The 144,179-nt window shown below is 42.1% G+C and overlaps 1 protein-coding gene and 1 long non-coding RNA gene across 3 annotated transcripts; one reads left to right on the forward strand and one right to left on the reverse strand.

Moving 5' to 3' along the window:
* Positions 1–24,592: 24,592 nt before the first annotated feature.
* SMARCA1 (SNF2 related chromatin remodeling ATPase 1) lies at positions 24,593–110,572 on the reverse strand. 2 transcript variants are annotated; one of them, XM_075835788.1, is made up of 24 exons: positions 110,222–110,570; positions 104,148–104,234; positions 96,516–96,682; positions 94,839–94,939; positions 86,897–86,997; positions 83,943–84,122; positions 80,425–80,580; positions 75,721–75,852; positions 72,924–72,992; positions 72,736–72,845; positions 69,853–70,079; positions 65,630–65,751; positions 60,647–60,799; positions 58,442–58,574; positions 57,215–57,363; positions 56,941–57,060; positions 54,885–54,995; positions 53,163–53,276; positions 47,126–47,248; positions 41,288–41,420; positions 40,609–40,727; positions 38,411–38,623; positions 27,662–27,769; positions 24,593–25,069 (listed from the first exon to the last, which is right to left on the reverse strand). In XM_075835788.1, the coding sequence occupies exons 1-24, from the start codon at positions 110,288–110,290 to the stop codon at positions 25,001–25,003; spliced, it is 3,066 nt and encodes a 1,021-aa protein (XP_075691903.1). In that variant the 5' UTR covers positions 110,291–110,570; the 3' UTR covers positions 24,593–25,000. The 2 variants fall into 2 exon arrangements, with proteins under 2 accessions (XP_075691903.1, XP_075691904.1); XM_075835789.1 differs by lacking the exon at positions 24,593–25,069 and adding an exon at positions 35,079–35,195 and having other exon boundaries at positions 27,687–27,769; positions 110,222–110,572.
* Positions 45,223–50,009, forward strand: LOC142659547 (uncharacterized). The gene is made up of 3 exons (XR_012850341.1): positions 45,223–45,278; positions 46,734–46,952; positions 49,799–50,009. It is a non-coding gene; the product is annotated as an uncharacterized LOC142659547 (long non-coding RNA).
* Positions 110,573–144,179: the final 33,607 nt, after the last annotated feature.

The following is a 144,179-nucleotide window of genomic DNA, read 5'->3' on the forward strand; positions in this document are numbered from 1 at the left end:
ACACGATGCAGGACCTGGGGCAGGAAGTGACATCACAGCGTGATCTCTGGAGAACACGCTGTGTGTCCGTGCACTGCCAGAAGCTGGGCGTTGACGAAGAGAAGTGGATGATGCTGATTCGTCAGCATCATACACTTCCATTCACAATGCCCAGCTAGTAAAACAAGTAAAAACGCCCAGATGTTACACACAATACACGCCCAGTTGGACATAACTTTAAACACGCCCAGTTGTACTTAAGAAAGGCTCATTTGCATAAATATAAAAATGCTCATAACTTGGCCAAAAATGCTTGTTTTAAAAAAAAACAAAACGTTACTGTAATCTACATTGCAGCGCCTATCTGCTGCAATACGAGATAGGGGTTTGAAAATCTGGTGACAGAGCCTCTTTAAGCCACGACACAGACTGCTGGAGTACAGTTCAGGAGGTGATTCACTGTTTCCACCCATCACAGCAATCAGGCGAGTTGATGGTGGAATTTGAGGAAATTCCTATCTTCCTGCCCAATTAACATGACAATAAGACCCCAAATCATTGCTGATGGGATACATAGAAAGCAGCGAGTGAAGTGCAGGATTTACATGACACATTGGCATCTACTCCACCTATTGCTGCAGCTGGCCCCTGGGTAAAGGTCGCAGCAAGTGCCCACCGCTTTAAATCCATAAGGACATTTTTTTTTTGTATGAAACGTGTACAGTCTGATGATCTGTTAGATTTATATAGTTGTAATTATTAAGATTTACTCTAGTTCAACTTCTACTTTCTTATTACACAGGGTTTATTCTACTCAAAACATGGAAACTCCGTTTTGAGATCAGTTAAAAACAAAATTGCTGCTCGTCACTTCATTCAATATTTACCATTAAAAGTAACGTTATAATCCACGTAACAGTGCTAAGGACAGGTGGAGGCCACCGTCCACTGTAAAATGCCAGGGTAAAATCGCTGCTTGCCCATAACCTGCCAGATCTTCACAGATCTTCACAGGACCAAAAAAATCATGAATGCCACCCATTGGTGGCAGAGCATTTTGCTAGGGGCAATTTAAATAAAACAATTACACTGGAAAACAGATACAACACCCCATTGCCACCCTTAGTTGTAAGGGTATATTAGGGTTCCAGGAATCTTTATCTTAAACATTATTATGTATGTTGCTGTTTGCAAGGTTCTTACATTGAGACCATATCCCCATGGGGAGGCCACATACACAAATACTGTACGGAGGCACACAAAATCCCTGCAGCTCTTTACCACTGAGGTACCCTATGTGCTACCGCATGGTTCTCCAGTATGGCGCCATATTACAGAGCTATTCTCTCCTAAAAGTAATGCTTCCAGTGGGGAGTTGCTACGTATTACAACATCATTTTTTTTAAAAGGCACAATATTTTTTCTGTGGGTTTCAGAAATCGGAGGCAAACAGAGGTACAGTTGTAGGTTTATTGAGCTGTAATGCACTGGGCTGCATAAGGTCTGAAAGTCTGATTCTGAGGGGCTAAAGAGTAAAACATTTATTGTAACCGGCGTTAAGATTACTTACAGTATTAAGACTATAGAAAGTTGTTTTTGTCCTATAGTGATTGCCCTGATGTTATGTTATCAATATGATTAAAATAAAACTCATTTATTCATGACTTTTAAGCATAAGCATAACACAATTACAATAGTCAACAGCTCAGCAATAAAAAAAGACAGAACGTCTCGCCGCTACTGCACCTGACATAAACTGTCATCCGTGTCAATTAAATTTCTATGAATATTGAGAGAATGACAATATTAAAATCTAGAGACAGATAGGTTTGGAGCATATCTTAGGAGTGCTGACTCAAGTCATTGCATTTACAATGAAAGTACTCTCTAAAGGAAAGTTCTTACAGATTTGTAAAATAAGAATTATATTAACTTCTTCAATTAACATTTTGTTGTCTCATCTCCCTGTTTATTGAGCCTTGCAATAAAAATCTAACACATTTACAATGTCTGGCTCTGTCTTCTGTCATTCCTGTTCCTTGTAGAAGCTTGCCAGTATAATTGTAGCTTTATGCCATAGTAAGGATATTTAGGGTTATTGTGGCTAATGGCAGGTTACTACGGCATTAAAATCACATTAGTTCTAATTTAAAAGGAAATGAGAAGCTTCTTAAATCAAGTATAAATCCATTGGAGATTCCCATGTTGGGGGAACTTTTAGCAAAGTCAGAAAGTGTAAGCTACTTTATTACTCACACGATGGTGTTTATGTATTCATTTGCCTTCAGTAGAAAGGAATGTGGCAGAAAATATGCACCATAATTATAGAAGCATTGTGCCATTCCTTGCCATAAATACTATATATTGTAAGCCCCAGCTATACTTTCTGCAGCATCCTCAGGACATCCTGTCATTGTTTCGGGTTGCCCTAGCTGTGCTTCTCCACCCTGAAACAATGGAGTCATTAGGCTGAAGGGTGCGACACTATATTTGCCAATGGTGCTTTAGTAGTATGTAATGTATGTTACATATTGCCATGTGACAGAAGCTGTCATGTATACCTAAACATATGCCTAGTTCCAGACAGCCATATTGCAGCCACATTTGGGTGCCCATATTGTGACCGCAATACCCAAAACTCCTGCAGTTCTACTGAAACAAACTGAAATCACTATTGGTAATATGCACATTAAAATGTGGCTGCATTACTACCATCTAAAACTGGCCTGTGGATAGTTAATTTAACAGTATTATAACTATTAGACATTGTTCTGACCAGCGGCTTGTGGTCCCACTGTGCTACTACACCTGCGTGACTCTATAAGCGATATCTAAGTAGCCTCCCTAGTATTCACTCTTTAACTCCCATACGGGATCTGTACTTTGCTGCAAGGAGACTACCAGATCGCTACCTCTTGAGGTGGTCCCGGTGTGAGTAGCTGCTGGCCCAGTGGACCAGATTACAACGGTGTATTACACCGAGAGTACAGGCATTGGCAGATGATACCTTGGCAGACGGGTGAGGATCAGAAGTCACAGTTTGTAATCGGTAGTAAGCCTCAGGCTCGTCTCAGGTAGTTGGATACATACTGGTAGTAGATAACGGAATGCAGACTGATGGCAGCAACAGGAGATGGACTGGTAGCAGATAGCTGGATAAAGGCTAATAGCGGATAGCTGGATATAGGCTGGTAGTGGATAGCTGGATATAGGCTGGTAGTGGATAGCTATATACAACTGATAACAGGTAGTGAGGTGCAAACTGGTATCAGAATGCAAACAGGAACCTTTGCAGGATACAACTAGGTTGCACCAAACTTGCTTAGGCACCAGGTGATCTGAGGAGGTGCCGTTAATAGTCCTGGAGCAACAGGGATTGGATCGGGTTTTTTTTTAATCCTTTAAGAGGCGGGAATGTCGCCACCAGCAGGAGGAGAGGCAGGACGGAGACGCCAGCAGCCACCCAGAGCAACCAGGCTGCCAGCTAGGCAGGTAGTAGACCTGTGCTGTCAGCACTACAAATACAGTTATGACATTTCTTAAGTTACGGCAAATGTTACTTTTGCTTGTGCCCGATATATCAATATTGCAATTAATGCTAGATAAGCAACTTCCACTGTATGTTAGTTCCACAGTAGTCATACAAAATGTAGAGTTTAAGAGAACCTATTGGCCATCAAAATTTTTAGTTGGCTACGACTTTTGTGTGATAAGACACTGTTGCAGGACAGTGGTATTCCATGAAAGTCAATGGAAAATTACATTGTTGCCAGTAGTCGATAGTAGTTTACATTTCTGTATAAACAGCAAGTCATGTGACCCAAAAATCATATGAATCTTGCATCATGCCATTTAAATCCGACAATACTTTTTGTGCCATGCAACACCAGCTGCAGTCTACGGGAGAAAAAAATATATGCACGTATGGTATCCAGATTGTACATTGTAGTGTGTAGAAAACACTGATAAAATACTGTAAGCTAAATAATTATGATAAATGTATAAATGTCAAGGTAACTATGTGAGGATAGAAAGGAAAACATGTTTATAAACCACACCACTAAATGACAGGTGAAACAGTTTTAATATGCCCATTTGTCATATAATACTTTACTTCAAGGTAATCTTAACGTAGAAATGTGTTATTAAATAAGCAGAAAATAAAAATAGACTTGTTACTTTCTAATACTATTTATTACTTCCTATTTAAACTTTGTATTGTACGGACCTGACAGAAAAGAATTAAGTTGCTCCATTGCACTCTGTTTTTACAGAGCTTTTCTCCTCTAGAAGCATTGCATAAAGCACTGTGTAAAACGTGTGCCTCTTTATTTCCATCTGTATTAACATTAGGCTGGGTTCACACAACCTATTTTCAGACGTAATGAAGGCGTTTTACGCCTCGAATTACGCCTGAAAAGACGGTTCCAATATGTCGCAAACATCTGCCCATTACTTTCAATGGGTTTGCCGATGTACTGTGCCGACGACCTGTCATTTTACGCATCGCTGTCAAAAGACGACGCGTAAAAAAGACGGCTCGTCAAAGAAGTGCAGGACACTTCTTGGGATGGAATTGGAGCCGTTTTTCATTGACTCCATTGAAAAACAGCTCCAATTACGTCCGTAATAGACGCCGCAAAAAACACGAGTACGAGCAATTACGACTGAAATTCAGGAAATTTAATCGTGTGCACATACCCTTAAAGTGACTCCAAATGTGTAAAGTGTGAAAAAAGGGAAATATTAAGCAAATAAACACCACATGGGTGCTGTGTTATTTGTATGGGGGTCATGAAACAGTGATTACTTAAAGAGGCTCTGTCACCAGATTCTCAAATCCCTATCTCCTATTGCATGTGATCGGCGCTGCAATGTAGATAAGGCCTCATTTACACGAGCGTGTGCGTTTTGCGCGTGCAAAAAACGCAGCGTGTTGCGCGCGTTGGCATTGCGTTTTGACTGCGTATACGCAGCGTTGTTGCGTTTTAAACGCGCGCACGACTAGCGTTTGCCACGCACGTCAAAAACGCAGAGGGGATTCATGGCAAGCCAGCCTACAAATAGGCCGGCTGGCCCAACCCCTGCTTGCTAGGAGAAGCAGGTTTAGCACCTTAATCTCCGCCTCTGCCGAGCTCGTCGATGTGTGGAATGTGCCTTTGGCATTATGTCGAACAGGTGGCGTGTATTTCTGACGACAATGCAATTGTCCATGCAGAATGTGACACGTGTTATAGAATTGTGTGTCGGGCTGCATAACTTCTGCCGCATTAATGATGCTACCTTTGATGCAGAATATATCCTTACACATGCAGGCAGCAGCCACACTGTAAAGGATCTGCCAGGCACTACGTCTGTGGATACTCCCAGGGTTAATCAGTCGACACCTGAGGCCAGACCTCTTAGACTGACACCGGCTCCCACCAATCAGGGTGGCAGGCTCAGGAGTGGGAGAGCCTATCGCGGCCTGGTCAGTCGGAGTTAGCTCCGCCCCCTGTCCATTTATACCTGCCGTTTTCTCTTCCTCATTGCTTGTTATTCTTCTTGGATTCCTGGCCCCACTGCTGCCTTGCTCCAGCCTGCTTCTGCCGTGCTTCTGCCTTGCTTCAGTTCCCGCTTATCCTGCTTCGCTCTGCCCCTGGCTTGCTTCCTGCTCCGTGCTCTGCGTTTGTATACTCCACTACATCCTGATCCTGACTGGCTCGTTCACCACTCCGTTTCCTCACGGTGTTCCGTGGGCTACTGCCCCTTCCCTTGCTTGTTCCCTGTTTGTATCCCCTTGCACTTAGTCAGCGTAGGGACCGCCGCCAAGTTGTACCCCGTCGCCTAGGGCGGGTCGTTGCAAGTAGGCAGGGACAGGGCGGTGGGTAGATTAGGGCTCACTTGTTCCCTTCACCTCCTTCCTGCCATAACATACACTGTCCCGGTTATTACTCTCGGCCGATCTCTCTCATCCGGCCTTCGCGTGAGGTATACTACGGCGGCATATTTTGAGCGTCGATCAGGAGCCGCACCGTGGGTGCGTGATGACCTTTGACGGGTTCTCGGTTGTTTGGCGGCTTCACTACACACGTCACATGTGGCCTGGGTTTTTTCTATTTTTAGGGGTTTGTGTTGGGTTAGGGACTTGCAAAACAAGAGGAGCCTTGACGCGGGTTGCGAGCTTACATCTGTCGGGGTTTGAGCAGGACTTGTGAAAGTTGGCAACCTTCTTTCTGGAGATAGAATGATGTGTGGCCTAAAGTTAGGAAAGTCCAATTGCAAGTGTACTTAGTTTGCTTCGGGGCCCATGACAGCACCTAAACGTTCGCACCTCTTGCAAACCATGTCAAACCCCGAGAGATTAACTAAAACCTCATATCACGTGTGTATGCATTGGGCCCAAAGGCCAGAAGTGTGAGAGGGTATAGCCAAAGGAAATGTGGCACAAACATTGTGTTGAGGGGTATCAATGAAAAACAACACGAAATCTAACCAATCAACATCCATTCTTTTAATAGTGTGTTTTGCAAAGACACAAACATTTTAAAATATAAGTCCTCCAACACACTCAAAGGTGTTGGTACTGGTGGCCCGGGGACGAATACGCCGGCATTTCAGCACCACTATGCTGGACCTGGAGCTGTGGAGGTTGTTCCTCGCCAGCATAGTGGTGCTGATGTTGCCCGTGGTATGTTGGGGCAGGGAAGTGGGGAGCCATAGGGCGCATATAGGGATGCGGACGTGGCATCTGGGGTGCTGGATAGAATGGGCCCGGCATCTGGGGCGTGGTGGCCGGCATGGCTGAACTGCGCCACTGCTCAATGGCCGTGAAGCACTGGTTGGGATTGTGGGGCGGTCTGGAGGCGTCGATCAACGTTACGATCGACGCTTGCAGACGGCCCATACGGTCCATGGGGACCAGCCGGAGTAGGGGAACGATGCTGCGCCCAAAGGCATCGTTCCCGTCCTCATCTGCGGCTCGCCTCAGATATTCCAGGACCCGGGCATCGACTTGCCCAGCTGCAGAGGTCTGTTGAGCACGGGGCCGGCGAGTGTGGGCACGCACGGGGCGCTCCTCAGCCGGAGAGGCGACGGCCCGTGCAGACTGGCCAGGGGCGGGCTCCAGGGGTGTCGGCTCTGGGCTAGGGGGCAGGACATGGGCAGCAGGAGGATCCGGCTGAGACTCGCCAACGTCCGTCTCCTCTGTGGTATCCTCCAAATTGTCGGTGGTTCTAAAAAGAGAAAATTACGTTAGAACAGAATATAGAACAATGCCCACAACAACACGATGGCAAACAGGACATGGGCGAACACACATTAGACACATGCAAAAGCAGAATCTCTTACGTGCGCATCGCCATGATGTCCTTCAGGAACATCAGCTGTTTCGTGTACATATATGGTCGCTTACGAGATCCGCCATCTCCGCTGCGTCCCTTTTCACCCATTTCACGGCGGAATTGGTCACGGCAGCTCCGCCACCGTGTGTTGATGTCTTGGACTGTTGGAATAAAAACAAATATCACGCCATCAGAACTATGCCCTCTCACTTAAATGAGGGGCCCTGCACTGCCAATGACGTGGTACACGGTGATTCGCCTGCTCCACAAAAGTTCTTCGGGCAAATGCGCGGAAGACACATACAGGGCCCAAGTTCTTCAATAGGGATGACATTGCATTGACAGAAAAAGCCTGGTACTCACCCAACCGACTGCGGTCCCGGGTTCGGACACTCTCCCACTCCTGGCCAAATAGCTCCCTCGCGACCACCTCCCAGGCGTCCTCCTTGACCGTGCGGTCGTGGTACGCCTCCGCACGAGTGTCCCAAATGGCATGATGGCCCTGGACCAGGACAATGAGGCGCTCCACGTCCATCCCACGCGGCATGGCAGCAGATGTTCAGTGGAAGCTAATTTCTGTCTCCAGTCACTAGCCTTGCCCACTCGCAGTGAAAACGCAAGCACTTCCTGGTTTTTGTTTGCTTGGTCCAGCTTTATAAACTCTTTTTCATGGACATAACAAGTGATGCGTGATTTTCGCGCATGCAACGCAGGAGCGTCCGTGTGTCATGCGTTGTTTTCACGCACCCATTGACTTCAATGGGTGCGTGATGCGCGAAAAATGCACGATTATAGAACATGTCGTGAGTTTTACGCCACGCACTCGTGCAGCGCAAAATTCACGCATCGACTGCACTGCCCCATAGAGTAATATAGGTGCGTACGACAGGCGTGAAATGCACGCGCGTCGCACGCGCGTATATTACGCTCGTGTAAATGAGGCCTAACAGTAACGTTTTTGTTGTTTTTTTTAAACGTTCATTTTTGGCCAAGTTATGAGCTATTTTATATATGCAAATGAGCTTTGAAATGGACAACTGGGCGTTTTTTTTTCGTTATGTCCAACTGGGCATGTATTGTGTTTTTAACTGGGCGTGTTTACGTGTATGACGCTGACCAATCAGTGACCAGTCAGCATCATACACTCCTCTCCATTAAATTACACAGCAGCACAGCGTTCTTACTAGAACGATGTGCAGCCACATACACAGAGATTAACGTTAATCAAGTGTCCTGATAATGAATACACATGAAATCCAGCCTGGACGTCATGTGTATTCAGAATCCTGACACTTCTGAATCTTTTCTTTGACATTTCCAGCAAGGGAAACGAAATCTCGTTTACCTCGTAATCTCGCGAGATTACGTGTGGCTTGCGGGAATCTCACAGAAAAGATTCAGAAGTGTCAGGATTCTGAATACACATGACGTCCAGGCTGGATTTCATGTGTATTCATTATCAGGACACTTGATTAACATTAATCTCTGTGTATGTGGCTGTACATCGCTGCTGTGTAAATGAATGGAGAGGAGTGTATGACGCTGACTGGTCACTGATTGGTCAGCGTCATACACGTAAACACGCCCAGTTAAAAACACAATACACGCCCAGTTGGACATAACGAAAAAAAAACGCCCAGTTGTCCATTTCAAAGCTCATTTGCATATATATAAAATAGCTCATAACTTGGCCAACAATGAAAAAAAAAAACCGTTACTGTTATCTACATTGCAGCGCCGATCACATGCAATAGGAGATAGGGATTTGAGAATCTGGTGACAGAGCCTCTTTAAACAAGAGAATCTAGAAGATGCCCATAAAACACTAAACCCACAGAAGAAAACAGCAACCACTTTATAGCTTCCTGAATCAGAGTTCGAGGGTGCTGTACGCCACTACTGATGTGTTGAATTTGGTAGCCAGGCGGTGCATCATGTGGAAAGCCATGTCAGTCAGCAGCTCTCCTCCAATAAGCATTGCTGAGGTTGGTCAGGAGGCCTGTATGCAAGTCGAGGATATAAGGAAATGTCTCAACTGCACAATATAGGAGCAGATTTACTAAGACTAACATTAGTCTAAGTCTGAAGCCCCCAGGTGTAAGATGCAACAAATTTATTAATTAATTCATTAATTAAAGTAATTTGAAACTTTTTGCTGTCTTCTGCTAAAGGCACTTTAAAAGTGGGTGGGGCTTAGTAGAAGAGGCTTGGCTACCTGTGCCGCTTCCACTAAGCCCCACCTGTTTTTAAGTGCCTTGAGCAGAAAACCACAAAAAGTTGCAAATTACTGTGCAAATATAGTGTGTGCCACAATTTATGACTTTTTAACGGAAAACTGGCATTAAGCCCTTTATAAATTCCCCTAATAGTTTTTATAGTAGTCAGTCCCTTTTTGGTGAAGATCTGTACACATCTTCTAAGATGGCAAGTTCCAAGATACCCCAGATCGCAGTGATGGTAGTGTCACATTTTCTGTCATGTCAGGACAGTTTATTGATATTGTAATATACAACTATTGTATCTCCATCCCTGAATATAATGTTACACATTTATGTTTGCGTTCAATTCAGATATGAACATTAATTTCTGAATTCAGCAAATACTTGTTGTTTTACCATTATCGTTAGTACTTTTTGTATAAATACAGCACATTTACAGAACAGTTTTCTCTTGTCATTTCTGGCCACAAGGACAGTTGCTATTTTTCTGCATTGCATGACTTTAGTGCATTTGACTAATGTGGACAAGTTGTTTATTTTTTGAGTTTGATAAATGTGACAGCTATATGACCTACCTTGTTTTATTGGCAGAAAAAGGGGAAAATGACAAGAAGAGACTCAGAAAAACACGCATCTTGTTATCATGCTTGAGTGGAAAATGTTCTCTCTTTTCCACTTACTCAAGTTAATTGCTCTTATAATTATACTCTTATGCAAATCTAGAAAAATTGGAGCCGCTATCGTACATTCTGGTTGTTAAAAGACACAGTGTACCTATCCAAGTTTGTCTCAATATCATAAAGTAAAGAGTCTATTAAAAATCTGAAGCCTAGTTTATTTACTTAGGCTTTTATTAAAGTTTTCTTATCACTACAGTCAGAGTGGATATCATGCCGCACTTATATACCTGCACATTTTACTAATATACTTCATAAGCTGATAGTGCTTCTTTTTGAAGATAAAGCAGCATATATTGTTAGCAAATAGAAACAAAGTGTGGGCTTAGTCACCTAGGAAATATTCAGAATGGAAGCCTCTGCTGCAGAGCTCCTATTCAGTCTTATAGGAGCCATACACTGGAAAAAGAATAAAGATAATGAAGGATATTAGGAAACGTTCGAGTATATAAGCCTGGCAGGATAACCAGTTATGACGATTGTAGCAATAGTAATAATAACTTTAATTATATCATTCCTATGTAAAGGTTTTTATTGCATATCAAAAATGTGTTCCAGTACTTCTTCTCTGAGATCGTATGTTACTACCCCACATGTGAGGCAGAGTCTCCAACAGCAAAATCAAAATCTGTTCTAATTAAAAAATATATATTTTTTAGACAAATAGATTGCAAGCTCTGATTCGTATTTTGATCCTTTTTGTCCGTTTTCTTTTTCATATTAATATATATTAAGGTGCCTTTAGGCCGGCTTACTTAAAATATTTTTGTTCTGTTTCTGTCACATTATATTGTGAGCCAAGAGTCTTCAGGTCCTAGAGGTAGTCATTTATGTTTTTTCTGTGTCTGTCTCTACATTTGTATGCACTTTATGGTACCACTCTGCTATGTATACATTCTAATTTACTTTGTTGTACAGTTCTGATTTATTTATAGTTTTTTGTGTTCCCTGTTACAAAAAAACCCATACGCAGAACTTATTTTGAATGCAGAATCCCTGCACTGTGCAGAGAAAGGGCTTGGAAGCATGCAGAGGAGACGCAATCGGCGTCTTCTCTGCATGTTTGGCTATAAAGATCACTATTATCAGTGATCTGTATATGGTGGCAGAAGGGAACACATAAATAATGTGTTCCTTGCTAACCTGTGCCTCTATTGTAAAAAAAAATGTAAAAAAATGAATTCATTATTAGGCCTCATTTACACGAGCGTATGCGTTTTGCGCGCGCAAAAAACGCTGCGTTTTGCGCGCGTATGCATGGCGTATGCACTGCGTATACGCAGCCTTGTTGCGTTTTAAACGCGCAAAAGGCATTTGACAGCTCCGTGTGTCATGATGCGCGGCTGCGTGATTTTCACGCAGCCGCCATCATAGAGATGAGGTAGTCGAGGCCCGTCACTGTCCAAGGTGCTGAAAGAGCTAACTGATCGGCAGTAACTCTTTCAGCACCCTCGACAGTGAATGCCGATCACAATATACACCAACCTGTGAAAATTAAAAGACTTTCATACTTACCAAGAACTTCCTGCTTCCCCCAGTCCGGGCTCCCGGCCGTTGCCTTGGTGACGCGTCCCTCTCTTGCCATCCGGCCCCACCTCCCAGGATGACGCCGCAGTCCATGAGACCGCTGCAGCCTGTGATTGGCTGCAGCCTGTGCTTGGCCTGTGATTGGCTGCAGCCTGTGCTTGGCCTGTGATTGGCTGCAGCCTGTGCTTGGCCTGTGATTGGCTGCAGCTGTCATTTGGACTGAACTGTCATCCCGGGAGGTCGGACCGGAGTTATCGGTAAGTCAGAACGTCTTTTTTTTTTTACAGGTTCATGGATTTTCGGAGCGGAAGTCACTGTCCATGGTGCTGAACCAGTTTAACGCTTTCAGCACCGTGGACAGTGACTGTCTCCTGACGTCGCGTACCCGAACATTTTTTACCGGTTTCGGTCAAAACGAGTTTGGCCGAACCCGGTGAAGTTCGGTGCGCTCATCTCGAATTTGACACTCCGTTTGGATGTTTGTAACCAGAAAAGCACGTGGTGCTTTTCTGTTTACATTCAGGAGTTTGACAGCTCTTGCGTGATTTTCGCGCATGCAACGCAGGACCGTCAGTGTGGCATGCGTTGTTTTCACGCACCCATTGAAGTCAATGGGTGCGTGTTGCGTGAAAAACGCAAGAATATAGAACATGTCGTGAGTTTTACGCAACGCACTCACGCAGCGCAAAATTCACGCATCGTCTAAACAGCCCCATAGACTATTATAGGTGCGTACGACACGCGTGAAAAGCACGCGCGTCGCACGCGCGTATAATACGCTCGTGTAAATGAGGCCTTAGGGTATGTGCACACAACCTCTTTTCAGACGTAATGGAGGCATTTTACGCCTTGAATTACGCCTGAAAAGACGGCTCTAATACGTCGGCAAACATCTGCCCATTGCTTGCAATGGATCTTACGATGTACTGTGCAGACGAGCTTTCATTTTACGCGTCGCTGTCAAAATACGGCGCGTAAAGTGACGGCTCATCAAAAGAAGTGCAGGACACTTCTTGGGACGTTTTAAGAGCCGTTTTCTCATAGACTCTATTGAAAACAGCTCCAAAAACGGCCGTAAAAAATGCAGCGAAAACGCGTGTTGCTCAAAAAACGTCTGAAAATCAGGGGCTGTTTTCCCTTGAAAACAGCTCCGTATTTTGAGACGTTTTTGACTCTGCATGTGAACATACCCTTAAAGCCCGTAAAATGTAAAAAAATAAATACAAATAAATGAAATGAGAAAAAAAAATGAATTAAAACGTAGAAAAATAAAAGAGTCCCTCCCCACAAAAAAGCACACACCTCTCCAAACTTACACGCATCAATTTTAGAGATGAACATGTTAAACGCTATGTTCACCTTCGCAACCAATTTTTTTTTATTTATCTAACATGAAAAATAAAGCAACTTTACAAACAGTCCTAGTTAAAAATATCTATCAGTGTGTATCTACAACTTCTATGTAGGCCTATGTGTCCCCTTGGTAACAGACTACAAACAAATCCTGTGTAGTCTGATCATATATTGACATCTGTTTGTCCCCTACTTCTTGCTAACCAACTAGCTTAGCAAGAATACGTGGAAGGATGGAAGGGTGTATGACTGCAGGTTTAGATTACACAGAGATTCATGGTTGACTGTTATCATGGAGATCCCTAGGTCTGTATAAGAGTTGTAGACACAAAACAGTAGGATATTTATCATTTAAAACTCTTTGTAAAATTGTTTCCTTTTTCATTTTAGGTGCATTGGAGCAAAAGAAAGTTTGAAGCCTTTGAACCTCTTCACACAGGGTTGAATTTTGAAGAAAACAAAAGTTCAGAAAATAACAACGAAAAACGCAAAGCAAAAATAACACAGTGGTTGCAGGTTTTTATGCAGTTTTGACAAAATGCTAGAAGATATGCCACACCTGGGGCATGCTGCGATTTAGAAAAAACTCCACCCAGGATCAAAAGGGTATGTTCACACTGAGTTTTTCGCAGGCAGAAAAATCTGCCTCAAAATTCCTTCAGGAATCAATAAGAGGCATGTGAGGTGTGAGATATGCCGTATTGTGAGAATAGGAATTCATATAAGGTGTAATAATCTTGCAGAAGGAGCGTGTTTAACCCAGAAATGTGTTGATTCCACACCTAAATAAAGTACACTTATCAAAACCTACCTGAGAATTGCCAATACCATTAAGGACTGATTCAGACGTGCGTGGCGTTTTGCCTGCGCAAAAGCCACTTACCTGCTCCGTGAGGCAGCATCATATAATGCGCGGCTGCGTGCTTTTCACGCAGCCGCCATCATTATGACACGCCATTCGGATTTTTGTAAACAGAAAAGCACGTGGTGCTTTTCTGTTTACATTCATCCTTTTGACAGCTGTTGCGCGAAACAGGCAGTTCGCACGGAAGTGCTTCCGTGCGACCTGCGTGGTTTTCACGCACCCATTGACTTCAATGGGTGCGTGATGCGCAAAATACGCTGAGATATTGACCATGTCGTGCTTTTTGTGCAGCGGACAAACGCTGCGCAAAAAGCACGGACTGTCTGTACTGCCCCATAGACTTGTATTGGTCTGTGCGTGGCGCGTGAAAACCACGAGGCCCGCACGGACGCAATACACGTTCGTGTGTATCCAGCCTAAGAAATAGATTTCCCCCGGAAGACTCCATTTTTTACATGCCAAACAGCTATTAGTGCGGAATTTACGTACATTACTGTTTGTTATTTTTAGTGATTTGTAGCCTGCTGAGTTTATTTTATTTAGGTCCGAAAACACCTTCAACATCTAAAATTAGATAAAGTATAAAGTAAAATGTCAAGGTGTCTATAAGTTTACAAAGAAGACTTTTACCCAGAAAATCATTGCACACGTTGCTGACTTTGCTATGCAATGATAATATTTTAAAATTGGCATTTCAGTTTGAATGACATCTAATTAAACATTCATAAGACTTAACTTCTTCAAGGATCCAAAATTGCATGAAAGTCATTACTTAAGCAAAAGAATCGAATGTTATGGTTATTTAAAAGTGTGGACTGATCATTTATTAAAACATGCATATATTTCATGAAATTTTCAAAAGCCTCACAAAGTCGGATTGTGACCTGTATAGTCTGCTGTTTCTACACAGTTTAGAATAAAGTTAAAAGTTATTTAAGTGTCTACGTGTTTATAGATGTGTATGTGCATTGAAAAAAAAATGGCCTAATTATATTTATAGTGGACAAAAAATTATACACGTAACTACAAATGATGAAACTAAAGCATTTATAAATAGCATTCATATTATGGATTTTATGATACAAAGCCCTTATTTCACATGAGGCAAGCTGAAATAAGTAGTCCTAGTTAAACAGGTTTTCCCATAATCAATATCTATCACCTATCCACAGGCTAGGTGATAAATATCTGATCAGTGGGGGTCCAACCGCTCCATTCATTTGTATCAGGCTGCTGAAGATAGCGCTCTGCAGCCCCATAGAAATGAATGGAGCGGTGGTCGAACATGCGCACTACCGCTTTATTCCTATGGGACTCCCAGGAACGGCAAATTAAGCCCATTCTCGTGATCGGTGGGAAAGCCAGCGGTCGGACCCCCACCGATCAAATATTTATCATCTACCCCGTGGGCAAGGACTTGGGACTGGAAGCCTTTGTTCACACAGTGTAGATTTGCTGCAAATTGTACATGTATTTTATGAGCCAAAACCAGAATTGGATCCAGGAGAGCAGACCTATCAGGCCTTCCTTTATGTATTTCTTATGTCTAGGTTCCATTTCTGGTTTTGATTTAAAAAGAGACATGCAAAATCTGCACTTTCTAAACAAGGTCTTGCATACAGGATTTTTGTAGTGCAACATCAATTTCCAATGTTGCACAACTTCAATAGTAACTCTTAAGAAATTTGGCTTACATGCAACACAATGCATTCCTACAGTAGACATAGGCAATGGCGGGCACCGCAAATTATTAGGTATCACACACTGAGAACAATGTATACAAAATATCCCAAGAGGGGGACATGACCGTGTGTATAAAAGGCACTATCACACAGTAAGGGTATGTTCACACGGCTTATTTTCGGCAATATCACCATTTGCGAACCATCCCTGTATTTGAATTTTATATACAGGGAAGTGGAAAAACAGATCCAGCGCTGAGACTAATGTGTCTGTTAAAATAGGAAACTTCTTCCAAGTTTTATTCCAAAAATAATTTTAAATTGACACGAGTGTTTCCAAAGTACAATAGGTAGTTGGTGGTATAGGCGGTGCCTACGCGTTTCAGACGCAGACTTATTGTAAGCCATGACTAAGGACGCAATCTGCGTCTGAAACGCGTAGGCACTGCCTATACCACCAACTATGTCACCTGAGTTAGTCACGTGATCTCATGACACTGACGTGATTTCAGGTGACTCAGGTCAGGTGACTGGGCAGGTTCACTCCTGGCACCGACCTCACTCAGACCGCTTACCAACTTGGCCACGGCCTGCATATTTTCAGATTCCAAAGGAGTCAAGCAAAATCTGAAAATATGCCCACGGCCTACTCTATCCTTTGAACGGCGCATGTACATTTTGGAGTATGTGTAGTGCAACGTTCCAGGAGAATTTGACTAAATCCTGGATGGTGCTTTTTTCTGCCGGACACTACGGGCAACAGTAAAAAATACCTGTTAAATTTATGGACGGTTAGCAACCCTGCCCATGCGTATCGCCGCTTCTGCAGCTTCCTCATGGGTCAACACAATAATTTCCTACCAATTACTTCTTCTATAGGTAGTTCACATATTTATTGAAACCTTTAGGCTGGATTCACACGAGCATGTTACGTCCGTAAAGGACGGAACGTATTTCGGCCGCAAGTCCCGGACCGAACACAGTGCAGGGAGCCGGGCTCCTAGCATCATAGTTATGTACAATGCTAGGAGTCCCTGCCTGTACATAACTATGATGCTAGGAGCCCGGCTCCCTGCAGTGTGTTCGGTCCGGGACTTGCGGCCGAAATACGTTCCGTCCTTTACGGACGTAACATGCTCGTGTGAACCCAGCCTAAATCAAGGGAATAACTTACATTTCAATGTCTACGCTCTAGCATGGAACCCCTCTTTGGCTTGTGTAAGAGACGTCTGTGCATGCACGAAAACTCCACATCGCACAGGCACAGGCGCAGTCGTCATAACCCTCCATTCTCTCTCTTCTCCCCTCCCAAGGCGAAGCCATTGCGAGCTAGGGAGATGGTCACACGGCCCATCTCAAACTGGTGTGTGTGTCAGGTCGATCGTTTGCCAGAAAACCCGGGCAAATAAGAGAGCTATCGCCAATGACCAATACAAAATTTAGAAATCAAAGCGTGGTCCACTCATGTCACCATGATAGGCCATGCAACAAAAACCCTACCAGCCTTATGAGGCTTATGGGAAGTGTGAGATTGCTGTTGACAATCCAGTGGTGCATTTGGCACATTTTGTATTTCTAAGCTCAATTTTTTATAAAATATTAAAAAATATTTTATTGTATTCAGTAAATTATTGTGGTACAACCACAAAAGAAAATAATACAAAGTAACAATCCACGCAAAATTCCTTGTAGATTCCCAGTCTATAATATAATATTGTTCAGAAAAATTATGTCTCTGAAGGGTGATTTATCAATAGTGGTAAAGATGCATGAATTTACAAGTCGATGAAAAATACACAAATTGCACCAAATTTATCAAAATGGCGAACACGGCATAATTTGGTTGAACTTGCCAGGCATGTTAAATATATTTCTCTTCTATTTGCTACCTCATGGCTGACATACATGTACACCAATAATTTGCCAAGAAGTAGTGCACTGTGCACATCTTTAACCCCTGCCGCCATTTTTCGGTTTTTCATTTTTGTTTTTTGCTCCCACTTTTCAAAAGCTATAACTTTTTATTTTTCCATCAACTTAGCTGTTGAGTGCTTTTTTTTGCCGAGTGAGTTGGAACTTTAAATGTACCATATAATGTACTTGGAAACTGTACAAAAAATCTTTGTGGAGTGGAATTGGAAAAAGAACTGCAATTCCTGCATTATTTTTTGGGTTTCTTTTTTGTAGCATTCATGTGGTAAAAACGATGTATTCTGTTGGACAATACGATTACGGTGATACCAAATCTATATAATGTTTTCAAAGATGTACTACTTTACAAAGAAAAAAACAACTTGTTAAGTAAAACATTTTTTTGAAGTACCCATATTCTGGGAGCCATAACTTTTTAAACATTTCTGTCGATGGAGCTATGTGAAGGCTTGTTTTGGCGTGGCGAGCTATACTTTTTATTGGTAACATTTTAAAAAACATTACACTGTAATAGTTTGAACTTTTTGTTCTTTTTTTACTTTTTACATTACTTTAGGGGGAAAATGCAAAAAGAAACCTCTTTCTAACAACTTAGATGCCGCTGTTGCTATTGACCGCAGCATCTAAGCGGTTAAACATCCGGGATCAGATTAACTCAGATCCCTGACGTTATTGTAAAGTATCGGCGTACAGCAATAACCCGCTGAGTATGAGGCAGCCTCAACCGTTTCTGAGGATATTCACTGCATTAAGAGACCCTGCGTTCCTGAGATCTAGGCTGTCTTCTTTTGTGTTTAGGTCCTTCAGTTATAACAATCTTCTACAAGTGGTTTTAATTATATTTCACTAAGTGTGTAGTAAAATGGTTAAGGTTATGTTATCCGGTTGCTTTCATAGACAATAACAGGCTTCTGAAACATACAACACTTTGACCTGACAGCAGCACTACTGCATTTAGTACTGTATAGGGCTCTGTGGTGATTTAAGTTTGGTACAGTAAAACCATAGGGGTACCAGTTCTTTTGAAAGGCGATAAAATTTGGCTGTTACACTCATTTGGGATTACCCTTACTTCCATGAAAGAATGTTGCTAGTTTACAAGATCTAACATCCATGAAGTATGAATCATATTTTTATTTACTCAAAATTAAAAACATCTTTATCCCTTCTATTGTGAATGTAAGTACTCAACCAAAGTGCTGTACTCAACACACTGAAAAAATGAAAATGACACAGGTGCGATTCAAAAGTCAAACTAACCCAATGTACTTGAGAAAATGTGGAGTTAACTAGGGTATGAATAATGGCCTTACCGTGGACAAAAGACAATTTTTTTTAAAATCATCACTGTCGCCTCCCTGCAATACAGCGTCAATAGTATTACATACATTTGCATCATCTACAGTTTTATTTTTGCTTCTTTAAGCTTGTATTCCACAAGTGGGATACTTCACCCTGCCTAGAAACCACCTCCTACCTGGATAACCACTTCAGTATACACCGATAAGCTATAACATTAACACCACCTGCCTAAGATTTTGCAAGTCCCCCTTGTGCTGCCAAAACAGTTCTTATCCACCGTGGCATGGACTTCACAAGGTCTCTGTAGGTGTCCTGTGGTATCTGGCACCAAAACATTAGCAGCAGATTCCTTAAGTTGTGTAAGTTGCAAGGTGGGACCTCTATGAACCGTTTTGGTTTTTATTTTTTCATCACATCCCATAAATGCTCGATGGTATTGAGATCTTGGGAATTTGGAGGCCAAGTCAACACATTAAACTCGGTCATGTTCCTCAAATCATTCCTGACTAAGTTTTGCAGTATAGCAGGGCGATTATTCCACAGAAAGAGGCTACTGTCATTAGGGAATACTGTCGCTATAAAGGGGTTTACTTGGCCTGCTGGTGACAAAGTAACATCCACATGAATGCCAGGACCCAAGGTCTCTCAGCAGAACATTGCCCGGAGCATCACATTTCCGCCACTGGCCTGCCTTCTTCCCATAATGCATCCTGGTGCCATCTCTTCCCCAGGTAAGCGACTCACACATGCAACTGGCCATCCACATGATAGAAAAGAAAATGCGATCCATAAGACCCGGCCACCTTTTATCATTGCTCCATGGTCCAGTTCTGACGCTAACATGCCAACCGTGTGCACTTTCAGTGGTGGACAGGGGTCAGCATGGGCACTCAAATGCAGTAAGCTGCTATGCACTGTTTGTTCTGACACCTTTCGATCATAGACAGCATTGACGTTTTATTCCCATCTCAGACATTTATGTCACCAGTTGTCCTTCCATGGACCACTTTGGTAGGTACTAACAACTGCATACCGTAAACACCCCCACAAGACCTGCCGTTTTTAAGATGCTCTGACCCATTCGTCTAGTGATCACAATTTGGCCATTGTCACAGTGGCTCAGATCCTTACACTTGTCCATTTTTTCTGCATCCAACACATATTCAGGAACTGACTGTTCACTTGCTGCCGATTATATGCACCCCTTTGCCATTGTAATTAGATACCCAATAATATGTATTCCCTTCACCTGTCAGTGGTTTTAATGTTATGGCTGATAGGTGTATGTAGCTGCAATTACACAAGCGGTAATGGGAAGTTTTACCTATGGTACAAATGACTCCATGGCTACATGGGCTTGGTTTAGGTTCTCCCACTCAAGCAAGTTAAACCATTCCACTAAGCAGAGTTCTGGGGTCTGTACGCTGCTTCCACCATCCAGCACTATTAACAGAGGCATGTATAAGATACCCATAAAGGGTTAACCAAATGGATGCTACATTCACCTACTATATAAATGTATTTTCCTTGGAGCATGACCATACCACATAATAAATAATAGCACCTCAGAATAGTGATATTCGTCATTATGTATTTTTCTTTAGAATATTTTTGCAGAATTTTTGTTGTATAGTTTAATAAGACATAGACCATCAACAAATGGTCAGATCAGATCCTAATATAAACTTGTTCTGAGAATTTCTCATATATACATTGGTATCTTAGCCAACTTCCCTTTGCAAATGCTCTGTTAGGGCTCATTAAATATGTGCAGCTTTGTTGCCTTCAGAAGCAGTCTGAGTAAGTGTGGGCTCACACGTGGCGCAAATATACGCTGCAGAGACTATAATGTACGCCCAGAAGAAAAATATTCTGCAACGCGGACAGGTTTCTCTAGTTCTTGTCCTGTACTGCTCTCTACTTCTACTACATGTCCTATATATACACTGTGTGCAGAATTATTAGGCAAGTTTTATTTTTGAGGATTAATTTTATTATTGAACAACTACAGTGCTGTCGGTCAATCCAAAATGTTAATAAACTTCAAAACTGCAAAAGTGAAGTTTTGGCATTCATAGCAGAATGTCTGTGTGTATAATTATTGGGAAACTATTAGTCTGCAGAATTATTATGTAACTAAATGAATAAGGAAAAGGTTCCCATCTCTCGTTTGTTTTCATCTGTTACAGTGAGAATAATAAACTAACAACTCTAAATTTACAAATAAACATTTCTGACATATCCCCCCAAAAAAAATAATCCATGACCAATATAGCCAAGTCATAAGCCTTCCATCCATGGAGTCAGTTTCTTAATCTGTTGACGATCAACTTTTTGTGCAGCAGCAACCACAGCCTCCCAGACACTGTTCAGAGAGGTGTACCGTTTCCTTCACCGTAAATCTGCTGTTTAAGAAGGGCCCACAAGTTCTCAATAAGGGTTTAGGTCAGGTGAGGAAGGGGCCATGTCATTATTCTTTCATCTTTAAGGCCTTTACTGGCTAGCCATGCAGTGGAGTACTTTGATGCATTGGATGGATCGTTGTCCTGCATAAAAATCCTGGTTTTCTTGAAAGATGCAGACTTATTCCTGTACCACTGCGTGATGAAAGTGTCTTCTAAAAACTGGCATTCGTTTTGGGACTTGATTTTTGTCCATCTTCAACACGAAAAGGTCCAACTAGCTCATCTTTAACCCCTTAACGACCGGCGTATAGTGTTTTTACGTCGGCCGTTCAGGGTAGTTCTTCTGAAATGCTGCCTTTTCACGTCGGCACTTCAGAAGAACTTTCCCCGCATCGTGCGGGGATCTCCTGAAGCCCGTGCTGTTGCCAACAGCCTCGGACTTCAGGGCAACGATCGGAGACCCACTAGCAGTGTTCTCCGATAATATTTAACCCCTCAGATGCGTCACTCAATAGCGAGCACTGCATCTGAGTGATTTTAGAGGGAGAGAGCTCTCTCATCCCACTGGCATCCCCGCGTGCATCGCGGGGTGCCGATGGGTTCTACGGCAGCCTGGGGGCCTAACAATGGCCCCCAGGTCTGCCTTTAGTGATTGCCTGTTCGGCTATGCCAGAGGCAAGACCTAACAGGTGCCGTCAGTTTTAGGGTATGTGCACACGATAACTGCAATTACGTCTGAAATTGCGGAGCGGTTTTCAGGAAAAAACAGCTCCTGAATTTCAGACTTAATTGCATGTACTCGCGTTTTGCGGGGCATCTTTTACGGCTGTAATTTGGAGCTGTTCTTCATTGGAGTCAATGAAAAACGGCTCCAATTACGCCCCAAGAAGTGTCCTGCACTTCTTTTGACGAGGCTGTAATTTTACGCGCCGTCTTTTGACAGCGACACGTAAAATGACAGGTCGTCGGCACAGTACATCGTAAAGCCCATTGAAAGTAATGGGCAGATGTTTGCCGACGTATTGGAGCCGGTTTTTCATACGTAATTCGAGGCATAAAAAGCCTCCATTATGTCTGAAAATAGGTTGTGTGAACCCAGCCTAAGGGTATGTTCACACGCTTAACAAAAAATGTCTGAAAATACGGAGCTGATTTCAGAGAAAACAGCCTCTGATTTTCAGGCGTTTTTGAAGCTGAAAATGATATTTGGAGCTTCTTTTGAGGCTTCTTTTCAGGCGTTTTTTGAGCCGTTTTCTTTACACTCCTCTGTACAACGCCCAATTAGTCGAAAGTAAACACACGCCCACTTGGGCATTAAGAAACTCATTAGCATAAAGCTAAAAATCGCTAATAAAGTGGTTTAAAATAGATCGTTTTTCTAAATAAAAAGCATCACTGTCACCTACATTATAGCGCCGATCTCCTTATGTAGTAGATAGGGCACTTATAATGTGGTGACAGAGCCTCTTTAAGATTTAAAATACCTTCAGTACTAAGGGGTTAATAATACCGGCCCATAGCAGTACCCCACCTCCACCTAGCTGGCATCTTGAGTCGAAGTGGAGCTCTGTGCCCGTTACTGATCCAGCCATAAAAATGATTATATTGTCAAAATACTCACTTGCCTAATAGCTGTGCACACAGTGTATAGGGAAAGGTCAGTTGTACTATGAGGGTATGTTCACACACAGTGTTTTCAGGCGTAATTCGGGTGTTTTACGCCTCGAATTACGCCTGAAATACGGCTCCATTACGCCTGTTGGTCCACTGTGTTATATCAAGTCCAGAGTCAGCGCAGCGTCTACCAGGAAATTTCAGAGCACTTCATGCTTCCCTCTGCTGACAAGCTTTATGGAGATGCTGATTTCATTTTGCAGCAGGACTTGGCACCTGCCCACACTGCCAAAAGTACCAATACCTGGTTTAATAACCCCAGTATCACTGCGCTTGATTGGCCAGCAAACTCAGTATTGAGTGCATATACTGTACATACTTTTCAGTAGGCCTACAATTCGGTATTAAAAATCATTTTTGAAATTGGGCTTATATAATATTCAAATTTTCTGAGACAATAAACTTTGCGTTTTCATTAACTGTTCGCCATAATCATCAACATTAAAAGAAAAAAATGCTGGAAATAGATCTCTCTGTCTGTAAAGAATCTGTATAATATATGAGTTTCACTTTTTGAATTGAATTACTGAAATAAATTAACTTCTTGATGATATTCTAATTCATTGAGAAGGACTAGTATATCGTGATACTGACAGAGGCAGAGCTTCAAAGGAGTACAAAGATGGCAAACCTGGGGGCCTTTATTAGGCCCCCAGGCTGCCATAACAACCATTGTAACCGGTCGATCGCGCCGCAGGGGGGGGTGCGATGCCGTGTTTGAGGGGGCGCCCCTCTGATTTTAACAATTAAAATGCAGAGGTCACAATTAACCGCGGCATTTAAGGTGTTAAACAGGCGGAATCAAAGTGAACATTGATTCCGCCTGCTGGAGTGAGGTGTCAGCTGTATAACACAGCCGTCAACCGCCGATTATGGAGCGCGCTTAGCCCGTGAGCGCGCTCCATACTTCCCCTTGGCGACAGCAACGTAATAGTATGTGGCATGTCGCCAAGGAGTTAAACGGTAACTGAACATTAAAAAAAGCTTTTGACATGTCATAGTTTTGTTTGGTCGGGGTCCGAGCATGGAGACCCTCACTGATTGATAAAACTAAGCAGCAGGAGCGCTCGGGTGAGTGCTGTGTCTCTTTGTTTCTGTTCGGCTTTCCTTGAAAAGACGACTGAGCGGTGTAGACTTTCTATTGAGCCCGTACACTGCTTGCTCGGCTTTCCGAGTAAAGCTGATGAGAAACAAAGCCGCAAATTGCTTAGCCGAGCGCTTCGGTTGCTTTGTTTTAGCGATCGGTGGGAATCTCAGTGCTCGGACTCCCACCGATCAAAACTTCGGACATATCAATATGACATGTCAAAAGTTTTTTTTAGTGTTTAGTTACCCGTTAATTTTTTATAATTGCTTTCATGCTGCTTGCAACCAATTTGTGTTTGCATTCTATACATAGAACAATTGTAGTCTGATATGACTAGGAGTAAATTAAAAATTCCTAAGCTGCACAGTATTGTATGAACGACCAGACACTTACATAGTATACCGGCATTACTACCTCGTCCATATACTGAAGTCTATTCGTACTATGGTGTGTGAGCAAATAGATTTTATGAATATATTTGTCCTTTCCTTTTATCTGAAAATTCTTTGCATTATAAATGACTTTAGGGACTTTTTTTTTTTGCAATACAATCTTTAATTTTACTGTCATGGAATTTGGCAAAGGTCTGAACTGTTCAATATAAGTAATGGTCTTCAGATCCAACAATATAAAATATTAAACAAATTTGATTTCGATTTTATTTAAAAGCCACTACATACAGTATAAAACATACAAAAGCTAAAACCCTCTGCAATTAAAACAAGAACCGCTGTTATATGAAATATATGATTTTCACAAAATACGTAAGATGTAAATACGAAGAAGCATAAAATATAATACTAGATATTTTAAAAGGTAGACATTGAAAAATATACACATTCTTACACATGTGACTAAGCAGGTATGGAAATCCACAATTATTGGATGTTAACTTCACATGAGGCATAGTTATATCATAGGATTATAGAAATGGCAGTCTTGTATCAGGGACCTACACACAGCTTTCCATGACACCTTAAGACTTGGCTTTTTTTGTATCCTTTCTTGCATGGTCTGAAGCTGCATCCGCCTTTCTTTTACCGGACTGAAAACAAAGACAAAAATAATCATTATGACTTAGTGCCCTGCAGAGATATCCAGTAGTATATACAAAACAAAATTCTGAAATAAAAGTCATTATGTCAGAAAACATAATTCTCTATTCGTGGTTTGAAAGCATAGGTTCAACTTTGTACATTAGAAAGTGGCATTATGAGCAATTCCCTAACATACAATAACCTATTACCAGAATTGCTCCCTTTGCATGTGAAAACGAATTGGGAAACAGGAAAGAGCAGCCACAGGCCAGGGTCCATGCAAACATTACCACACATGGGGTCCCTATGGTTTTTCTATGTGCCTAATACGGCCAAGTGCATGGACCCAGACTGAAAGTCCCTGCAGATGTCATTCATGAAGCCTGAATTCTGTGGATAGAGAATGAATGCAGAGGATGCCACCATGGCCCAGCAATATTCCCTCTGCCTCCTCCAGTTACAGAATATGCTGATGGTGCCAGGTACGCAGTACCAGTATTACCCCAATTAGCGAATAGCTCATAATCCAATTCCTTAAAAGGGGTTTGCCCATGAGAGACATTTATGACATATCCACAGGATGTGTCATAAATGTCAATAGATGCGGGTCCCACTTCTGGGACCCGCACCTATCTTTAGAATGGGGCCCCCTAAACTTTTTGTGCTCACGCTGCCTCTCGGGCCCTTACTGATTACATGGTCGGGACTTACGGAAACAGCATAACTCGCTGAGCTACGCTGTTTTTGTAACTCCCATAGAACTGAATAGTAGTTACGGAAACAGCGTAGCTCGCATGCTATGCTGCTTCCGTAACTGCCATTCACTATGATACTTAGCGTTTCTCCCACTCTTCACACACTGATAGCAACACCGCAGAAGAAATGCTAGCACAGGCTTCCAGTATCCGTAGTTTCAGTTGCTGCACATCTCGTATCTTCACAGCATAGACAATTGCCTTCAGATGACCCCATAGATAAAAGTCTAAGAGGGTCAGATCGGGAGGCATTTATTCTGCGGTGTTGCTATCAGTGTGTGAAGAGTGGGAGAAGAGGGTTGCATTGACAATCCAACACAATGGGCAGCACTTTGAACACATTTTAGAAGTGGTCAGAAACTTGTAAATAACTCATGAAAGAATAAAGTAACGTTAAAACCAAGCACACCATTGTTTTTCTTGTGAAATTCTCAATAAGTTGGATGTGTCACATGACCCTCTTCCCATTGAAAAAACTAAAGTTGGATACAAAATGGCCGACTTCAAAATGGCCGCCATGGTCAACACCCAGCTTGAAAAGTTTCCCCCATCCCATATACTAATGTGCCACAAACAGGAAGTTAATATCACCAACCGTTCCCATTTTATTTAGGTGTATCCATATAAATGGCCCACCCTGTAGATTAAAACGAGCGAAACAGATAAGTGACCCTAATGCGGTCATGAATACATGACTGCTAGGTTAAGTGTGGCATACAAAAACCCACTATCTCCACGTTTTTAGGAGATGAATCCAGCCTAAAAAATAGCTAAACTCACCAGTCGGCCCATAACAAGGGAACTTTTTGTAGTAAAAATGTTAATCCGGGGACTCAAAAATCTGCATCAAAAACGTCATCAAAACTGAATGTATGAATCTAACCTAACAGAAAACGAATAAGCATTTTTTGCTTTCTCAATCATAATTAAATTAAATTTTTTAAAAACTATTTTATTTTCAGATGACTTAGGTTAATAAACACAGTCTATTTTTCCTTAGGCGGGATTCACACGACCGGGTCGCATCCGAGCCCGAGTGCCGGCCGGTAAAATCGGCCATTCTGCCCGGCCGGTTTGCATAAAGTTATGCATCCGTGCCGGGCAGATCCGGACAGTGACATCATCGGCAACTCCTGAAGGGGAATCCCCATGTGTTCGGGGATTCCGCTTCAGGAGTTTCCCCTGATGTCACTGCCCAGATATGGACAGAGACATCAAGCGCTCTGTCCAGGAGCGGAATCCCCGAACACACGGGGATTCCGCTCCTTCAAGGAGCTAAAGTGCGGCTAGCACATAGCAGAGCGGGGAGATAACTCCCCGCTCTGCTATAGTGGCGTCGCTACAGTAGTAGCAGCCGCAGCAGCAGCTGCTGCAGCTGCTAGCGGCGCCATCAAAGGTGTCGCCGGGCGCTTTTAAAACAAGCAGCAGAAGGGAGCCAGCGCAGCGCTCCCCTCCACCTGCTGTACACCCCGGCCCTGCCACACCGTGTACAGCGATGCCATTCGTCAGAATGGCATCAACTGCTCCTCCTCACATGCACTCTGCGCTGTGAGGAGGAGGAGATAGAGCGCAAGAGCCGGAAAACCCGGCCGTCACTCGGGACACATCCCGGTGATGGCCGGGTATTACCCGGCCCCATAGACTTCTATGGGAGCCGGGTGGCCGGGCGAAAATAGAGCATGTCCTATTTTTTGACGGCCGGTTTTCCCGGCCGTCAAAAAATCGGTCGTGTGAATAGCCCCATTAGGGGTCTATTATTCCTAATGCAGCCGGGTGCCGGCCGATTTATGAACGGCCGGCACCCGGCCGGGAAACCCTGCCGTGTGAATGAGGCCTTAGATTTACCGATTGCTTGGTTGTCTTTTTCTTTTTCTCCGCTCTTTCCTTTTCTTCAATTTCCAGGTTTTCTTTTTCTATCAGTGATATAAGGGTATTGCAGCGTCTTTGCAGCTCCTACAAATGTAATCATGGAAATCGCAGAGATTAATATATGATACAGCCAATCTACAGAGCATAAATGACCTAATGTGGAAACCCAGGCTTTTCTCTAGACGTTAATAACTAAAGAGCATTATGTGAGATCTGGGGTTTGCAGCTTTACATCTGATCGGAATTAAACTTGTTAGGAGGATTGTGTGACAATTTAGCAGGATTGCCAACACCCAGATATTAGGCTAATAATTACACTCAATCTTCATTGACTACAGCTTTCCACGTCCGGTAGTTAATGCTCCTAGAATTTATTCATACATTTCCAGAAGGAGTAACAGAGGAACAGCACAATGCAGAGTTCTAAGAGAAGATGCTCCAGAGGTTTTTGAGGAATGCAAGAACTAACTAAAAGAGACATGTCAGAGGAGCGGTACTCTTTAATCACATCTGAAACTTTGTTTTCTTAATAAATTGTATATACCTTGTTTATCAAGTACTTCTGGAAAACTATAATATATAATGTAATAAGACACCTAGGAACGCACAATTCTGTTATGTTCCTCTGCCCCCAGATGAAGACTTTGATTCTTCATTATAAGTTTCATATGATTGTATCATGGTATAAAGTTCTCTGCGAACCACAAGTTAAACTAACCAATAGTTTTTCATACTCAACACAATAAAATTGTAATGGTGCAATATATATACAGTATATATATATATATATATATATATATATATATATATATATATGTAAGGATTTGGACAATCTGGGACCCCGAGTCATCAGCTGTAATCTGTGGGGGAACCGGGCGGCAAGTGTTTAATTTCCCTGCAGTGCCACCAGTGGAACCAATGGGCTGTCCATGTAATGCAAGGACATGCTGGGTCCTCCAGAGACAAAGATGCCCTTTGTTAATAGACGAGGGTCCTGAGCAGGGGAATCTTTATCTGTTAACTATTTGAAAATGGGTTTTCTAAACCAGACAACCCACTTAATCTTTACATGTGTATAGAAATATACTGTTTTATAGCAATAGCATGTTCTTCCTCTGCCTTAGGGGAGATTCACACGAACGTTGCGTTTTTGCGCGCGCAAACAACGCAGCGTTTTGCGAGCGCAAAAACCATTTGACAGCTGCGTGTGTCATGCGTGTCTGATGCGCGGCTGCGTGATTTTCGCGCAGCCGGCATCATAGAGATGAGGCTTGTCAACGCCCGTCACTGTCCAAGGTGCTGAAAGAGCTAAATCTTTCAGCACCCTCGACAGTGAATGCCGAACACAACAGCGAAAAACCTGTAAAAAAAAAAAGATAAAGTTCCTACTTACCGAGAACTTCCCGGCCGTTGCCTTGGTGACGCGTCCTTGGTGACGCGTCCTTGGTGACGCGCCTCTCTTGACATCGGGCCCCACCTCCCTGGATGACGCGGCAGTCCAAGTGACCGCTGCAGCCTGTGATTGGCTGCAGCCTGTGCTTGGCCTGTGATTGGCTGGAGCTGTCACTTGAACTGAAGTGTCATCCCGGGAGGTCGGACTGCAGGAAGGAGACAGGAGTAATCGGTAAGTTAGAACTTCGTTTTTTTACAGGTTCATGTATTTTGGGATCGCAAGTCACTGTCCATGGTGCTGAAACAGTTTAACTCTTTCAGCACCATGCACAGTGAATCTCTCCCGACGTCGCGGACCGGAAATTTTTTTGCCGGGTTCGGCCAAAACGAGTTTGGCCGAACCCGGTGAAGTTTGCCTCGGTTGTCGGGGTTCGCTCCTCGCAAAGACACTCCGTTTGGATGCTTGGAAACAGAAAAGCACGTGGTGCTTTTCTGTTTTCATTCATCCTTTTCACTGCTGTTGCGCGAATCACGCTCGTCCCACGGAAGTGCTTCCGTGTGGTGCGCGTGATTTTCACGCACCCATTGACTTCAATGGGTGCGTGATGCGCGAAATACGCAGAGTTATTGAACCTGTCGCGCTTTTTGCGCAGCAGACAAACGCTGCGCAAAAAGCACGGACTGTCTGTACTGCCCCATAGACTTGTATTGGTCCATGCGTGCCGCGTGAAAACCACGCAGCCCGCACGGACCGAATACACGCTCGTGTGAATCCCCCCTTAGGCTGTGCTCACACGGCATATGTTTTAGGCAGAAAAATATGAGGCTGATTTCAAGAGAAAACAACCTCTGAAGCCATTTTTTTAGTGTTTGCAAATGTATTTTGAAGTGTTTTAGAAGTGTATTTTGAGTTGTATTTTCCGGCGTATTTTTTTAAGAGTTTTTCTGTAGTGTCAATTGAAAATCAGCTCCAAAAATGCCTCACAAAGTGACATGCCACTTATTTTTCAGGCATATTTTTGCGACGCATTTTTAAAATTCAGCAGCATAAAAACACTCCTGATATGAACTACACAATGTATTTCTTATTGAAATCAATGGGAAACTGCAGGCATATTTCAAGTGTATTATGGAGCGTAATACCAACGTTTTACGCTCCAAAATACGCCTGAAAAAAGGCTGTGTGAACATATCCTTACACTATATATCAAAGAAGACTATGCGCTTTCATTTCACTGTATTTTTTTTTCTCTTTCTTTAACAGCTATGTAACTAAGTATACGTTTAAAATCAATATATCCATATGAGATCATCATTCCTTACATTTTATATACAGCTGCAGTCTAATAACAGAAAGTCTAAGAAGACCCGCAGTTTTTATATAAATATGCATGAGTGGCCGCATAGCGACATGGCATTAACCTATACTGGTTCCTGTGTAGTGTGCTGGAGCGAGGACAGGACTGCCATGCAGGGTTCCATGAACCTGTATTTTAACTTTTAAAATATGAATAGGAAGGTAACAGACTACACACTAAGGATCCGAACAGCGAGGTTAGTTATGTGCATATATCACTGCAAAGGGCAGAAGACCAATCAAGATTTAGGATACACTCAGAAATAGGGCAAACCCCAGTGAGCGTTTAATAACTGATCGTAGGACTAAGCAGAATGCTTCTGGAAGTGTAATACATGGCGGCGCACCTTGTCAGGCGCCATTCCTTTTCATGATTGTGAGGTTTTATGCAACTGTAATTCCCAGCAGTACGACGCTAGACATCGACAGTTACACCAGAACAGATGAATCAGTTACCTGGTCGCTAATTAACCTTCTGATCTGCATATAACAATACTCTATTGATCTAAACACTAATTCTTTGGAATAGAAATAAAGCCACTGTATTACGAAAGGAACGTACACTATATGAGAAAAGATTAATGATTTTGGCCAGGAAATGTTAGAAAACCGTCCTCTAGAGATCTGGGCTACGGGATGCAGATGATTAATAATGAGTATGCCAAAGCACCGCAGAATCAGTTCATGCCCCTTACCTCTGGCACAGCGGAGCATGGAAACACACCAAATGCATACTTCTTGGAATATTTCTGATATGTACAAATTGTGATATGAACCACACATTAATGAAATGCAAAGTCAGGTAACATTACATTATTACTAGGAACCTCTTCTGTTATCTTTATGTTAGGCAATGAAAATAACAGAGCTGAGTTTATCATTTGGCACAGCTTACTACGTGTATTATCTCTAGCTATAAGCAGCGCTATAGGTAATCCTATTGCTTTTTCTTAAGGGTATGGTCACACAGATCGTATACACTGTGAAAAAGTATGCAGGGTATTCGACCTAGAACCCGAAGGGAATTTCGGCCGAAAGACCGCACCAAATTGTCTTGCAGATTCGTCCAGAATTGCCGCTGCAGAAAGCAGAGCCAAGGAAAAAAAATAATTACCTGACCAGCGTGGTGATAGAGAGGCGCCCGTGTGGTCTCTGTGCAGTCCGACCTCCTGTGATGATGCTTCAGCCCATGTGACCGCTACAGTTTGTGATTGGCTGCAGCAGTCACATGGAATGAGATGTCATCCCAGGAGGCCGGCAGCACAGAGAACATCTGGGGGCACATGGAGCCATCGCTAAAACAATGTCAGGGGGTAAGTATAGACTTTTTTTTATTAAATTAATACCGGAAAATGTTTTTTTGGTTTTTTTTTTCAGATGAGAGATTTTTGCAACGGCTTCACAGCGATTCCGCCACAGAAATCGCAACATTTGCTAATTGTTGCGGCTGTTTACCTCCCCAATGAACTCAAAGGAAAAAATCTGCAACAAAATTGACAAACTGTGGATTAAAAACGGAACCGCAGGAATTTATGAATGTTTTCTCAGTCGATTTTTTTCCCGCAGTCTGTGCATGAGATTCGTTCAAATCTCATCCCCTTTACTGCTACTGTAAATCAATTAAATCTGTTGTGGAAAAGCTGTAGCTAATCCACTCCCTATGCACAAACAGTCCACTAGTGATACAGATCTTAAAGAACAGAATGAAAAATCAACTCTGCTATGTCACTATATTCCACCCATGGAGGTAAACCTAGTTGGAAATGTGTGAGACTGCAATGCTTTTCACGCTAAACCTGCAACAAACAATGGCAGAATTATTTTCTAATTTTGTCATTAAATAAAAAAAGTATTTACTTGGTAACGGAATCTGTATTTTCCAGTTCTCTGAATGGAGGCAGCAATAAGGGTCTCATTCTAGGCCCTGTGTCTTCATCCCTGTATATGTATGTATGAACCCATAGAAGTACAATGTCTCCTCTAGTCTACACAAATATACTATATAACACGTGTTTAAGTTTAGGAGCATATAAATATTTTTAAAAGTTATATAATAAAATAAAAGTAAAATAATCCCAATCTCAGTAGTCTCCACATGTAGCCATGGCAACCAGACTCAGACCTGTTTTAGTAGCTGCTGGAAAATGATGGACAATAGAGATTTTTTATTCCAAAATTATCTTTTCAAACAGTGTCGCTGCATAGGGTATATGAACTTCACTCGCTTTAAAGAAAAATCGGTGTTGTTGCCCTGGGCAACCAGGATAGTCCGACCTTTTCAAAGTGTTTTATTTCTAAAAGAATGTTTTTAAAAGAAAATTCTTCTATTCTAACAATCTCCCACAATATTTGTATATAGTGAAGCTCTTTCAGATTTTTTTTTTTTGTAATTTAAATAAAAGAAACAGGAAATTCGGAGCAATGCAGTTATAACTATATTTTCATTTACCTATCAAACCCGACTACGGCATTATTATTATTATTATTTCTGTCTATATGATAACTATAAATGCTTAAGGCAGGATTCACACGACAGGGTTTCCCGGCCGGGTGCCGGCCGTTCATAAATCGGCCGGCACCCGGCTGCATTAGGAATAATAGACCCCTAATGGGGCTATTCACACAACCGATTTTTTGACAGCCGGGAAAACCGGCCGTCAAAAAATGGGACATGCCCTATTTTCGGCCGGGTGCCCGGCTCCCATAGAAGTCTATGGGGCCAGGTAATACACAGCCATCACCGGAATGTGTCCCGAGTGATGGCCGGGTCTACTGTCGCTCGCGCACTCTCTCTCCTCCTCCTCACAGTGCAGAGTGCATGTGAGGAGGAGGAGGAGGGTCTTTTATTGCTCGCTGTAGGAGTCGGAATCCCCAATCCCCGGCCGGGGATTGGGGATTCCGCTACAGGAGAAGTGCGTGACTACACTGTCCATGTATGGACACAGCGAAGTCACTCACTTCTGCAGCGGAATCCCCGACTCTATGGCCGGGGATTCCGCTACAGGAGAAGTGAGTGACTACACTGTCCATATATGGACACAGTGACGTCACTCACTTCTGAAGCGGAATTCCCGACCTGTGGCAGGGAATTCCTCTCCAGGAGAAGTCAGTGAATACACTGTCCATATATGGACATTGAAGTCAGTGACTTCTCCTGGAAGGGGGGGGGGGTGGGTGCAACCTATAGGGGGCTGTGTGGCATCACCTACAGGGGACTTGGTGGCATCACCTACAGGGGGCTGGGTGGCATCACCTACAGAGGGCTGGGTGGCATCACCTGCAGGGGGCAGGGTGGCATCACCTGCAGGGGGGCATCACCTGCAAGGGGCAGGGTGGCATCGCCTGCAGGGGGCAGGGTGGCATCGCCTACAGGGGACAGGGTGGCATCGCCTGCAGGTGGCTGTGTGGCATCTCCTACAGGGGGCTGGGTGGCATCACCTACAGGGGGCTGGGTGGCATCACCTACAGGGGACTTGGTGGCATCACCTACAGGGGACTTGGTGGCATCACCTACAGGGGACTTGGTGGCATCACCTACAGGGGGCTGGGTGGCATTACCTACAGGGGGCTGGGTGGCATTACCTACAGGGAGCTGGGTGGCATTACCTACCAGGGGGCTGGGTGGCATTACCTACAGGGGGCTGGGTGGCATCACCTACAGGGGGGCATCGCCTGCAAGGGGCAGGGTGGCATCGCCTGCAGGGGGCAGGGTGGCATCGCCTACAGGGGACAGGGTGGCATCGCCTGCAGGTGTCTGTGTGGCATCTCCTACAGGGGGCTGGGTGGCATCACCTACAGGGGGCTGGGTGGCATCACCTACAGGGGACTTGGTGGCATCACCTACAGGGGACTTGGTGGCATTACCTACAGGGGGCTGGGTGGCATTACCTACAGGGAGCTGGGTGGCATTACCTACCAGGGGGCTGGGTGGCATTACCTACAGGGCGGCTGGGTGGCATCACCTACAGGGGGCTGGGTAGCATTACCTACAGGGGGCTGGGTAGCATTACCTACCAGGGGGCTGGGTGGCATTACCTACCAGGGGACTGTGGCCTTATCTACAAAGGGCTGTGTGTGGCAACAAATTTAAATGAAATTCATCCGATTTTAAAACGGACAGGGAAAAAAACGGATGCAAATCGGGTCCAAATCGGCCGGTAAAAACTGCAACTCGGCCCGGAACGGATGCAAACCGGCCGGGAAAATCGGCCACAAACGGACGATTTTCCCGGCCGACACTCGGACCCTGTCGTGTGAATGAGGACTAATAGAATAAAAACCAGAAGTCCAAGTTACTAGATGTAAGGTATAAATGGACATTGTGAATTTTTTACAACCCACTTTTTCACTAAGCAAAGTTATAAGAGGAGAGGAAAAAAAATAAACTTTTTGGAAAAAATTAAAAAAGTGGTGAACCTTAGTGGCGCTGCTGGTGTAAGGTTTAGAAAGCAAAGGAGATATATGGATTTTTCAAAAAAAAAAAAAAATTTTCCTCTCCTCTATTAGCCTCCCCAGCGGGAACTTTTTCCCACAACTTTCCGGTTCTTGTGTACCTGGCTGCAGCGGTTCTATGGATTTTCTCCAACTACAACAAACGTCTTTATAACCCTAGACTTATTCACAAACTCTCCTGAAGATCCGTACCACTATTTGGCGGCGTGTGTGTTTTTCGCCATTTTTTCCATTCTGCTGTTATAACACATATCCATAATAATGACAAGGAATGAATATTCTTCCTGATGTTATAGGTGTACTACAAACCTGAATACATAAAAAAGACATACAAATAATAAAAAAGATTCTATTTACAACTGTAATTTTAAATATATATTAATATATACCTACACATACATACAGCTTTTTATTTTATTGCCTAGCTTGGGGGAAAAAAACAGTCTTTGTTGTGCATCTATTCGAAGTCTATCGAAAAAAGAAAAAAAACGGAAAAGATGCGGCCCATGTTTTAGTGCACAGCATCCTCTAGTGGCAGTCCGGATACATGTAGAATGCCGCAGAATATATAATGTTATAACGTTATAATTTACAGCACAATACTTGTGTACAATATCAGGTTTGGTAAAATGCCTTATTCTCGGTGCAGTTTAAACATTGATATCTATGAGACGTTAGCAGTTAACCGAGAAGCCCCCTCCAAATTAAGTTCACATTGCTCTAAACATCCCATATCTTTAAGAAAAAAAAACAAACCCACAAATACATTTATACATTTTTTATTTTTTTACTTGAGTCCTAATATGTTGTCTTTCACTTAAAAGCATGAAGGTGCCACACAAAATGTACACAAGGTCAAGGTCCACAACGAGCCTTCTCTCTGAAAGTAGAAAGAGTTACCGACCATTCCAGCCCTCCAAGCTAGAAGGCTCTGCTATGGTGTGATCACGTCTCGCTGATGTTTAGGGCGACCCTAGTGTTTGTCTAAGCTGCACCCCAGGCATCAACCAGAGCTCAAAATCTAGCTGAGGCTCCCCCAGAAGGGAGTGTCTGGAATTCAGGGAGGCTTGAGGAACTTAGGGGCACCCATTCCTCCCGATATGATCAGGAGAAACTGCTCATAAGGACACAGAATCCAAAGATCCTGTGATGCACAACATGAAAAGGAGAACATACTGAAAGAGAAAGTGCACCCGACTGGACAGATGGGTTTACCAAGTGATTTTCAGGCACCCCTTTCAAACTACCCGACCTCCCGGCATTCATGGCAATAAGATAGGCTGTAAATGTCCCATCGTGCCAGGTCACTCCTTCCCATCTGCGGATGTCCAATTCATCTCGGATTCTATATGCCATAAATGATTAGAACGGAACACTCCTTCTAACATATGTAATTCATTTTGATTAAACTGCAGTACTTTATTTGTATTGAACAGTAAAGAAGAATATTGCAGTGTGAACAGCGCTGCAGAACATCTGGCTCTCTGCTGCAACCTCTAAACTCATTTTGCATTTCTACAGTGTATTGTGATCCATTCACTACCCGCGGTCTATACCATAAGCAGATGCGCTGTCAGACTGAGGGGCGGACATGCATGTAATATTACTAGCAGACAAGATGAATTCAGTCAAGAGATGCTTTTTCCATCTTCAGCTCTCTAAAGTACTGGGATATTTTGTCATGAAATCAGAGTTGTATTTTCCTACAGTAATTTCATTGTTCCTTTTTGATTTTCAGATAGCCCCGGTAAGGCAGACACTCAGCATCTAAGTAATGCATTAGTCCAAAACATAGAAAATTACTTCTTTCCACATTTCTAAAACATAATTCATCCCAATTAGATGAATCTGCTAAATGGGATCCATTACAATTGTCTATCTTGTGTCCGAAGGTTGTTTTTTTCCCAGATATAATTGCATATAGTGCTGGAAAAACATCTCGACCGCTCTACACTTAAAAAATAAAAGTTGTAGAACTTGAAATCAGTCTTTTACGTAGGGTGCAAATACTTATTTTCAACACTGTAAATGTCTTTAAACTGAAAAAAAAACCTGGTTTGTGTGTACTAAATACAGATACTAAGCATGAATAGGAAAAGCGTTCATAGGTATCTAAAAATACAGAGGATGCTTCAGAAGATGAAGAAGACGTTTTGGAAAGAGGGGTATTCCGGTTACAACAAGTTACCCCCTATCAGTAGGGTAAGGGGTAACTTGCTAATCGGTGGGTGTCCGACAGCTCGGACCCCCACCGTTTACGAGAACGGGGACCCTGAAGCTGCCCGAACCCCTCGTTTGAACCGAGCGGCAGATCACTCATGCGCACTGCCGCTCCATTCATTCTCTATTGGAGCGCCAGAGCATGCCGAGTGAAGTGTTCAGCTTTTTCCGGTGCTGCCATAGAGAATGAATGGAGCGGCAGTGCGAATGAGCGACCTGTCGCTCGGTTCAAACTTGGGATTCGGGCAACTTCGGGCTCCCCGTTCCCGTAAACGGTGGAGGTCCGAGCTGTCGGACACCCACCAATCAGCATGTTACCCATTACCCTACGGATAGGGGTAACTTGTTGTTACCAAAATACCCCTTTATGCCACTTATGTTCATTAGATCACTGCCGGTGGCCCAATTTCAACTGCAACTTCTGCACTCTGCACTGAATGATACACGCTACTTTGGTTCATATAAACACGATCATGTAGAAGCCATATGGAAATCATGCGAAAGAAAAAGCGTGGTGTAATAGATATTTATAAATATCTATATGTGCCTAAGTGATGTCACCAGATGTCTTCACCTTAGATTAGCCAAATCGAAGATAAAGGGAGCTGGTGACATATCTAAGGCACTGGATAACATTCAAGAATCTACGAGTTCTAATTGATTAAACATAATAATTGAAGATCTTGGCTCAGCTTTTTTTTAAGGTGATTGTCTAGTAAAAAAAAAAAAAGGATCTATATGCAATATAAACATGAAGTATTCATTTATATAGTTACATAGCTTTATTATATAATTGTGTAATTACCATGTTCTCTTATACGGCATATTGGCCCATATGCCAACACTGCACACCTTACAGCTACCCTGTTGCTTAGGCCCCATGCACACGACTGTAGATTTTGTCTGCAATTGTGGACCGCAATTACGGACCCATTCATTTCTATTGAGCACGGACACCTTCCCGTATATTTTCAGGAAGGTGTCCGGGCCATAGAAAGCCTCTGCAAAAAGATAGGACATGTCGTATCTTTTGCTTATATACTTTATATGGGAGCATGGTCCGAAAATGCGGGTGGCTGTTCGCAGACCGTGATTATGGGCATGGCCGTGTGGATGAGGCCTTAGAGTGGATTGATCCACAGTATGTACAGTGGGTTACTATTCTACAGTAAATGTTGTGTCCTTGTTGTGACCTAAGACCTAGGTGGTTGATCTAAGAATTGACAATGTTCCCACTCTCAAGGCATATAAGGCACGTAGTACACTCACTGCATATATTACCATCATAAGGAGATTATACATACCATGGCAGTTCGTGACTTGATGAACCAATCAAACCTAAATTGGGGGGCATTTCTAACACATTGGCGAAGCTCTTCATAAACATTTTCCTTATCAAAGCCCATTTTATGCAGCATGCATATCAGGAACCGATCTTCTTCCTCTGTGTAGTTCTTGCCTTTATTGGTACCATATTGTATCCGCAGCTGATGAAATGGAGCCTTGTACCTTGCAATCTGAATAGAGCAGAACAACAAGTTCACAATCTTTGAGAACTCATTCAGTCGCTTTTACTCAGTCACATTGCGGACATCCTGCATTCTACTTTCTGAGCAAATGTTATCAGATATTGTTCGTAATGTACAGTCAGATATTTAACGTTGTGTTAACCGGATGTTGCTTTAATGTAATACATTCTAGGCCAAGGGTACTCAACTAGTTTTCGTAAAGGGTCCGCTTACCTGGGCATGCGCCCAGGTGAAAGTTCAAGCTGAACACCAACAGTAAAGATGTTGTTTTATTAATGTTTCACAAACTTTGTAGATCTATATAGATTAAGATTTATTATTTTTCAGTGGGAAAACCAGACCCCTATGTTCATTGATACCAGGCTACAAAACTAAGACCCCAGACCAAATCCCTAAAATGGGTTCATGCCCCAAACCAGACTGCTAAAATTAATCAGACCCCACACCAGACCGCTAAAATTAATATAGACCCCAGACCAGCTTTATAAATCATTTGGACCCTAGACCAGCCCTCTAAACGGATTTAGACCTTGTGTGCCGAGCCCCGTTCCGCTCCTGACAGCAGACCTGACGTCATAGATGAATTAAAGACCCTGCCCTCCTCCAATGCACCTATGACAGCAGATCTGCGGGGTCAGGACAGGACACATAAGGAAGTACAGGAGCTTAGATCCTCTTAATTTGGACAATTTTTCTTATAACATTGACCTATGTAGCAAAACATACAAAAAAAATGGGACATAGAATGTAATTAAAACCACAGAAAAGGCCATACTCACAGATTAGGTGGTGGGTAAAATACCCGTTGCAAACAGGACGCAACCAGGTCAGAGAATGCTGTTGATGGGAAGTGCCCAGGTGTGTTTAAATAATGATAGCCACTCCCACTAACCTTGAGGGGAGTGGTGTGTTGGGCATGGAAGTAAATGTGTAATAATAATAAATAAATAATAAAGTACTGTGTATAGTGCACATGTGAGGTATAGGGGACATGACTAAGTGTAGTGTGTAGAAATCAGGGCTGTGAGTGAAACAAAAACGTGAGTGTAGAGTGTAAAACATGGAGGCATAGTGTTTGGATAGTGAGGCACAGCATATATCGCCGAATAGTAGCCTATTTATAGCGCCCATACTGTAAGAGAGCGGGCTGCCCTGCATGCAGTGCCAAACATCCGCACACCAGGCTATCCCAGCATCATAAGACCCGGTTGCGTCCTGTTTGGAACGGGTATTTTACCCACCACCTAATCTGTGAGTATGGCCTTTTCTGTGGTTTTAATTACTATCTATGTAGCAAAACAGTCTACAACAAGTAAAGAAAAATTAAAACAATTGTGTAAAAAAACAAGTCTACAAAATATACATTTAACTACTTATGTGAGCACCTCCAGGAGGAGCACAACAACTTCCTTGTCAGTTCCTCTCAGACATATGGCATGGGTATGCCATATGTCTGAGAGGAACTGACAAGGAAGTTGTTGTGCTCCTCCTGGAGGTGCTCACATAAGTGGTTAACTCTCTTCTTGCACAGTCTATATGGCAGGAAGTTGTAATGTGACAAGACCCTGAACATTATAAGGATTAAATGGCTTGCCTAAATAAGACAACCCCTTTCCACAGATCTTATTAGGGACTATGTACGTCATATAGGGAAGTCCACCGCTCGAACCACCACTCTATTGGCAGAGCAGAGAACTATTAACAAAGAGTGACACCCGTTTTGGCAGACCCTGTCCAGCCATGTATTACATGATGGCCAGGGTGTAATACAACATTTTCCCTGCCTTTGAACGTCCTGCTACAACTTTCCCTGGTGATACCAGAGGTTTCGGAAGCTGGACCCGCGGTGATGTGATGATCTCCTGTATGGTTTCTTTTGAAAAAGGGTTTGTCTCGATGAGAAAACAGCTTTAAATAGCTGAATTTTAATATTCACTGATAGACCACATACATAGAAAATGCTTTAAGATTACCTTTGCATCCAATGCTTTTTTGATGCTGATCCTCCTCTGAATGCGTGCTTCTCCTCTTTCAATTTGAGCCATGATTTTTTCAACATCCTGTAATTCATTGCAACGTTCCCAGAAAATAGCTGAAACCAAACATGTAATATGTGAATATGGGTGTGCTTATACATATAAAGGAAGATAAATATCTCAGTTGTTGTCTTACTCTTGTTGTCTTTTACTGGTTTGTGGCTACAATGATTAAATATTACAGTCTGGATAAGATGCTAAATGTAATTCATTATAAAAAGGGCTATTACGGTGGACCCCAACATCTATTGTGTATGGGGGCCTCTGACTCTCCCACTGGAGAAGAGAAAGATCGAGCAGTCGGATCTCAACATGCCCGATCCTTTCGTTCTCAGGGGAGAACTCCCCTCTACCTATACAGAATACATGCAGTGCCGGTCGTGTGTATGGTGGGATCGGGAGCAATAGCTGTCGGCAGAACGATCATTCGGCCAATAGCTTTGGCCAACCTAAGGGTTGTATTGACTCCTGATGATCTGAGATTGCAATAAAGATAAACTGTTCCATCTACTAGACCATGGGTAGTCATGTCTCAGTAATAAATGTTGTATCTAGGACACTTTTCTATTACAGTATAAGCTTATACATGAACAATGTAGCATAGAGACTAACAAACCTGAGTATTCAATGACCTCTTCTGGAGTCTTCCCTTCCACTTCACGAGCAATATTATCAATATCATCACGGCCATATTTCTCATTGGCTTTAATAAACTGGTTGAAGTCCCGTTTATTCCAATTCGTAAAACCCTATCGATCACAAGACACAAATATAACAATCCAATCTTTTATGAAAATGTTTGTTAAATGTTCTAGCAAGTACAAATGACATGATCCAGTGTCTGATTTGAAGCGAATTCCCACCATTGAATACCATTTTGTTTTTTTCAATCTAAATAGGTGCGGATTTATTTCTTAATATATCTTTATAGTGGCTGGAGTTTTGTTTTTATGATACAGAGCTCCAAATCTCCTGCATATACACAGACTTAAAACAAGAAAATATATATATATTGGCTGCCTGCAGCCATCACTAGAGAAACTAAGAACTTCCTGCATACAATTTATAAACTACAAGTATGTAGTCCCTCTAGTGGCATCTGCAGACAGCCAGCATGAATTTCTATGCAGTGGATTTGGAGCTCTGTATCAGTGAAACGGAGCTCCGACTGCTATGAAGATATATTAAGAAATCAATGAGCACATTAGGTTAAAAGTGGGGATTCACTTTAAAGAGACTCTGTCACCTCCAAAACCCCCCTACAATAATCATTATATAGCTTAAAAGATGGCGATTCTACATCTATAATTTATAACTTTCTACTCACTTGCATTCCCACGCTGAAAGCCCACAAATAAGCCTTGCGCTGCATGCTGATGGATAGAGAAGACTCCTAAACTCTGCGATAAAATGAAGAGGACTCCTAGAACTCATCTTCAGCATGCAGCGTACCGCCCGTTTGCAGGCTAAGGGCGGATTTACACGAGCGTGTGCGTTTTTGCGCATGCAAAAAACGCAGCGTTTTGCCTGCGCAAAAGGCACTTAACAGCTCTGTGAGTCATCACATAGGATGTGCGGCTGCGTGATTTTCACGCAACCGTCATCGTTATGACACTCCGTTTGGATGTTTGTAAACAGAAAAGCACGTGGTGCTTTTCTGTTTGCAAACATACTTTTGACTGCTGTTGCGCGAATCACGTGCGTCCCACGGAAGTGCTTCCATGTGGTGCGCGTGATTTTCACGCACCCATTGACTTCAATGGGTGTGTGATGTCCGAAAAACGCCGAAATATAGGACCTGTCGTGAGTTTTACGCAGCGGACTCACGCTGCGCAAAAATCACTGACAGTCTGCACTGCCCCATAGACTAATATAGGTCCGTGCGAGGCGCGTGAAAATCACGCGCGTTGCACGGACGTATATAACGTTTGTGTAAATCCGCCCTTATTGCGAGGAAATGCAATTGAGTCCCCAAAAATGTTAATCTGCTGCCATACCTGCATTACCCAACCCCCAATTGTGTGGTTTAGGTTCCCGCCCCGTTGAAGCTTAATTATTCATTAATTAGCATATCAGCCTCCGACACGAACAGGCTGATTGCAGAGAAACGGAAGCAGCTACAACCATGAAATGAGCGGCACTGTAAATGGGGAAAAGGGAGCGAATACAGCAGATTAACATTTCTGGAGACATGACAGGTCCTCTTTAACATGTTAAATACAGTAGTTCTAAAGCAGCATTATATTTGTGGTATGATCTAGAAATCACTATGATGCAAGATTTAAAAAAAAAATATTACCAAAAACTTTGCTATCATAGTTCTCTAGTGGTGCATGAAAGTTTAGCGTAGTATAAAAGGCATTCTACCTAGTAACCATGACTAATGCCCTTTATAAAAAGAAGTAAATACATAAATAGATGACGCCTCCTCCCATTACAAATAAACTCTGCCCTATTCGTTTTTATCACGGCTTCCCTCTTTTGCGCCCTTCCTCTGCTGATTTCTATTCTGTTGCATAGTTGATAAGGTTGAAAAAAGACATTGACAGGTGACGTGAATAAGAGTGGCTTACCGGTGACGCTACCTGGGGAACAGTTTGGAGAAGAGGTGTCACCCATTATTGCGCACACACCCTTAGGCCTGTATGTTATTTTTGTCGTTTTACAAATAATGATGCCAGAGAATATGTTTTCTTTAAATTAATATTCCAAAATCTAGGAAGGTGAAAATTTATAAAAAAAACAAAAAACTGAAGTAAGCAGAAACAGGGCACAGAAAACATTGGTTTATTTCCTCCTGGCACCTCAGTATTTGGCTGGGGCCGGAATGAGGGCATGGGGCGTAGTTCAGTTTCCTTTACAAATGAAGCAGTGGGAGAAGGTTTCTGCTAAAGGAAGAAGACACCACCAAGCCAAGTATGAAGTTAAATAACCCCTCTCATTCTTCACGTAGTTTCACATGCACCAGTCCTGGAGGTGCGAGAAGAAATTGATTATTTTTGGAACACATGAAGTTAATTTTTTGTTTTAGCATTTTTACTCTCTAGATTGCTATATAGGACAAACTGGATCAAGGAAGATATGATAGTAAATTTTGCATTTTTATGCTGTAAAATACACATTCCCATTTATATGAATTGTAACACAAGTTATTACTCTATAAATGGAGAATGCAGAAAGAAATTATTATTATTATTATTGTGTTCCATAATGTACATGTGTCCTTCTTAAGTGTTCTGTGAAATGAGGGTGAATCGCTTCATCTGAAAATTGAAGTGAAATTATAAAGGCAGTGCATCTTTAATAAGATGTTATTTTGAATCGTGATTGTCTTCAATCAGTAAATGCAAATTCTGGTTTCCTATTTAAAAATAAATAAATAAATGAACTTAAATGACTGGTCCTAAAGTCAAGCATATGGCGTGTCGTTTTTTCTTTTATGGCATTTTGCTTTTTCTCTACATTATTCAGTAATGTTATTTTAGCCTTGTATATTGTGCGGGTACCTTAGTATGAATTATTACTCTGTATACAAAAAAGCTTCAACGACACAAATTCGACTTCTATAAAAAAACATAATAATATTTATACTGTGCACATTATCATCTCTTTTTTAGTGCCTACATTGTGGGATGTTGGAGAAAGAATATATAAAGGAAGAGATTGTAATGGCTTCTTCAAAAAATGTTAGTTATTGAAAATGAATGTCTCATGTATTTAAAGCAGTTGTACAGTTTTTTCCGTTTGTTTATTTTTTATTTGTAGAATAGGAATTCATACAGTTTTCTAATATACATGTATTAAAAATTCTGCTCACATACATTTATTATAGTGCATGAGGCCCCTGTCACAGTAGAATGTATAACCCGCAGATTAGTGTCGTGTAATGTATCCAGTCTAAGGCCTCATGCACACGACCGTAAAAACTCCCGTTATTACGGGTCTTAATTACGACCCGAAATAATGGGCCCATAGACTTCTATTGGCCACGGGTACCTTTCTTACGGGAAGGTGCCCGTGCCGTTGAAAAAGATAGAACATGTTCTATTTTTTTATTTTACGGGCCGTGCTACTATACTTTATAATGGGAGCACGGCCTGGAAAAACGGCCGGCTGCCCGTGGCCGGCCGTGCCCGTAATTACGAGTCGTAATTACGGGCACGGTCATGTGCATGGGGCCTAACTGAATATGACTAGACATGGTGTCAGTCATGTGACCCCCACCCCACACACATCATGTGATCCCCCCATACACATATCATGTGACCCCCTAACACACACATCATGTGATTCCCCCCCACACACACCATGTGACCCACCTAGAATTCAGTTAGCAACAGGGTTACATGACTTGCATGTGTTGGGGACACATCCATGTGCTAAGTGAAAAGGTTTAATGGTGGAAAAATGATGAGCAACTACTTCACTGTGCCTGCAATTACTGTCTCAAAATTTATAAAATGGCTTATAATTTATAACATGTGACGCTGTCATGTTGTTAATAAAGTTAAATTTAAAAAAACATAACACACATAGCAGACCGTGAGGAGAATGTAAGAGCTGCTGCTCACAGACACTGACAGACATGATGATGAACATCTCATCATGTAGGTAGAAATACTTTATAACTTCTGCTTCTCAACAATCTATTATTCACCTGTTATATACCTGGACAGTGTTACCTGCATGCCAGTGGTCACATGATGTGGGTCACATGACTGCCGCCATCTTTAGGCCTTTCAGTTATCCTATGGATGCATTTCTACGGACTAGTCTTTGGGCTATAGCATTTATTTTTATATTTTTTTTAAGACAAAGGTAACTGCACTGATATAGGAAAGGTATAGAATACATACAATGAAAATACATCTTTCCCATTTCTGTTACACTTAGGAGCCTCACACACCAGCGTGTTTGGTCTGTGATATAAGTTCCGTACGTCGGTCGCATTTCCTGGACCGAACACAGTGCAGGGAGCCGGACTCCTAGCATCATAGTTATGCACGACGCTAGGAGTCCCTGCCTCTCCGCGGAACTACTATCCTATACTGAAAACATGATTACAGTATGGGACAGTTGTCCCACAGCGAGGCAGGGACTCCTAGCATCGTACATAACTATGATGCTAGGAGTCCGGCTCCCTGCACTGTGTTCGGTCCGGGAAATGCGGCCGATGTACGGACTGTATATCATGGACGATTCACGCTCGTGTGTGGGAGGACTTAGGCCCCATGCACACGACTGTAGTTTTCATCCGTAATTACGGATCAAATTTCGGATCCCTTCATTTCTATTGGTCATGGACACTTTTCAGTATATTTACGGATGTGTGTCCGTGCCGAAGAAATGATCTGCAAATTATACAACACGTCCTAATTTTGTCCGCAATTGCAGCATGGACTCTCCATAGAAGTCTATGGGCGCATCCGCAATTGTGGACGGCTACGGAGGTGGATCCGTAGCTGTCCGTAATTGCGGAAGCGTTGCTATGCGACACCAGGGAATTACCCAAGATTCCTCCCTGTTTTTTTTTTTTCAGATCCGTATGAACTACAGATGCACCACGGACCGTATTTGAGGACAGTGTACCGTAGATAAGTTGCGGATGACTACAGATCCGTATTTGCGGACAGTAAAAACCATTACGGTCTTGTACATGACGCCTCATCAAGTAGTTGTTTATTCTGTACGATTTTTCATTATCAGAAAAAATGGTTACTGAAATAATGAGATTAATAGACACACTGAGAAAGATATACTATCGCCGTGCAGAAGTGTGTCATTTGCTCAGGAAAGTATCTCCCAAGAATAATGGTCATGGACTTCGTATTCCGCAGCATGTTCGGTATTCACGTGGCTTACGCACTGGAAAGTCACATATTAGCCCCATTCAATGCAGCGAATCTGCAGGTAAATCCGCAGCAGATATCCGATTTTCAGCTGCCGATTTCTGTCACAGATTATCCTGAAATTCCACAGCGGATTAACCTATTGCAAATCTTAACTGTGTAATAAAATGATATTGTATTGTTCTTTATTTTATTTCTCTTTACTCTGCCTAGGTACACTAACATTGAACACTGAACGTTCTTCAGGGTAGTGGCTTCAAAGAACTTTTTTCTGCTTAATACCTTTAAGGATTTTCCTTGGGAACCCAGCCAATCAAACAGTGATTGGCTGCAGCGATCACAATGTCTCGATGTGTCATCACGTCATCGCTGCAGCAGGAAGTAGAGACTGGAGGGGGACCGCGTATTGGTGAAACGGGAGCATCAGATTAGGTGAGTATGTCTTTGTTTTGTAAGCTTTTTAATAAATAATTTTTATGACCCGGACAATAGCCTTTAAAATCGACTCAACCTGAAAACTATTTCTTACTACTACACCTGCATTATTGTTATTTTAGCAAGAGTCGTCAATGAGTAAGTATGAGATGGAAATACGTTGTGTCTACCTGGGTAAGAAGTGTCTCCTTCTCTTCGGACTCTGCAGCACCAAGTAGCTCGGACTCATCAATCTTCCTCTGTTCTTCTTTTTGTACCTGAGATGCATTTGGGAGGTCTGCACTCCTAGGGACCTGAAATCCGAAGTCGAGATGAGGATAAGCAGTGGAGGAACAATGTTATTATACATTCACCCTCATATCAATCTTGCTTTACGACACACGCTACAGAAATTGAGCCGGGTAGAGCCGATAAAAGGATTGATGGACTTCACTACGCAACATTTGTCACACAAAATAACACTGCAGCTGTTCTAATAACTGCGCATTAGAAATAAGAAAATTGTGGAACTTGTTACAGCAATACTTACCCATCATTGAAATGTACAGTACTAACCATAAATGACAAAATGTCACATGGTGCAGAAAGCATCAGCAGTTTATTAATAGTTTGCAAATTTACCAAGTAAATAAAGATGGTCATTTGTGCAAATGCAAGAAATGTATAAATGCAGATACATGAATGGTAGATATATTTTTATATATTAGATCTATTTTAACGCAAGAATAAAAACTGGTTTATTGAACACTTAAAATCCTAAAATAGCTGTGTTATTGAACTTATCCTTTAAAGAAAAAAAAAAAACCCTTAGGCCGGGTTCACACAGAGTTTTTTGCAGGTGGAAAATCTGCCTCAAAATTCCGTTTGGAATTTTCGACCGGTTTTTGGAGAGTTTTGCGGCGCGGTTTCCGCGTAAAAAAAACTCAGTGTGAACCCAGCCTTATTGTTTGCACCAGGTAATAGTTACATATTAATCTGCAATCCTCTGGTCTGATTTATAGTAAATATCTTTTTGTATATCTTCCAATTTCTGACCGCAGCAGCCATGTTTTATTACCGGTATTTAATGATGAAAGGAATGAATGAATAAGAGATGCTGCAGATTGACTCGCCACAGGAGGAAGCATGGAGTATTAGGCCGGGTTCCCACCAGCGTAAACACTACTGGATTTCCGCAACGGAATTCTGTGTGGAAATTCCGCAGCATTTACAGTAGCAGCAAACTAGATGAGATTTAGAAAATCTCATGCCCACGCTGCGGGAAAAAAAATGCAGCATAAACGTTAATAAATTGACCTGCGGTGCGGAATTTAAATCCACAGAATGTCAATTTATGCTGCGTTTTCATTGATTTTCTGTTGCTGGTTTTCCCCATTGAATTCAATATCGGATGCGAAAGCCGCAACAGAAAGCCAAGTGTTGCGACTTTTGCGGCGGAATTGCAGGGATTCCGTCGCATAAAATCACAACTCAGGAAAAAAAAAAAATCTTACTTACCCTGTACGCTCTTCTTTTTCCTGCAGTCCGGCCTCCTGGGATGACGTTTCATCCCAAGTGACCGCTGCAGCCAATCACAGGCTGCAGCGGTCACATGTCCTGCAATGTCATCTTGGGAGGCCGGACTACGCGCAGAAAAGAGGGAGGGGGCAAGGATGGTTGTTTTGTTTATTTAACCCAGCGCTGCATTCTGTTCGAAAAACCGCACCACAATGTGGTGCGGTTTTTTGGAGGGTAGGTCTGCGTGTGTTGGAAGGTCTGCGTGGGCTGCACAGTTTTTACACTGCATATCCGACCCGTGGCAACCCGGCCTTATGCTGCTTTCCCTACATATGTGACTACAACATTACACTGAAGCCTAAGCACAGAGGTAGTGGTAAACTTGCTGTCATGTTCTTGGTTTTTTTTCTCGTTTAATAGGCAAAACTATTCAGGTACATGGGGTAGGTTTAGTCATAATGTAGATTCGAATAATAGAAAATATAGATGGAAATTGTCATAGGTGATAAAAAATATGATGTAATTCTATAATTACTATAGTTCTACTTACATGAATAATTATAAACTTTCACCACATTTAGGCTATGTTCACACTGAGTATTTTGGGGGAGGAATATCTGACTCAAAATTCAGTTTGGAACTTTGAGGCAGATATTCCTCTCCCTGCACGCTGATTTTCGCTGCGATTATCGCGCCGTTTTTCGCCCGCGGCCATTGAGCGCCGCGGGCATAAAACAGCGAGAAATACGCTTTCTCCTGCCTCCCATTGAAGTCAATGGGAGGTCAGAGGCGGAAGCGCCCGAAGATAGGGCATGTCGCTTCTTTTTCCCGCGAGGCAGTTTTACTGCTCGCGGGAAAAAGACGCCGACGCCTCCCATTGAAATCAATGGGAGGCGTTCTCGGGCCGTTTTTGCCGAGTTTTGCGACGCGGTTTCCGTGTCAAAAAACTCGGCAAAATACCCCGTGTGAACATAGCCTTAAGAATCACTCATCTAGATGTGGGAAAATTTAAAATCAAGGTATTCAGTTGAAACAAATCAAAAATTACGTCGTTTTATAAATATTATAATCGACATGTCTCATTGACATGTTCTACTATCCTTTAAGGGTATGTCCACCGTTGAACACGAACTGTTTATTTATAGATATAAGCAACATATGGAGTTGAGTATGTTTGTAAATACATTACTTTATTGATCTTGTACTGATCCAGAGTTATAATCGATATAATTCTCAATTCTGTAGGTTACTACTGGAAACAGTCAACAAGATTGTCGACAGACAAGGCCTAACAGTTTAGCTAAGCTCTTTTAATGCAGTCTGAATGTTTGTTCTTCCTTCATCAGATTACTTTGCAGTCCCTGATGTAGACTACACTTCCAAGAATGCAAACCACCAGCTCTGTACAGTCATTGAGCCAATGCGATTTCAGCTCTGAAGTTATGAAGTTAAGAGAATTGTGACCCTCACTGTGATACAATACAGGCTGTAACTAGGATCATTTCAAGAAAAGGATTGAAAAAGTTACTTAACTTCCAATGTAGATTAATCCTTAAAAGTAAGCATATTCATAAATGTACCACTTTTTGCGATGTAAGTTATGTAAATGCATTATTATTAATATCTAACTTCCATTAAGCCTGAGATATAAGACATACGAGAATAATAAGATATAATTTAATATTAGATATATCCACTTATTCTTGAACTTGTGTTTTATCGTGGCAGAAGCATGAACACCTGCTCTTATTAACATACCACACAGGTAAAAAATACATTATACATAAAAGAGACTATATTTAAAGCAAAAACATAATGAAAAACATAAAGGCTCTGAGCTTAATAACCCTGAGATTTCAACAATACACAGAGAAGGACTTAAAGGGACTATCTGCTTTGGACAATCCCTACTTGTTAGAAGGGTCTGTTGACAATAAGTAGATTACAAAGTATCCCCTTGCGATCAGCTGTAATCTGTTGGGAAACCTAGCAGTAAGTGTTCAAATTCCCTGCAGCACCACCACAGGGGAAAATAAGCATTACACATTACCCATTCAAACCAATGGGTTGTGTCTATAACCCTGTGCAGGACAGGTCCTCCAGAGCAAGAGGTGCACTTTAAACCGCTATCCATTCAGGCTGAAAGATGAGGATTCTGAGCAGAGGACTCCCTGCTGTCAACTTACCATTCTCTAATAGGGTATATTTAGATATTTTTTCTAGACAATTTACTGATGGATCCCTAGGGATGTGGTGGGGACAGAACAACGCCTGCTTGTTAAGGTAGGAAATCTTAAAAGAAGAATGTATTAGTGAAATGCTATTTAATTCCCTGAAATATTAGTAAAAGAAAGTGGGGAGAAAAGCAGCAACAGAAGATAAAGCAACAATAACAATACAAATATTACATTTGAGCCTGAAACACTTTAGCCAGTTCTCTCACATTGGAGTATCATTTATAAAGGTGGTATTTTCATGAACATTTATCTCATCTCTACAATAATTGGATGTAAAATTAACCTTTCACAGGCTGAAACGGTTTAAGCCTTATAGACGGGTTAACTTGACAAGTATCATAACCCATAAAATAGGTATATCAATATTAAGCTGGAATCCTCACCAGAGCTTCTATCTCAGAGAATATTGCCTTTTTGTGAGTGTTCCATAAAAAAAGATCAGATTTAGTAATACAGAATAATATCTTTTATGGTACTTTATGTAAGATTTGCTGCCTTTATTAAATGTGTTCCCTCTAAAGGGAGCTGGCAGATAAAAATGTTATAACAGACATATATATAAATGTCTGCTACAATATTGGGACTGACGATACAGTTAAATCTGGGATGTGAAGATATGAAACAATTGTAAAGCCCACATCCTAAAAAAAACACTGCTGTACATGTGTAGAATCTGTATAAATAAAGATAAACACCTTCGAGGAATACATTTTATATAAATCATGGAAGTCAAGTACAGATTTATGCAACTGTAACGGCGCACACAGCAATATACGTCTGTTGTATATAGTTTTTCTTCTGCCGTTTATTTTAAAGCATATACACTGAATGTAGCAGGTAAGTGCTATGTGAACAGGGCCTAACGTTGTATTTTACGTTGTACATTTGGGGGTAGTGACTGCCTCCATCTTGTCATGCACTCCTCCCACTCTTCTCAGGCAAATTTTATGAGTCATATAAATCTAACGAACTGCTCCATTTAATATTTAGGCAGGTAATGCTGACACATTTTTGCCCCAGTTTTTCAGCCACAAATCCCAGATCTAGCTACATGCTCTATTTACAGGTAAGGTCGGTTTCACATTAGTCTAAATCCTGTATGATGCTGTTAGTTTGAATGATTAGACCCGCGTTGGGCCGGGAATACGGGTACAAAAATATGCCCGTATTACACACATGTGATACGCGAACTTAGGCTCAGTTCTTCAGACTTTTGTATTAACATGCAAATTACAAGCATACTGTACCATGAATTTGACATGTATTTCAGCTGTCACAATAGAGTGGCTAAAATTCGTGGCAAAATCCTTAACAAATATGCATGCGTATTTCATATATATATATACACACACACACACACACACACACACACACACATACATACATATATATACACACACACACACACACACACACACACACCTACATATATATATATATATATACACACACACACACATATATATATATATATACACACACACATACATATATATATATATATATATACATACACATACATATATATATATATATATATATATATACACACACACACATATATATAGATATATATATACACACACATACACATTTATATATACACACACATACACATACACATATATAAATACATACACATATATATATATATATCCACATACATACACACAATATATATATATATATATATATATATATATATATATAATTGGGGTTTTGTATAAATCCATCCTGAAAAGTCGCAATAAGTACACCAGTGTTAATGAAGTCCTAGAGTTACATTTTAGGCTACCACTTCATCCTATGAGCAATGGGGTAAAATAGTAGTCTGGATGCATGTTGATAATGGATATAAGTGAAAGCTAATTCCAATCACTGTGGTCTCAAGGCCCTACTATACGGGCTAATGATCGGGCAAATGAGCGGTCACAGAATATTCGTTCCCGATCATTGCCCTGTCTAAGCAGAGCAACGATCAGTCGATGAAGGAGCAAATGCACGTTCATCGGCTGACTGTATCGTGAAGCCTAAAATATTATCGTTAAATACTATCGTTATCGGCAGCAGATATCCCTATGTAAACAGGGAGACGAGCTGCCGACATGATGGAGATGTATGGGGACGAGCATCAGAATAACGAGTGCTCGTCCCCATACGTTACGGATAATAACTGCTTGTGAAAGGAGCAAACGAGCGCAGATCATCAACGAGCTGTCTCGTTGATCGACGCTCGTTTATACCGCCCAATGCGGGCCGTTTAATAGGACCCTTAATTAATTTAATAAGCCATTTTTACCATATCATTACAAAATAATATAAGTGGGGAAAAAAAAGATATCATACAATATCTAAACCCCTAAGGTTAGCTGTATAAATACATGTCTCTAGCCTACTCAAGGTCATAACCGTGGATGGTTTAATCATTTATAAAACCTTTTATGTTAGGTGCGATACATAATCTTGGAATTACCTTATAGCCAATGGTCTTTCTGTAATAAAGTATCTCTTTCTCCAGCAGCTCAAACAGTCTTGGAGGAAAAAACTGGAAATCTTGAATGTTGGGTTGTTTTGGTGGCCGTGGTGCCTGAATGAAAAAAAAAAAGAATTTATCACTGATGTTTTCAGAATGAATCTATTGCAAAGAATTTTTATATTCTTCATTTGCAAGCGTCTGAGAAATAAAGACGGGATTTGAAAAGTAGCACAGAATTTTATAAGTAAATTCCTAGACATAACAAAGTGGAAATAATGTAAGGGGCGTACATTAAAGCTGAATCTACACTTGTATACTGTATTGTATATGTAACAATTACCTAATCCACAGGATAGGTGATAAATGTATGATCATTGGGAGCCCCACAACTACATGACCCCCATTCTTCCTTTCTAATGATGGGTGGGAGTCCCAGTGGTGGGGCCTCCCAGCTATCAAACATTAATGGGAAAACCCATTTAAAGGCATTGTGCATTTATTTATTTAAAGAAAGCATCTAAACTAAAAAAAAAATGACAAAATTTAAAAGTGAAGCAGCTGGTGAATAATTTTGATTAAAGGTTTTTCACAGGATAAGTCATCAGTATATGATCGGTGGGGATCTGACACTCGGACCAGGCACCGATCAGCTGCCTCCGGGTACCAGATGTCTGTGCTGGAAGCAGATAGCTCCGGTCACAGTACAGTGGCCAAGCTGCAGTACTGCAGCTCTGCTTCTATTCAAGTGAATAAGAGCAGAGCTATGCCGTGTATGGAGCCATCTGCTTCTGGCACTGAACACTGCATGGCATCTGGTGCCTGGTGGCAGCCGGAACAGCTAGTCAATCAACTCCCATTAATTTCAGCTGCCATAAAGCACGCACACCTTGCTGTACGGTCTCTTCAGACAATACAGGAAGTATGTGGGTATCTCAAATATGGTCGCCACCAGTAGAAATTTTTAAAAATGAAAAATACATAGCTACATCATTTTAAGTAAAGAACAAAAAAATATTTTGTTTTCTACAGACTTGCGTTAGGGGCTTCCGTCATTTCTGCTGGACAAAATAGCGCAGCATGCAGCTCTAAAAGTTGGAAATCATGACGAAGACTCGACGAAACGCATTAAAGCCGATGGGTTCCATCGGGCGCCATTGGTTTCCGTCATGCGACTCATCCGGCACTCCCGTTTTTCACGTTATTCTGTTACTCTGACTAAACAGAATAATAGAATTCACAGCGCAGATTTAAACAGAGCCTTACATCTAATTAATTATACTAAAATAAATGAATTCCTGTAAACAAAAAAAATATATATAAAAAAGGTATTTGTATCAGATTTGTTGTTAAAGGAACACTCTAGGCAAAATGAACACTGCGTTATGTCTAGTGCAGGGATACTGTGTATCGGTGTTGTCTGGAGTATTTCTTTGGGCTCACAATAGCAGTTTTTTGCATTATATCTTTTTGTCAAAAGTACTGATCGTGACAGATGTTTACATCAGTCTTAATCGGATCCGTCATAATTATAAGTGAATAATTATAGAAGCTTTAATGATCACAAAGCCATGTTCATAGACTGACCAATGAGGTAGATATAAGGGGGAAAATGGGTGTAGGGGGTTGCAAGTTTTAAAATTCAAATTGAGAAAACATAAAAAGTAGAATATTGCCGACACTGTAATCTCACATTTATTTATAAGACAGAGTCTACTTTACCTTTGGAGCCCTTGGTTCGCTAACACGCAAGGCATCTCTGAAATACGCATCCACAGCATAATTGGCTTTGCGCTCTCGTTTTGGGGGCTCTATCCACTCCAACATGCTTAACTAATTGTACAAACCAAGAAAAAAAGCACTTTAGAATAGTATCTATTTTACAGGAAATTACAAATCAACGCGACGGATTTAAGTGGCCAATTAAGATTGTATACTAAGAGATGACATTAAGTTTTCATATAAAACAATTACTTGATGAGTCAGCAGCAGAGGTCTAAAGAAAGTGAACATACTCTGCAAGTAAAGCATCTGGGCTTATTCTCTCTATCAAAAGTACTAGAACTGAAGAATTTACGAAAGACAGATAAATTATTGTCTGCAGATCTGCAGCTACTATTTCTATGCAATGTCATATAAATACTATATTGCCAAATCCATGTGGACATCAGACCATCACAACTATATGAGCCTGTTAGAAATCCCATTCCAAAACGATAGGTGTTAAAATAGAGTTGAGACGCCTTTTGCAGCTATTACAACTTCCACCCTTCTGGGAAGGATTTCCACAAGATTTTGGAGTATCTGTGAAAACTTGTGTCCTGAATGCCAAGAGAGCATTTGTGGGATCAGGCACTGATGTTGGATGAGAAGGTCTGGCTTGCAATTCATCCCAAAGTTGTCTGATGTGGTTGAAATCAGGGCTCTGTTCGGGCCACTAAAGTTCCTCCACACCAAACTCAGCCAACCATGCCTTTATGGACCTTGCGTTGTGCACTGGGGCACAGTCATGCTGGAACAGAAAAAAATGGCCTTCCCCAAACTGTTCCCACAACGATGGAAGCATACAATTGTCTAAAATGTCTTTGTATGCTGAAGCATTAAGATTTGAAGTCACTGGAACTTAGGGGACTAAGCCAACTCCTGAAATACATTCGGCATTTTACTTTCTGGTAGGAAGCGTTCTCCTGGCATCCGCCGAACCCAGATTGGTCTGTCGGAATGCCAGATGCTTGGCTTGTGTGCAGCTGCTCAGCCATGGAAACCCATTTCATGTAGCTCCAGACTTCTGCCGATGTCACTTACAGAGGCGGTTTGGATTGTTACACCCCACGCACTTTAGTACCCTGCTCTGTGAGTTGGTATGGTGTGTTTTTACTTCTAGACACTCACAATAATAGCACATGCCGTTGATCTGGGCAGATCTAACAGTTCAAAAATGTTATGAATTTACTTATGGCAAAGGTGGCATCCTATGACAGTACCACAATTAAAGTCACAGAGCTTTACAGTACAACCCATACTACTAGCAATGGTTTTTCTATGGAGATTACATGGCTGTGTGCTTGTTTGTATGCAACTGTTTGCAATGGGTGCGACTAAAACACCTAAACTCAATAATTAAGAGGGCCTGTCCAAGTGTACATATACTTAAATCTATTTTACTAGGCTGTTGTTACTAATGGAGTAATAAGATAACACCAACTATTTTATTCCCAAGGTATTTTTGTGTTAACTTGCCTGACGAAGGAGCCTGTGTGCTCTGAAAGCCGCATATATATTTTTTCTCGTTAGCCATTAAAGGTATCGTACCTACAATACTTTTGCCTTTTTTGACACAAAAGTATTTAACATCGCATATTGTTTCTGGCTAACACGTTACTACACTATTTGTTTACTGTATTCCCAAGGGTAAAATGTAATTTGAAAATAAATCACTAATTGGGGTTTCCATAATTATTACTGAAGTTTCTCAAAGTTCTAGCATCGTAGCAATCGATAAGTTGTCGGGTGGGATACGATGGTCGGATGAATACGGACTATTCAGAGAGGTATTTTCTGGTACAATTGCTAATGGTGTGCCATAAAAAGTACTAAAACTAGCCACCAGTAACATGCAATGTACAGAAAACTCCAGGTTGGGCATTTGTCAGGTACTGGTTTCTTATGTTTGACAAGTTAACCCCTTAAGGTTGGATAATTTAGTAGGTTAAGCTGGACAGGTATTAACATGTAAGTTATAAGTTCCGCCATTTTTTATTGCAACGTAAAATGTTACCTTTTGCTTCTCTCGATAATCTTCACCTTCAAACTTATACAAACTTGTTTCTGTTTCCATAGAGAAATTCCTAAGTGAGCTCTCCCCCATCTGTTCCATGCGCTCTGCCATTTCAGCGGTCTGAAAAAGAGATTTCTTTCTACAGTTCACCGTATCTACACAACATAGAAGCAAAATATAGTAAATAAGTCTTCTTGATAATGGTGTTGGTATTGGTTATGGTTACAGCCGATAATAACATTATTAATGAGAGAATTAGAAACGGCAATGCTACCTTCTTTTCCCCCCTTTCCAAAATTGTATTGATATCTTCATCTGTCAATTCACTGTCCTTTGATGCAAACACATGGGTGGCTCCATGGCGAATCATCTGCAGCATTTCATCCTTTGCAAGTTTGTTTGATTGCTGATCTATTAGCCGTCCTAGAGTATCAAAATTGACATTAGATGTACTGGGTGTAAGTAATCATAATGGCATTGTGATAACACCTCCATATATTGACTTTTTTTCAAATAGGAAATGTACTTTTGCTGTAAGGATTTACGTTTTGTTTTTTTTAGTACTTACCTATATATCCAATCATGATTAATTTTCCAGGAAAACCCGTTTAATATAATACATTTTTGGCAAAATGCTATGAATGTGTTTGTATATCTGCCCACAGGGTTCAGCATTATCAGTGACTCCATAATAGCTTTCCTTTCCACCATAATTCATTTAACTCTTCTCAATCTTTTAACACACAAGTATAGTTAAGTCTCAGTCAATATTTATGATATTATTACAGGCATGGCCAGTTCTATCTAGGATTTTAGATACAGAACACAATTTTGTAGGAGAAGCCAAACACTAACTTTCCGTAAAAATTGTGCAGTGGCATTAAAGGACACTGAACCTATAAATCGAGAAGAAGAAAAAACATAGATAAAGAGGCATCCATGGCCTTCAGTTTATTTCAATATTCCATCTAACGGAGAGATTGGAGGCATTACTAGTTTGGTCTCCATTGCATATATAGCAGTGGGAAAGATTTCTGCTGCAGCATGCGGCCTCCAGGCCAAAAGCAAGAGAAGCCCAGGATATCCTGCCTTGTACATGCCTATTATTTCACATGCTCAAGAAATGGTGGCGGACAAGGAGGGCGAGACAAAATATATGCCTCCTGGGGCATGTTTACCAGACTTACGTTTTTATATATTTCAGCCTTTGACTTTCAATATAGAACGGAACAGGACCAATGGAGATAAGGAATCATGGTGCCTTTATTTTCTTACATTAATGTCCCTTTAATTAAAACTGTGTGTCCTAAATCCACTATTGCTAGATACAATTAAGCAAACATTTTTATATGCACATGCCCTTTTAATACCTGAAAAAAAAGTAAAAGTAATAGGAATTTTGTGCTCGCTGACATATCATATATGAACAATTAATTTTTCTAAGAACCAATCTCTACCAACTGAAACCTAACCCGATCAAGAATAACTATTATTGGGATACCTTGCTGTATGACTATAGAATCCAGTCTCAGTTTAAGCTCTGCTCTTTCCACAATCCTTTCTTCCACTGTATTGTCAGTAATGAGACGAAATACTCGGACTGTCTTTGTCTGGCCAATGCGATGGGCTCGATCCTATTGCAAATATAAAAATTTAAAGAATGCTTGTGCAAATGTTTGATCACAATTCCAAGTAACATTTGTATTAATTTTCCAAAGAACAAGGACAATAACAAGAAAGGAAAATGGGGAAAAAACAAAAGGAATAGGATGGGATAAGTAATAGTTATTTAAACATATGATACAGATAACATCAATGAGAATCAGTGTATAAAACCTTATCAAGAAAAACACCTGAAAAGGTCAAGGCAAATCAATCTGATGCAAATATATGAGGCTACCATATAGCAAAGATTCGGAGTTATAGAAAAAGGCCTTGCATACTTAGGGGGCAGGTTGTAGGGAGAGAAAGGTAGACAGCGCGATTGGAAAAGCCTGCTCGGGGGGGCAAACAGGAGAAATGTGGAAAAATAGGCCATAAAAAGACAGGGTAGAAGAGCAAAGGTCACACAGCGTAGTTGTGGGGGCTGCATCAGCCCAGTATAACATGGAGTCAGGTTAGGGCTCTATACTCTGGAGTGGAGAGGAAGTCGAGTCAGGGTCTCCACGTGGCATGGTATCTATTCAAAGATGCCTTGGAGTCCCCTACAAGCTTCTCCATTTTCTGAAAATTAAGAATTTCTTCAAACCATTCTGTAATCGTAGGGTGATGAGAGTTCTTCCAGAGGCATGGAATCACTGTCCTATCAGGTAAAAGGAAAAATCTAAGAAGGCTCCTGGAAAGAAGTCTCAAGAGACCGGGGATCATGCAAAATAAGTGGACTGATGGGCCATTTTGGACGGCAGTGTCTGTAATTCTGCAGATCTAACCCAAAAGTTGTGAAGGGGGGTGCATTCTCATCATATGTGCAGCATCGTGCCCTGAGCCTGCCCACAATGCCAGCACTGGTCTGAGACTTTCAGAAATAGTGAATGTAGTACAGCTGGGACTCTGTACCATTGTGTTAGAATTTTGTAATTAGTTCTTGGGCATTGCGGGAAATTGAGACAGAGAACAAAAGATTTTGTCTAGTCAGCTGAGGAGAATGTATGGTTGAGTTTCACTTTCCCAGCTAGAAAACAATGTGGGAGTGGGAGTAGCAAAAGAGCTCAAGATCTCAGGCTCAGTACATAGTAGCCTGGTGGGGTTGTGGCGGAGGTGCAAAGGGTCTAAAGAGGGGTTAAGCGGCAGCATAATTGGAGACTGGTCTTACTAGAATCATAAAGAGGTATTCCTGCATCCTACTCGGGAAGTAGGTCTGCATAAGGGCAAACCCACAAAAACTTGGCAAAAGGCTGAGTGTGAGGTGTGGGGTATTACTAGAAATGGAGTGGGAGCCATACCCAGGAATAACTTTACATTTCCCGTTATTGGGGTCAGAGGGCCACCCGTAGAGAACAATCCAGGTCTGGAGAGATATGGTCTACAGGTCTCCACATTGTGGCAGAAAACTAAGAAGAGTAAAATTGCTGTATACTAAATGGACTGTCTGTGGGTCTATAGCAAATACATTTGAATAGATATGACAACTTTTGCTTAGACTGAACTAACAGTTACACATATAAAGTCATTTTATTTTGACAGGGCTGACTTACTAAGGGAAATCCATTTTTGCGGATCAGACTTGCCTATTAAAGTTTATGGGTGCGTGAAAAAAAATGGACAGCACGCAAATGTCATTCGTGTGCTGTCCTTTTTCACGCATCAGTTGCTGAAGAAATGCACAAAAAAAAAGTACAACTGGGAAGTGCTTGCAGAGGATAAACACGGATGAGAAAAACGGATGACACACGGAAACCCCACTAACGCAAGTGCGGACGCAAATCAGACACACTCGTGTGAATACGGCCTTACTATCATCACTGTTGTCAGCCACAGACAGAAAACCGGCAATTTCTCCTCGCCGTTTGAGCCTGTCATGAATTCTGGGATGTGGTGTCTCACTAGTCACATGATTAAACTGCAATTCTGACATATTTGATTTTATGTCCAGTCTATAGGAATACTTTATAATGCATTTTATGAAATATTTTATATAAATTTGAAACAGGGAAGGAAACATTAGGATACATGTAAAATAACAACTATAGAAATTTATATTTCTAACCATTGCTTGTAAATCAACTTGAGGGTTCCAGTCTGAGTCATATAAAATCACCACATCAGCTGTTGCCAAATTTATTCCAAGGCCTCCGGCACGGGTACTCAGCATGAAGATAAATTTGCTGCTGTTAGGTGCATTAAATCTTTCTATGGCTTCCTGGAAATGGAAGAAGTTATTACAGATATGTAAGTTTTCATACTTGAATCCAATAATGGTTCACTTTGACACTGTGTACAGTCAAACTGTGCAGAAATGTAACTTATATATCCACACATTATCCCATCATGCATACATTATCTCATCTCTAGAGTGTCGCATATTTGTGAAGTGTATTAATGCTTACATCAATGGTTCTTACCTGATAATCATTCCCTCAATAGAGATCATATTGTGCTGCAATGGACAGTGAGTAATTGGCGATAACTCATACACCTCATTTCTTATTTCACCTAGCAACATTAAAGGCTATGAAACCTTTCAAGTCGTTTCTTTCTTTTATGGAATGTATGTGTTTTGTCATTTTCATAATATAGTTTTATTTAAAAAAAATATTTTGTTTTAGCGCTGTAGCTTCTATGTACCCACTATACATGGAAGCTGCATAACGCTGCTGTAAGATGAAACTGTCAGTCACCTCAGGCTCCTGTGCACCTCTGACACACAATCTAACATAGATTTCATTGGTATCAGGAGTTAGAATGAGTGTCAGAGGCACACAGGAGCCGCTGTCAGCAGAGCCATCATTCCAGCTGACTGACGGATTCAGCTTACAGCCGCATTATACAGCTTCTATGTATAGTGGATACATAGAAGCTGCTGTGCTAAAAACAAAATACATTTTTTAATAAAACTAAATTAGAAAAATGTTTAGTATGCCAAAACACATAATTTACATACAAAAATATTAAAAAACGGCTTTGAAGGATTCATAGCCTTTAATGATTGGACATGTCATTACCTTTTCAACCATGAGATTTTTGCGACATTTAACATTCTCAGAATCCTAGAACTTCACACTCGATACAAACAGCACACGCACTCAACATGCAAATCATGATTTTAAGCGTAATGGAAATTTATAATTGGGAAATTTCAAAATCTTAAAGAAATAAAAAAACAAACAGTATGACTGCAACAAAGACAAACAGAGAGCTTTAAGGCTGGGTTCACACGACCTATTTTCAGACGTAAACGAGGCGTATTATGCCTCGTTTTACGTCTGAAAATAGGGCTACAATACGTCGGCAAACATCTGCCCATTCATTTGAATGGGTTTGCCGACGTACTGTGCAGACAACCTGTCATTTACGCGTCGTCGTTTGACAGCTGTCAAACGACGACGCGTAAAATGACTGCCTTAGCAAAGAAGTGCAGGACACTTCTTTGCAACGTAATTTGAGCCGTTCTTCATTGAAGTCAATGAAGAGCAGCTCAAGATTACAAACGTCAAAGACGCCTCACATATTACGAGGAGCAGCATTTACGTCTGAAACGAGGCAGCTGTTTTCTCCTGAAAACAGTCTGTCTTTTCAGACGTAAAAGCCTCTCATCGTGTGCACATACCCTAAAAGCTAGTACAGCTGAAAATTCTGTGTAGAGAGGCGATGGGTAGCAATGACCTTGTGCACTTGGAATGACTTTGTAATGTACGACTTTGTGTGGTTGTGCACCTAGACACAGTACAAAAAATGTAGAATAAAAAAATTACTTGCCTATGATATTTATTGTCATAGTATTTTATTATTTAAATGTTCACTTCTGCAAAAAAAAAATTATTTGTCGAGTGCATCTAAAATAACAATGAAGCAACTTTGCAAATAGTCCTGATATAGTATACTACCGTTTTGTGTACACAGCACCTATGTGGACCTGTGTGTCTCCATGGTTACAGACTGCCATGGCGTAGTGTGATGCTGCAGTCATGTGTAAGGTTAAAGTGAGTGTCACAACTTTTGGCCTCCACACCGCAAACACCACTAGATGGGGCTAGAGGAAACAAGTTTAATCATACCTAAGACGGTGATCCTGCGAAAAGCCACACTAGAAAAAATAACTTTCAATCCTCACACGCCGCATGTGAAGTGTACAGCTTCTCCCCAACCCCTCCCATCTGCTCTTGAGTGACAGCTCTTGGATCACGTATGACGCGGAGCACCAGTGGTGCGGTCACTAAAGAGCAGCTGGGAGGGGTTGGGGAGGGGTTACAGCGGAGAAGCCAGACATTAGGTGTGGGATTTAAAAGTTCATTTAGCGAGCGTGGCTTGCAGCAGGATCGCCATCTTAGGTAAGATTAAACTTGTCTCCTCTACTTCTTTCTAGTGGTGTTAACGGTGTGGTCAGGCCAAAAGTCGTGACAGACTCACTTTAAGTTCACACCATGTTTTGCTGTACATTTTTGACAATATATTGGCAAAAAAAAATAGTATACTGTCAAAAGTTGATGCAAATAAATGCTACTATATGGCTATACAGGTGCTTAGGTTTTCCATTTACTTATGTTATAAAAACACAAACTTTGATGTATACTTCATGGTTTTACTGTAAGTTAGGCATTTTAGTATATAAACCTGGCAAATGTATGCCAAAAAGACAGTTTTAAGAAATCTCTAAAAAGTAGCTGCGTGTTTGTGTTTGGCCCAACAGAAGAACATTTGGTACTATGCTGAAATGTTTTTTCTTTATATTAACTGCTCATGACTGACTCATACTGAATATTTTTTTCCCAGGCATATACGGTCAACTGTATTGCCAAATGTGGGTAACAGGAAAACGGGCCAGATGAAAGGATATAATACATGACTGCAGGATCAGACTACAGAGTTTCTTTGTAGTCTGTAACCATGGGGACACATACAGTTAGGTCCAGAATTATTTGGACAGTGAAGCAAGTTTTGGCATTTTAACTGTTTACCAAAACATATTGAATATACAGTTATATCAATATGGGCTTAAAGGGCAGACTCTCAGCTTTAATTTGAGGGTATTCACATCCTAATTTGAGTAAGGGTTTAGGAATTACAGCTCTTTAAAATGTAGGTGCCTCTTTTTCAAGGGAACAAAGGTAATTGGACAATTATCTCAAAAGCTATTTAATGGGCTGGATGGGCTATTTCCTCGTTAATCCATCATCAATTAAGCAGGTAAAAGGTCTGGAGTTGATTCCAGGTGTGGCATTTGCATTTGGAAGCTGTTGCTGTGAACCCACAACATGAGGTCAAAGGAGCTCTCAATGCAAGTGAAACAGACCATCGTTAGGCTGAAAAAGAGAGCACAAATGTTAGGAGTGGCCAAATCAACAGTTTGGTACATTCTTGAAAAAAAAGAGCGCACTGGTGATCTCGTGAACTCCAAAAGGCCTGGACGTCCACGGAAGACAACAGTGGTGGATGATCGCAGAATCCTTTCCATGGTGAAGAAAAACCCCTTCACAACATCTACCCAAGTGAAGAACACTCTCCTGGAAGTATCTGTATCAGTATCTAAGTGTACCATAAAGAGAAGACTTCATGAGAGCAAATACAGAGGGTTCACCACAAGGTTCAAACCTCAAAAATAGAAAGGCCAGATTAGACTTTGCCAAACAACATCTAAAGAAGCCGCCCAGTTCTGGAACAGCATTCTTTGGACAGATGAAACTAAGATCAACCTGTACCAGAATGATCGGAGGAAGAAAGTATGGAGAAGGCTTGGAACGGCTCATGATCCAAAGCACACCACATCCTCTGTAAAACATGGTGGAGGCAGTGTGATGGCATGGGCATGGGCATGCATGGCTGCCAAACTGGGTCACTAATGTGGTAATGTTAATTTGTCCAATTACTTTTGAGCCCCTGGAATGCTGAGGCTGTGTAGAAAAATGGTTGCAATTCCTAAAAGAATATTTTTCTTCAACCCCTTGAATTAAACCTGAAAGTCTACACTTCAATTGCATCTCAGTTGTTTCATTTCAAATCCAATGTGGTGGCATGCAGAGCCCAAATCATGAAGATTGTGTCACTGTCCAAATAATTCTGGACCGAACTGTAGTTCTTTATAAAAGATGTATACACAAGACTAGTTGCAAAGTTGATTATTTTTTCTGTTAGTTGCAGTGAAGCAATAAAAAATTGGATGCACCACCAGGGTAACTCGCCAATGTTGCTGGCTTTCTCATCGGCAGATTAAGCAGTACAGTTGCGGATATATAGAATATCTTATTCATTTGTCAGCACAATCTACTATGATTTTGGAGACGGACTATATAGAATATCTTATTCATTTGTCAGCACAATCTACTATGATTTTGGAGACGGACTATTCTCTTCTGATGTGTCTATGACTGAAGAAAGGGACTGTCCATCTCTAAGCAGAACTAGTAAAGTCCTTCCAGCAGCGCTGCTCAGAATACCTTCATCTTTGGTACTGCACCAGAATTTATTTCCAAAAACAAATTCTGTTGCCCCCTATATCACACATAGTCCTTACTGCAGAAAATAGATTAGTAAATGTAACACTGTATGTATATAGCGACACTTATAGGTTACATATGTCAACGAACACTTCATGACTTGGACAATCCATTCTTATAATTAAATTCCCATTTTCAATAACGGAGAATGAGAATCACTGCCCATGTGGCGATCATTGTGGTCGGCCATGTGGCAGAAATGCTGTTAACTATTAGGAGCGTCCAAAAGTGGACACATCAATTCGGCATAAAATTTTTTGCAGAGAACCGATAACTTTCTACGAAGAGTCAGATTTTACTGTGCAAATATTTACATTTGTCACTATTTATAGGTCATTCACTACATGCATTTTTTTTATTTTTACTTCTATGTATGATTTAATGAAGAAAAGATAGAGAGATCTTTGAAGTGAAGCTTTGCTGATAAGCATTTCCATTAGACATCATGACCTACAAAGTCCTCAGTGGTATTGGTCCAGGACTGTAAAATCCTTTCAGTGAGCGTTGTATGTCTGCAGATGAAAGCTATCTGACATTACCTCTCTTTCTTCATGTGGTGTCTGTCCATCAAGGCGACAGTACTCATAGCCACGCCACATGCAGTAATCCTCCAGAATGTCAAGCAGTCGAGTCATCTGACTAAAAATCAGAACCCTAGAACCTACAGGAAAAAGTATATTGATTGCTACAATTGCGCATATTTTATCAGCATACAAAAGGTACATTATAACTACGAAAGCTTTTTGTTCATAGAAGCAATCACATAAACGGATTCCGGTGTTAATGTATGGTTTGTTATTCTTAAGAATATAATGACATTCTTACATTTTATATCAGTCCTGGCAACGTCTAAGAAATGTATCCTAATATATTCTATAATGTATGGAATAACTGTAATAAAGCGACAGAGTATACAGAACGGGACTGGGAAACTTGGTCTGAGCAGCAGAATTCATGGCAAAGCAGTCCCAGGATTGTTGTGCCACAGCGCCACCTACTGTAAGAAAAAAATATTGCCCAAACGGTCTCATTTAGTCTTTGTGGCTTTTTCCCACTGTTTTCTCCTCAACTTACAAAAAAAAATGTGGCGCCAGATGTTACTTGTAAGCGAATGGTATTATATGAATTCCCTTTTCGCATAGTTTTATTCAACAATGTGATTTTGAGGGCCTGCTGTTTTCCTTTCAATAGCATAGCATACCCTATGCTTGCTATTTCTGTGTTTTATTTCTCCACTGAATTTAATATTTTAAGAACATAATAGGAACAGCTAGAATAGTTATATTAAAAAAAAACAAAAAAAAAACACAAACACACAAAGTACCACAGCAAATACAAAGGTAGAAACATGCAATTTTTCGTTGTAATAGTGATATTTAGGAACCATGTGGCTATTTTTCTTTCCTAAAAAACCACAGGAACATGTATTTAAAATGGCTTCTTATTGTAATATCATGCGCAGCCTTTGCACATTTGTATCCAGTTTTACAGAAACCCCTGCTGCCTTAGTCCACCCTCCAGAGGGATTTATGGCCACTCTAGGGGGCCTAAGAAACATATCGCTCCTTCCAGTCCTACCTGATGAAGTTCATTTAGAGATTTACCAATATAGTCTAGACAAAACATAAAAAGAGTTCAGTGGTCACCTGATCTACCATTGAAAAACCTAAAACAGGTAACATGGTGTCATTAGATGGCATGGAAGGCATTTCTTGTGTACTCTTATTTTAGAATAAAAACAGGAGCGTTTAATATACATAAGACAAGATGAGAAAATAAATGGATGCCACAGGCGTATGTAGTACCTCAAACCAACTGGTGGTGCTCAGCAAAACATAACAGGCACTAGCAGAATCCTAAACCCAAGTTACCCCTCTCACCATAAGAAAAGAGACTTTACAAGAATGGAGCTCTAACCCGGCTATTAGATGGTTAATGTTTTAACCTTCATTCCTATTCATATGGTAAATAATTGAGCGAATAGGAAAATTGTTTATTCTTAAAATTGTGCATTGAACTTGTTCTACATTAAAGAGGAATTTCACCCAAAGCGTAAAAATTTTCATATGCTAGAAAATAAGAAGTTAGATCAGGAGCCAAAGTTTGGTCATTATATTTGATTTACCTACAGAGATATCGGGATTTTTCTATTTTGTTGCAGCAGTCGTTTTTTTTTGTTTTTTTTTAATAACAGTGACGCTGGGACGTCAGGCAGCCATATTGGTTGTCACTTAAAGGTTTTTTTTCATAATTAACACATGATAGGGGATAAATATCTGATCACTGGGGGCCCCACTACTGGACCCCCTGTGGATCACTAGAATGGGGGACCTATGGCCCCGTTCATCCTCCATGCACAATTGCAGTGAGGAGGAGCTTGAATAAAGCGGCGGTCAAGCATGCGCCCTGCCACTCCAATCAAGGTCTATGAGCGTTGTACTCGACTGTCTCCCATTGTTAGGTGATAAATGTCAATTGTGGGAAAACACCTTTAAGTCTCTTTGAGCTCCACCTTACACCATATATTATGCATTATCAGCAATTATGTCTTTTATTGGAATTGTTCCTATTATGGAGAAGCTGCCTTACCAGCATCGTCTGCAGTATACAGGCACGGTGCTTTCCAATGTACAGATGACATCATGACGATCCTCCACCCTCTCCATTCACAGAATGCAGACACCAAACACCGCTAATACAATTACGTAATACAGGGTGATCCAAAAAGGATGGTGCCAGAGTAAAGGCCTGTAGTTAAAGTAACATCAGTGGTAAATGGCCAGTGACTGAAAATCAAAGCAAAACTGGCTTAGTTGTCCATAGCAACCAATCACAGCACAGCTTTCATTTTCAAGAGCCAAATTTGAAATGTGTTTACATAATGTGACATAAGATGGTGACGTCGAAGCAAGAAAATCTTTTTGCGTGTTGGAATTTGCAAGAACCTGGTCTGCTGTAGTACAGTTCAGAATAAATTTGGTAAATGTGCTCCACATAGAAACTGCATTTTGCATTTACATAGTTACATAGTTAGTACGGTTGAAAAAAAGACATCAAGTTCAACCAAGGGATGGGAAGGCATTGGATGAAGCAATTTGAAACCTCTGGGTGTTTATGTCATGGGAAAAGTCTAGGCTTCGGAAGAGACAGTGAACGGGATCGGAGCCGTGTACGAGCGCAGTCCTGGAAAGTCGACCAGGCTGACTAGTAAGGAACTACAGGTGCCACAAACCACGGCATGGCGTATCTTACGAGAACGTTTGCGTTGTAAGCCATACAGATTACATCTTCTTTAGGAGATGAAACCAGGCGACCAACCACAACCCCCGTGACTTTTACATTGAGGTGCAGAGTCGATTGGAAGAGAACAAATTCGCTGATCAACTGGTGTTTAGCAATAAGGCGACCTTTCACCTCAGTGGGAAGGTCAATCGCCACAACATTAACATTTGGGGCTCAGAAAAGCCATGTGCCCTTATCGACTCACCCAAAGTAAGGGCTCCGTGTATCTGCCCCCCAAGCCACAGGTTCTGAACGACCTGAGACAACGTATCACTGAAAAAATGGAGTCCATATCCGAGGATATACTGGCACGCGTCTGCAGATAACTAGGCGGTAGATAGTGTGTCTTTTCATGTTAAAGAGGCTCTGTCACCAGATTTTGCAACCCCTATCTGCTATTGCAGCAGATAGGCGCTGCAATGTAGATAATAGTAACGTTTTTATTTTTAAAAAACGAGCATTTTTGGCCAAGTTATGACCATTTTTGTATTTATGCAAATGAGGATTGCAAAAGTCCAAGTGGGCGTGTTTAAAGTATAAGTCCAACTGGGCGTGTATTATGTGCGTACATCGGGGCGTGTTTACTTCTTTTACTAGCTGGGCGTTCTGACGAGAAGTATCATCCACTTCTCTTCAGAACGCCCAGCTTCTGCCAGATCACGCTGTGACGTCACTCACAGGTCCTGCATCGTGTCGGCCACATCGGCACCAGAGGCTACATTTGATTCTGCAGCAGTATCAGCGTTTGCAGGTAAGTAGCTACATCGACTTACCTGCAAACGCCGATGCTGCTGCAGAATCATCTGTAGCCTCTGGTGCCGATGTGTCCTCGCTCGTCTGACACGATGCAGGACCTGTGAGTGACGTCACAGCGTGATCTCTGGAGAACACGCTGTGTGTCTGCACTGCCAGAAGCTGGGCGTTCTGAAGAGAAGTGGATGATACTTCTCGTCAGAACGCCCAGCTAGTAAAAGTAGTAAAAACGCCCCGATGTACGCACATAATACACGCCCAGTTGGACTTTTACTTTAAACACGCCCAGTTGGACTTTTGCAAGCCTCATTTGCATAAATATAAAAATGGTCATAACTTGGCCAAAAATGCTCGTTTTTTAAAAATAAAAACGTTACTGTAATCTACATTGCAGCGCCGATCTGCTGCAATAGCAGATAGGGGTTGCAAAATCTGGTGACAGAGCCTCTTTAATAAATTTGTGTTATGTTCTCTCGGTTCTCAGTACCGAGGCTTTCATTTTGCACCATCCTTTTTTAATCATCCTGTATATGGTTTAAAGTCGCTCCAAGGTGGAGCTTTAATAATCGGATCCATGGAGAACACATAAAGAGGGCATCCCTACTGTATCCAAAGGTACCGCTGTTAAGAACGTCAATGACACCCTGTCAGGGTTCTGTAATTCAGCATGTTATGGGAAGCTGTGTCTGCTGTCTGGATAAACAGTACAACAACGCCTGGAAATTACCTTGTTCTCTCAGTTTTCGAAGCAGTTTATCCAAAGCCGCCATCTTACCACTGTTGTAGGCAAGATGAGTGTCAGTGGTATAAGGCGGACCGGGCTCAGCCCCGTCAAACAGATATGGATGGTTGCAACATTTGCGCAGTTGCATCAGTATATTTAACAAACGCATCTTGTCCATTTTCCCAGCCGAATTCAGAATGTCAATATCTTTCATTAAAATTTTTGTGTACCTAAAGAGTTACAAAAGCTTTTAATGGATGTGACTGTCTGGTAACACTAAAAACACAGCAGCGTGAGAACAGTAAATACAGTATTCCTCGTAACAACCAGTATACAAGTTTGGAATAAAACATATTTTTACCTACAGTGATTCACGATAGCAAAGTAGTAGGACAAGAGTAAAGCCTCATGCACACGACAGTGTGTGCCGACCCTTCAGTGATCGGAGGAAAGATAGGACAGCAAAGGGCAAACCCGTACTGTGAGTATATAGCTTTAGAGTGGCATAACTTTTCAGACTACAATGATTATGGGGATTCTTCAAAAGTTTACATTGACAACCTATGCTTAGGCCTAACTTAGGGCCTTTGAACTGTCGTGCAGCGGCCCCTTGGTTTTCCTGATTTGTAGCCTTCTTAAGGAACCGCAGTAAACTTTATTTACATGAACTGAAGGTAGGAAGCTAGCGGATATGTCACCAAGACTAGACGCTAGAACAGGGGTCATAGGGTAAGTATCTTTTGAGAGACACAATAATGGCGGTCTATAGTCCATTAGCACGTCGCAGCAAATTTATTAAATGGAAGCTTCACTTTAACCCCTCCCAATGTTTATACTTCTAAAACTAACACTGTAACACATGGGCCAATGATCGGATTCACACGACTGCATGTTTCTGATCAATGCCCTGTGTAAACGGGGCAAAGATCCGCCGATGAACGAGCAAATGCTCATTCATCGATGGCCTGACTGCATCTTTTATGTGGCCCAAAAAAATGGCAGCACAATTTCTCGTGTAATCAGGGAGATGTCATGCAGACATGATGCACATTAATGTGGACAAATGATCATAGGAAACTACAGTTTGTTCCCATACTAAATGATCATTGCTCCGATTAAAAAGAGCAACAAGCTGTATTGTCGATTGGCGCTCGTTTTAAAGGTGGTAAAAACAGGGCCAAAATTTGCCAGTGTAAAACCACATTTAGTGATAGGAAGTGTCACTCCTTAGTTGTTCCAAACTGTAGTGCTTACAGCAGATTGTGTGCCCACTAGTGCCCTAGTACCTCCACAATTGTACCAGCTTACAGTTATTGAATACTGCGATGGCAAAGCATTAGTGTAGGTAAAATAGTAGTGCCAGCACAGTAATAACATCAACAAAGTACTGTCTGTGCATATCAAAGCCTCCATCACAAAGAAAATATCGTAAAAATGCATCAGGCCCAGTGAACCGGTGATAGAATACAATTGTCTCCTCCATTTTTTTGTACTAGTCTCTACTTTAATAACAGAAACAAACATTTTAAGGAGCCAATCTGCAGCCATCTGAATCTTCCAGTGGCAATTTGTACAGTGAGAGACCAGAACTGAAGAATTTTGTCATAATATGATTGATCTGTTCTATTAAGACATTACAGGACAATGCCAAGTATCCAGGACTGTCTCAGCGGGTCACCCATGTCTCCAGAGACAAACGGTGACCCCCTCCCTCGTGCGCTATAACAAGGTACGCATTTATCTTGTCGGATTATCTTTAAGACTGAGTGTGGAGAGAATCTGTGTTACAAAGTCTGACTTTATGTAACAGTTCCCAAATTCGGCTCTATATAAATGAGAAAACAACACTATATACTTCAGTTCTACTTATACGTTAAAAATAAAAAGAATGCCGAGTAATGAGCTGATGTAAAACTGTGGCCTGGGGTAAAGATCATCTATCGGACTTCACCTCCATAGCCTCCAGCTGTGCATGTACATATGTGCCAAAGGCTCTCATGCCAACCTGCACATACACACCGGCTTAGCTGCAGGCTATGGACAATGTGGTCCTGGAAAATGTGACTGGTCCTAAGAGCTGCTTTCGCAAATCTGCTGCTTACCATTGGAAAAGATTTTGATAGATACATCCCTGAAAGTTTAGCTGAGCTCCCATAATGCAGTGGGAGAGATAAAGAGGCTATCTGTGTTGTTAAAAAAAAAAAGTGAACGGTGACAAATGTACTGAAATAAAAATAAAAAATAGTACTCACATATTCTTTCCCCCCTGAGATCCAGCGCTGATGCTCTGACAGTCCTCCCAGTGATTGTTTACATGCGCGCAGATAGTGACTGCTGCAGCCAATCAGAGGGCTCAGCGGTCATATGTTGTATTCCGGGTATGAACGCTCAACGATGGGCACCATGGTGCCAGGAACACAATTTGTCACTGCTGAGCCTTCTGGCTGGCTACACTGGTCGCATGTGACTCGCATGTAAACAAACACTGGAAGGACTTCCGGAGCTTCTGCGATGGGTCGCCGTCGGAAAGAATAGGTGAGTACTGATTTATTTTAGGACATTTGCAGCAGTTAGTAAAAAATGTTTTTAGCAAACCGTATAACCCCTTTAATTTCTCCCTCATCAGATTGATGTACACATCTCTGAATGCAAATCAGCAGAATAAGCTCTGTGCAAATTTGTGTTCTGCTCTGAAGTCTGCAATATTGTAAATGCAGATCTGGTCCAGTGTACAGACTGTAACTCAGGATCTGTACAAGTGAATCAATGAATTTCCATTACTCACTCTTTATGTAGAGAATTTTCATGTACCTGCTGCTAGAAAAAAGGAACAAGAAGAATACACCACTTATACGCAGTAACAACAGTGAAGGACAATTAGCTTACCATTCCCTCTGCATTTTACTGAGTCCCAGATATATTTTTACTTCCTTCTTTGGAGGAAGGCTTTTTTCAACTTCAGCTTTTATACGACGCAAAAGAAATGGCTTCAAGACCTAGTAAAATACATAAGGCCGGAGTGATAAGTACTTTCAAAATCCAGATATAAACAGAATTTACATTTCCAAACTTACTGCATGAAGTCTCTCAACAAGCTTCTGATCCCCAAGACAATTGTTGGTGTCAAACCAAGAATCGAAATCCTGTAAAGTAAAATGATAATAAAATGTATTATAAGAAATCAGAGGAACAGATACAACAATGAAAAGAATCAATTAACAAATTTTGTTATTAAATACATGTTATTCATTCTAACATGTTAGGTATACATAAACTATCTACACCAGTAAGTTTGATAAATTACACTGGCGCTATTAGGCTGTATTCACACGTGGTCAAATTTTACAGCAAAAATGTTGCAACAGCAAATCAGCTGCAAAATCCACTGCAAAATCTGCATGTCTTACATGCGGATTTTGATGCAGATTTTCCATGGAATTGCTGCGGCTTCCACCTTTGCTTAGCAAAGGGTGAAAGCCTCAGCAGTCCACGACATATCCGCATCAAAATCCACATATAAAATATACAAATTTTGTGGCAGATTTGTTGCAGTCAAATCCGTGGCGTAGAATTTCACCACGTGTCAATCCAGCCTTACACAATCCTGAATCCTTAGATTCTGAGAGACCAGAAAAGTCATTCTCAAAGCTTGGAAATTGGCTTTCCCGATCTCACAGAATGGGATAGCGTTCTGTCCTTGCACTAATATAAGGCTCCTGCATAGTCATAGTATAAAACTTCACCTTGGTGAGTCAAAGATCAACCTACACTGGAATGTTAGGGAACTGCACACACGAAAATTCCCAAATATATTCCCTTTATGATCATGAATAATGAAATTCTAAAGCAGGGAAGTCACAGGCAGGGCAGCCGTCAGCGCAGTACCACTGGTACTGCCGTCATGGGCCCGGCCACATGACTGAAAAAGAGGGGGCCCGCCCGACTCGCGGCATCCCCCGTCACCACTCATCGCAAAACCCCGGTCCACCCCCCTCGCAAACCTCTCCCCATTGGCGCATTGCTGTAACTTCTACCCTTTCCTGGCACGCTGTCAGGGACAGAGAACACTAGTAATAAAACACACTTTTTGTTTACTCCAATAAATATATTTCTATGTATCTAATATCTATCTATCTACATATCTAATATCTATCCATCTATGATAGATAGATGATAGATAGATAGATAGATAGATGATAGATAGATAGATAGATAGATAGATAGATAGATAGATAGATAGATAGATAGATAGATAGATAGATAGATAGATAGATAGATAGATAGATAGATAGATAGATAGATAGATAGATAGATAGATAATTATAATCATATATCTATCTAAATTGTGATTTATTTATGTTTTGTTTTATACAAATAAAGATTATTATTATTATTATTTCTATTTACCTATCTCTTTCTCTATATCTTTCATATCATATTTATAGATGTATTGTTCAGTTTTAGGCTGGGGCTACACGGCGACTTTGGCTGTGACACTGGTCGCATGCACAAAGATCACTATGGAATCAGCTTTGGAAAATGTGCTCTTCAAAAGCCAGTTTGCGCAGCATTCATTGTAAGCTCTGCCTTGCGACCAGCGTGTAAGAAATGCACACATATTTGGTATCACTGAAGTCGGCAAAAGTTGCAGTGGCATGAACCAGATGTCAGAAAAGGTCATCTGAATTCACATATTTGGGAAAAAAATGCCAGTTTAAATTTTTTCCATCAAAGTCAATAGATTGTCTGGAAAAAAAATATTACTAATAAAGTAAACTATGCTATTCCATCCTGAGAGATCCCGCAAAAAAAAACCATATACCGCTCCTGACAACACTATATGGACAGTAATGTCAGGAGCTTCCCAATACCGGAGTCCCCTGGCAGAACATAGCGATCGTTCTGCCCTTAGACTTTGGCCCTGGGAAAGCTCCTGACATTACTGTCCAAATATGGTCATCAGGAACAGCGCCGGGGTCCCTGGGTAGAGCGCTAGTAGAGTCTGTGCCTGGGAAAGCTACTAACGTCACTGTTCAGTTATGGGCAGTGAATTCAGGAGTTTCCCCAGGCCCATTCAGTATGTCATACAGTGGGATACGTTTTGGCTGAATTGTACAAAATCCAGGGCATTAACCGGTCACTGCCTGCTCCATGGTTTCGTTCACTGTAATCGACATCAGTACCAAAATCAGTTAACGTGCATAACGTACGAACGTGAGCGCACAACTTTCATGATGGTGGCCGTGGTCACAGGAAAAATAATACCCCATAGTTTCTCTCTCATCTAGACAGCAGAAACAGGCTGCTTTACCACATGTGTCTACTACACCATTAGCAGAATACAATCAATCATAAATGACAGCCTGTATTCTGCGGATGGTCTTGCAGGGACATAGCCTTGAACTTGATTGCCCCATCCCTTTCATGTTCAACTATCTGAGTGTTCCTGCTCAAAAATGGTGATCACGGAATTATACTACAAAATTGCTGAACTATTCATTGATATGAAACCTTAGAAATGAACAATGCAATGCAATCGCACCCAGAGCTTTATGGCGCTCAAAAGTTCCCCCTACCCTATATGAGGACACCAGTACTAATAAATACAGGTAAGAGTTGGGGGCCAGTTTTGTATTTTGCATCGTGCCCAGTAGCTTCAGGTCACGTCTTTGTAGTTAGGCCGACATTGGCATTCTATTAGGACTACTTTTTGTAATATAATTTGCAGGCTAGCAGCACATAATTACAGATTTTTTTTTTAAACAAACTTCTAGTCTGCCATGTCTGCAATTTTCACCCACCGGAAAAATAATGCATTTGACCCATGCTGTGACGTGTGGATAGTATCACACGAAGAGAAGGAGTACTTACTTCTGAAGAGTTAAACACATCAGGTAAAAGGAAATTCAGTAATGCCCACAATTCATGGAGGTTATTCTGAAGTGGAGTGCCCGTCAATAGTAAACGGTTTGTGGTCTTAAACTCTCGAACAATCTCAGATAGCTAAAAAAAACAGCAAACAAACATAAAACAGATATGAACCCACTGAACGGTGGATTGTGTAACTTTTATTTTCTCTGATCTTTGCAACAAATGGTAATAGTCACTTACAGTATGAATATATTCCACTTAGATTTTTCGGTTGTGCAAGTTTGCATGTTCATCTAAAGCATTTTTAGTTGTACATAGAAAAACTCTACATACATGTTTTCAGCTTTGTGGATCCACTTTAGAAAATGGAAACTTTAAGGGTAAAGACAAACATGGCAGATATATTCCTGCTGCAGATTTTGCTGCTAAGCAAGTCTTAGGGTATGTTCACACGGCCTATTTTCGGCCGTTTTTCGGGCCGTAAACGCCCGAAAAATCGGAAGCAGAACGCCTCCAAACATCTGCCCATTGATTTCAATGGGAAAAACGTCAATCTGTTCTGATAGGCCATTTTTTTACGCGGCCATTTTGAAAAACGGGCGCGTAAAAAAATGGCCGCGAAGATGAAGTGCAGGACACTTCTTGGGACGTTTTTGGAGCCGTTTTTCATTTACTCTATTGAAAACAGCTCCAAAAACATCCGTAAAAACCACCGCAGAAATCGCGAGTGGCTTAAAAAACGTCTGAAAATCAGGAGCTGTTTTCCCTTGAAAACAGCTCCATATTTTCAGACCTTTTTGACTCAGCGTGTGAACATAACCTAACATGTACATTTTGTTATGGATTTGCAGAAGATTTCACCCTGTGCATCGAAGGGGGTGAAACCTGAGGTAAAAATCTGTGACAGGATTGACATGCACTGATTTATTTTCCGCTACAAGTGGATGGGGTTTTAAAAACCCCATCCATACATAGTGTACTGTATACTGCTGTAGATTTTCAGTGAAGAAACTGCACCGAAAATCCAGAGCAATTCCACAGCGTGTGAATTTAGCACCTTTAACCGTCCCCCGTTTGTTAGAAGAGTCCTGATGATAAGCCGATCACAGGGTTTCCTGTTGCTACAATCCCTAGTGATCAGCGGTAATCTGCTGGGTAATTAAACAGCAAGTGTTTATAATTCTCCTGCGGGGACTATGTGCAGTGCACAGAGGTGCCAGGTCCTCCAGAGCGATAGATGCTCTTTGTAGCCACTCCGCACTAACAGATGAAGGTCCCGAACTGATGCCTCCCCTCTATTAACTCAGAATTCCCAAACGAGGTATCTAAAAATGGGTTGTCTAAACCATACAACCCCTTTAAAAATAAAAAAAAAGCTGTGAAGGCAGTGCTAATATAAAAAGTAGTCAATAAAAGTGGCATTTTGTGTTGTAACTTCCTGCTAGGAGAAAGGGGGGTCTGCAGCACAAACGATTAAGCTTTAACCCCTTAGTGACCAGACTATTTTAGGCCTTAGTGACCAAGCTATTTTTTAAGTTTTTACGTCATCTCATTCAAAGAGCTATGACTTTTTTTTATATTTGCGTTGACATAGCTGTATTAGGTCTTGTTTTTTTGCGGGGCAAGTTGTGTTTTTTAATAGCACAATTTTGGGGTAGATATAATTTATTGATTAACTTTTATTAACTTTTTTGGGGGGAATAGGAAAAAAAACCAGCAATTTCGCCACTCTTTTTTGCATCTTAACTTTACACCGTTTACCGTGTGGTATAAATAATACAATAACTTTATTCAGTGGGTTAGTATGATTGTGGCGATACCAAATTTGTATAGTTTTCTCATGTTTTACTACTGTTACACAGTAAAAACACTTTTTTCATAACTTTATTATTTTTCCACTGATGCAGCTGTATGAAGGCTTTTTTTTGTTGCGGGACAACTTTTTTATTTGTATCATTTTGGACTACATGTGACTTTTTTTGATCACTTTTGTGTTAAGGCAGTATGCACAGAAAACAGCAATTCTTGCATTGTTTTTTAATTTATTTTTTATGGCGAGCGGGTTAAATAATGTAATAGCTTTATAGTTGGGGTCGTTACAGATGCGTTGATACCAATTATGTATAACTGTTTTACTTTTTTATATATATATATATATATATATATAGGTAGAGATAAGCAGCACTCTGCGACAGATTCAAACACGGTAATGGGTGCAAGCAGGTAATCCAGATCCGTGGATTATAAAACATAAACGAAAGAAATCCCACAGCACTCCGATGGTTCCAAAAAGTGATTTATTCGTTGATACCAATTATGTATAACTGTTTTACTTATATATATATATACAGTGAAGGAAATAAGTATTTGATCCCTTGCTGATTTTGTACGTTTGCCCACTGTCAAAGATATGAACAGTCTAGAATTTTTAGGCTAGGTTAATCTTACCAGTGAGAGATGGATTATATTTAAAAAAAAAAATAGAAAATCACATAGTCAAAATTATATATATTTATTTGCATTTTGCACAGAGAAATAAGTATTTGATCCCTTTGGCAAACAAGACTTAATACTTGGTGGCAAAACCCTTGTTGGCAAGCACAGCAGTCAAGACGTTTTTTGTAGTTGATGATGCGATTTGCACACATGTTAGATGGAATTTTGGCCCACTCCTCTTTGCAGATCATCTGTAAATCATTACAATTTCGAGGCTGTCGCTTGGCAACTCGGATCTTCAGCTCCCTCCATAAGTTTTCGATGGGATTAAGGTCTGGAGACTGGCTAGGCCACTCCATGACCTTAATGTGCTTCTTTTTGAGCCACTCCTTTGTTGCCTTGGCTGTATATTTCGGGTCATTGTCGTGCTGGAAGACCCAGCCACGAGCCATTTTCATTGTCCTGGTGGACGGAAGGAGGTTGTCACTCAGGATTTGACGGTACATGGCTCCATCCATTCTCCCATTAATGCGGTGAAGTAGTCCTGTGCCCTTAGCAGAGAAACACCCCCAAAACATAATGTTTCCACCTCTATGCTTGACAGTGGGGATGGTGTTCTTTGGGTCATAGGCAGCATTTCTCTTCCTCCAAACACGGCGAGTTGAGTTAATGCCAAAAAGCTCAATTTTAGTCTCATCTGACCACAGCACCTTCTCCCAATCACTCTCAGAATCATCCAGATGTTCATTTGCAAACTTCAGACGGGCCTGTACATGTGCCTTCTTGAGCAGGGGGACCTTGTGGGCACTGCAGGATTTTAATCCATTACGGCGTAATGTGTTACCAATGGTTTTCTTGGTGACTGTGGTCCCAGCTGCCTTGAGATCATTAACAAGTTCCCCCCGTGTAGTTTTCGGCTGAGCTCTCACCTTCCTCAGGATCAAGGATACCCCACGAGGTGAGTATTTGCATGGAGCCCCAGATCGATGTCGATTGACAGTCATTTTGTATATCTTCCATTTTCTTACTATTGCACCAACAGTTGTCTCCTTCTCACCCAGCGTCTTACTTATGGTTTTGTAGCCCATTCCAGCCTTGTGCAGGTCTATGATCTTGTCCCTGACATCCTTAGAAAGCTCTTTGGTCTTGCCCATGTTGTAGAGGTTAGAGTCAGACTGATTAATTGAGTCTGTGGACTGGAGTCTTTTATACAGGTGACCATGTAAGACAGCTGTCTTTAATGCAGGCACCAAGTTGATTTGGAGCGTGTAACTGGTCTGGAGGAGGCAGAACTCTTAATGGTTGGTAGGGGATCAAATACTTATTTCTCTGTGCACAATGCAAATAAATATATATAATTTTGACAATGTGATTTTCTGTTTTTTTTTAAATATAATCTATCTCTCACTGGTAAAATTAACCTAGCCTAAAAATTCTAGACTGTTCATGTCTTTGACAGTGGGCAAACTTACAAAATCAGCAAGGGATCAAATACTTATTTCCTTCACTGTATATGCGCCTTTTGTAAGTGGAAAAAGTGGGTTTTTCATTCTTTTGACTTTGGATTTTTATTTATTATAAACTTTTTTATTAAACTTCTTTTTACTTTTTTATTAGTCCCACTAGGGGACTTCACTATGCGATCATCTGATCGCTTTTATAATACACTGCAATACTTCTGTATTGCAGTGTATTACTGCCTGTCCGTGTAAAACGGACAGGCATCTGCTAGGTCATGCCTCTGGCATCTGTCACCTATCATGACATGTCTGTTCTAGTAAATAATTGTATTCCCATGAAATAACAATTCTGGTGAATATTTTCTTAGAACTCTGCATTATGTGATTCCACAGTTATTCCTCCTAGAAATTCATGAATAAATTACCAACTGGGTGTTATCATTTAGGGGGCAGTGTCTTTACAGACTGACAATGTCCAATCGGAGCTGACAGAGTCAGACTGTGTAGGGACACACCCCTTTGACTAGGGGAATGGTGACACCCAGTTGTAAATGTATTCCTAAATTTCTAGGAGGAATAAAAGAAGAATAGCGCAATGTAGAGTTCTAAGAAAATATGATCCAAAATTGTTATTTCATGGTAAATACAAGTATATACTAAAACAGACATGTCACGAAAGGTTACAGGTTCTCTTTACAGGGAAAGTATTGGGAAGTTTATTTTACTATTTTACACTGGAGGTACGCTATAACTAAAGTGTCAAATGTCATTCTTAATGGACCATACATTTCAGTACCAGGTAACTTACCTTAGATTTCTCATTCTTTATTCTGTGTGCCTCATCAATAACAAGGTATCTCCAGTTGAATTTCTTAAAAACAGATTTTTCCCTTATGACCATTTCGTACGACGTAACACAAACATCCCAGTCTCCCGGCATCATGACATCTCGAATAAAAACAGCCTGGTTTACATAAGAAATACGAACACCTTTACCATGAACGGAAAAAACAACACATTTTACATTTTAACGGAAAAACATATTTTATAACGCAGACTAGGAATGTTCCAGTATTTAATAATGAATCTGTCAGTAGAGAGTGAATTCTAAGCTTGTTTGTATAGTGTATACAGTAATCCACTATGTGTCAGCGGATCTGTTTAACCCGTTAGTGACCGGCCCATCGTGTTTCTACGTCGGTCACTAACGGGCCTTATTCCGATGCCATAGACTTTTTACATCGCGGCATCGGAATAAGTAAACAGAGCCGGGAGCTGTCAAATCTCCCTGCTCTCAGCTGCCAGAGAAAGCTGAGGGCTGGGGGCGTCCCTGCTCTGCCGGGTGAGATCGATATTAGTATCGATCTCACCCGTTTAACCCCTCAGATGCGGTGCACAATAGCGTGCACCGCATCTGAGTGGTTTTGGAGAGAGGGAGGGAGCTCCCTCTCTCTCCCACCGACACCCGGCGATACGATCGCCGAGTGTCTGTGTCTCCAATGGCAGCCGGGGGCCTAATAAAGGCCCCCAGGTCTGCCTGGAGCGACTGCCTGCTAGATCATGCCGGAGGCATGACCTAGCAGATGCCTGGCCGTGTTAAACGGACAGGCAGTAATACACTGCAATACAAAAGTATTGCAGTGTATTATAAATGCGATCGCAGAATCGCATATTATAGTCCCCTAGTTGGACTAGTAAAAAAGTGAAAAAAAAGTTTAATAAAGTTAATTTTAAAAAAAATGTGAAAAAAAACCGAAAAACCCAGCTTTTCCCCTTACAAAATGCTTTACTATTAAAAAAACAAAATAAAGTTAAAAAGTTACACATATTTGGTATCGCCGCGTCCGTAACGACCCCGACTATAAATCTATTACATTATTTAACCCGCACGGTGAACGCCGTAAAAACTGTAATAAAAAACTATGGAAAAATTGCTGTTTTCTGTGAATACTGACTTTAAAAAAATGTGATAAAAAGTGATCAAAAAGTCGCATCTACTCCAAAATGGTACCAATAAAAACTACAAGTCTTCCCGCAAAAAAAAAGCCCTCATACAACCGTATCGGCGAAAAAATAAAAACGTTACGGCTCTTCAAATATGGAGACACAAAAACAAATAATTTTGAAAAAAAAAGCGTTTTTACTGTGTAAGTAGTAAAACATACAAAATCTATACAAATTTGGTATCGTTGCAATCGTAACAACCCGCTGAATAAAGTTATTGTGTTATTTATATCACACGGTAAACGGCGTAGATTTAAGACGCGAAAAAGAGAGGCGAAATTTCAGGTTTTTTTCTATTTCCCCCCAAATAAAAGTTAATAAAAGTAAATCAATAAATAATATGTCCCCCAAAATGGTGCTATTAAAAAATACAACTTGTCCCGCAAAAAACAAGACCTTATACAGCTATGTCGACGCAAAAATAGAAAGGTTATAGCTCTTGGAATGGCCTGGTCATTAAGGTCTAAAATAGGCTGGTCATTAAGGGGTTAAGGGCAGCATAGTATGAATACAGGGTCACCGCACTATTAGACTACACGGCACTAAAAATAACAGTGATTGACGACTGCCGTATATAAAGCAAGATACACAGCAGCCTGTCAGTCATTGCTGCGAGCAGTGGGAGGGGGTTGAGAGTCGGGGAGTGCTTTCCTTATGACTATAACTAGGAGTCCGCTGTATTCTTTGCTCCTTGCTATTGGCCAAACGGCACAATATTTTTGCAGCGGATCAGTCTCAATTCTATGCTGCTCTTAAACAGGGCAGTAAAGTATGATAACAGATCCACTTTAAAGTAAAAGCAAATGACAAAAAATAAAACATTGCTTTAAAATAGGGACATTTATTTCTGCTGTAGCCTCCGGTGGTGGATAGCATATCTTTAATTTATTATCTATAGCAGTGGGGGCAAATAATAAATAGCGATCTACCATTAGATCTGACAGCAGTAACCAGAGGATCTCAAAGTTAAGGCACCAAGCTGTTCTCCTACTTTTTAAAAAGTTTTTCTCATCTCCTAAAGTGATGGAATTTGCCTTAAATGGGGCTTTGCTGTAGGTACCTGCACAGAAAAACATTGAAGGAGATGCAGCACTAAATCAGTGATGCAGCCCCTTCATTCTCAGGATAGGGGGAGAGGCCTAGAGGTCGGACCCCCACCAATAATAAAGTAATGGCCGATCCTAGCAATATGCCATCACATTACAAGATGGGAATAACGCTTAAACACAGAAGCAGGAAAAACTGCATTCGCCTAAGTTTTTTTTCAGTGTGTCTGCCACCAACCTTTTGTAGTGAAATGCTCACTGGCGATTCATATAGACTCCAGCGTCTGGACCGGTGTGTCTTACACACTCCGATGGGTAACATACACTTTATCAGTGCAGGGTAGAGAAGAGGAGCAGCCCAGTCGTGGAGCAAGTGCAATCATTAACAGTCTGTGGCTGCTATTACCATTATGAGGGCACTGGGCATGTGAAAAAGGGCATGGCAAAATATGCAGCAGCTTACTCCGAATGTCACATGTACCTGTCACGGATCTACTAGTAGATCACTTATAGTAAATCAAGCTTTACAAAAAGTAGATCCCATACTGAAAATGTTTGTCCTCTCTTGATCTATACAGCTGGCATTTCAGGCACTGGCATGTGTGATCGCTCTATGATCCAGTCAATGGTGATAGGATATGTACTATTTTTATTCGTTTTGTTTCTCTGTAAATTAACTGTATTATACTTTACTGACTACACAAACCAGTAAGTTGCTTAAGGCCTCATGCACACATCCTTCACCGTTTTCACGTCCGTTTACAACGGATCCGTGGCTCTGTTGTGACATCCGTGTGGTTTCCTTGGTCACTCTGCATCCGTTCCGTTGTTCGATTTTAAACGGATGTTGTGCTTCCATTTGTCTTGTTTTAAACGGTCCAGTAAAATCCATCTTGTGTGTTGAATGCAGGGAATTTTGGCACGCCCTGCCGTTGCTTGGCAACGGATCTGTGAAAATGGTGGCACACGGATGGCCGTCCGTTGTTTTGACAGACCCATAGGCTTGAGTGGGCGAGACTGACACTGAACAACGGACAGTAGGAGGACATGTTCTACTTTTGACGGAACAGACACACGGAACTGTTAAAACAATGGAAGTGTGCATTGCCCCATAGAAACGAATGTGTCAGTGTGTTATCCGTTAAAAAAACGAATAGCACCCTGAAGAAAATAACTGAAGTGGGCATGAGGCCTAGGTCACTTATAACTGTGTGTTATACTGTTACACTGCTCTTACATAGCGATACATTCATTGTAAAAGAACCAGTTTTCTTACCCGTACATCTTTGTCACCAATAAGACAAACAGCACGAAGTGTTGGGACCCAGCGTTTAAACTCATTCATCCAGTTGTGTAGAGTCGATTTTGGTACCAACACCATATGTGGACCTGGAATGTTCCTGTAGTGCTTAAGGTAGCCCAACAAAGCAATTGTTTGCAAGGTTTTTCCTAATCCCTAAAAAACAAAACAGATCCTTCTCTGTAAATAAAGTCATAAATAAATAAACTGAGCCTCAAAAAATTGCCCAATAAACCACAGTCAATACATGAATATGTTGTTGCAATTATCGGGGACAACCTTTTATTAAAAAAAGTATTCTTATAAAATGTTCATGGAACTACTTCTATGGAAAACTGAAAGACACAGTACACCTAATCTATAAGGCCATTGTATGGACAAGATAGATGAACAGTCAAGGGCGGACATACAGTACCACATGCGCGACCTGTGCAGCTGCACAGGGGCCCAGCAAGTAAGGGGGCCCTCTTTTTAAAAGTATTGTGTAGCATCCTGTCTATTAGATAGTATCTAAGGGATTGAGCTAATGAATTTAATAGCTCACAATTACTGATGGAAAACTATAAGGGAGGTACTCTATGATAAGGGAGATGTTCTATGATAAGGGAGATGTTCTATGATAAGGGAGATGTTCTATGATAAGGGAGATGTCCTATGATAAGGGAGATGTTCTATGATAAGGGAGATGTCCTATGATAAGGGAGATGTTCTATGATAAGGGAGATGTTCTATGATAAGGGAGATGTTCTATGATAAGGGAGATGTTCTATGATAAGGGAGATGTTCTATGATAAGGGAGATGTTCTATGATAAGGGAGATGTTCTATGATAAGGGAGATGTTCTATGATAAGGGAGATGTTCTATGATAAGGGAGATGTTCTATGATAAGGGAGATGTCCTATGATAAGGGGGATGTCCTATGATAAGGGAGATGTCCTATGATAAGGGAGATGTTCTATGATAAGGGAGATGTCCTATGATAAGGGAGATGTTCTATGATAAGGGAGATGGTCTATGATAAGGGAGATGTCCTATGATAAGGGAGATGTTCTATGATAAGGGAGATGTTCTATGATAAGGGAGATGTTCTATGATAAGGGAGATGGTCTATGATAAGGGAGATGTCCTATGATAAGGGAGATGTCCTATGATAAGGGAGATGTCCTATGATAAGGGAGATGTTCTATGATAAGGGAGATGTCCTATGATAAGGGAGATGTTCTATGATAAGGGAGATGTTCTATGATAAGGGAGATGTCCTATGATAAGGGAGATGTTCTATGATAAGGGAGATGTTCTATGATAAGGGAGATGTTCTATGATAATGGAGATGGTCTCTGATAAGGGAGATGTTCTATGATAAAGGAGATGGTCTATGGTTGGAGAGCAGGTACCTATATACTGTTGTGCTGTGCATGGGGGCCCTATGCTGTCTGTGTTTGGCCCTGTGTATAGATCTATAATGATGCATGTAAACAAGTGGTCAAACTTTATTATTGTGCGGCTTGACAACCGGCCTGAAACATCCCTTTTTTTATGCCAAGTTCCCACATTATTAGGGTATGTAGACACTTCACAGATTTATTCCAGAAATGTCTGCAAAAAATCTGCCACGTGCGAACATATGCTTACCCTAACACATACAGACAATATACATCCTAAGTACACATTACATCCCCTAATAAACACAAAATAAGAAAACAAGACTTGACATGTGCGACATACTGTATACTACTAACAAAACTGCAGATATTTTACATCTTGTTCAGACATAGTGCTGTGGCAACAGGCACGGTTCACACTTTTATGACCGGGGGTGTCTTGCACTTTGATGCCCAGAGCAACACAGCTCAAGACAGTATTGTGCATGTGATGTACTAAACCCCCATTAACACACATCTAACATCTGGCCGTGTGGTAAAATGTGTGTCCAATTAGAGAATACCCTGAAGTAAGGTGCGAAAAAACATATGTGTTTCTCAATGTCTATAGTTGTGTGTTTAAATAGGCTCTGTCACCAGATTTTGCAACCCCTATCTGCTATTGCAGCAGATAGGCGCTGCAATGTATATAACAGTAACGTTTTTATTTTTTAAAAACAAGCATTTTTGGCCAAGTTATGACCATTTTTGTATTTATGCAAATGAGGCTTGCAAAAGTACAACTGGGCGTGTTGAAAAGTAAAAGTACAACTGGGCGTGTATTATGTGCGTACATCGGGGCGTGTTTACTACTATTACTAGCTGGGCGTTCTGATGAGAAGTATCATCCACTTCTCTTCAGAACGCCCAGCTTCTGGCAGTGCAGACAGCGTGTTCTCGAGAGATCACGCTGTGACGTCACTCACAGGTCCTGCATCGTGTCGGACGAGCGAGGACACATCGGCACCAGAGGCTACAGTTGATTCTGCAGCAGCATCGGCGTTTGCAGGTAAGTCGATGTAGCTACTTACCTGCAAACGCTGATGCTGCTGCAGAATCAACTGTAGCCTCTGGTGCCGATGTGTCCTCGCTCGTCCGACACGATGCAGGACCTGTGAGTGACGTCACAGCGTGATCTCTCGAGAACACGGCTGTGTCTGCACTGCCAGAAGCTGGGTGTTCTGAAGAGAAGTGGATGATACTTCTCATCAGAACGCCCAGCTAGTAAAAGTAGTAAACACGCCCCGATGTACACACATAATACACGCCCAGTTGTACTTTTACTTTTCAACACGCCCAGTTGTACTTTTGCAAGCCTCATTTGCATAAATACAAAAATGGTCATAACTTGGCCAAAAATGCTCGTTTTTAAAAAATAAAAACGTTACTGTAATCTACATTGCAGCGCCTATCTGCTGCAATAGCAGATAGGGGTTGCAAAATCTGGTGACAGAGCCTCTTTAATGGACATTTACACACAACAGAATTATGCTATGAATAAGATTTACCATTTCATCTGCCAATATGCCATTAATGCCATTTTCATACAAAGAGATCATCCAGTTGAGGCCTCTGACTTGGTAATCTCTCAGCGTTCCTGATTTTACATCTGCAGGAAAAAAAAATTAAAATGAGATGAAAAACTAACACCTATGTAATACACGAGAAATGCCCATGACAAGTGTCTATGTATTATTCTTGTCCTACAAAATAGATCTTTAAAGCAAAAATCTTTCTTTCCATGAAATATTGAAACAATTCTCTATGCTTTTCAGTGAAATACTACGGCTGTTTATCTTAAAAAAGAGTTATAACAATTTTCATGCACAATCTATACACAGTCGGGCACATTTAAAAAAAAAAAAAAACCTGCCACATATAGTGTTTTGAAAACTACAACTCGCCCTGCAAAATTTACGCCCTCACCCTGCTAAATTGATGGAAAAATAAAAAAAGTTATGGCTCTCAGAATATGGCGACACAAAACTTTTTTTTTTTTAGCAAATAATTTTCTTTTGGTGGTAAAACATAAAACAAAACATATAAATTTGGTATCACCATAACTGTATCAACCGGAAGAATAAGGTGAATATGTCGTTTTTACCACCTGATTGAAGCTATAAAAACAAAACCCCCCAAAAAAATGGAGTAATCGCTGTTTTTTGCCCATTTCACCCCACAAATATATTTTTTTTTTACAGCTTCCCAGTACATTATGCAGTACAATAAATGGTGCCATGAATAACTACAACTTGTCCCGCAAAAAAACATGTCGACAAAGAAATAAAAAAGTTATGGCTTTTGGAAGGCAGGGAGGAAAAAACAAAAATGAAACAAACTAATTGGCCTGGTCTTTAAGGGGTTAAAATGCATCACATTTTTTTGCACCAGTTTACCATAACCAAAGCATAAAGATGATAGAGTAAAATATGTTTCTTATGGTGTCCTAGGAAATGTCTTGAAGAAATAGACTGTAGAGTAACTAAACATAAGCAAAGAGTCACACAAATAAACAACACGTAAAAGTGTATCCAATTATACAAATAAGAGATTACAGCGCAGGATTTAGCAAAATAATAATTTTTCTATTGTAAAACAGATTCTGCCTCTAAATAGCAGCACGGACCGGCCGCGATCTGTCCTGCAGGCCGGAGTGTCCGCGTTTAGCTGGGTATTTTCTGCTGCATTTTCTAAGTATTTATGGCATTCTAAGGGTTTTTAAAGACTATATATTGTTACAAAAAATCCCAATCCGTACCTAGATGGCTGTAAATGTTTATTAGATGATGCAGCCAGAAACATCGGTCTAATCTGCATATTTTTGGTTTTCTGTTTCCTGTAAATGTACATTTTCTGTCCTTATGCCTGCTGAGTGGGCGGGATCTCCCTGGTGTGCTGTGTGCCTGAGCCAATCAGATATCTCCTCCCTTCTGATTGGTCTCCTCTTGCACAGCATGCAGTCACTGAGAGAGAGTTACTGCAGCAGCATAGCATACTTACTGTTTTACATTGACTGAATTTTTTGCGAGCGATGAGGTTTTTGAACAATTACAAAAGAACCTACAGGCAAGGACAGGGGAGGGAGGGCTACCGGCTGCCTAAGGGTATGTTCAGACGGCTTAGCAAAATACGGAGCTGTTTTCAGGCAAAAACAGCTCCTGATTTTCAGACATTTTTGTAGCAACTCGTGTTTTTCGCGGCGTATTTTACGGACATTATTGGAGCTGTTTTTCAATGGAGTCAATGAAAAACGGCTCCAAAAACGTCCCAAGAAGTGATATGCACTTCTTTTTCGCGGGTGTCTTTTTACGCGCCGTATTTTGACAGCGACGTGTAAAATTACACCTCGTGGCAACAGAACATCGTAAATCCCAATGGGCAGATGTATGCAGACGTAATGGAGCTGTTTTTTCCAGATATATTACAAGTTACATATTTTCATATAAACTAATTCATGATAAATCTATATTTTTTTGTACGTCACATTTTTTGCAATGGTCGCGCGGCAGCTCGTGACTTTTTTTTTCCTATAGGGAATAGCAGTTGTGCCACGGTTACAGTAACCCTGTGTTTTTACGGATACTTAAAGAGGATAGGCCATCAATAGCTGATGGGTTGGGGTCTGACTGCTGGGACCCCTGCCGATCAGTTGTTTTGAAGGGAGTGGAGTGCTCATACGAGCGTTGCTTCCCTTCATTTCTACCTGCTCACTGTGAATCTTCGACACACGTGTAGCGGCGATTCACAGTATTGCAGCCTTCTCACATTCACTTCAATTCAATGGGAGAAAAGACGGCAATACCTGTGAATCGCCGCTAAGTGTGTGCCAACGATTCACAGTGAGCAAGTAGAAATGAAGGGGAAGCAGCGCTCGTAGGAGCTTCACCCCCTTCAAAACGACTGATCGGCGGGGGTCCCGGGAGTCGCACCAACGAGCGAACATCTATTGATGGCCTATCCTGAGGAGGCCATCAACTTTTAGGGACTGGAAAACCTCTTTAACCCCTTCCCTCTTTGGCCGCTTTTGACCTTCCTGACAGAGCCTCATTTTTCAAATCTGACATGTTTCACTTTATATGGTAATAACTCTGGAATGCTTTTACCTATCCAAGTGATTCTGAGATTGTTTTCTCGTGACACATTGGACTTTATGTTACTGGCAAAATGTGCCCGATACATTCAGTATTTAATTGTGAAAAACACCAAAATTTAGCGAAAAATTGCAAAAATTTGCATTTTTCTCAATTTAAATGTATCTGCTTGTAAGACAGGCAGTTATACCACACAAAAATGTTGCTAACTAACATCCCCCATATGTCTACTTTAGATTGGCATCGTTTTTTGAACATCATTTTATTTTTCTAGGACGTCACAAGGCTTAGAACTTTAGCAGCAATTTCTCACATTTTCAAGAAAATTTCAAAATGCTATTTTTACAGGGGCCAGTTCAGTTGTGAAGTGGCTTTGAGGTCCTTAGATATTAGAAACCCCCAATAAGTCACCCCATTTTAAAAACTGCACCCCTCAAAGTATTCAAAACAGCATTTAGAAAGTTTCTTAACCCTTTAGACATTGCACAGGAATTAAGGCAATGTAGAGGTGAAATTTACAAAGTTCATTATTTTTTTCCAGAAATTCATTTTGAATCCATTTTTTTTTGTACCACAGAATGTTTTACCCAGAAATGCAACTCAATATTTATTGCCCAGGTTCTGCAGTTTTAGGAAATATCCCACATGTGGCTCTAGTGTGCTACTGGACTGAAGAACCGGCCTCAGAAGCAAAGGAGCACCTGGTGGATTTTGGGTCTCCTTTTTATTAGAATATATTTTAGGCACCATGTCAGCTTTGAACAGGTCTTGTGGAACTAAAACAGTGGAAACCCCCCAAAAGTGACCCCATTTGGGAAACTACACCCCTCGAGGAATTTATCTAGGGGTGTAGCAAGCATTTTGACAGGCCAGTTTTTTTGCAAAAATTTTTGGAACTAGGCCTTGAAAATGACAATCTAAATTTTTTCAAATAAAATGTAGGTTTAGCTAATTTTTTTTCATTTCCAAAAGAACTAAAGTAGAAAAAGCACCACAACATTTGTAGAGCAATTTCTCCCGAGTAAAACAATACCCCACATGTGGTAATAAACGGTTGTTTGGACACACGGCAGGGCTTAGAATGGAAAGAGTGCCATTTGGCTCTTGGAGCTCAAATTTAGCAGGAATGGTTTGCGGAGGCCATGTCGCATTTGCAAAGCCCCCTAGGGGACAAAACAGTGGAAACCCCCAACAAGTGACCCCATTTTGGAAACTATACCCCTCGAGGAATTTATCTAGGGGTGTAGCAAGCATTTTGACCGGCCAGTTTTTTTGCAAAAATTTTTGGAACTAGGCCATGAAAATGAAAATCTACATTTTTTTCAAATAAAATGTAGGTTTAGCTAATTTTTTTTCATTTCCACAAGGACTGAAGGAGAAAAAGCACTATAAAATTTGTAAAGAAATTTCTCCCGAGTAAAACAATACCCCACATGTAGTAATAAACGGCTGTTTGGAGACACGGCGAGGCTGAGAAGGGAAAGAGCGCCATTTGGCTTTTGGAACTCAAATTTAGCAGGAATGGTTTGCGGAGGCCATGTCGCATTTGCAAAGCTCCTGAGGGGACAAAACAGTGGAAACCCCCAACAAGTGACCCCATTTTGGAAACTACACCCTATGAGGAAATTATCTAGGAGTATAGTGAGCAGTTTGACCCCACAGGTGTTTTACAGAACTTATTGGAAGTAGGCCGTAAAAATGAAAATCTACATTTTTTCAAATAAAATGTAGGTTTAGGTATTTTTTTTTCATTTCCACAAGGACTGAAGGAGAAAAAGCACCACAACATTTGTAAAGCAATTTCTCCCGAGTAAAACAATACCCCACATGTGGTCATAAACAGCTGTTTGGACACACGGTAGGGCTCAGAATGGAACTAGCACCATTTGGATTTTGGATAGTGTCTGGGCGCCATGTCACATTTGCTGAGCCCCTGTAGTACTAGTACAGTGGAAACACCCCAAAAGTGACTCCATTTGGGAAACTGCACCCCCTGAGGAATCATCTAGGGGTATAGTGAAAATTTTGATCCCAAAGGTTTTTTGCTGAATTAATTAGAATTAAGCTATGAAAATGAAAAATATTTTTTTTTTCCAACAAGATGTAGTTTTAGATCAACATTTTTCATTTTTACAAGGAATAGAGAAGAAAAAGCACCCCAACATTTGTAAAGTAATTTCTCCCGAGTACGGTAACACCCCATATGTGGTTATAATCAGCTGTTTACGTATATGGGAGAATTCAGAAGAAAAGGAGCGGTACTTATCTTTTGGAGCGTAGATTTTGCTGGAATGGTTTGCGGACGCCATGTTGCATTTGCAAAACCCCTGATGTACCAAACAAAAGTGACCCCGTTTTAGAAACTACACCCCTAAAGGCATTTATCAAGGGGTGTAGTGAGAATTTAGACATCACAGGTGTTTTTCAGAAATGAATACGCAGTGGATGGTGCAAAGTGAAAATTGCAATTTTTCCACTGATCTGCCTATTCACTGCACAAGATGTTGTGCCCCTGGAGAATGTTACCCCATAAATTGTTAAGCGGGTTCTCCCGGGTATGGTAATGCCTTACTTGTGGCCATAAATTGCTGTTTGGGCACACTGTAGGGCTAAGAAGGAATAGACCGCCATTTTGAGCATGGATTTTGCTGGGTAGTAGTTCTGTTTGGGGTTTTGCTGGTATTTCAGTTTATAATGTGGTGGCGTATGTAATCTGTGCGGAGTACATCAGGATATATGTAATCTGTGCGGAGTATATCAGGGGTATATGTAATCTGTGCGGAGTACATCAGGGTATATGTAATCTGTGCGGAGAACATCAGGGCATAATAAGAGGGTATAATAATGGGGTAAATAATACAATTATCCATAGAAGTGTTGTACGCTGTGAAGCGATCCGTTATTCACACTCCGGTGTCACACTGATAAACGGTTTTCTTTCTTATCCCCCTTCTGTAACGCTCTGCACCTTTTGGGGACTTTTTCTCCTTCGTAGTTTGGGAAATATTACTGGGAAAGTTTTGCGCTGGTATAATACGGGCGCCCTCGCTTCCAGCAGATGTGTTATGTCCCTTCCCTTTCCTAGTTCCTAAATACTAGGGTCCTGAAACTGAAGGAATGTTCCCCTCCGGCCTGCGCATTGAGATGTTTTTTCATCACCGCATTACTAGTGCCGTAACTTTTTTGTTTTTCAGTTGATTGAGCGGTGTGCGGGCTTGTTTTTTGCGAGACGGGCTGTAGATTTTATTGGTACCATTTTAGAACACATACGACTTTTTGATCACTTTTTATTTCATTTTTTGGTAAAGGAAATTACCAAAAACAAGCAATTCTGGAATCGTTTTTTATTGTTTTTTTTATCGGCATCCACAGTGCGCCCTAGATTACATGTTAGCTTTATTCTGCGGGTCGATACGATTACGGTGATACCAAATTTATATAGTTTTTTTATGTATTGCGGCTTTTGCACAATAAAATCACTTTTTATAAAATCCTTTGTTTTCTGTGTCGCCATTCTAAGACCCATAACTTTATTATTTTTGCGTGCACTAAACGGTGTCGGGGATTATTTTTTGCGGGACGGATTGTAGTTTTTATTAGTACTATTTTGAAGTAAATGTGACTTTTTGATCACTTTTTATAGCATTTTTTGGAAGGAGATGTGACCTAAAAACAAAGATTCTGGCGTTGTTTTTCATGGTTTTTTTTACGGCGTTCACCGTGCAGGATAAATTACATAATAGTTTTGTAGTTTGGGTCGTAACGTACGTGGCGATACCAATTATGTATAGTTTTTTTTATGTATTGCGGCTTTTGCACAACAAAATCACTTTTTTTATAAAATCATTTGTTTTCTGTGTCGACATATTCTAAGACCCATAACTTTTTTATTTTTGCGTGCACGAAACGGTGTCAGGGATTATTTTTTCCGGGACGGATTGTCGTTTTTATTAGTACTATTTTGGAGTAAATGTGACTTTTTGATCACTTTTTATAGCATTTTTTGGAAGGAGATGTGACCTAAAAACAAAGATTCTGGCGTTGTTTTTCATGTTTTTTTTTTACGGTGTTCGCCGTGCGGGATAAATTACATAATAGTTTTGTAGTTTGGGTCGTTACGGACGCGGCGATACCAAATATGTATAGTTTTTTTAATTTTTACGGTTTTTCCCATAATAAAAGACTTACTATGGGAAAAAAGTCAGTTTAGCTTTATTTTTATTTGAAATGTGTGTGTTTTTATTGTTTTACCACATTTTTATTTACTTTTTTTTTACTTTTCTGACTTGTCCCACTAGGGGACATGAGGGCCTGATGCCCCGATCGCTACTCTAATACACTGCACTACATACGAAGTGCAGTGTATTAGCGCTGTCAGTTATTCACTGACAGCAAGCCTATGAGGACACGCCGAAGGCGGGTCCTCATGGGCTCCCGTACAAGGCAGACTCGGACGCCATTTTCTGGTGTCCGATTGCCACAGCAACCCAGCATTTGCATCACTGGGTTGCCGATCGGGTGAAAACCTATCAGATGCTGCGCTCTATTGAGCGCAGCATCTGAGGGGTTAATCTGCCGGATCGGAGAATAGCTCCGGTCCTGGCAGTTACAGGAGGGTGCCAGCTGTATAATACAGCTGTCACCCCGCGGTGATGGTGCCGGCTCTGCTTCTGAGCCCGCACAATCACTGCGCCGTACATGTACGGCGCTTTGCGGGAAGCACCTCCCGACAGCGCCGTACATGTACGGCGCATGTCGGGAAGGGGTTAATGGGGATACTTTGTGATGTATATATGTGGGCAACCTAATCCACCAGAACCCAAACATATTCTACTACTCTACAGAAACACAATATAATGTGGGTATTAAATCCTTTTATCTGTGCAGGAAGTACCAAGTATCAAGATCATTAATTACTAGATGATGGAAAAAAAAAATCTGTTTTGCTTATGTTTAGATGACACCAGCAAATCACTAGAATAACAAACTGATCATTGTTTTTACAGTCTTGGGATAAAAGCTCATCAGCACTGAAGACATCAGGTGGACATTCTGGGAAGGAATAAAAAGAACACCAGGGGGCGCCATGACAAGTATATAGCAGCAATATCTAGATACAGTAAAAAAAAAATTTACATGATCACAATTAAAAAATTGTTATGATTTACATGGCCCAGCAAAGAAATATAATATTAAATCGTACGACAGCCCCTATAAACACAAAACATTATTGAACGGGGAAAAAACAACTGACAAATGTTAATTGCAGAATAAAGTGACTGGTGTGATGCAGCTCAAGTTTACTACATGATAAGTAAGGCATTTCCAAAGTTATTCTTTACATAAAGTTATGACATACAAGAAGGTGATTCTTCGAATCGCACGCACACAGTGGAGGTTTTGCGGCTCTCAGACAGTAACTCTTCATCTTCTTCTTGCTCGGTGCGTCGGTGTCGATTGCTACATTTTAGAAAATACACAAAATAAAAAGTTTTATAATTAGTCGTTTTAACTTACCCATATAACGTGCATACAATTATATGTACTGGTGGGCTGCCTGACAAATAAATGGGAAGTCCAGTAGCGATCTGTCACCTCTCCTGACATGTCTGTCTTATTTTTACACTGGGCAATTATCGGGCAAACGATCGTTCATAGAACGCTCGTTCCCGATAATTCCCCTGTGTAAACAGGACAGCGATCAGCAGATGAACGAGCGTTTGCCCTTTCATCTGCTGATCGTATCGTTCTAAAAAAGTAAAATATTATCGTTGTCAGCAACACATCTCCCTGTGTAAACCCAGAGACGCGCTGCTGACACAATAATAATGTATGGGGACGAGCGATCGGAGTAATGACTGCTTGTCCCCAGGCATAGCTCCTTGTGACAGGAGCAAACGAGTGCCGATCAACGAGCATTCTCGTTAATCGACGCTCGCTGCACCGGCCAAAATCGGCCGGTGTAATAGGGCTTTTAATAAATACTTGTATTCCCCATGAAATAACAATGCTGGAGCATATTGATAGTCGAGTCATATAGTAAGATATTTTAGCCAATTCCTTACAGCTTTACTTACTTCTCCTGTGGACATTGTGACAGGAGGAGAGGTGTGATGAACTCTGGGATAAGCTGACCATGGAACAAGCAAATTTGGCTGCACTATCCTAAAGAGCAAGGCCTGGGTTACAAGATCTACGCTACGAGCTTGTGGGTATCATTTCCAGTTTTATGTTGCACCTGCACTCCCTACCTATTCCTAGTCTTCCTTATTGGTGCTTTTACATAGAAACTGACACATAGAAACTGAAATCATATCAGCAAGGCTGGCTACAGCTTACAAGTATTACTTAACACCATCCTAGAATTATGAGACTTGTCTGCCAGTGGACTTGGCAACTCTATGAATTATCAAAATTTGTCATTTAGACTATGGTCGCACAGCGTTCAGTGTGCTCCGTTAGTATATACACTGGAAGACCCTCCAGGCGCATAGACTGAACAGGTCCATGGACTCCTATAAACCTAAAGTGTCATTTTGCATTCTGCCATGCAAGTTTATGACTATATACCTATTTTTTTTTTGCTGTATAGGTAAGGGCGGCCAGCTGTTTTCCTATACAGTCAGCCACTACATAGAATATATTTTGTTTGTTTTTTGCAGCGGGACCTATGGATGATGCATGCCTCTGTATGGTATACAATGGAATACGTTAAGGCTTTTTGTTTTAGTGCATACACCAGGACATTTCCACAGCGTATATGTGCCAAACCTAGCCCCATAACTAAATGTGCATGTTCACTGAGAGAATAAAGTGGTAACCACCGGCCCAACGACTTTCAGCCTGCAGTTACCTAATGCTTTGGCCAGCTTTTTACTAATAATTCATTTGCCTCAAGAGCTGCGCCTCTCTTATTTTATACCAATAATAAACAGAATTCAATCGCATATATTTGGGCTCTCAGTTAGAAAATTGTCCACAGTGGGTTTAATTGCAGTTGTGAAATATGAAAGAATATGAGAAGTCATTTCCATACTCTCCAGCAGACAACAACGTTTGTTTTTCATCTTTCTTTATCCTGGGGCGTCCTAATTTCACTTTGAGAGGAGAAGTTGGAGACTTCTGTGAAGCCGGCTGAATGAAATGTGCAAACAGCTCCGTCTGCTTCAGGAGGAATTCAAATCTCTTAGAACAATCTGTTTTCTGAAATATGAAAAGAAAACAATTATATTATTTCCAGCATCAAAGTAACACTTTTTTTCCCCAAATATTGTATATAAACATTTAGTGAACTTGAAACCGTTGTCAAACATTCAACTGTAATAAATTGAATCATTTTCATACGTTGTTATTATCAGCAAGTTCCTCACATCATTACAGGACATATGTTACCATAGGTACAGAGGAATAATCTAATGGAACTACTTACTTTATACATATTTTATTTCTTTCAAATCAGTAGTCTAAAATATGTGGATATAAAATTACTTTGGGTCCATTCACACCGCATTTGGGCGTCATTTTGACATATGCTCAAGACGTATACATCCGACATATGCTGTATGCCGCTGACGTATGCTGTATGCCTCTGACGTATGCTTCTGACGTATGCTGTATGCCGCTGACGTATGCTGTATGCCTCTGACGTATGCTGTATGCCGCTGACGTATGCTGTATGCCTCTGACGTATGCTGCATGCCGCTGACGTATGCTGCTGACGTATGCTGTATGCCTCTGACGTATGCCGCTGACGTATGCTGTATGCCTCTGACGTATGCTGTATGCCGCTGACGTATGCTGTATGCCCCTGACGTATGATGTATGCCGCTGACGTATGCTGCACGCCTGACGTATGCTGCACGCCTCTGACGTATGCTGCACGCCTCTGACGTATGCTGCACGCCTCTGACGTATGCTGCACGCCTCTGACGTATGCTGTATGCCATACAGTTTCTTAAGCCACCCATAATACACCAATGTAAAAAAAAAAAAAAGGCATACTGCGCACTTTATTTATTTTGCAAATCCTGGCTGCATAGGAAAGGCATATTGACGTATGCTAGTTTGGACACTCTTTTGGCATCCTTCTGACCCACATGAGTCGGCGGGCAGTGTATGCAGTGTGAATAGACCCTATAATCTGATCCTATTGACAAAACTTCTAATACTCCAGTCTGTGTTTTCACAAGGACATTGTGTGGTATCAAGATCACTATTCATGTTGTTTTTGATCCAGACAATGTCTTCTATAATGTGACTGGCAAGCCGAGGGAGCAGCACTTGAAACCTCAAGGCATGACTTCATGGGGCACAATGTCACTTTATGTGTCACGCACGGGCTACCCCTCGATAAGCTGCTCCTGACGTAGTACCGGTGTTGTTACTGCAACACTGCCCCAGTCACCTTAAAGGGGTATTCCCAACTTGGACATTCATGACATATCCACAGGATATGCCAGAGATGTCTGACAGATATGGGTCCCAGCTCCGCGAGCCGCCCCTATATCAAGAGAGGGGGTCAACTGACCTCGTTTGCCTGGTGCAGTAGCTGCAAACTGCCAATTCCAGGTGGGGATTAGTGGAGAAGGGGCCGCGCGCATGCTCTCTCCATTCTGTTGTATGTGAGTAACAGAATTAGAGCTTGCTTGACCGTTTACGTAACTCCCACGTTTACGTGGCTCTATCTCCATTAGTCACCACCTGGAATCTCTGGCCAGCGGCTGCCGCACCAGGCGATAAGGGGGTCAGGTGATCCCTGTTTTCGATACAGGTGTGGGTTCCAGAGCTGGGACATGCATATATCAGCTATTGACGGCATATCTTGTGGAAATACCACAAATATCTAAGTTGGGGATACCCCTTTACTGGAACTACGTTATAATTCCTGACACACCACCTAGAATTAAAAAAAAATTAATAAAAAATAGGGTGTAACAGTTTTTTGTTCCAGGTATTGGGGCGGTCCGAGCAGTTGGACCCCCCACCAGCCAGACATTGAGGACATACCTAATCAATATGCCATGACTTCTCCCTTTTAGAAGTTCTACTTGATACCACCAGAGGGCAACAACATACCACAACAGTCAGAGAAACTAGGTCATTTATTCTGACATAGGATGCCCCATTGCATTACTCTACATGACTTCCAGCAAACCGTATACATGCTTTTTTGACAAATGCATCAGCAGCACAAATCCCTCTCCTGTCATGTCCGCTTGCTACAATGTATCAACATATGTAAAGCTCTGTTCACAGCTTGTTTAGGCAACACAATTTAAGTACGTTTTTGAAGCGAACATTTCCTAGCCAAAAATTTGCACCTAAATCAAAAATTGCAGCAAAACATTAAGGCTATGTTCCCACACACAGGATACGCTGCAGATTTGCTGCAACAGAAAATCTGCAGCAGAATCTCGAGAAAAACGCTGGTAAATCTGTCACAAAAATCTGCACCAAATAGTGTGTTTTTCCTGCTCATATTGCTGCGATTTTACCTGCGGATTTAGTTTTAAACATTGGTTATAGCAAAGTATGTGTGCACCTGCGGATTTCCAGCGTTTTTTACTGCATTTCCGCTGTGTAAACGCTGTAAAAACCGCAACAACATAAATCTGTTGCAGAATTTTTGTTCCCCATTCAAGTCTATGGGCCAAACACGCAGCATCTCCGCACAGAACACGCAGCATAAATTGACATGCTACGGAATTGAAAAATCTCATTCACTTTGCTACTACTGTAAATGCTGCGGAATTTCCGCACAAAATTCCATTGCTTTTACGCTAAGTGGGAACCCAGACTTAGGCTATGTTTAAACGCAGAAGATGTGTTGAAGATTACTGCAAATTAAAATCCTTCCCATACATCTGAGTGGGGTTGTCTCTGCAGCAGATGCATGGACTAATGAGGAACACATACAGATGAATGAGGAAGTCGCAACGTAGTCCCTGAAATATCTGATGGTAAAAACCCCAGGGAACCCCTTTTAATAGATTAGTTCTATAACTAACAAGGTATACCGTAGATCTGCTGAAGAAATGTTTAGCCCTTCCCTGAGATGATACGGTATGAAAAACTGAAATGTCAATATAAGAAATTATTGCCAGACTTCCATTTCCAATATAGTATTATATACTGTATAATATTGTTTAGCACCAGTGGACCCTACGGCTATGCTCACATTAAAGATTGCAACTGATGAAACAATTATGCGGAATACACCGGTGGTCATCAGTTTTTATTCATCCTTTGTGGAAAGAATTTATATTGAGACTGACTTTGTTCATCTGTTGTTTCTGTTCATCCATTTGTCATCACATCAAATATAATGGGAAAAAATATAGGATTTAGAAATAGATCCTTTTTTGCACTGGGCAGGAATTGGTCCACTCTGGTCTCCATTTATTAACATTAGACGTTCATAAAAGATGGAGAAATAACAATAGGGGTCGACTATGACAACAGACCTGGGAATAGTGATCAAAAGAAATGGCACTTATTACTTACAACCTTGAACAGGGATTGCTGCACTTTTTTGGTTAGTCCTGAAGTCAGAACTGATGCTGAACTGATGCCAACTTCCTACATGTTTCAGTCCAGGGTCTTATTCTATAGAGGTTTCCCCATAAAATACATTTATTACCTATTCACAGGACAGGTAATAAATATACGATCGCTGGTGGCCCCACCGATCACTAGAAGAGGCGTCCCCCATTCCTGCTCACCCGCATGACCGCAGATAGGAGGAGTTTGACTGGAGCGTCGCCAACCATGTGCCCTGTCGCACCATTCAAAGCCCTCCTGACGAAGGGTGCGAAACGCGCGTCAATGTGTCTTTTCTGAGACCATCAATAGCCATCATGTCAGCCACAGGTAATTGATATGCAACTATGCTAAGCATTTATGTATGGTGGTCAATACAACTATTTTGATAGATCTTCACCCAGATAGTGGAGAAACTGATACCATAGGATTGGATATCAGCTTGGAGATTTTACACTCTTCCCGTTATTGGTGTTACTATGTGTTTGTTGTATACTATGTATCATTATAACATATGGGACATGGTGGTGAATTGATTATCTTGGTCTCTGTTCGTTTTAAGTATGTTTTAATTTGTATGTACTTGTATGGGTATCTTTAGGGGGGTATTCCAATTGTGGAACAATAAAAATTTATATCTTTGGACTAACAATGTCTAGAGGACTTTTTTGTCTTGTGTGTACATTAATATGAGGCGTATATAGGATTTCTCTATTGCAGAGGTCTGCCTAAGTAACCTAAAGCTTTTTATATAAAAGTTGGAGGGAAACCGATGACGCAACTGATCTTATTCTTTTCAATGGGATCAGTTGGTCCCTTTTTTCCCAAAAAATGTAAATATCAGGAACCTTTAAATCCCTGTCAGTCCTGCCTGAGGAAATATTACATGCGACGAAAGGCTGTAAGGTCAATGACCTGCCGCATGGAATTACACCACATTTGGATCCATTGTAACTATCCGGCAGGGTTTTTTTTTTTTCTTACAGGCAAAGGGAGCTGGTTAAAGGGGTTGTCCAGTTTAATCAAATAAATTACATTTTTTTGTATAAATCAAAGTTATACAACTTTCCAATATACTTTCTATATATTGGTCATTTCTGTCCATGGTCATGTGATGGACACACAGGTGCTGAGATCGTTAGAAGACACAGCTCTGATACACATACTGTAACGAGCCATGCACCTGTGTGTCCATCACATGACCATGGACAGAATTTTATCCACTGGAAGTAAATAATGAATGTTCCTACTGAATAACAACAAGCAGAGATCTTGAAATCTGTGAGGAATTACTACATAAAGTATATTGGAAAATTGTATAACTTTTAATTATACAAAAAATAACATTAAATTTGTTTAGACCAGACAACTCCTTTAACCCCACCTGATATAGTGAATGAGCCCTAAAACAATGATGAAAGCTTTTTCATATGGAGTCAGCCACAATGGTTGTTGCTATAAGCAGATCCCGGGTTATTAATAGTACGACCTGCATACTCCCCCCCCCCCCTTAGAAAAGCAGGAAACAAAGTGTAAAACTCAAGAGCCTGAATATAAACGCACGCTTACTTCCTGTCTACTGAAATCCTGACCTCTAATTTGGACAAAAAAAGGTTACAGTGAGGTTAAACGGCGAGCTTATCATATAGGAAAAATGACTCAATGTTTCCCCTTCTGTACTCCACTTTCCCTGTTATATCCATCACACGGCGGCTCTCACCGACTCCGAGATAAACAACGAAGAACAATCATAAAACAGTAATCACTCATAACCTAAAGCACGTTGACTCTTCATTTATTATACATCTAATTCTATTCACCTTGTACACAACGTAGCAGATATTTCATCTGTATATCTTACAAATGGAACTGGTGCTGTATTACACCATAGTATAAAATGACAGTATACATCATAGCAGAATATGGGCTCGTGCACACAAGGCATGGACACAGTGGAAGTGCTTATGGAGTTCTACGTTCAAATACGACGAAAATCAACTTCAAACCCCCTGCAGATGTTCTCGCCGTATTTGCGTGGGTTTCCACTGGGTAAATAATTGAGAAAGCCGTGCTTAAGGGGGGAGAAATACAGAGGAATCCAGTACAGAACAGTAATACGTAGTGCAGTTCATATTGTGGATCATGTGTATGAGACCTTAATCTGCTATTATGTATCTTTCCCATATACTATGACAGAAATACGAGTAAAGTATGTGCGCCACAGCACGATAGACGAGTTTGTACGTAATAATTATCTTTCCTTTTTTTTTTTTTTTTTAAAGAGTTTTATTACTTTTCAGCTGCTGCATTCCCAGGGTCCTCAAAGGCCTCAACTGCTGGCCGTGGGAGTGAAAGTGGATACACGAGGTCACCTTAATGTTTGTTACATAAGGTTGCATTTAACATGTTTGTCTTCCTCTCATGTAGGAACTATTCACACAGTAAATACTTGAATTACAGAACAATGGAGGAAATTTATGAAGACTGGTGCAGACCTCTTAATATATTTGGTGCATCTTGGGCTGTCCATGCGACAGAAATGCAATCTCTGCTTGATATGATCATGTGAAGATTTCCCCATATCTGCCACCAGCTTCTGGCCTAAGTTATGATAATTCTGTCATTCAGTTAGAGGCCCCGCCCCTATGGCAACCTTTTACCTACTTTCCATAAGAGTAAAAAGTCGTACATTTTAGCGCAACTACGGCACGTGCCAAAATTTGTTATTTATTGACGCCAGAAAACTGGTGTAAATCTGTTGATATATTTCCCCCACTGAGTTGCGTATTGGATGCATTTGGGTTGAAATTGCATGTGGTTGTGAGGAGAGGACCCGAGACCCTCTTGAGCTGTGGTGACCTGGGCACTGCAGACAACCTTCGCTCCATTTCATTCTAACATCAGTAGAGAAATATACAGGGAGAAACAAAGCCATCTTACTATTCTACCCTGGAGATCCGCCGGAGATTTTAGATGGTCGAAGAGGGACACGTACAGATCATTGTCCGGTAGATCCGGTCTTTTATTTAGACGTGACACAAATATCAGCTGAATGCTATGTTATTAGCGCCAAATAACAATAATCTAGAAATAGAGGATAGGTGTGAATATCCACAGGATATGCCATAAATGTCTGATAGATGCGGGTCCCACCTCTTGGACCTGCACCTAAGTTAAGAATGTTCTCGATATAGGTGTGGCTCCTACAACTGGGACCCACATCGAGCAGACATTTGCTGTGGAAATGCCATCAATGTCTAAGATGCGAATAACCATTTAATAATGCAGATCTATTAATCAGTTCTAGCATAGAAATATTTTAGGAGCAAAGAAAGAAAAGTATGGTTTCCCCCTCCAAAAAAAAATGGCACTTTAGGAGGTATGGCTATTTACAATGGCATTCGAGTAGTTTTAGCAACATGAAGGTATTGGCAACATGACCAGGATAAAGTTTAGGAACGTCAGAACCAGAACAGACGTGTGACCATATGGTGATTATAACTGATAATATATTATTAGTTTTACATCTAACACATACAGGGTAGGTACTGTATAGTCTATGTGTGTATGACTCAATAAACACACAGATTGACCGCCATTGTTTATCACATAAGAATAATAACAAAAGCAACAACACACATTGTTACAACAAATTTATTGGAGCAACATTTTGGGGGTTCAATCCTTTTCTCCCTATGGAAAAAGTCATCTACATAGTCTGTTTTTTAATTAACACAAATGACGAAGACGACTAAAATGCGAACCAAAATTTGAATATATAGTTGGACACCAGAACTTGGACCAATTCGTCTTCAGTTGTGTTCAATGGACATTGGCTTTCTGGCGCCTGAGTTATCACTTTTTCCTTTATTGTTTATGGCATGCTATATGCGATAGTGACCTATACAAAGCCCATATACTATTATGGTAGAAGGTGTATCAGTTACTTATCAGCAAGGGTTTGAGGAGTCGGAGTGGTAATGTAAACGGACATGTAGTGTTGGAGTAAGAGCGGGCACTGACTATTTCCTAGTAACATCCTGCCAGTAACATTGGTGCTTCCTTCTATTGTGTTACTTAAAGCCGGGGGCACATTAACTGTCTGTCATCCTGGCAACACACTGCTTACCATCTTTTCTTCATATTCTGGATCCTCTTCCTTATCTAGACGCTGCGCTTTAGGGGGAGGTTTCAGTTGAAATGGAGGATCATTTTTCTAGGACAAAATAAATGTGACAAATAATTACATACACGATGACAACGACACATTGAAACAGAACAATCCTTGCCAAAGCTCTAGTGTTTCAGAACAAATAACGGACCGTGGTGGATGAAATGAGAAATATTCTCGCACTCTCCGCCATGTTCAGTGTTACTATATAGAGTGATGGAAAAGTGGAAGAGCTGCCGATAAAAAAACAGATCAAGACCATCTGGAAACTGACTGGCTGTTATCGGGAACTTCTCCACTTTTTTTTTGTACCCGTTTTGATAAATCTCCACTATTGTGTAGCGCCAAATCCCTACACAAACAATATCCACACATACGGTACATCTACCCGTTTAAAGAGGTATTCCCAAAATTAACATTTACCAGCCATCCACAGGATAGGTGATACAACTCTGAACACTGGGGGAACCATCGATCACTAGATATGTCATGAACTCTCATGACCCTTTTCATGGTGTATCCGTTAAACAGATGCCATTAGTCTATGGGTGACAGATGCCACTGTTAGGCCGGATTTACACGAACTCTGCATTTTGCGCGCGTGGCAGCAGCGTGTCAGCTCCGTGTGTCATGTTCATATGGATGCGGGGTTGTGTGCTTTTCGCGCAGCCGCCATCATTATGACACTCCGTTTGGATGTTTGTAAACAGAAAAGCACGTGGTGCTTTTCTGTTTACATTCATTCTTTTACTGCTGTTGCGCGAATAACGCGCGTCCCACGGAAGTGCTTCCGTGTGGTGCACGTTATTTTCATGCACCCATTGACTTCAATGGGTGCGTGATGCGCAAAAACGCTGAGATATAGAACATGTCGCGAGTTTTACGCAGCTGACTAACACTGCGCAAAACTCACGGACAGTCTGCACTGCCCCATAGACTTGCATAGGTCCGTGCGACCCGCGTGAAAACCACGCGGGCTGCACGGACACAAATCACGTTCGTGTAAATCCGCCCTTAGGGTAAGTTCAAGACGGGGTGGATACGCTGCGTAAAGGTACTCAGCATATCTGCCCCGGTGGCCGCAGGGAATTCAGGGTAAATAAAACGCACCAAATTGTCGTACAGTTTTTTCCCCGGAATGTCGGTTGCGGAAAACTGCAGCATTAGCAGGCCGGCCTTCAGGAATGACGTTTCATCCCAGGAGACCGCTGCAGCCTGTAATTGGCTGCAGCGGCGGTCACATGGGATGAAACGTCATCCCAGGAGGCCGGCCTGCAGAAAGCCAGAGGTAAGTATAAGGTTTTTGTTTTTTTCAAAGTTGCGATTTTTGCGGCGTAATCGCTGGGATACCGCCGCAAAAGTCGCAACACTTGACTGTTTGTGGTGGGTTTAGATCCCCATTGAATTCAATGGGGAAAACCTGCAACAAAATACCAGCGACTCCGCAGCCACGAATGACGTGCTGCAGTTTAAAAACCCGCACCGCAGGTCTATTTGTGTGCGGAATCTTCACATCTAACGTACGCAGCGTGTGGAAGAGATTTCCTGAAATCTGTATTATGCTGTGGATTTTCCGCAAAAAAATAAGTTGCGGAAATACGCAGTATTTACACCACGTGTGGACTAGTTCTTAGGCATCCATTTAACGCAACCGTCACCCATAGGCTATAATAGCTTCAATTTAGCGAATACGTCATGAAAAGTTATTGAAATGCTCATGGTGCTAATTTAATGAATGCCTGTGACGGATACCCTACAGTGGCGTATATGGGTTTTTTTCTTAATACCTTTGGATAGAATAGTGTAGTGAACTACTATAACTTTATCCAGCAAAGAAATGGCATCAGTGGTAATGCTAACCTGTGTGGCACGAGACAGCGAAGTCCAATGATTGGCTGCAGCGGTCACGTGCATAAACGGCATGTCATCACTGCAGGACAAGACAACCAAGATCGGCTAGGACTGAACACAGGTGAGTATTTTTTTTATCAACTTTCCTGCTATTAGCAACTTTTTGTTTTTCTTCAAATCCTGGACAACCACTTTAAGGGTATGTGCACACACACTAATTACGTCCGTAATTGACGGACGTATTTCGGCCGCAAGTACCGGACCGAACACAGTGCAGGGAGCCGGGCTCCTAGCATCATACTTATGTACGATGCTAGGAGTCCCTGCCTCTCCGTGGAACTACTGTCCCATACTGAAAACATGATTACAGTACGGGACAGTTGTCCTGCAGCGAGGCAGGGACTCCTAGCATCGTACAGAAGTATGATGCTAGGAGCCCGGCTGTTAGGGATCTGCCAGGTACTACGTCTAGGTATACTCCTGGGATTAATCAATCCACATCTGAGGCCAGACCTGTTAGACTGACACCGTCTCCCACCAACCAGGGTGGCAGGCTCAGGAGTGGGAGAGCCTATCGCGGCCTGGTCAGTTGGAGTTAGCTCCGCCCCCTGTCCTTTATTACCTGCCGTGTTCTCTTCCTCAGTGCTTGTAATTCTCCTGGATTCCTGGCCTCACTGCCGCTTGCTCCAGCCTGCTTCTGCCGTGCTTCTGCCTTGCTGCAGTTCTGCTTAACCTGCTTCGCTTTGCCCCTGGCTTGCTTCCTTCTCCGTGCTCACGTTGGTATACTCCACTACATCCTGGTCCTGACTATTCATTCACCGCTCCGTTTCCTCGCGGCGTTCCGTGGGCTACTGCCCCTTCCCTTGCGTGTTCCCTGTTTGTTCTCCCGTGCACTTAGACAGCGTAGGGACCGCCGCCCAGTTGTACCCCGTCGCCTAGGGCGGGTCGTTGCAAGTAGGCAGGGACAGGGCGGTGGGTAGATTAGGGCTCACTTTCCCTTCACCTCCTTCCTGCCATTACACCGGCTCCCTGCACTGTGTTCGGTCCGGTACTTGCGGCCGAAATACGTTCGTAAATTACGGACGTAATTAGTGTGTGTGCACATACCCTAACCCTTTAATGACCAGCCTATTTTGGACCTTAATGACCAAGCTATTTTTTACGTTTTTCCATCGTCGCATTCCAAGAGCTATAACTTTTTTATTTTTGCGTCGACATTGCTGTATGAGGTCTTGTTTTTTGCGGGACAAGTTGTATTTTTAATAGCACCATTTTGGGGTGCATATAATGTATTAACTTTTATTAACTTTTTTTTTTAAGTGGGGATAGAAAAAAACTGACATTTCGCCACACTTTTTTGCGTCCTAAATCTACGCCGTTTACCGTGTGGTATAAATAACACAATAACTTTATTTAGTGGATTGTCGCGATTGCAACGATACCAAATTTGTATAGATTTTGTATGTTTTACTACTTTTACACAGAAAAAACACTTTTTTTTTTTTTTCAAAATTATTTGTTTTTGTGTCTCCATATTTGAAGAGCCGTAACGTTTTTATTTTTTCGCCGATGCGGTTGTATGAGGACTTTTTTTTTTGCGGGACGACTTGTAGTTTTTATTGGTACGATTTTGGAGTAGATGCGACTTTTTAATCACTTTTTATCACATTTTTTTTAAGGCAGGATTCACAGAAAACAGCAATTTTTCCAATGTTTTTATTTTATATTTTATGGCGTTCACCGTGCGGGTTAAATAATGTAATACATTTATAGTCGGGGTCGTTACGGACGTGGCGATACCAAATAGGTGTAACTTTTTTACTTTATTTCGTTTTTTTAATAGTAAACCATTTTGTAATGGGGAAAAAGTGGGTTTTTGATTTTTTTTTTTTCCACTTATTTTTTTATTAACTTTATTAAACTTTTTTTTTTACTTTTTTACTAGTCCCACTAGGGGACTTTAATATGCGATCCTCCGATCGCTATTATAATACACTGCAATACTTTTGTATTGCAGTGTATTACTGCCTGTCTGTTTAAAACGGACAGGCATCTGCTAGGCCATGCCTCCGGCATGATCTAGCAGGCATTCACTACAGGCAGACCTGGGGGCCTTTATTAGGTCCCCGGCTGCCATAGAAGACACAGACACTCGGCGATCTTATCCCCGGGTGTCGGTGGGAGAGAGAGGGAGCTCCCTCCCTCTCTCCAAAACTACTCAGATCCGGCGCACGCTATTGAGTGCCGCATCTGAGGGGTTAAATGGGTGAGATCAATACGGATATTGATCTCACCCATTCGAGCAGGGACGCCCCCAGCCCTCAGCTACATCTGGCAGCTGAGAGCTGGGAGATTTGACAGCTCCCTGCTCTGTTTATTTATTCTGATGCAGCGCCATGAAAAGGCCTATATCAGAATAAAGCCCATTAGTGGCCGCCGTGAAAAGGCGTATTGGCGGTCACTAATGGGTTACGGGTTCCTCCACACGTAACAGAATTTCTGAGTTTTTTCGCAGCAGAATACAGTAGCAGCATAGTGGGGGACATTTAACAAATCTCATCCACATGATGCGTAGAATTTCCGAGCCGAAATTGACCTGCGGTGCATATTTTTCGGACCGCAGCATGTCAATTCCTGCTACGGTAAGTGCACAGAATTGCTGCGTTTTTCAGAGGAGATGTCTCCCAACTCCTAACGTTGGGAAAAACGCAGCAATTTACACACCACTATCTGCCGCAAAAAAACGCAGGAAATGGTGCGTTTTTGCCGCAGCGAAAAGCCTTTGACTTTTAACGGAATTGCTGCAGAAATTTTCTGTAGCAATTCCGATGTGTCTGGACAAGCCCTAAAGATGTTTGCGTCTTTAAAGTGGTTTGCGATGTGTGCGTTTACTTCAAAAATCACGAGAGTTTGCAAACTGGGGACAATGAGTAAAGCTGACTTCTGTACAGCGCTGCAGAACATGGTGGCTCTATATATATATATATATATATATGGCCCACGCCATACAAGTATATGGGAGAAAGAGCTTGGCGGTTTCTATACTGTATCACGTGTAGACTCATGTGGAATAGGCCGGCAGTTTCTGTACTTTCAATAGAATAGGAAGGCCGTTTAATTTCTCCCATAAACTTGAAAAAAAAATGGCTATGCGACATGCAACTCATCTCCTCTGTGGCTGATCGGGGAAGAAACAGTCGTCCTTGGTTTTAGCAATCACGCGTTTTTTCATTGTTCCCGCAAAAAAAACGCAACAAAATAAGACGTGCCGTGAGTGTCACGCAGCGGACGAACACTGCGTGAAAAACGCATATCTGAATAGCCCTATTGAATTTAATAGGTCCATGTGGTGTCTGTGAAAAAAACGCACATCACACGGATGTGAAACACACTCGTCTGAATCAGGCCTAAGAGTAGGCCGATGTCGCAGATTACCCGTGATACCCACGGAGGCTCAGTGATGGCAGGGGAGACCAATGACAAACCATGAATGGCACCATGAGGGTATGTTCACACGCTGTGTTTTCAGGCGTAAACACCGAATACGGCTGAAAAAACAGTAGCCTGAATGCGTTTTGTTTTATGCCGCCGTTTTAAAAAATGGCACGTAAAAAAAAAAATATATATATATATATAGATTTTGACAGAAAAAGAAAGCAGCACAGCTTCAGTGGTCGGGTGCAAACAGTCCTCCCAGACCCAGGCTCCAAATAACCCCAAAAATTATTTTTATATATATAAGCAGATATATTGTCCATCTCCCATGTATAAAAAAATAGTGGAGAAAAAGTGGAGGTGTTGCCTATAGCAACCAATCCCATTACAGCTCTCACATTTCCACAGCTGATATTAAAAAAAATGAAAGAAGAGATCTGATTGGCTGCTATAGGCATCAGTACAACTTCTTTGTGCATTTGTACATGGGCCCAATATGTTCTGGCTGTCAGGGCCCCGGGATAAGTAGACTGCATTACTCCGCTCAAATGTGACATTTTGCAGCAATTAGAATTGCTGCGTATCGCGGTATGCATTTATCGCGATTTTCGTAATCGCGGCAAAACCGCGCAATTTTTGTCGCGATTACGAAAATCGCGGCAAAAAGACCGCGACAACAACGGTAGGTGTGTCCAGAAGCTGACAACTGTGCCCACCCCTCCCCACACTGTCTTCTTTATTTGTACCTCGTCGGCAGCTGTTTCTGCTTCTTCCCGTGAAGTGGAAGGCACCTCCTCGTCAGAAAGCCCCTCCATCACTGCTGCCACCGGGCCGGATCTCCGGGTCCTCGCTTCTCTTTACTGTACAACGAATGCAATACGGGGAAAATAAAATATATTTATATACTGCCATAAAGTAAAAATAAGTAACGTAACATCAGATCGCAGGGAACACGCCCACCCGACACGGTACCGACCGCCCCGACAGTAACAGTGAGAGGGCGGTCCGGTACACGAGAACGAGCGGCGGGATCGCGCTTCTGTGCCCAAAATTGCGCAGTACAGAATAGAGTTCAACTACAGCAGCTGAGGAGGGACCGAGTGTGTCTGGAGGGAGCTGTCACGTGGTCCTGAGCGGTCACGTGATCCTCCGGGTACCAGGTCTCCTCACAGCAGGGCCTGCAGGAGGTGCGGTATGGTGTGCACAGGGATGTAATGGGCTGGCGGCCGGGGAAGCGGGATAACAAGTGTGCAGTGTGAAGGGAGGCTGATGCCTTGGTGGTTAATACTTTCGGGGTTAATGTGGGGGGATTCATTTAGGGATGGGCTGGTGCTTGGTGGGGTTAATGCGCGATACTAGCACTTTATTACAGATTAATGTAGTGTACGTGGAGGGGTCTGGAGATTTGGGAGCGGCTGGCACTTTGACGATCAGTGTGGGTGGGGCCTTCAATGGGTTTTTCCACAATGAACATTTATCACCTACCCTCAGGATAGGTGATAAATGATGACCATTGTGGCCCCCACCGATCGTTCCTCCTCACTGCACGATCACAGTGAGGAGGATTTTAAATGGAGCCGTGGTCAGGCATTTGCGCTGCCGCTTCAGTCAATGTCTATTGGCCAACGGAGACGACCAAGTACAGTGCTCAGCTGCTTCAGTCATTCCCATAGACTTTGAATGGAGCGACAGCGTACATGCGCGACCGCTGCTCCATTCAATTTCATCCTCACTGCGATCGTGCAGTGAGGAGGAACGATTGGTGTGGCCCCCAGTTATCATTTATCTAACACCTATCCTGTGGGTAGGTGATAAATCGTAAAGGGGTTCTCCAGTCCCTAAAAAATGGATGGCCTTTCATCATGTTGGGCCATCAATAGCTGAGCTGCCGACTGCCGGGACCCCCGCCGATCAGCTGTTTTGAAGAGGCCGCAGCGCTGGTACTGTGAATCGCCAACACAGCAGTAGCCGAGATTCACAGTATTACAACCTTCTCCCATTGAAGTGAATGGAAGAAGGCTGTAATACTGTGAACCGGCGCTACTGCTGTGTCAGCGATTCACAGTATGAGCAGTCACCGGAATAAGGGGGAAGTGCTCATAAAAGTGTGGGGGTCCTGGTAGTCGGACCCTGAGTGATCAGCTATCCTGAGGATAGGCCATCAATTTTTATGTTGGGAATACACCTTTAAGTTTCGGGGTTCGCTTATGGTCATGGTAGGGTTGCCGTCAAGCCAGTAAATCACCGGTCCAGCCGGTCAAAGTTAGAAAATTTTACAGGCAATAGCAAGTGGCAGTCATTTTTCATAATAAGACGTGCACAGAAAGTCAGGACTAAGTCAAGTGTAAGATTGGCACCGGTGGAAGTTGGCAGCAGGCAAGTCAGTAGAGAGCCAGAGACTCACATTCAGCAGCCGGACGTGGGCACACTGCCGGCCCGTGCGGCCTCAAAAGTCAAGAGCAACAGAGGCTATTGACAAATCACACTCTGCGTGAAGTGACATCCGCCAAATCACACCCACATGTTACCTATATTAAGGTATATATATATATATATATTTTGCCAGTTTTATTATATTTTTTTTGTTGCAATTGGTGAAAAATTGCATTAAAAAAAAAAACAACTCAAAACCAGCATGTGTAATTACACCTGGAAACTGGATGGTATTTTTGGGTGGAAAAGGGGGCAACCATTGGTTGTGGTAAGAGGATGCTTTAGGGTTAATGTAAGATGTGGGTTTAGATGTTTTGTGGGTTGGGGGGGCTGCTATTCCTGGGGAAGCCGTCAGTCTGTCCTCCTGTTCCTTGGAGAAATGCTACATTACAAGTCACCCATTGAAATAAGGTGTCCATGCAATGCTTGGACGAGGTGTGTCCAGAGGACGGCTGCTTTTTTTCTGGATTAAATACATTGGAAAAAATGTTATTCCGGCCAAACGCCAATATGACCCCCTTCTCGTATTTGGACATTCTATTACAAACTAATTCCTCTCTTCTAGCCTCCATAGGATGTAATTGTACAGCATGTAACCATTGTAAGGGTATATTCACACACACTAATTACGGACGTAAATCGGGCATATTAACCCCCGAATTACATCCAAAATTACGGCTTGAATGCGTTTACAAACATCTGCCCATTGAAAGCAATGGGCTGACGTTTGTCTGTTCACACGAGGCGTGTATTTACGCGCCGCTGTCAAAAGACGGCGCGTAAATAGACGCCCGCGTCAAAGAAGTGACCTGTCACTTCTTGGGGCGTAATTGGAGCCGTTATTCATTGACTCCAATGAAAAGCGGCGCCAATTACGTCCATAATGGACGCGGCGTTCAAGCGCCTGCACATGCCGTTACGGCTGAAATGACGGGGCTGTTTTCTCCTGAAAACAGCCCCGTAATTTCGGCCGTTACGGACGCTGCCGTGTGAACATACCCTAACAGTCAGGATCTGACAAGCCACCAAACCAAGCCGTTTATCCCCTTATTCCAAAGCATTATCAATGCAATCAAGTGATCGCAGCTTCAAGTACCTGCATAGGGCTAAAAACCCAAAAAATGTTAACTCGCAAAAGAAAAACGTCTCCCCCAAAAAAATATATGGCCATCCGGCTGTCACACAGGCTCGGCACTGCATACATGGCCACGCTTCTGTTACACAGCCTCAGTACTGTATACGTGGCCACGCTTCTGTTACACAGCCTCAATACTGTATACATGGCCACGCTTCTGTTACACAGCCTCAGTACTGTATACACTGCCACGCTTCTGTTACACAGCCTCAGTAATGTATACATGGCCACGCTTCTGTTACACAGCCTCAGTAATGTATACATGGCCACGCTTCTGTTATACAGCCTCAGTACTGTATACATGGCCACGCTTCTGTTACACAGCCTCAGTACTGCATACGTGGCCACGCTTCTGTTACACAGCCTCAGTACTGTATACGTGGCCGCGCTTCTGTTACACAGCCTCAGTACTGTATACGTGGCCACACTTCTGTTACACAGCCTCAGTACTGTATACATGGCCACGCTTCTGTTACACAGCCTCAGCACTGTATACTTGGCCACGCTTCTGTTGCACAGGCTTAGCACTGTATACATGGCTACCCAGTCATAAAATAATAAGCGCAATAATCACCATATTAAACACTGCTGTTGGGCATTATGAGGAAGACTTGGTATGATTTACTGTGTTTCAGTGTACGGAGCACCATACGGCTGCACACAGAGGCCTACAACTGTAGCATGGAGCAGCAGGGACTTTTCTGTGCCGCTGTACGGCTCTGCCATGTGCATGAGGCCTAAAACCAGTCCTGGTTTTCACTTGATTCTAATTTTAAGAAATAGAACAATGTTCAAAATTCATAGACTATAATTCTCTGTGGGGGGGGCGCTAAGAGATCAGAAAGGCAGCGGCAGCAGAGGGGCTGTCCATACACCACTCGCTTCACTTTCCGAGGAAAGCCGATCAGAAACTGAGGAGCACAGCGCTCTCACCCAAGCACTTCTGCTGCTTTGATTTAGTGATTGGTGGGGGTCTCAGTGCTCGGACCCCACCGGTCAAAACTCCTGACATGTCACAAGTTTTTTTAAACGTTTAGTTACGCTTTAATTGGTTTCAACCTTTTGGCTTCCCATATAAGCCTGGCCCTTGCACTTCCTGATTTTACCTGTAATTACGAATCTGTAATTTTAATTACGGATCCGTAATTGATTGAAAACTACAGTCGTGTGCATGGGGCCTTAGTTTGGATTCACACAGCGCGGTTTTGCAGCTGCTTTTTCCGCGCGGCTGAAAATTGCACTGCAACAAGGCATGTGTTTTTACTGTGATTTGCTGCGGTTTTGCAGTGTGGTTGATGGCCGTGCATTGAAAAACACGGCAAAACCGCACTGTGTGAATGCACCCTAAACCTTACTGCCTGTATTGTAGTTTATTTATGCAAACTGTTGCTGCTCATCTATGCACAAAACCTGGACTGTCAGGCTACGTTCACACATCGTGATTAGTTACATTTTTGGTGAAGATTTTGATGCAGATTTTTATGCTGAAACCGAAGTGTATCCAGGAAAAAGGAGAAGTAAATGTTCTTTTATATTTCTAATTCCTTTTAAAACTACTTCTGGCTTTGGCTCAAAAATCTGCAACAAATCATGTGTGAACATAGCTTTAGAATAAGTTTACACGTCTCCGATTTTCTTGAGGATTTGATTCGGATCTCGCCCCCTACATTGCAAAGGGTACAAACCGCATTGAAAATCAGCGCAAATACAGGACATATGAACTCTGCCTTACTAGACTACTCTTGCTATTATCACCTCCTGCCTGATTGCTTCATCCACTGGACTCAGAATCTGCTACAGACCTTGACAGTAAGGCCGGGTTCCCACGGGTCGGATACGCTGCGTAAAAACTGCGTATCGTGTCCGACCTGGGACCTGCAGCACCTTTCGTTTGAAAAACGGCACCGCGTTGTGGTTCACCACATCACCCCCTCCCTCGCTTCTGAGCGTAGTCCAGCCTCCTAAGATGACGTTGCAGGCCTTGTGACTCTGCAGCCTCTGATTAGCTGCAGCGCTCGCATGGGATGAAACATCATCCCTGGAGGCTGGCCTGCAGCAAGAAGGAGAGCGTTCTGGGTAACTGATTATTTATTTTCCCTGAGTTGCAATTTTTAATCCCCCATTGAATTCAATGGGGTAAACCCGCAACAGAAAATCAACGAAAATGCATCATAAACTGACATGCTCCGGATTTACATTGCACACCGCAGGTAAAATTTTTTACCGTTTACGCTGCATTTTTTTTTCTACGCAACGTTGGCATGAGATTTTCTGAATCTCGTCCATTTTGCTGATACTGTAAATGCTGCGGCATTTCCACACAATTACATTGTGGGAACTCCGCAGCGTTTGCGCTACTTTGGAGCCCATCCTAATTGTCTCACTTTTTTTGTGTTTTTTTGGGGGGTTTTAGCCACTGGCACCCCAGCAACATGATCGCTGGGTTGCCAGTGGCTGCAATGGCAACCGGAGGCCTAATACTGGCCTTCCGGGCTGCCAACAACGGAAGCCTCCTATGTCCCGCTGGGAGGTGGGGCCTAAAAGGCTTCCGGTACCAACGGCAAGATGGTGCCAGCTCATCTTCCGGCTCAGAAGCTGAGCCGGCGTCGTCAGCAGAGGATGTCTGCTACAGCGGACACCCCACTGTAACGGTAGGAACCGGAGCTAGCTCCGATCCCTGCCATTAACCCCTTAGATCCAGCGATTGAATGCAATCGCTGCATCTTAGTGGTTTTTTAGCAAATCAGCAGCCCTGCCATGCGATGGCAGTGCTGCCGACTGCTACTATGGCAATGGGAGGCCTAACAATGGCCTCCTGGTCCTCCATTACTGAAGCCGATTAGGCCCCGCCTAGAGGCAGAGCCTGATCGACTTGCTGTCAGTGAGCAACTGACCGTTCTAATACATTGCACTACATAGGTAGTGCAATGTATTAGAACAGCAATCAAATAGTTGGACCTTCAAGTCCCCTAGTGGGACTAAAAAAAAAGTACAAATAAAAGTTGTAAAAAATTAAATAAAAGTTTCAAGTAATAAAATAAAACACAATCGCCCTTTTTACTTATCAAGTAATTTATTGTTGGAAAAAAATACTAAAACCATACATATTTGATATCACCGCGTCCGTAACGACCTGATCTTTAACAATATTATGTTATTTATCCTGGGCAGTGAACGCCGTAAAAAAAAAAAACATTGCCAAAATTGCTGTTTTTTTGTCATTTTGTCTTTCAAAAATTGAAATAAAAAAGTGATCAAAATGTTGCATGTATCCAAAAATGGTACCTATTAAAACTATAGCTAGTCTCGCAAAAAAACAAGCTCTCGTGTAGCTCCATTGACAAAAAAAAATGTAAAAGTTATGGCTCTCAATACATGGCGACAGAAAAAATGCATTCTTTTTACAAAAGTAATTTTATTGTGCAAAAAGTTGTAAAACATAAAAAAGTGCTATAAATTAGGTATCGCCGGAATCGTACTGACTGGCAGAATAAAGTTAACATGTAATTTAAAACACATGGTATAAAAAATACTAAAAACATTGCCAAAATTGCTGTTTTTTGTTCACCTTGCCTCCCAAAAAAAAAAAAAAGGATAAAAAGTCGCATTTACCCCGAAATGGTACCAATAATAACTACAGCTCGCCCTGCAAAAAAACAGCCCTCATACCACTACGTCTATCAAAAAATAACATTTAGTTAAGGCTTCCATAAGTCAGGAAATTAAAAAAATATGCAGTTGTGCAGGCTCGAGGGGAACATTTCTTCTGTTTCAATAGGCGATTTATCGGGGCCCTAAAATTAGGGAACCAGGAAGGGGAGGGCCCAAACATATCTGCTGGAAGCGATGGTGCCCGTATTATACCAGGACAACACTTCCCAGCAAAATTCCCCAAACTGCAAAGGTGCAGAGTGTGGACCAAAAGGGGGATAAGAAAGGACATTATGTATCAGTGTGACACCGGCCTGTGCAGAAAGGATTTCTTCACAGCGCAACACACATCTATGGATTATTTTACCACATTGTTATACCACCTGACTATGCCCCTTATGTGCTCTGCCCGGCTCACATGTACCCCCACATTATAAACTGAAATACCAGTAAAACTTCAAACAAAACTACTACCAAGCAAAATCCACGCTCCAAAAGCAAAATGGTGCTCCCTCCACTCTGAGCCCTACAGTGTGTCTAAACAGCAGTTTACTTCCACATATATAGCATCGCCAAACCAGGGAGAACGCTTTTAACAATTTTAGGGGCGTGTGTCTCCAGTGACACAAGCTGGGCATGGCATATTTGCCACTGAAGTGGCATATCTAGGGAAAAATTTACATTTTTACTTTGCACCATCTGCAGCACATTCATATATGGAAAAGACCTGTGGGGTGAAATGGTCACTGCACTCCTTAATAAATGCCTTGAAGGGTGTAGTTTCCAAAATAGGGTCACTTCTCAGTGGTTCTTTTATTATTTCACATCAGAGCCTCTGCAATTGTGAACCGATACTGTGTAAATTGCCAAATTAGGCCTCAACTTCGCATTGTACTCTTTCGTTCCAGAGCCCTGTCGATAGTCCAGATAAAAGATTAGGGCCACATGTAGGGTGTTTCTAAAACCGGGAAACACAGCATAATAATTAGAGAGCTCTCTTTTCATGGTGGCCCAAGCTGGGCACCACATATTGGCATATCACTGGAAAAATTCAAATTTTCACTCTGCAGCATCGAGTGCACGCTAATTTCTGGAAAACACCTGCGGGGTTAACATGCTCACTACACCCCTAGGTGAATACCTTGAGGGGTGTAGTTTCCAAAATGGGGTCACTTCTGGGGGATTTCCACTGTCTTGGTCCCACGTGGGGCTTTTCAAATTCGACATTACGCCCAGAAACCAATCCAACAAAATGCACTCCAAAAGCCAAATGGCGCTCCTTCCATTCTGAGCCCTACTGTGTGCCCAAACAGCAGTTTATGACCACATATGGGGTATTTCCATACTCTGGTGAAGTTGCTTTAGATATGTTGGGGTGCTTTTTCTTCCTTATGGAAATTTTTTTTTTTTTTAATGTTCATATTATTTCTTATTTTCATGTCCAAATTCTAATAAAATCTATGAAACACCTGTGGGTCAAAATGTTCACTACACCAGTAGTTGAATTCCTTGTGGGGTGTAGTTTCCAAAATGGGGTCTTCAAACCTGACAAGGTGCCTAAAATATACTCTAATAAAAAGAAGGCCACAAAATCCACTAGATGCTTCTGAGGCCTGTGCTTCTGTCCATTAACGCACTAGGGCCACATGTGGGGTATTTATAAATATTGAGTTGTGTTTCTGTGTTGTAGAAAAAAATGAATTTCGGCAACAAAAAAAAATGGAATTTATCAATTTCACCTCTACATTGCTTTAATTCTTGTGAAACGCCAAAAGGGTTAAGAAACTTTTTAAATGCTGTTTTGAATACTTTGAGGGGTGCAGTTTTTAAAATGGCGTGATTTATAGGGGTTTGTAAAGTATGGGGCCCTCAAAGCCACTTCAGAACTGAACTGATCCATGAAAAAATAGCCTTTTGACATTTTCTTTAAAATGGGAGAAAATGCTGCTAAGGTTCTAAGCCTTGTAACGTCCTAGAAAAATAAAGGACGTTCAAAAACCGATGCAAACATAAAGTAGACATATGGGAAATTTTAACTAGTAACTATTTTGTGTGGTATTACTATCTGTTTTACAAGCAGATAGCATTTTTCTAAATTTAAATGTAATTTTTGCAAATTTTCTCAAAATTTTGGAGTTTTTCACAAATATTGAATTTATTGACAATTTTTTCACTAATAAAGTCCAATATGTCTCAAGAAAAGAATCTCAGAATCGCTTGGATAGGTAAAAGCATTCCAAAGTTATTACCACATAAAGTGACACATGTTAGATTTGTAAAATAAGGCTCTGTCAGGAAGATCAAATGTGGCCACAGCGGGATGGCAGGACTAGTCACCTTTTTTGACATGTCTGTTTTATTAAATGATTGTATTTCCCATGAAATAAAAATGTTGGTGCATCTTTTGTAGGAACTCTACTTTAAAGAGGATCTGTCACTAGTTTAGCAATGCCCAATCTCATAGCTAATCTAATAGGCGCTGTCACACTGTTAGGGGGGATTCACACGAGCGTGATTTGGCAGCGTGTAGACCGCGTGGTTTTCGTGCGGCACGCAATGCCCTATAGAAGTCTATGGGGCAGTACACACCGTCCGTGTATTTTGCGCAGCGTTTGTTCGCTGCGCAAAATACGCGACAGGTTCAATAACTCTGCGTATTTCACGCATCACGCACCCATTGAAGTCAATGGGTGCGTGAAAACCAGGCAGGTCGCACGGAAGCTCTTCCGTGCGAACTGCGTGTTTGCGCAACAGCTGTCAGAAGGATGAATGGAAACAGAAAAGCACCACGTGCTTTTCTGTTTCCAAGCATCCAAACGGAGTGTCTTTGCGAGGAGCGAACCCCGACAACCGAGGCAAACTTTACCGGGTTCGGCCAAACTCGTTTTGGCCGAACCCGGCAAAAAAATTTCCGGTCCGCGACGTCGGGAGAGATTCACTGTGCATGGTGCTGAAAGAGTTAAACTGTTTCAGCACCATGGACAGTGACTTGCGATCCCAAAATACATGAACCTGTAAAAAAAAACGAAGTTCTAACTTACCGATTACTCCTGTCTCCTTCCTGCAGTCCGACCTCCCGGGATGACACTTCAGTTCAAGTGACAGCTCCAGCCAATCACAGGCCAAGCACAGGCTGCAGCCAATCACAGGCTGCAGCGGTCACTTGGACTGCCGCGTCATCCAGGGAGGTGGGGCCCGATGTCAAGAGAGGCGCGTCACCAAGGACGCGTCACCAAGGCAACGGCCGGGAAGTTCTCGGTAAGTAGGAACTTTATCTTTTTTTTTTACAGGATTTTCGCTGTTGGGTTCGGCATTCACTGTCGAGGGTGCTGAAAGAGTTAGCTCTTTCAGCACCTTGGACAGTGACGGGCGTCGACAAGCCTCATCTTTATGATGGCGGCTGCGCGAAAATCACGCAGCCGCGCATCAGACACGCATGACACACGCAGCTGTCAAATGGTTTTTGCGCTCGCAAAACGCTGCGTTGTTTGCGCGCGCAAAAACGCAACGCTCGTGTGAATCTGCCCTTAATGCCAGTGAAAATTGTGTCCCAAAAAGTTTATTATTTTAAAAGTTCTGAGCTTTTTTCTAAATATGCAAATGAGGCTATACTAGATAAGTGGGTGTCAACACCTGCGATTCTCCTGAGGTCGAGCTACCTCCCAGCCTCTGACGCTGTCCTATCAGCATGAAGCTGCTTCACACTGTGTTAGAGATTGGGGGAACACTTCAAATATCCAATTCTCGGGCTGTGGACCACCTAGAACAGCATATGAAAGGTGGCGTTATGAAAGAGGAGTTACTAATCTTTCATATGACACCAGGATCGCAGTTCTAGCTGTGACACAACCGGAGATATCGCCAATTGAAAACACAGTCGGGAATGGAAGCTGTGTACTATATGATCACACTGTGTTGCTGGGCAGGGAAGGAGGAGAAGCTGTAAGCTGACTGGACTGCGTCGTACAGAAAACATTACACCGCCCAGAGTGAAAAGATAGTCACCTCCCATTTGACAAGTATACCCAAATTAGCATATTTAGAAAAATTTTTAACTTTGCAAATAATGTTTTTGAAAAAAAAATTACACGGTAGTTACCAGCACCATAGCGCCTATTAGATTAGTTAGGAAATAAGGAATTAACTGGTGACAGATCCTCTTTCAGCCGTTCCTCTGGTAATCCTCCTAGAAATTTGAGTGACAACTGGGTGTTAGCAGTTGTGTATGTGTCCCTCCACATACTGACAATGTCCAATCAATGAATTGATTGTTTTATGATCGTAGCTCACTGACTAAGTAATATAGGTTGTGGTACCAAGTGCGCCGGTAACTTCTTACATCCCAAGGAAATATAAGCGACTTGTGGCAAAACCGCAAAAATCACTGTACGGTTTTACCACGGTTGTGGAAAAAAAACAAACGCATTTTAAATGTTACGTGTGAACCCAGCCTAAAACAATTTAGAGAAACGCCCCTTTGACAACGGGAATGGTACTGCCTAGTTGTCATGTTATTCATACATTTTTAGGAGGAATAACACAGGAATGACCATGCAGAATTTTAAAAAAAAATGTTCCAGAATTATTTCATGGGTAATACAAATATTTAGTAAGAGACAAGTTAGGAGAGGTGACCGTTTCTCTTAGATCTGCTTTTGAGAGATTTTGAGTCAAAAACATGAATTCTTACACATTTTTTGCAAAGCGGTACACTTTGATTCAAAATTGGTGCACATGAGTGTAAAATCTACAGTCAAAAACAACTATGGGTATGGCGTATAATATGATTTATTTGACAGGGTTTTTTTTTTATTATGTAGAAAGGGGGAACATTCTCCTGGATACCCTGGAAGGAAAAGCATTAAATGGCTGTCTGAGATACCATCATATTTTCAAAAACCCCTTCAATGCATGTAATTTTATAAATGTAAATACATTTGTAATATACTTACATTTTCCAAAGTGGCCCCGTCTCCAGATCCTGCCGTGGGGAACTTGACGGATGACGTCACTCTCTGCTCTGCTGCTTTGTTAATCTTGAATACTTTGCCGGGTATACGACACGTCACTTGAGACGTGGTGTATATCGGCTTGTTCTGCTTCACAGCCCGTAACGCGCATGCGCTGTCACTGCTGTTCTCGCGTCCCTGCTGTTCTAGAGAGAACAGCAGGGGCCGCGCATGCGCGTTACAACAGAACAAGCCGATATACACCTCGTCACAAGTGACGTGTCGTATACCCGGAAAAGAACTCAAGCGGCAGAGAGTGACGTCACCAGTCAAGTTCCCCACGGCAGGATCTGGAAATGGGGCCACTTTGGAAAATGTAAGTATATTACAAATGTATTTATATTTATAAATTACATGCGTTAAAGGGGTTTTTGAAAATATGATGGTATCTTGTACAACCCCTTTAAGGGATACATCTTTTTGTGTAAATCCAGAGTAAGAGAAACTATAAAGTGGTGGATTATTTCTTTTTTTTACAGAAGATACAGCATAGGTGCATTAGGTGGCGCTGTTTCATTCACTTTCAGATTATTATTTGTGACATGAAGCAATCATGGCTCACTGTGAATCTAAATAAATATGAAGAACATTTTTTTTAACATACCCTGTGTAACCATCAAAAGGCATGAAAATACTTGACATTAATGAGCAGGTATTACAGGTGCACTTAAAGAGGTATTACGAAGACAGCCATTTATGACAAATCCCCAGACTATGCTATAAATATCAGCTGCGAGGGACCTGTAGAATAGCTAGAACTGTGTTTATTTGTGGCCTCCATTTACTCCATTTTTTTTTACTTGGCTAAAAACGGGTTTGGAAAAAAAACTTTGCTGAAATAGACATTCTGAGATATGTTACTGTTTTTGGCAAAATACTTTTTGTATGCAATAATTGACAGAGTACAATGACATACTGTTCTTCACCTTTTCCCAAGCCACGAACAATCTCTCAATGGCGGATGAGGCCGTCCTGCTCTTTGCCACGGCTCCTCTGTCCTCAGCCGCAGCTCTCCTGCTCTCCGCCACCTCAGGTGGGCATTGCAACCGCCGCACACATTTACATAGTATCATAGTTTGTAAGGCTCATAAGTGTATCCAGTTCAGCCTATTATCCTGCAATGTTGATCCAGAGTAAGGCAAAAAACAAAACCTGAGGAAAAAGCTAATTTTCCTCATTTTAGGGAAGAAAAAGTTTTTCCCGACTCCATGTGACAATCCGGATCAATCCCTGATCAACCCCCCCCCCCCCATCTCCAGTAATCCAGTGCCCCTAATAACTTGTAATATTATTACACTCAAGAAAGACATCCAAGCCACTTTTGCGCTTTTTCTGTGAATTTACCATGACAACTTCCTCTGGAAGAGAGTCCGTAGTCTCACTGCTTTTCCAGTAAATAAAATCCTTTTCTATGTTGGTGTAGAAACCTTTTCCGTAGACGTAGAGGATGCCCCTTGTTGTTACAGTCCGTGGTATAAATAGATCATGAGAGAGATCCTTGTATCAACCTTTTATCTATTTATACATGGTTATTAGGCCACCCCTCAGCCGTCTTTGTTCTGGTGTATTGTTTGCGATGTTACGTCTGACCTTGGCCTTGTTTTTGGATCCTGTCGTGCTCCTTGGTACCTGTTTTTCTACTTGTGACTTTGACCCCTGGCCTGCTCTCTGACTGCCGTCTCGTCCGCTGGCTTGTCGTATACTGACTGCTATCCTGGTGACGACCCTTGGCTCTGTTACTGACTGTGCTTCAGCGCACCTGCCACCAAACATGGACTATGAGAACTGCAACCTGGGGATTCAACCGGTGAAGTCCATATCGCCTTGCGAGGCTTGAGGATAAATAACAGGGAGAATTCTTCGAATTTGCAGCCCCAGATTAGCCGGCACCAAACCGTGTGTGGCACAAAGGATTCACTTCTCTGGTGAGAAACGTAACACAATTACAATCCGGCAGAATGTTACAATATGAATGCAAAGAGAGGGCTCTGCTTGCATGTTTACAATTTACAAGATACATAAAAATACGTACAGTACCACACAACTTTTGGAGATGGGAAAGATACCACAGTGCCCCCACAACAGAAGAGAACCGAGTAACTGTATCACTGGTATTTTTTCACTTTGTATTGATCTTTTTGATGCCACAATATTAATTAACTCTATTCAAGCACTAGCCTCTTTATGAGCCGTTTTTATATGTATTGTCACATTGTTATTACATATGGTATATGGCAAATTAATATAAATGTATTTATGAATTTTTGCACAAACTAGGCTTCCTTATTTTTTTGGTTATGAATTTATATATATATATATATATATATATATATATATATATATTCTTACTGACACCCATTCTTTGTACACTGTATTAGGTGTTTACTGCAGTGGGACGATTTGTATTTCTTAATAGAACCCTGATATACATGTGTTTTTAATTGTTTTTACCAACAGCATGTCCCTTATGATATGAAATAAAAGTTGGTTACAATAATATGATCTTTGGGTGTGCGCATTCTTTCTGTGTTCCTTTGCTGTGGTATTGGTTGTGGTTATACTCATTTGCAGCAATTTTTTATTTTATTTTTTTGTATTAAGTGGTGCCCGTATTTGCATAGTGTCCCAATTTTGAGACTTAACAAATCTCATCCACATGTTGCAGACAATTTCTGTTGCAGATTTTCCACATTGAGTTCAACGAGGGAAGTCAAAATCTGCAACAGCCCAGCTGTAAAATAAAATAAAAAACTGTTTGAAAAAGAAATAAAAGACAAACCGAGGGTCCGCCTCAGATTTTTAACTTGACTTCTCCAACAATTCCACATCAGAATATTCCACATGAAAAATCTGTCATGTGAACATAGCCTAACAGTTATAAATACAAAAAATAAAAGAATAAATGATTGGCACTACCTTCACTTGTGGCATCACAGGATTATGTGCTTGCTGGGATTTGTGGTCCTATAGCCTTTAGTCGATGGTGCTCAGTATGTGTGAAAGCGAGGCATAAGCAGATACACAGAATAAACAAAATAGACTGCACGGCACTCATCGGCACCTTAATCTCCCGTGTTATGCCTGCCTCTGCTCATTGAATTAAAGTACCTTTTTAAAGCAGTGAGTGCCGTGCAGTCTATTTTCTTTATGCTTTGTATCAGCCTAAGGGTATGTTCACACGGCCAAATTTCAGACGTATACGAGGCGTATTTTGCCTCGTTTTACGTCTGGAAATACGTCTCAAATACGTCGGCAAACATCTGCCCATTCATTTGAATGGGTTTGCCGACGTACTGTGCAGACGACCTGTTATTTACACGTCGTCGTTTGACAGCTGTCAAACGACGATGCGTAAAAATACAGCCTCGTCAAAAGAAGTGCAGGACACTTCTTTGGACGTTTTTGGAGCTGTTTTCTCATAGGCTATGTTCACACGGATTATTTTGGGGGAGCAATATCTGCCTCAAAATTCCGTTTGGAACTTTGAGGCAGATATTCCTCTCCCTGCACGCCGGTTTTCGCGGCAATTATCGCGCCGTTTTTCGCCCGCGGCCATTGAGCGCCGCGGGCATAAATCAGCGAGATATACGCTTATCCTGCCTCCCATTGAAGGTCGGAGGCGGAAGCGCCCGAAGATAGGGCATGTCGCTTCTTTTTCCCGCGAGGCAGTTTTACTGCTCGCGGGAAAAAGACGCCGACGCCTCCCATTGAAATCAATGGGAGGCGTTCTTGGGCCGTTTCTGCCGAGTTTTGCGACGCGGTTTCCGCGTCAAAAAACTCGGCAAAATACCCCGTGTAAACATAGCCATAGACTCCAATGAAAACAGCTCCAAAAAGGGACGTAGAAAACGGCGTGAAAACGCAGCGAAAAATGCGAGTTGGTAAAAAAACGTCTGAAAAGCAGGGTCTGTTTTCCCTTGAAAACAGCTCTGGATTTTCAGACGTTTTTGTTGACTACGTGTGAACATACCCTTAGGCCTAATTCACACGAGCGTGTTCGGTCCGTTATATACAGTCTGAATGTCGGCCGCATTTCCCGGACCGAACACACTGCAGGGAGCCGGGCTCCTAGCATCATAGTTCACTATGCCGCTAGATATCACTGCCTCTCCGCGGAACTACTGTTCTATACTGGAAACAGTACAAGCCAGTATTCCCCACAGTGAGACAGGGACTCCTAGCGTCGTACATAACTATGATGCTATTATCCCGGCTCCCTGCAGTGTGTTCGATCCGGGAAATGCGGCCGACATACAGACCGTATATAACGGACCAAATGCGCTCGTGTGAATTAGGCATAAGGCTGGATTCACATGAGCATGTTCGGTCTGTAAAGGACGGAACGTATTTCAGCTGGAAGTCCCGGACCGAACAAACTGCAGGGAGCCGGGCTCCTAGCATCATAGTTATGTACGACGCTGGGAGTCCCTGCCTCTCCGTGGAACTACTGTCCCGTACTTAAAACATGATTACAGTATGGGACAGTTGTCCCGCATCGAGGCAGGGACTCCTAGCGTCGTACATAACTATGATGCTAGGAGCCCGGCTCCCTGCAGTGTGTTCGGTCCGGGACTTGCGGCCGAAATACGTTACGTCCTTTACGGACCGAACATGCTGGTGTGAATCCAGCCTCACAGTTATTGCTATAACCGTTTCTTTTACATAGTTTGTGTTTGCATATTTACATTTGAATAGAAAGAACATGTAATATACTCATTGGTGACTTGTGTTGTGTTGTATAATGTAGTACTGCAGGTGAATAATGGGTTCACAGAGACTTAAAGGGGTTATGTGGGGACCGAAAGGTATTAGCAGTGTACTCACTGCAGTATGAATAGGGGCTATTGGCCTGTTTACAGAGTGGCCCCTCATGGTAACACGGCGCCCCCCACCCCCTTTTTTACTCCTGTTTTCCTTCAGTTCCTTTTATGGTCATTAATTAAAGGTCATTTGGTTTAACCCTCTTTTTCCCCTATTTTTATTTGGTACTTACCTGTATGAGGTCAAGTTCAGGTCAGTGGTGCCCCACCCACTTGGTCTTGGCACGCACAGGTTCTGGAAAATTCCTATCTGGCGGGAAAATCTGGTGTTTTCATTGGTTTCCTTTGGTAAAAAAGGCAGGAATTTTGAATATATATTCCCAGGTTTTGGAGTGGTCTGCTGCCCGTCCGAGTTTGATGAAGCAGAGGAACATCATCGCCCCGCCCCCCCCCTCCCTTTTATTGTCGCGATATCTTGTTAGTGGGGGCTTAGTCGCCCAGTTTATGGGTGGACAAGGTCATGAATTATTGGTATAATATTTATTGGTTTTTAATATTTATTAACATATTTGGTATTTATTACAAGTTTAATATTTATTTATTCTATTTATTATGTAACCCCTTAGTGACCAGCCCATTTTAGGCCCTAATGACCAAGCTATTTTATTCGTTTTTCTATAGTCGCATTCAAAGAGCTATAACTTTTTTTTATTTTTTCGTCTACATAGCTGTATGAGGACTTGTTTTTTGCGGGATTAGTTGTACTTTTTAATAGCACAATTTTTGGGTACATATAATTTTTTTATTAACTTTTTTTGGGGGGATTATAAAAAAAACTGAAATTCCACCATTGTTCTATGCGTTTTTAAATTGACGCCGTTCACTATGCGATGTAAATAACATGTTACCTTTATTCTATGGGTCGGTACGATTACGGCGATACCACATATGTAGAGGTTTTTTATGTTTTACGACTTTTGCACAATAAAAACACTTTTGAACTAAAATTATTTGTTTTTGCATCGTTGCTTTCCAAGAGCCGTAACTTTTTTTTATTTTTCCATCAATGTAGTGATTTTTTGGGTTTTGATTGGTACTGTTTTGGGGTGCATGGGACTTATTGATTCATTTTTATTATGACTTTTTTGGGGGGCAATGGAAAAAAATTGCAATTTCGCCATTGTTTTTTGCGGTTTTTATTTACGGTGTTCACCTTGCGGTTTAAATTACATATTAACTTTATTAATGGAGTCATTACGGTCGCGGCGATACCATATATGTGTACTTTTATGTTTTTTTTACACTTTTCCTAAATAAAACCACTTTTTATGGAAAAAAATGGTTTTATTTATTTTTTTACTGTAACTTTTATTATTAATCTTTATTTCACATTTATTATTTATTTCACTAGTCCCACTAGTGGACTTTACTGTGCGATCTTCAGATCTTCGTATACCAGAGCATTATTGCCTGTCAGTGTAAATCTGACAGGCAATCTGTTAGGACGTGCCTCCGGCGCTTCCTAACAGGCATATGTCCAGGGCAGACCTGGGGGCTTTTATCAAGCCCCCGGCTGCCATGACACCCCATCGGAAACCCGCGATTGCATTCGCGGGCCGCCGATGGGTGACAGGGAGTGCACTCCCTCTGTAAACAAAGATAAATGCCGCGATCGCTATTGACGGCGGCATTTAACGGGTTAAACGGTCGCGATCGAAGTAAACTTCGATCTCGGGCGTTGGAGCAGGAGCTCAGCTGTCAACAGACAGCAGAGCCACGACTCCTGCCTGCACGGGAGACCCGTGCAGGACTTAGACTAGGCGAACGTGAAAAGGCGTCAGCCTAGCCTAAGGCCCCTTAGTGACCAACATAAAAAGGCGTATTGGTGGTCACTAAGGGGTTAATAAATACCACGGCCATTTTATTCCATCTGCATTGTCTCTTGGTCTTTATTTATTAATTACGTTTTTAGTATATGTGTTTGGAAGGTTGGGTGGCGCTTGTGTTACCATGTGAGTAGACACGCTAATAAACTTTCTGGTCCCCCATCGCGACTGTGCAACTAGACTTCCGGTCCCCTGCCAGCGCTATAAACTATTAAAATCTCATAATTAGCGAGTGTTCTCACATTCTGCAGCGAGTACACTGCTAATACCTTTCGGTCCCCACATAACCCCTTTAACAACAGATACACCCTGTGAGAACAGCAGTATCAATTCTATTAAAGGCAATGGTTTTAACCAAGTGGGAAAGACTCATTGCATTCGTGTTTAGTTAGTGGACAAGGCTTAATTCTGAGAAACGTCAACACCCTTACCACCATAAATACCACAGTTTATATAAATGTTCTTATAGGTTTAGCGCTCCACCAATGTGTAAAGTGAAAGAAAAACTATTGTATGTGGTACCGTTGCAGTAGAAACTGTGAAATTAGCCGGAATTGTTTCCTGCTTAGCAAATCTGCAATGTAATGCATTAGGCCTTGTGCATACAGTGCAGTTGTTGCATGCTTTCTTTGCAGCAAGAACTGCTTCCAAAAATAAGAAACGTTTAAGCCATTTCCTTTTGTACTTTTCTTCGAATTAGGCCTTGTTCATACCGTTGGATTTTGCGCACATGCTCTCCTCCCTCCAGCTCTTAATGTGGCACTGTCCGTAGCTGATTGGACAGTATCACAGTGATGCTACACGCCCCCTTGCCATTACATGCCCCATTGACCGTTCAGGGGGTTATTTAAATATCAGGTGCCAAATATAACGGCACCGATATCTGAATAACGAAGGAGGAAAAAATGTAACGTGCCCCAGGGTTTGTGCAGCCCTGACTATTACATGCTGCACTCAGTTGCACATGTATGGACAGGTGAAAGGTTCTCTTTAGGCTATGTTCACACGCTTAACAAAATACGGCTGAAAATACGGAGCTGTTTTCAAGGGAAAACAGCTCCTGATTTTCAGACGTTTTTCAATCAAACTAGTGTTTTTCTCTGCGTTTTCTTACGGCTGCTTTTGGATCTGTTTTTCTATGGAGTCAATGAAAAACGGCTCAAGAAGTCACATGCACTTCTTTTTACGGGGCGTCTTTTTACGCGCCGTTAATTGAAAATGAGGCGTAAAATAACGCCCCGTCAGAACACCGCCATATTTCCCATTGAAATCAATGGGCAGATGTTTGTAGGCGTTCTGCTTCTGATTTTCTGGCCTGAAAAACGGCTGAAAATAGCCCGTGTAAACATAACCTTAAAAAGGAAATTTGTGTTTTTTTTTGTCACTTTCTGAAAGCCATAACTTTTTTTTATTTTTCCGTCGATTGAGCGGTATGAGGGCTTATTTTTTGCGGGGCGAAATGTAGTTTCTATTGGTACTATTTTCGGCAATATGAGACTTTTTGATTAATATTTATTTAATTTTTTAACAGGAGATGGAAAAAAGCGGTCCTGGGGGCCTTCATTAGGCACCTGGACTGGCATGACAACCATTGGCACCACCCAATCTCATTGCGGGGGGGTGATGAGCTGTCAGAGCGGGGTGACTTAGATGCTTCGATCGGGACTGAAATGACTAGGAACAGCATGATTGCTGTTCCTGGCCATTAGTTTTGGGTGTCAGCTGTAATACACCCCTGCTGAGTACGGGTGAGCCCCTCCAAACATCACCCCCCCCCCCCCGCACCATAACGTGCTATTACATTGTGGTGCGTGTAGGGGTTAAGTAAAAAACAGAATTGGATCCAGGAGAGCAGACCTGTAAAGCATTGCTTTAAGTATTTATTTTATTTAGGTTCCGTTCTTGGGTTTTGCTTAACCCCTTGAGTACCCAGCTCATTTTGGCCTTGAGGACCAGACTCATTTTTTCAAATCTGACATGTATCACTTTATGTGGTAATAACTCCGGAATGCTTTTACCTATCCAATTGATTCTGAGATTGTTTTCTCGTGACATATTGTACTTTAGTTTAATGCAAAAATTTGGTCGATAAATTCATTGCTTATTTGTGAAAAACACCAACATTTAGCGAAAATATGAAGAAATTATGATTTTTCCAATTTTAAATGCATCTGCTTGTAAAACAGATGGTAATACCACACAAAATAGTTACCAATTAACATCTCCCATATGTCTACTTTATGTTTGCATCGTTTTTTGAACATCCTTTTATTTTTCTATGACCTCACAAGGCTTAGAACTTTAGCAGCAATTTCTCATATTTTTAAGAAAATTTCAAAAAGCGATTTTTTCAGGGACGAGTTCAGTTCTGAAGTGGTTTTGAGTGCCCTATATATTAGAAACCCCCATAAAACACCACATTTTGAAAACTGCACCCCTCAAAGTATCCAAAACAGCATTCATAAAGTGTTTCAACCCTTTAGGCGTTTTACAGGAATTGAAGGAAAGTAGAGCTGAAATTTTCAAATTTCATTTATTTTTACAAAATTCATATGTAATAAATTTTCTTCTGTACCACAGAAGGTTTTACCTGAGAAACGCAACTCAATATTTATTGCCCAGATTCTGCAGTTTTTAGAAATATCCCACACGTGGCCCTAGTGCGCTAATGGACTGAAACACAGGCCTCAGAAGCAAAGGAGCACCTCTTGGATTTTGGGGCCTCCTTTTTTCAGAATATATTTTAGGCACCATGTCAGGTTTGAAGAGGTCTTGTGGTGCCAAAACAGTGGAAACCCCCAAAAGTGACTCCCATTTTTTAAACTACACCCCTCAGGGAATTTATCTAGGGGTATAGTTAGCATTTTGACCCCACAGGTATTTTTTTCCTATATTTTCTGGAGTTAGTCTGTGAAAATGAAAATCTACTTTTTTTCTGGAAAAACGTAAAAATTTCTAATTTTTGCAAGAAATAAAGGAGAGAAAGCACCCCAACATTTGTAAAGCAATTTCTCGCGATTACGGAAATACCCCATATGTGGTAATAAACTGCTGTTTGCACCCACAGCAGGGCTCAGAAGGGAAGCCACCCCCATTTGGATTTTGGAGCTCTGATTTTACTGGAATGGTTTTCAGTGCCGTGTCACGTTTGCAACGCCCTGGAGGGACCTAAACAGTGGAATCCCCCCAAAAGTGACCCCATTTTGGAAACTATACCCCTCAAGGAATTTTTCTAGTGGTATAGTTATCATTTTGACCCCACAGGTTTTTTGCTGAATTTATTGGAATTAGTCTGTGAAGATGAAAAGAGACTTTTTTTTTGGAAAAAACACAGAATTTTCTAATTTTTATAAGGAATAAAGGAGAAAAAGCACCTCAAAATTTGTAAAGCAATTTCTCCTGATTACGGAAATACCCCATTATGTGGTAATAAACTGCTGTTTGGACCCACGGCAGGGCTCAGAAGGGACGGAGCACCATTTGGATTTTGCAGCTCAGATTTTGCTGAATTGGTTTCTGGGGGCCATGTCGCATTTGCAGAGTCCCTGAAGTACCAGTACAGTAGAAATTCCCCAGATGTGATCCCAATTTGGAGACTATACCCCTGAAAGAATTAAATTAGAGGTGTAGTGAGCATTTTGAGCCCTCAGGTGTTTTATAGATTTTATTAGAATTGGTCCGTGAAAATGAAAACATTTTTTTTTTCCAATAACCTGTAGCTTTAGCTCAGAATTTTTTATTTCCACAAGGAATACAGGAGAAAAGACACCCCAAAATGTGTTACACAATTTCTCCTGATTATGGAAATACCCCATATGTGGTTGTAAACGGCTATTTGGACATACGGCAAGGGTCTAAACGGAAAAAGTGCAATTTCGTTTTTGGAGTGGAGATTTTACAAAATTTGTTTTTGACGCCATGTTGCATTGCGCTGAGGTACGAGTACAGTGAAAACTCCCGAGAAGTGACCCCATTTAGGAAACTACACCCCTCAAGGAATTCATCTAGAAGTGTAGTGAGCATTTTGACCCCCAAAGGTTTTGCAGAAATTAGTGCACAGTGGATGTTGCAGATTGAAAATTGACATTTTCCACATATATGCTATTTCAGTGCCCAATGCGTTGGGCCCAGCTTGTACCACTGGAGACATACTCCCCATAAATTGTTAAGCGGTTCTCCAGAGTACGGTAATACCCCATATGTGGTCATAAACCGCTGTTTGGGCACATTGCCAGGCCCAGAAGAACCGCCATTTGGCTTTTGGAGCGCAGATTTTGCTTGGTAGTAGTTTTGTTTAGTGTTTTACTGGTGTTTCAGTTTATAATGTGGGGGCATATGTAATCTGTGCGGAGTACATACATTTTTTGCGTGACACACTGTCGTCTTTATTGGTACCATGTTTGGCTACGCTCGACTTTTTGATCACTTTTTATTCCATTTTTTTGGAAACAACGTGACCAAAAAAGGAAATTCTGCCATTGTTTTTTATGGTATTTTTTTTTACGGTGTTCACCGTGCGGGATAAATAATATGATATTTTTTTAGGTCAGGCCAATACGAACGCGGCGATACCTATTATGTCTAGTTTTTGTCTTTTTTTTCATTTTTTTTCTAATTATAAAGGGCTTGGTCAGGGAAACAAGCGATTATTGTTTTTATTACGTAAAACTTGTATTTATTTATTTATCTAAAACTTTTTTTTCACTTTTTATTTTACACATACTAGGGGACTGGAAGATCTGATCTTCTGATCCCCTGTACAATACACTGCACTACTTCTGTATGTGCTGATGTAGTGCAGTGTATTGAAACTGTCACTTTACAACTGACAGTTGAGCCTATTACGTCCTGCCTTGGGCAGGACCTAATAGGCTCCTGTACCTGGCAACCAGGAAGCCGTTGCTAGGCTTCCTGGTTGCCATTGCAACCATCAGAACCCCGCGATTTTTCGCGGGGGGGGGGCAATGGGGTGCAGAGGGAGCCCCCTCCCTCTGTATCAATCACTTAAATGCCGCTGTCGCTATTGACAGCGGCATTTAAGGGGTTAAACTACAGCGATCGGAGAGGACAGTGATCGCTGTAGTTGCAGTGGGATGTCGGCTGTATATTACAGCCGACATCCGATGAAGATGGAGCGAGCACAGCTCCTGTGCCCGCTTCATCCTCAGGGCGTTACTATACGCCCATTTTCGGGAAGGGGTTAATAAAAATAGTGTTGTTTTTTTTTACACCGCTTTCTCTGATCTCCTCACTTATCTCACAGAAGTGAGGAGATCAGAGAAAGTGACAGGAGCTTTCTCCTGCAGACGACGTCACAGACGGCTGTGATTGGTCAGTCTTCAGAGACTGACCAATCACAGCAATCGCCGGCATTGGGGACTGCTAATTGGTCCCCAGGCCGGTAGCAGAGACGGTTAGCTGTCAATGACAGCTGCCGCCGCTGTTCTGTCACTATGTGATTTCACATAGTGACAGTTTATTCCTGCGCCGTAATAGTACGTCGAAGGTACGCTGGAATAAGCGGCCAGCGACCTACTATTACGTCGAAGGTACGCAAGGGGTTAAAAAATACTGCCCAAATCTGTACTGTGTAAACAAGGGCTTAGGATTCACGTGCAGAAATTGCATGGGAACTGCACTGTGAAGACATTAGTCATTGTGCTCCATTTCATCTATAAAGAGAGCTAATTTTCTGGTCCTAGTTGCATTTAAGTCCTGAAATTTCAGGTGTCGCTAGTGTTTATGCCAGGAATACAAATTTGTCACCAGAGAGACCTGCTGAGCCGTCTGATTGGCTGCAGCGGTCACATGGGTGCATGTAAACAACCACCGGGACTGCCGCCGGAGCCACAGTGCTGGATTGTTGGGGGCAAGGATAGATAAGTATTGCTTTTTTGTTTTTATTTTATTAGCAGCCCCCAAGAAATAAATTCCTGGATAACTCCTTTATCATAAAGACTGGTGTGACAACTGCTGCTCACCTGTCCAAATACAAAGTTAGAACAGACACTGCATTTATTTGCATAGCAAAAAAAAGGGAAGCTGTATAGGTATTATTTTGAAACTGAATCAAGCGAGAGAGGTGGCTTTGTCCAGTTTTCTGGTTAAATATAAAAAACATTATTATTTCCTTATGTACGCTAACAATTCATCTAACAACTTAACTTCCCTACCACAACAACAGACATTGAAAATGGATCAGGTGTGTTCACTGTCCGGTGGTAGCCTAATAATGAAGAATTGGTCAAGAAAAACTACCCATACTTGTAATACCATGTGCAAAATGAACAGGTTTTTCTTTTAATCTACATTCCTGATAATAAAGTATTGGGCAAGATAAAGAAAAAAATAACAATACTTGTAATACTTTACTATCAGTTTGTAGGGGTCTCAAACTCGGCCGGGTAAATGGGGCGCACGTAGAAAAAATGTGAAGTTGACGGGCCGCATTACTTTCAAATTTGATACAATACAAAATTATTGTTAATCAGTTATTTGAACTACTATAATAATACTACATTACTAAAATAGTACTACATTACTATAATACTACATTACTATAACAATACTACATTACTATAACAATACTACATTACTATAATTATAATACTACATTACTATAACAATACTACATTACTATAATTATAATACTACATTACTATAACAATACTACATTACTATAATAATACCGCTAGGTTTAAACATAACGGAAACTTGCAAATTTACTCCACGTGCTTATTTCAACAATCCAGTTTTAGGCTGGGTTCACACTACCTATTTTCAGACGTATACGAGGCGTATTATGCCTCGTTTTACGTCTGAAAATAGGGCTAAAATACGTCGGCAAACATCTGCCCATTCATTTGAATGAGTTTGCCGACGTACTGTGCAGACGACCTGTCATTTACGCGTCGTCGTTTGACAGCTGTCAAACGACGACGCGTAAATTGACTGCCTCGGAAAAGAAGTGCAGGACACTTCTTTGCTACGTAATTTGAGCCGTTGTTCATTGAAATCAATGAAGAGCAGCTCAAGATTACAAGCGTCAAAGACGCCTCGCATAATACGAGGAGCAGCATTTACGTCTGAAACGACGCAGCTGTTTTCTCCTGAAAACAGTCTGTCTTTTCAGACGTAAAAGCCTCTCATCGTGTGCACATACCCTTACAGTTTAAGTGTCGCTAAATGCAGTCTGGCTGCTCAGTTGTCAGCGTTTGGCAGACATAAGAATGTCAAGATTGGGCAGATCCTTTTTAGATACTGCCACAGTGCCCCCCGTAGATAATGCCACAGTGCCCCCCGTAGATAATGCCACAGTGCCCCCCGTAGATAATGCCACAGTGCCCCCCGTAGATAATGCCACAGTGCCCCCCGTAGATAATGCCACAGTGCCCCCGTAGATAATGCCACAGTGCCCCCTGTAGATAATGCCACAGTGCCACCGTAGATGGTGCCACACATCCTTTTGTAGATTGTGCGCCACACACACATCCCTTTGTAGATGGTGCCCCACACACACACATCCCTTTGTAGATGGTGCCCCACACACACACATCCCTTTGTAGATGGTGCCCCACACACACATCCCTTTGTAGATGGTGCCCCACACACACATCCCTTTGTAGATAGCTCCATTGGGGATCCCTCAAGGAATGAAATCCCCAGCCAGAGTGTTGCCGACGCTCTGACTGGGAATTCCTCTGCTGGAGGAGTTCCTGAAGTCACTGTCCATATATGGTCAGTGACGTCAAGGGATCCTCCTGGACCGGGCCGGTCAGAGCGTTGCCGACGCCAAGATTTTTGCAGATAAATGTACATTTTACCCACATTAACCCGCGGCTATTAACAGGGTATTTGACAGTTGCGCTGGACATGGTGCCGGCCCAGTTGTTGGTCGCATCGCGACTGTGTCAGGGCCACTTCATTTGGCCTTACCCTTAAACTGTTCCATACAGTGCCATAATATGGTCCTCTTAAGCCTACGTTCATACTGGGCAGACACTGTGTAAAAGCGCACACCATATCTGCCATGGCTGCTGCAGGGAATTCCGGTCGAAATACCACACCAAATTGTGCTCTAGTTTTTCGGCCAGAATATTCGCTGCGGAAAACAGAAGAGGAAAAAAAATGTGCATACTTACCCTCTGCCGTCCTGCTGCAGCGGTCACATGGGATGAACGTTATCCCAGGAGGCAGGTCTGGACGAAGAAGCACAGAATTCTGAGTAAGTATAAGATTCTTGCAGCAGAATCGTAGGTTTACCCCTTCACCTATGACCACACCCCTGGAGAGACATCCCATTCGCTGGACAGGAAGCCTGACGATATAAAAAAGGACACACCTCTCCACACACCCAGTCAGGTTTCCTGTCCTCCCGATGGGATTGTTCAGATGGTAAGACACTCTCTCTAGGATTGCAGACCCTCCAGCAGGTACTCACCTTTGTTCCTGGAGGTGTTCTGAGGGTATAAGGGTATGTGCACACACACTAATTACGTCCGTATTTGACGGACGTATTTCGGCCGCAAGTACCGGACCGAACACAGTGCAGGGAGCCGGGCTCCTAGCATCATACTTATGTACGATGCTAGGAGTCCCTACCTCGCTGGAGGACAACTGTCCCGTATTGAAAACATGATTACAGTACGGGACAGTTGTCCTGCAGAGAGGCAGGGACTCCTAGCATCGTACATAACTATGATGCTAGGAGCCCGGCTCCCTGCACTGTGTTCGGTCCGGTACTTGCGGCCGAAATACGTCCGTCAATTACGGACGTAATTAGTGTGTGTGCACATACCCTAAGTCTCTTAGGAGATTCCCGCCGCCTCTGGGGGGGGGGGGATGCTCACCTGTGGTCAGGCCTGGCTCCGGTAACAGGCAGAGAGCCAGGACTCCTGACGCAGCGTTCGGCCGCTTCCAGCGCACTGCAGTGACCACATCCGGCCGCGGCGCACGTCACTTCCGGTGGGAAGGACGCGCGAACGTCCCAGGAAGCGGTGCTCCTGCGGCCCATGTGGAGAGGAGGGGCTACAGTGCATCGTGGCCTTGGAGCCTCCCCAGCCAATTCTAGGCCTGAAACAGAACGGCTCCTTCTCCAGTAAAGCAACCAGCATGGAAGCTCCAGGAGAAGCAGCGGGATGCGTGGAGCGATCAGACCCAGGAAGGTCCTACAGTCCGGTACTTAGACGGCATGGGATCTTCTAGGAAACATGGTAGGACAGACCTTTTTTTCATATTATTAATTGTGTCCTTCCTTGTATATTGCATGTTTCCTAGGTCAGAGAGGGTCCCAGGAAAAAAGTGGCAAGGCTCGCAACAAAGATTGTGCCGTGTGTAGTAGGAAGCTGGCAGCCTCTTATCAAAAACAGTTATGCCAACCTTGTTTGGATAAGATCCTGGCAGAAGAATCCCCTAGCCTTGCCTCTAGCGTAAGGGATATAGTACGTACTGAGGTTAAGAGCTCCCTTAGATCCCTCAGAAGGAATCTGCAAGTCCTAAACATTTCTAATTCCTCTAGTGAAGAGGAGGGGTTTGAGGAGGAAGGGGAGCTGGGCTCCTCCGAGTTTTCCTCTGACGAGGATGCGGGAGGGAAGAGCTTGTCCCCAGCAGAGGACGTGGACCAACTTCTTAAAGCAATCCGGGCCACTATGAATATCGATGACCCCAAGGAACCCCGGTCCGTTCAGGACATTATGTTCGAGGGCCTGGGTCCCAGGAAACAGAGGACTTTTCCTGTTCAAGGGAATACATCCAGCCTCATTAAGAGGGAATGGAAGAACACTGACATTCCCAAGATTTTAAAGAGAAAATATCCATAAGGAGGGCTTAAGGACTGGGATAGTTTTTCCAGACTGGATGCCCCGGTAGCAAAGATATCCAGGAAGAATGCCTTACCGTTACAGGATCTTGGGTCTCCCCCCGATCCTATGGATAGGAAGGCAGACTATTACCTTAAAAGAACCTGGGAAGCCTCTGCGGGGGCCTTTAAGCCGGGTATTGCGGCTACATGTGTAGCCAGGTCTGTGAAGCTCAGTTGGAGCTGCATCTCAGGGACAAGACTCCGAGGGATCAGATACTGGCTTGCCTTCCGGTTTTGTCTAAAGCCACAGATTTTTTGGCTGATGCCTCAGTGGACTCTGTACGTCTGGCATCCAGATCCGCAGCCTTATCCAATTCAGCCAGAAGAGCAACATGGCTAAAAACATGTAAGGGTGATGCAGGCTCCAAGGGGAGACTTTGTTCTATCCCTTGTTCAGGTGATTTTTTGTTTGGGCCCCCACTGGATGATCTCCTGGACAAAGCATCCGATAGGAGGAAGGGGTTTCCTACCCAAGGTAAACCAGACTCCTTTCGTCCCAGGAAATTTTATAGAAAACCCATTTCCAAGGGACAGGATTATAGATCCTCTAAATTCCCTAAAAAGAACGGTTTCTTGTTTAAGCCTCAGAGTGATCCCAAAAATAAAGATCACCAGCAATGACGCCAGAGGGAGTAGGGTAGGAGGTAGTTTATCCCTTTTCTATCAAGAATGGCAAAGGATCTCCTCAAACAAATGGGTTTTAGATATCATAAGAACTGGGTACAAACTAGAATTCATGTCCCCTCCTCCAGACAGATTCCTCCACACGAAGATGCAAAAGGATTCAGAAAAACAGCAGGCCCTAGAGTCAGAAGTTATTTAGCTTATCAGGAAAGGGGTTCTGGTACCAGTACCGAGACCAGAGATAAGGAGGGGCTACTATTCCCCCACCGCTTTTTCTGGTAAAAAAAAACGAGGGCCGATTCAGGGTCATAATAAATTTAAAGCAGCTAAACTCCTTCCTGATTTACTAAAAATTTCAGATGGAGAGTATCCCCTCTACAGTAAATCTTCTTTTCAGGAATTGTTTGGTGGACTCAATAGACCTGGAGGATGCTTACTACTTTGTCCCTGTTTGCATCACTCACCATAAGTATCTGAGGGTAGCAGTAGTTTTAAACAACTCCCTAATCCACCTCCAATACAGAGCGCTCCCATTTGGCATCTCTCAGGCACCGAGAGTCTTTACCAAACTTATATCAGAAATGACGTCATATATACGGACAAAGGACATTCTGATCATTCCCTACCTAGACGACTTTTTGATAGTGGCAGACACCGCCCAGACCTTGACACTCCATCTACGTTCAGTACAGTCGACTTTCATAGATCTGGGTTGGAATATAAACACAAACAAGTCAGTCTTAACCCCATCCAGAAGATGCAATTTTTTGGGGATCCTTCTAGACTCCTCCAGACAGATGTCTTTTCTCCCTCCGGGAAAGATCCAGCCTTTTGATAGAAAGAGTCTCAGTCCTCTTTTTAGATCAGGGGTCTCAAGCACGCGGCCCTGGGGCTGTCATCTGCGGCCCGCGGGACACAGAGCCGCTAGTATTGGCTCTGCTCCGAGACTCTGGAATTCCCTGACATCGCTGTCCACATATGAACAGCGATGTCTGGGGCTTCCCCAGAGCCGGAGTCCCGAGCAGAGCGCTGGTGTCGGCTCTGCTCCGGGACTCTGTGGAATTCCCTGACATCGCTGCCCATATATGGACAGTGTGTCAGGGTCTTCCCCAGAGCGGAGTCCCGGGCAGAGCGCTATTATCGGCTCTGCTCCGGGACTCTGGGGAAGCCTCTGACATCGCTGTCCATACATCAACAATGATGTCAGGGGCTTCCCCAGAGCAGGAGTCCCAGTGATGTCAGGAGCACAGCTGGAGTCCCAGGAAGAGCCTACTAGCGCTCTGCCTGGGACTCCAGCTCTGGGCAAGCCCCTGACATCACTGGGGCAGCTTCTACAGAGGGCACTGGGGCAGCCTCTACAGGGGGCACTGGGGCAGCCTCTACCGAGGGCACTGGGGCAGCCTCTACCGAGGGCACTGGGGCAGCCTCTACAGAGGGCACTGTGGCAGCCTCTACAGAGGGCACTGTGGCAGCCTCTACAGAGGGCACTGTGGCAGCCTCTACAGAGGGCACTGTGGCAGCCTCTACAGAGGACACTGTGGCAGCCTCTACAGAGGGCACTGTGGCGTTATCTACAAGTGGGTGTGTGACAGTATCTGAAGAGGACACTGGCATTATCTAGGGGTGTGTGGCCTTATCTACAGAGGGCACTGTGGCCTTATCTACAGAGGGCACTGTGGCCTTGTCTACAGAGGGCACTGTGGCCTTATCTACAGAGGGCACTGTGGCCTTATCTACAGAGGGCACTGTGGCCTTATCTACAGAGGGCACTGTGGCCTTATCTAGGGGTGTGTTGCATTATCCACAAAGGGCACTGCAGCAGCATCCACAGAGGGCACTGCGGCACTATCTAAAAAGGGGCTGCCCAATCTTGACATGTGTGCTAACTGAGCCGCCGGACTGCATTTAGCGACACTTAAACTGGAAAGCTGGATTGTTGAAATAAGCACGTGGAGAAATATCTCAAATTTTAAACCTAGCGCTATTATTATAGTAATGTAGTGTTATAGTAGTTCAAATAACTAATTGATTAACAATAATTTTGTATTGTATCAAATTTGAAAGTAATGCGGCCAGTCAACTTCCCATTTTTTCTATATGCGGTCCACTTACCCGGCCGAGTTTGAGACCCCTGTTTTAGATCATTTGACTTCCTTCAGAAGGGCTATGTCGGTCCTGGGCCTTTTGACCTCCTGTATCCCGGCCATAATGTGGGCTCAGTTCAGGTCCAGGCCTTTGCAGAGGGACATACTAGAAAAGTGGGACAAGAGCAAGTTCTCTCTAGATCACTCCCTGATCCTTTCCTCAGTAGCCAGACACTCGCTCAGGTGGTAGATGATAGTAGAGAACCTCAGGAGGGGTGTTTCATGGGAAATGTCCCCAACCCTGAACATTACAACAGATGCCAATGCGTGGGAGTGGTGAACCCATGGCGAATCCTTCTGCCTTCAGGGTCAGTGGGATCCTCAAACTTCCATAAGGCCTTCCAATTACAGGGAGCTGGAGGCAATACTTCAGACAATAAGGAGCACAATTCCTATACTTTCGGGAAAGAGAGTAAAGGTTTTTTCAGACAACACGACTGCAGTAGCATACATAAACCATCAGGGAGATACAATATCAGGGCATCTGATGAAGTTCGCTACAGAGATCTTTTCACTAGCCGAGCTACATTTATCGTCCCTTTCAGCTGTCCATCTAAGGGGAAGGGACAATCAGGTAGCAGACTTCTTGAGCAGAAGACAGTTGCTACAGTCGGAGTGGTCCCTGAATTGGGACGTCTTCCCGATGATTGTGGCCAGGTGGGGGAATCCTTCCATAGATCTATTCGCTACCAGGAAGAAAAAGAAGGTGCCCAGATTGTTTTCCCTAGATCCCCGGGAAGATCCAGTAGCAGTAGATGCTCTCTCTCAGAGTTGGAGCCTGGAACAGGGTTATACCTTTCCCCCTCTCTGTCTACTTCCGAGAGTTTTAAAAAAGATCAGAGAAGACAGAGCCTCGGTGATCCTGATCGCGCCATTTTGTCCAAAGAGTCCGTGGTTCACCTGGTTGAGGAAGTTGTCCGTAACCCAACCCTGGATCCTTCCAAACAGATTAGATCTTCTGTGCCAGGGCCCAGTAGTTCATTCAGACATCTCCAGGCTGCATCTTACAGCATGGAGACTGAGCGGGTAATCCTCAGGAAAAGAGGTTTCTCTGAGACGGTCTCTACCTTACTGTCAATTAGGAAGCAGGTTACCTCTAGGATATATTTAAGGGTCTGGAAAGCTTTTCTCTCCTTTTCAGGAATTGACATAGATCCATTAGCAGATCCAGATATTCCCCTGATTTTAGATTTTCTTCAGGCAGGGCTAGACAAAAGCCTCAAACCCAGTACATTAAAGGTACAGATTTCTGCCCTAAACTCCTTTTATGATTCCAGATTAGCAGAACACCCCTGGATTAGAAGGTTCCTGATTGCGGCCTCCAGGATAAGACCCCAAATAAGGTCTTCAGTCCCACCTTGGGACTTAAATTTAGTCCTTTACTGCTTTGATGGGTTCATCCTTTGAACCTTTGGACTCCCTGTCCATTAAGTTTCTCACTCTAAAAATGCCTTTTTTACTAGCAGTTACCACCGCACGAGATTCAGGCCCTCTCGGCTTTTCCCCCTTACACTTTAGTTGTAATGGCGGAAGGAGGTGAAGGGAACAAGTGAGCCCTAATCTACCCACTGCCCTGTCCCTGCCTACTTGCAACGACCCGCCCTAGGCGACGGGGTACAACTTGGCGGCGGTCCCTACGCTGACTAAGTGCAAGGGGATACAAACAGGGAACAAGCAAGGGAAGGGGCAGTAGCCCACGGAACACCGTGAGGGAACGGAGTGGTGAACAAGCAGTCAGGATCAGGATGTAATGAAGTATACAAACGCAGAGCACGGAGCAGGAAGCAAGCCGGGGGCAGAGCGAAGCAGGATAAGCGGGAACTGAAGCAAGGCTGAAGCACGGCAGAAGCAGGCTGGAGCAAGGCAGCAGTGGGGCCAGGAAACCAAGAAGAATCACAAGCAATGACGAAGAGAAAACGACAGGTATAAATGGACAGGGGGCGGAGCTAACTTCGACTGACCAGGCCGCGATGGGCTCTCCCACTCCTGAGCCTGCCACCCTGATTGGTGGGAGCCGGTGTCAGTCTAAGAGGTCTGGCCTCAGGTGTCGATTGATTAATCCTGGGAGTATCCACAGACGTAGTGCCTGGCAGATCCTTTACATTAGTATTGGACAATAGGGTAATCATGAAGACCGTAACAGGTTTTTTGCCAAAGGTAATTTCCCTTTTTCATCAGGACCAGGAGATTATTCTTCCCTCCTTTTGTGACTCCTCGAGAAATCCAAGAGAACAGGAATTTAATTGTTTAGACGTAAGGAGATGCTTAGTGCACTACCTGGAGGTCTTCCAAAAATCTCCTTATTGAGTTCCAGGGTACAAATAGACGTTCGGCAGCTAGCAGACCAACAATAGCACAGTGGATTAAACAGGCCATACACTTAGCCTACGTGGGCCAGAACACTAATCTCCCAGAGTTCTTTGGAGCTCATTCCACCAGAGCTGTAGCTACTTCTTGGGCTGAAAGAGCCAACGCATCTCTAGACCAGATTTGCAGGGCGGCTACATGGAGTTCACCCCACACCTTTTATTAAGCATTATAGATTACAGTTGCATTCAGTCACTGAACCTATGACAGCACCCCCTAGTGCCCCCCCCACCCTTCAGTAAACTTTCTTCATATCTGTTGTATATAGTATATATATGTCTATAAATATATTTTTATGGTGTGGGGTGTCTTTCACTAAGGTGGCGCAGAAAAAAATAAAATATATGATTAATAAATTCGGGTGTGTGTCTGTACACGCACGGTGTATATATGAATAAAAGATAACTAATTCTCATCCTGAGTTATTGCTAAACATTGGGTGTGTGGAGAGGTGTGTCCTTTTTTTATATCGTCAGGCTTCCTGTCCAGCGAATGGGATGTCTCCCTAGGGGTGCTGTCATAGGTTCATGAAAAACAGATTACCGGTAAGTAATCCATCTTTTTCTGTTGCAAAAATTGCAACATCTGCTATTTGTTGCGGGTTTTACCTTCACATTGAATTCGATAGGGGAAACCCGCAACAAAAAAACTGCGAATACACAAGGACAATTGAAATGCCGCGGATTCAAAAAATGCACGTTTGGCCACACGTAACGGAATTGCCGCGTTTTTTTCCGTCCGGAATTTCGGACGTAAAAAATGCAGCAGAATACAGTATAAGCATAGTGGATGAGATTTAACAAATCTCATCCACATGCTGTGTAAAATTTCCAAGC

Source organism: Rhinoderma darwinii, chromosome 8 (assembly GCF_050947455.1).
Source record: "Rhinoderma darwinii isolate aRhiDar2 chromosome 8, aRhiDar2.hap1, whole genome shotgun sequence".
Classification (NCBI taxonomy): domain Eukaryota; kingdom Metazoa; phylum Chordata; class Amphibia; order Anura; family Rhinodermatidae; genus Rhinoderma; species Rhinoderma darwinii.

Bases quoted from the DNA above. Each gene is read 5' to 3' on its own strand.
- SMARCA1 (XM_075835788.1), bottom strand. From the start codon at position 110,290: ATGGAGGGGCTTTCTGACGAGGAGGTGCCTTCCACTTCACGGGAAGAA. The intron at 72,846-72,923 runs GTAAGTTTGGAA...GTATTTTACTAG, and splicing joins TTGTTGAGAGACTTCATGCA to GTCTTGAAGCCATTTCTTTT. The intron at 47,249-53,162 runs GTAATTCCAAGA...TTCGGATTTCAG, and splicing joins GAAAGACCATTGGCTATAAG to GTCCCTAGGAGTGCAGACCT.